This window comes from Muntiacus reevesi, chromosome 2 (assembly GCF_963930625.1).
Source record: "Muntiacus reevesi chromosome 2, mMunRee1.1, whole genome shotgun sequence".
Classification (NCBI taxonomy): domain Eukaryota; kingdom Metazoa; phylum Chordata; class Mammalia; order Artiodactyla; family Cervidae; genus Muntiacus; species Muntiacus reevesi.
The window spans coordinates 91,994,800-92,138,978 of NC_089250.1; the positions used below are offsets into that span (position 1 = coordinate 91,994,800).

A 144,179-nucleotide genomic window follows, 5' to 3' on the forward strand; every position below is an offset into this window, starting at 1 on the left:
ACTCTTTGCATTTCACCAAGAAGACGAAAGGATGGGGGGAGTGAGGGAAGCTCTCCAGGACCTTCAAAAAGGAGCGAGCTAATTGCACAGTGCTAAAGAATTCACCTGCCAATGCAGGAGACACAGGAGACTCAGATTCAATCCCTGGGTTGAGAAGATCCCCTGGAGGAGGGCACAGCAACCCACTCCAGTGTTCTTGCCTGGAGAATCCCCAGGCAGAGGAGCCTGGTAGGCTACAGTCCATGGGGTTGCAAAGAATCAGACATGGCTGAGCACGCCTGCAACCACTGACTCTAAGAACTATATCATCAGAGCATAAGACCCTGTGAGAATAAGTCCAGAAACAGGGGAGAGGAGAGGCAGGTCGTGCCTGGCTTGCCTCCTGGTCATCCCAGTATAGCTCAGAGCAGAGCAGAGTGGGGTGAGGCCAGGCAGGGATGCGCTGTGGCTGCCAAGGTACCTGAGGGGTCTCAGAAGGGTGCTGCTTCTCATGAAAGCCAGAGGGAAGCAGCGTGGAGGGGTTACAGGGGCTCAAGTCCAGGCTGAGGGCAGCAGGGTCACCGGAGCTGTCCCAGACAAGATGCCAGCATCAGGGCAACTCTCTAGTTCTCTGGTTTTTTCCTTCATATTTTGAAAAAATAGTCTCAAGTTCAGAGAGGCTAAAAGTCACTTGCTCCAGGAAGCATATTGGTCATCAAAACTGAATGATGTGAACAAAACCTAATACAGAGATAATCCCAGTGAGCAAACATAAGTGGGTCCTGAAGCTCATTCTTCAATCTACAACCCACCTCCCTTGCCCTTGCTTTTCCTTGACTCCTGCCGCCAAGTTTCTTTCTGCCAGCAACGTGCCTCTTGCTCACCTCTCTCCACTCCGGGCTTCTCTTGCCAGCATTCAGGAGGCCTAGACAGCACTGACCAATCTGCCTGTGACGGCCTCACTCAGGGGTTGTGAACTTCTTTGGTGGGGTGGCTGCACGGCTTGTGAGATCTTAGTTCCCCAGCTAGGGATTGAACTTGCAACCAGTGGACCACCAGGGAAGTCCCTTGTGGGCCATGAACTTAATGCAGGTGTTGTGACCAGTATTAAAGGTAGTATCTCACAGCACATCATACGTGGAAATGGTTTTCTATGTGCTGTACTCTTTTGAGGCTACAATGGAATTTATGAAACACAGTTTTGAACATTTCTGGAATCGGGAGAGGATGGGCCTCACAACTGGATGCCACCTTGGCCAGGTGGCAGCTGTGACATGTGAAGTCGTTTGTCAGTCCAGGTGCCAGGCCCTCAACGCTGCAGTCACTCGTTAGTTCTGTCAGCAAAATATTTAAGGATGATTTAGGAAGGAATAAGAAGCCTGTTTGCTTTCAGAAAGCTTCTATTGACACCAAGATAAAGAAGGTGCCAATAGCAAGCCTTGCCAAATGGGTATTGATGACCTGGAATAAAATCCTGGGGACAAGAGCCTGCCCTCTTCTAAGCTATCTGTTCCATCCAAGGTGTATTTGGGGTCAAAGAGGGGCAAACTTAGACACTGATGATTGACTCAGGAAGTTGGACTCAGGGTGAGGAAGCTTTACCCATACCAATGTATTTCACTTATAAGACTGTGTGAGTTGGAAAGTACTTCAAATAAACATCAGTTCAATTCAGTTCAGTTGCTCAGTCATGTCTGACTCTTTGCGACCCCATGGACTGAAGCCCACCAGGCCTCCCTGTCCCATTGCCAACTCCTAGAGCCTGCTCAAACTCATGTCCTTCGAGTCAGTGTTATCATTCAACCATCTCATCCTCAGTCATCCCCTTCTCCTCCTGCCCTCAATCTCTCCCAGCACCATGGTCTTTTCCAATGAGTCAGTTCTTCACATCAGGTGATCAAAGTATTGGAGTTTCAGCTTCAGCATCAGTCCTTCCAGTGAATATTCAGGACTGAGCTCCTTTAGGATGGACTGGTTGGATCTCCTTGCAGTCCAAGGGACTCTCAAGAGTCTTCTCCAACACCACAGTTCAAAAGCATCAAATAAACATAAAATAAAACTTACAAACAATAACAAAGCATTGTTCATCATTTGATGAGAATTTAAAAATGCCTCTTATGTTCAATGAAACCCTGTATCTATGTGTTCTCTGTCACAGTATAAAATATATTTTTTTTCCTGTAGGTTGAACTCTAAAAGTTTAAAAGCCTTGCTTTGGGAACTTTCACTAACATCAACAAAAACAAAAAAGGCAAACAAATTCTGTTTCCACACGTGTTTCTGCCCCTTTTAAGACATCTCCTGCATTAGTTCCACCCTGCACTCTCAGCTCAACTTTTTACTCTTTTGGAAATGTTTTAAACATAATGGAAATAAAGCTTACCTGCACCACATAACACATAAGGGACGGTTCTCAAGTGTCCACGGGGGTCACCACTGCCTAAGTCACCCTGGCACACTAGTGGCTCCTTCGGATCTGGACTCCAGCCCTTACAGTTTGTCTTTGAACACATGTTAGAAAATAATATGGTTCATTCTGTGAGATTTGAACTCTGTGTAAAAAGATATTCTGTGGAATTTTCTTTCTCTTCATCCAACACTGTGAGGGACAGCCACTTCATTGCTGAGGCTCTGCCGGTTTTTCTTGCTGCAGTTTATCACCACGTGACTACTCAGTAGTGCACGTCTCCTTTCTCCTCAGGAGCACTTGGTTTGTTTTCTACTCTTGGGAATGGAGAATGCTGTTGTGTGGATGTTTCAGGGTCCACTCCTGGGAAGTGTAAGCCTGCCGCCCAGACAGCGGTGGGATGATAGGTGATGGCAGAGTCTGCCTTTCTCCAGCTTCGCTGTGTAATTCCAAACCGTGTCTGAAAGACATCAGGAATATCCATTCCCAACCTGTGTTAGGAGGGTCCCAAAACACAAACACTTAGAACTGTTGAGCTTTAATGGTGTTGTTAGTCTGATATGTCTATAGTAGAATCTCACTGTTTTTAAGTTGCATTTTCCTGAGTAATACAAGGATGAATAATTTTAAATTTGTTTACTGGCCAATTGAGTTTCTTTTCTGAAGTGTCTCTCTTTAAGATTTTTGCTTTTCTTTGCCATTGACTGTAGGCTTTTTTAATCACTGGTTTACACGATTTCTTCATAATTTAGAATTCTGCAGACTAATATGTTAGACAGTCTCAAGATGTTAAATTCATTAAATTAAAAAAACCCCACATCCTCCGTTACAATATCACTATTTCAAATGCTGACATATGCTACCAGCTACCTTCCTGGACAGCAGAGAACAGAACATTCCCAGCCCTACAGAATGTTCCACAGGACAGAACCAGAGCACATTCCCAGCCCCGCAGCTGATTCCACTGTGAAGTACTGCTGCAGACTTTTTGTCTCTGTCCCTCCCACATTACAGGTAGCTGCTCCCATTCATACCCTGCCTGTGATTTCTTTTTGTGGTTCTTTTGATGAATGGATGTTTCTGAATTTAATCAATCCTTTTCTTCTTTCCTGTCTCACATGAGGATATTCTTTTAAATGCTTTGTATTTCTGTCTTTCACATTTAGGTTTTCATTTACCCCAAACTGATTTTTCACATGCAGTGAGGTAGGGGTCTAAGTTTAACTTTTCCCCTGTGGACGGCCAGTTGTCTCGGCGCTGTGGTTCAGTTCTGTCCTTCTGTTTTCTTGGTGTCACCTTCACAGTCTTCATATTTGCTTCCTATTACCCTTTTACTTTTTGGGCACTTTCAACGCTCTAATTCATTATTCAACCATAACTTTTAGTGCTCTGCCCCTACCCCTCAAATCTAATGGATATTCTCGAATCCTTCTCTCATTTGAATTCTTGGTAGTAAGCTGACCACTCTGATTTTGAAGCATTTTCTCCTCCAGGCTTCTGGAGGAGAAGCCCACGCCTGTTTTTCTTCCTCTGTTGGCTGTGACTCCTTTCTGACCTATAAATGTCAGAGAACTTCAAGGCATAGTTTTAAGCCCTGATTGCCTCCCGATTATCCTTGGCCACCACATCTATTTCCAAACTTTCCAATTCCAACTACACGTCAAGGATTCTTGCCTTTTTCAGGGCCTGGCTCAGTGATTGGCAGGCCTAATTCAAACTGGAGGTTTGACGCCAGTTCCACAAAGGTCACATGCCTACATGACATGGACGAGGGGCTGTCTGGCTGTCGGAAGCCATCTCACAACCTTGAGGAAAGCCGGCCTGTGAGGAAGGCAGCCAGGAAGAGCAGTGGAATCACAGACAGAGCAGAATCCTCAGTGAGAGCCCATGAGATAGCTGACCTCTCCACTTTGTTGTATGAACTAATAAGAGTCCTTACCTTAAAAGCCACTTGGAGTCCTGTTTCTGTTCCGAGGGGCAGAAAGTGCTGTAGTGAAGACAACCTCTGAACTACCTGTCAGGCTCGACCTCTCCTGAGCGTGTCATCTGTCCCTCTCTAAAGGCCAGTCTGACATCTTCACTGGGTTCTCTCATAAGCACCTCAAACGTAGAGGTGCAAACTATCTTTTCCTGGAAACTCTTCTTCCTCTAGTATTTTCACCACAGTGGGTGACAACACGAGCCACCAGAAACACAGGGGTCAGCCACGTGTCCTCTCTTCTTCCCTCCCATCCCGTCCAGGACAGAGTTCAGCCAAAGCCCACTCTGAAGCACGCAGCGCATCTATCCTCTTCTCCCCATGCCTTCTGTGGCCACTCTGGCCCAGCCGCCCGCCTCCCTCCCCTGCACGACTGCGGTGAACTTCCTTGGGCCCCCTGCTCTGTGTTCCTTCTGCCTGCCACCGATCGCTTTTAAAATCAGTAATTCTGTCATTATCTGTACTGTACTAGTTGAGAGAGTGGACTGTGGAGTGCGACAGATGGGCTGGTTATCTATTGCTACACAAGAAATCAGCCCAACTCCAGTGTGGGTCGGGACCCTGTACACTTACTTATGCAATGCCTCTGCCTCCGGGTCAACCAGGAGCAGCCATATGAAGGCTTGGCCAGGCAGAGTCTGCACCCAAGCTCACCCGTGTGGCTGTCGGCAGAATTGGGTCCTCGCTGGCTCCTGGTTGGAGGCCGCTCTGCGTTCACTGCCCCAGGGGCCACTTGGTAGGGCAGATGGCTTCCATCTCGCAGCAGTGCCCTGCAGTGCCTGGCACTGTGGGTTCAGTAAACAATGCCTAGTTATCCTGACATTGAATTCCAGTTGTGAACGTGAAGTCTGTATGCCCCCTGTTGCCAGTGACATTAACAGGGAAACTCTGCTATATCCTGCAGTGGCTCCCACCACACCCGGGATGAAACCCAAACTCCTGATGGTGTGCAAAGCTGTGCCAGTCACATGTGGGCTCGTCACACTGCCTCGGCCCTGCTGGACCCCTTGGTGTACCGGGTTCCCGCCTGGACTCCCCCTGGCTAACTCCTTCCCACCCTCCAGGTCTGAGCTGAACTACTTCTTCAGGTCCCTGGGTTTACTCTTCCACAGCATCCACAGTGTAGTACAGCACGCACCACACACGGAAATTACGTTTCAACGTGAAACAGTCCACAGCCCACTCTCTCAACTAGTAATCTGGTTATCGTTTATACCTGCCCCCCTCTCTAAACTCAAGCCAGGGACTTCATCAGTTTTATTTCCACCCACTAACACAACATTTGATCATAACAGACACATTACATTAATGTTAACTTTTTTTGAATTTCAGTCACTCATAGGCGAGTATCCAACTTATTGAAAAAGCAAGAGGGTTCCAGAAAAACATCTATTTCTGCTTCATTGACTACGCCAAAGCCTTTGACTGTGTGAATCACAACAAACTGTGGAAAATTCTTAGAGATGGGAATACCAGACCACCTGACCTGCCTCTTGAGAAATCTGTATGCAGGTCAGGAAGCAACAGTTAGAATTGGACATAGAACAACAGACTGGTTCCAAATAGGGAAAGGAATACGTTAGGGCTGTATATTGTCACCCTGCTTATTTAACTTATATGCAGAATACATCATGAGAATCGCTGGGCTGGATGAAGCACAAGCTGGAATCAAGATTGCCGGGAGAAATATCAATAACCTCAGATATGCAGAGGAGAAGGAGTACATCAAGGCTGTATATTGTCACCCTGCTTATTTAACTTATATGCAGAGTATATCATGAGAAGCACTGGGCTGGAAGAACCACAAGCTGGAATGAAGATTGCCGGGAGAAATATCAATAACCTCAGATATGCAGACGACACCACCCTTATGGCAGAAAGTGAAGAACTAAAGAGCCTCTTGATGAAAGTGAAAGAGGAGAGTGAAAAAGTTGGCTTAAAGCTCAACATTCAGAAAACTAAGATCATGGGATCCAGTCCCATCACTTCATGGCAAATAGATGGGGAAACAGTGGAAACAGTGGCTGACTGTATTTTGGGGGGCTCCAAAATCACTGTGATTGCAGCCATGAAATTAAAAGACACTTACTCCTTGGAAGGAAAGTTATGAACAACCTAGACAGCATATTAAAAGGCAGAGACATTACTTTGTCAACAAAGGTCTGTCTAGTCAAGGCTATGGTTTTTCCAGTTGTCATGTGTGGATGTGAGAGTTGGACTATAAAGAAAGCCGAGTGCTGAAGAATTGATGCTTTTGAACTGTGGTGTTGGAGAAGGCTCTTGAGAGTCCCTTGGACTGCAAGGAGATCCAACCAGTCCATCCTAAAGGAGTGTTCATTGGAAGGACTGATGCTGAAGCTGAAGCTCCAATACTTTGGCCTCCTGATGTGAAGAGCTGACTCATTTGAAAAGACCCTGATGCTGGGAAAGATTGAGGGCAGGAGAAGGGGATGACAGAAGATGAGATGGTTGGATGGCATCACTGACTCAATGCACATGAGCTTGGGTGGACTCCGGGAGTTGGTGATGGACAGGGAGGCCTGGCGTGCTACATACAGTTCATGAGGTCGCAAAGAGCTGGACACGACTGAGTGACTGAACTGACTGATCCAAAGTCTCCTTCAGTGGGTGAAACTGACAAGGAATGTCTGCATTCTTTAAGCTCCACAGTGAAGATTTTCTATTCCCCACAAAGCAGTTTGAGTCATCTGGCTGCTATGCAGGTGACAATAATATGGAGTCTTGGTGTCAGTTGGGTATAGATACAATGAACACTTTTCTAAAACACACAACTGAAAGACAAGTTGAAGTACAGACTAATCTTTTAATTCATATACTTAATATCAATCTGGGCAATAGCAAAATCAGAAGCCTACATGTGCAAGTTTTTTTTTACATAACTGTAAATTGTTTCCTGTCTTATGTCTTTCATTACTTTATCATAGTTTTTGCTCTTTTGGCCAGTCTATTGCTAAATTACAGAGATTTCCTAAGAAATTTCAGTTGTTTTCTTCCCCCACCTTACACACTTTGCAGAGATTTATCACTGTATTTTAAAATAACTTAATATTCTCAGGTATCAGGTATATTGAGTTTTTTCTTACTGCCAGTTCTTGATCCTTTTTATTGTTGACCTGGCAGAGAGAAGCATGAGTCTTCTAACTGTTGCCGGGAACACAGTTACTACAGACCGCAGGCCACTCTTTTACCTGGTTCTGTGGGGATGAAGGGAAACTGCAGGAAGCATGGACCCTGAGCCAGACTGCCTAGTTCAGATTCTGACCTCATCAGTTACCAGCTGTAACTGATGACCCTTGGCAGGTGACTTAACCCTTCAGTGCCTCAGAGTCTTCATCTGTAAAATGAGGATAAAAATGGCACGTAATTCACAGGGATGTTATGGAGATAAATTAATTTTCATAAAGTAATTGGAGTTTCTGGCAGATAGAAGGCACTATATACATGACTTTTAAATTTATTTATATTTCCTTTTCAGAGTTTTTAAGTTTTTCTATCTTCAGGGCTATATCCTTTATCTAAAACTTGAATATTTGGAATACAGACCCTCTCTATAACATACCTGAGACATGACTACTCCATGTTGGGTATAGATAGATAAAACAGTTCTTCCAGGTATCTTAATATTTCATCTACAAAATGGTAATATCTCGAGTCCTGTCTGCCTCACAGGATTGCTCTGAAGATAGAACAATACAAGAAAGGAACCTGAAGAGTTGAGTGTAACCATGTTCTTAGGCACCTTGTGGACATAAGGACACACACAGACCCTTACAATGTTTCTAAGATTCTGGGAAAGTAGTGAGGGGCATTCTATAAAGTTAAATTACTCCACATTAAAATTAATCCAGAAAAGAAAATGGCCAAAGATGCAGCTCATTAAGAGGCTGAAATGAAACCACAGTGTGTATGTGATCTGTAGTATGAAGGCTGACCAAACTAAAGCACTTTTGTGTTTAATCAAAGAAATTCTGCATTAAAAGACAAACATGAAACCTAAAATCAGTGACATTTTCACTTCTGAGAATGAATCAGCCCAATTTAGGAATTCATGGTTTCTAGCAATATACCACACAATCTAAGAGCTCATTTATTACAGATAAGAACACATCTGAATCCCAGGCTTTACCAGTAGACTGTGTGGAAGGTGATGCTGTCTGGCTAAGTTGCCAAAGATTTCTTAGAATGTCTCAAATACATGAGTTTTTATGAATAAGAAACATTTCCTGTTAATTAGTATTTTAGGCTCAAGTTAAAAAAAAACTTTCTGGGCATAGAATTCTAGTGTCCTTGTCAGAAAATTATGTTTTAAAAGTACATTAAAAAAATCCACACATCATTTACATCTTTAAATAAGTCCTTTACCTGAAATGGTTCAATAAATGGTTTGAGTTAATTAAATGACATCATTTGTAATGCCCCTTAGGGATTTTATCATGGGGTCTTTAAAGAAAACTGAAGTAGGATCTCACCAAGTAACTACAGATAGAAAAATATATGTCATCTCTGGTCAGCAACTGGCAAGTTTGGATGTGTGAAAAAAGTGTTAAATGCTTTCAATAATCCCTGTGAATGCCAAGATGAAACACAATCTGAAGCCAGCTGAACAGAATACAAGGGGAGACAAGAGGTCATCTGGGGAGTCCAGTCTGCACCACCGGCTGTCACTCTGAAGAGAGGTGTGCTGTGCCTTCCAAAACAGCTCACACACCCGCCTGTCCTCAGTTTAAAAGAGATGCCAACACTGTTTTTTTGAAACTAAACACATTTTAATAGAAAACAAAATACAAAATAACTCTTTTCAGAAAACAGAAATATTTAATCCTTTTCCCCACAAATTAGAAGTCACTTCATCCTCAGAGCATAGTTTTCAATGCATGTGTTCGTACTTATGATTTGTTTCACAGACTGTTCGTTAAACTGCTATCGCAAAGCAGGTGGGAGGGATGATCTCAAGAGGAAAAGACGCTGGAAAAGCCACACCTCGGAATCATTTGGAAATTCAACATTTTTTAATTCTTTCTTTTGACTTTTCACTTCTAATTATTTTCATTTCTTTACCACAATCCGACCTTTTGGGGGAGAGAATTGTTAATAGAAGTGCAGCCACAAAAAGAATCTTTCTTTCCCACCATTGCTGCAAGAGCCCAAGACTTTCTCAGTCAAATCTGCCCACCCACTTCTAGAAACATATCAGCTGGAGTGATCCAACTGTCACCCAGGAAATTTCCCTTTCTCCCAACACACTGTGCGACCAAGTTCTCTGAATTCCCTGAACCTCAAAATTCCAAGTGTCACAGCCAGTGCCAGGAGTAAAACCTGAAAGATGAGAGCAGAGAAGCCCCCTCTGCCAGTGCTAGGTCTTCTCTTCTCAATAATAATTATAATAACAATAATAAACAGTCCTGGTTCTCTGTAATCACAGAAAAGGAAAAACATTTGCCAGGATGACCCTGCCCCCTTGCCTAATTCTCACCCCCGCATTCCTACCTGGAGAGAGTCCCTTCCACTCAGTGACCCTGCGGCACTGCTCCTGGGGAGGGTGCCTGGCAAACATCCTCAGGTCAAGTGCAGCCCCAGCGAGGCAAGGGCACCTTGGCGCCAGAGATAGGGAGGGGCCACACGAGGACACAGTGGGGTCTCCGTGATTCCTATCTCACGTTTGCTCCCCGTCACCACCCTTCCTGCCCCTGTGCTTCCACACCTGGGGGCTGAGTGGAGAGTGGTGGGTTCAGGACATCGGCAGGGCAAGGGGGAACACGGGGAGTCTTTCACAGTCAGTCAGTGATTCTATCTGTCTGTCCTAAGACTTGCCGTCTGGAGCCCTTCACACGCCCCAGTCTGTCATATCAAAGATCCAAATCAATGTTCCTGACTTTCTTGTGTGATTCCGGTCACCAGCAGGAGGTTGCAAGCCATAAACTGCACGCTCAGAACATTGCTCATCTGGCCGGTATAGACGCCCACGAGCTCGCTGGACGAGCCGTCCGCGGGGGTGCTGCAGTGCGCGCTTCTGATGTCCCAGACGCGCACGGAGTTGTCCATGGACGCGGACGCGATCAGGCTGCTGTCCGGGCTGAAGGTCAGGCTGGTGATGTTGTCCGTGTGGCCCCGCAGCTCTTTGTAGAGGGTCCCGGACGCCAGGTCCCACAACTTCAGCCGCTGGTCCTCGCCCGCGGACGCCAGGTACTTACCGTTGGGGGAAAAGGCCAGGGAGAGCACAGGGCCGCGGTGGCCCGTGAAGAGCCTCACCGAGTTCCCCTGCTGGGTGCTCCACAGCCGCACCGTCTTGTCGGTTGAGCCCGTGGCTAAGTAGTTTGAATTGGGGTGGAACTTGACGCAGTCCACGTCTGCCAGGTGCCCGGCGTAGATTCGCAGTGGGTACGTCCGATCAAACGACCAGAGCCGGGCCGTGCGGTCGTGGGACCCGCTGGCAAAGTACAGGCTGTGCGGGCTGATGTCCAGGTCCCACACGGGATAGGCGTGGCCCTGGTACCGCACGGTGTTGGTGAAGCTGCCCAGGTCCCAGTACCTGATGGACATGTCTTCGGAGCAGGACAGCAGCCCCGAGCTGTCCGCAAGGAACCTGGTGCTGTACACTGGCCCGCAGTGTCCCCGCAGGACCTTCATCTCTGTGCCCGCGTTGTCATCCTCGTCATCCTGGGGGTCATGGGGACACACAGGATAAGAGTTTAGCGGTCTGCCATGGAGAACAAAATGTCCAGAAACAGAGAGACCTGCTTGGGAAACAGCATCTACCCAGTACCTGACTCTATCCTTCAGGGTGACCCCAGGAGAGCACCTTGTAATTGTGTAACTGAATAAAAAGTCTCCTACAACTTATAGATTTGCTTTCTTTAAATTCACCTTGCAGCTAACACTCTAGCAGGGCTACTACTGCAGAGTAATGACCGTGGACCTTACTCTTACGCTGAGCACACACTTCAAAATTCAGAAGTCCATCAGTAGAAAAAATTTATTTTTGATGTTATGTTCTTGGATTCTTTTATTCTACGGGCATGTCTTCACCTGTCAGTCTCGGCTGCTTTGCAGGCCACAGTGCTCCCTGTTTCTAGTCCGTTGAGAAAAATCACCCCACACCTGGGGTCAGTGATGGAGGCAGATGTGGTTTCACTTCAAGATGTATACAGAACCGCTGTGGGAGTTTAGCCAAAAATAAAACCTGGATACATCACAGAAATAACCGTGGGCCAGGCAAGTGCAGTCATCGGTAACTTACACCCATGCTCTGTAACCAGACATGAATGGCTGGTACCCAAAAAGAAAGAACAGTTTTGAAACCGTGACTTTCTGCATCGGTTCAAATATTTTCCCAAAGTAAAAAAGGAGGCAAGGATTCAGAATTCCTCTCAGAGTCAAGTGACTCTTGTGATTCCTGGAAATAAACCCCTATGTGTGGGGATAAGAAAGACAACTCCTGGCAAAAGGGGCAGGGGTGGGGGGTGAGGCCCCCTGCCGCACACCCAAGCATATTCTCTGGGTTCAAATCTACTTTCCTTTTGTTCTCGCAGACAAGCTCCTTATAACTGCAAATATCTCAATCCTGGAATTCATAAAGTCAAATGAGCTTCAGTTTTACACTGGAAGAATAGGGAGTTAAGATGAAGCTTCCTGAACCAAATGGGCCTTGCTGGCTGAGAAATAAATACCTTTGTGAGCCTTTGTATAGAAAAAGGCCACCCTTTTAATTTCCATTTGAAAACTATTAAATTAAAAATAGAATGAATGCCTCCAACGTATACATTTTTGAGAAGAGTTAAGAGAAAATAAACATTGATGTTCATGGATATTCAAAATGGCTATTCCGGATAATCAACATTGAAAATACATAAGCATTTGGGAGCTTAAGGTTCTACTGAGTATTACCAAGAATATTAGTAATTTTCCTTTCCAAAGAGGTTACAGTAACACTTTGGGAGACAGGCGACCTTCTCAGGGGCCCCACGACTATCCCGAGCCTGTGCAAAGTGCCTGCTGACTCTATAAACCAAGAAACAGAGAAACCAGAACAGTCCTGCAGGCTAGCCCTATCAACTCCCTGCCAGGACCACAGCTTAAAATAGTTTGGCCACATTTTCTTCTGTGGCTGAGGCAGCCCCACAATGGCCTCAGTGCAGCTGAGCTGAAACCCTGAACAAGCAATGGGTCACCCATGCCTGACCATATAGACCCCTCCCATGCTATCAGGACAACACCCCAAATGTTCTCCAACTGTCTAACCACCCCTCCCACAGTAAATTCTACCCCAGATGCATCCCAAATGGGAATTTTTAATTTGTAAAGTACATTCACGTAATAATGAACTGTATTATATACATTATAAGATATGCTTAAAATAGAAATTTTAAAAGAATAAGAAAAATAAGTATAAAGGCTCTTTGACTACTACAGTCTGCTGACCCTGCCTTAGACCAAGGAGCCCCCAGCGCCCTAGCTACAATGCAGTCAGTCCTCGGTCAGCATGCCTTGGGATCTGAACAAGCCTTGGGTTGTTCTCCAATCAGCCACCAACGGAGCTGAAAGAAATTAAATATGGCTGGGCTTGGGAGTGGGTAAGATCTGGAAGCAGGTGAGACACTGCTACTGTGTGAGCAGAGAGCAGCCTGATCGAGGAGAGCAAAGGTGGCTGGTGGCCAGTGCAAATGGACATGTGCGCTATGTGTAAATACACAACGGTTTCTAAGGCTTAGGACAAAAAGGCAGAATGTAACAGATTTCATTAAAACTTTGAAAATACTGCTTACATGCAGAATGATGATATTTTGACTATAATGAATTGAAAATACATTATTAAAATTAACATCAACTACCTCTTCTTACCTTTTCAATGTGCTGACTAGAAAAACTTGAATTGCACACATGGCTCACACTGTATCCCACTGGCTAGCACAGACCTGCGACTGTCTGGTACACAGCTACAGAACTGAGCGTTACCGACAACACTGACTTCACTTCTCAAACCTGAAGATGGCCAGGCTGGGGCAGAGTGAGCAGATGTCAATGAACTGAACACAGAGCGGCGCTGCTGGGCGGAGGCTGCAGTCCTAGCCACATGACTGGACAGGAGGGCAAGTCCTCCTTTCTGGTACCTGTGGTTTTATCATGCTGCACAAACATTAACAACGTGCAGCTGCCGATCGACAAGCTCTCTCCGTCGTCCAGTACAGCGCAAAGTGGGAGGGCAGGCCTGCTTTCCACTCCACATGCCTCCACCAGGAGGAGGCTGCTGCCACCGCGGTGACAGGAGCAGCAGCGTTGCGCCAGCAAACAGATTCCCAAGGCTAATCAAAATTCTCTTCCAGTGGAAATGGCAGAAGCTGAGGCCAGTGCTGTAAATCCAGCTGAATTGGGGGTAATTTTATGCTTACACAGAAGGTTTTGGTTATTGCTCTTGATTTTTTAAAAAATGAGATAAAATTCACACATAAAATTCAGTGGTAGCCAGTGGGGAATCTTAAAAATTTTTATTTTAATCTAATGTTCTTTCCACCTTTGCACCTATCTTTCTAGCTTTGCTATCTTCCTTTATATTATTTTTTAATGCCTAGACTAATCCCCAAACCAGTATCATATTAAAACTAGTAAGGACAGCAGGAATAATTTTTCTAAATAGAAAACTGAGAGTAGATGAGGGCAGTATCCCTCACGGCATGTGAAGAGCCCCCAAGAAGCTAGAACTGTCCCCAGTGAAGAGAAACTTGATAATTCAAATATGTGTACAATGAAAAATATTCTGGAGGGCACTACAGATTCTAGAAATCAAAGTTCGTGCATCAGAATTTAGATTCTTTATTCATCATAACAAACTCCTCTAATTTTCCTCTTTCAACTTCAAGAAGCAAAGACTCAAAGGCCATACTAACTGGAAAATGACTCAGAAAACAGGAATGGGTAAAAAAGGCTGACTTTGTACATCCAATATTCTTGACATCCTTACCAGCAACTGGAAATTAACTTGAGTAACTTTTTTTTTTTTTTTTCAAATCCTTAACCTTTCAACCTAGTGCAAAGAATTTTCCATCCATGGTAAGTTGAGTCTGAGCTACCTGAATTCCAACAGTGATATGAAAAAGGTATTCTCCCTGCAAATTCTGAGGCACCACTCTCAGAGAAGGTGAACTCTGTGATGTTCCATGTCTATTTCCCTTTGCCCTCACTTTCTCTGAGCCAGCGCTTCTCAGTGACCTGAAACTCAGGCCATTGGGCCGGCCCTTTTCAATGACCACCCCCAATCAAAGCAAACAAGATCATTATGCTGACTGCTGGATGAACACAGGACACCCTGGGTGAAGTCAGAGGACTGCACTGCTGTGAAAGGCCAAGGGCACCCGGGGGTTGGGGGGGGAAGAGAAACAGCATCCTAGTTTACTCTTAGGAAATGGCAATATACCTTTTGACCCAGTAATCCTACTTCTGATTGCTTATATATGCACACATGCACACTCACACACATAGCTAAAAGTCTTTAGGCTCAGCAATGATATCCACATTTCAGGAAGTAATACATACATACTGACCATTCATTAATGATGTTCAGCTCACGTTAACATTTTCCTCCTGGCCAAGATTGGCCATTAGCAGGAATTCACTGGTTACAGGTTACCAGGCATTAGTCTGGCATTAGTTATATGATGAAGAATATAATGAAGTCCATTTGCGATAAGATCTGTCATGCTTGGTAAGAATACTCGAAGCACATTAGTAAGGCAGGTGCAGGGAAGAAAAACCAATATACCTACCTCCTCCTCTAGGATATCACAAGCCAAGTGGATGCGGGACACGTCTACTTGATGGGGTTCTGACTTTAACTTTTTGGAGCGCAGACTCCACAGTTTTATACAGGAGTTGTCGAAGCCTGCCGCGAGCAGCTTGCTATCCGGGGAGACCTCTGCAGTGTTCAGCAGCTGCTCTGTATTGTAGAAGGCGTAGAAGCAGATGGTGGTGAGTGAGGGGGGGCCGTCCTTGACGCGCTTGATGCTCTCCTGCAGGAGCTCCAGCGCGGCCTCATTCTGCAGGATGGGTGCCGGCACGTCGGCGGGCTCCAGGCCACCACCCTCGCCGCGGGAAGAGCCCCCGCTGGCGTAGAGCTGGTAGTCCGTCCTCTTGGCGGGCTGCACGTCCAGGTGGATGTGCCAGGCGAGGACCCTGCACAGCGCGGTGTTGTTGTCACTCTGGAGGTAGCGGAGAAGGTAGTTGTAGCTGTCTTCCTGCAGACGAACCACGTACTTGTTGTCCAGGAAGGCTCGCAGCCGGAAGTTAGACAGGATGTCCTGGATGGTCTGTGTGGTCTGCAGCTGCTCGATGACATCCTTCTGGCTGGCGTTCTGCAGAAACATTCCATGGAAGCGACTGTAAAAGCTTTCCACTGTGCTCTTCGGACTGTTCTGGACCAGGTTGAGATGGAGGTAGACAAAGAGAGGGTAGAGGAGAGGCATCACTTCGTGGCTGTGCTGGGAGTCAGAATCTGTAAGGAAAAAGAAGTGAAGCCTTTACAACCAGCATGGTCTCCTGTGGAGCGCACAGTCCCCTTCTGGCCAGGATCCTACTTCCTGAGGCTCTGGATTCAAGTATAAGCCCAACACAAAGTTCTGGAAACTTGTAGCCGAAGCCTTTGGACCAAGGAAGGAAGATCATAGACCCAGAAGGCCAGCAAGTCTGGAATCTGATGCCCAACAGTGTGCCTCTTTTTACACACATGCAAAGGAGCTTGCATCCAGGCCTTTGGGTAAGCACTTTCCTCGAAGTATTAGCGTTGCTCAAATTGGGATCTCAAACCTCGGAGAGACCTTACATGGATTCTGGGGATATCTGAGTTCTTCACAGAAACTTTAACTTGACAATTTAACAAGAAAACACAGATAAATTCAGGGTTATCTGGATGGCCTTCAGCAAGTACTGGCATACAGTTTTAGTGCTTTCATCTCCTGCAGTAACATTGCAGCTCTGAGTTTAGTGGGCTCACGGACATGTACAATTCCCTAGCTGGCATGTCCCAGCGCTAAGACGAACGACACTATTCATCCTTACGTGTCTCATATCTCTCAGTGTACTCATTTTGATTTTGCTGATTAAAAAGGACAACTTCTCTTTGCAGTGATAATTTATAAGAGGAACATTTTCCTGTCATTAAAACTAAACCATTTACCAATGTGAGACTTAAACAACATGAAACCACATGACAAAGAATGTTCAAGTAAGTGTATACTTTGGTCACAGGCTAACGAGAACAGCACAGAGATGTGTGTGTGACACCTAAGTGAGGGAAGGCAGAGAGCTGGGACAGGGCAAAGGTCCCACGGCCACGTGCACAGAAGCAATGGCCAGCAAGGAGGGACGCCAGTGCACCAGCGCCTCGGGGGAGCCAGGGAACACCAGCCCCTGGTCTGTGTGGCGCAGTGAGCTATTTATGGCAAAATCCATCTGTCACATTCACTGGCTAATCTGAACTTTAGTTTTTGTGATTTTGCTTGTACTTTATTTGTAAATGAGTTTAGGTTCAAACAAAATAAAGGAAGCTTAAAAGTTTCATGTCTAGGGTAATGTCTGTATGTACCTAAGTAAATTAATATAAAAATGCTTTAAGTTAGCACTTATACAACATTCTGCTAGCATTTTCCTTTTTTATTCCATGAAAAGGAATCCATACCTGTCTCAAGATTCAGGAATACTGAATTAGGGCACTTATCTCTCTAGTCGGAAGGGAGATGATTCCAGCATGCTACCTCTGCTTAATGCTCTATTTCATCTTACCACAGGTGAATTAACTGCACAGTATGTGCATTTAAGGATAAACATGCCCCCACTCAAATGCATTCTTAGAAGATGAACTTCAATTACAGCGATCTCACATTGAATTGGGGCTGCTGCTCAGCTGCTTCAGGCTCCTGCCTCTGAGCTGACAGGCGCAGGGTGCTCTGGTGCTGGCTGCGTGACTGAGCCTGACTGCCGAGGGGAAGCTGCGCTGCTGCTCCACAGCGGGGGAGAAGAGAGCATGTCCACGACATAGGAGGTCGAGTACAGCTCCTCAGTGCGACCACCCCTGAGGGGACGGTGGATAAAACAAACGCAGCAATCCAACCAAGGCAGGACCACGTAAAGAACCAGGACCAGCTGAGGTGCTAGCTAAAGGTAAAAGCAATACTGAATAGGGAGTAGAGGGTAGTTAAGGACGAGCTATGACCATGGGACCAGTTTCAGACCCCAGAACTGTAACTATCATGAGTACTCCTCCTCATTTTATTGTGAACATGTTGGTGTGAGTATCTGTACATAAGCAAATATCTTTGTTTTCTTTCTTTTCTTATCCTCTACCACAGAGTATAAGTTACGCTGACTTTGCATCATAGTATTTACTCCTCTTGTTGGCTGGGCCACATGGCATGCAGGGTCTTAGTTCCCTGAGCAGGGACTGAACGCACGACCCCTGCAGTGGCAGCACAGAGTCCTGACCAATGGACCACTACGGTAGTCCCTATATCACAGCACTCAAACCACAGGATTTCAACAAGAGCAAACACTACCTGTGGGCTTTGTTTCTTCTTCTGAGAAAGTGATTAGGAAATTTTTGGCTGTTGTTGTTCAGTTGCTAAGTCGTGTCTGACTCTATGTGACCCCCACGGACTGCCAGACTTCCCTGCCCTTCACTCTCTCCCAGAGTTGGCTCAAATTCAAGTCCATTGAGTCAACAATGCAATCTAATCATCTCATCCTCTGCCGCCCCCTTCTCCTATTGCCTTCAATCTTTCCCAGCATCAGGGTCTTTTCCAATTAGTTGGCTACTCGCACCAAGAGGCCAAATATAGCTGTACCGAGCGTTAGGCAGAATTATGACCTTGTTAATCATCTTTATCTGGAGGTTAATTATGCTTTAAGAAGATGGGTATGGGTGCCAAGTTCATAGTGGGTGAACTTGTGATGGTTAATTTTATGTGTCAATGAGGCTAGGACACAGTGCTTAGATATTGGGTCAAACATCCTAGATGTTTTCGTGAAGGAAATTTTTTAGATGAGATGAACATTTAAACCAGTAGACTAAGCAGAAAGGGTTCCCCTCCATATGTGGGTGGGGCTCATCCAATCAGCTGAAGGTCTATGGGCACAAAGAAGAGAGGAGGGAACTCTGCCAGCAGACTGCTTTTGGACATGAACTGTGACTCCCCTGGGTCCCGGTCTGCAGGCCAGCCCTGAAGATTTTGGACTTGTCAGTCTCTGCAATCACGTGTGTCAGCTCCTTAAGATAAACCTCTTTATATATACATTCCATTCTGTTGGTTCTGTTTCTCTGGAGAACCCTAAATAGATTTTGGTATTTCTTTGAATACTATAATTCTTTAGAAGACCTCCGGAAAATTTCAACCTCAAAATACTAACAAAAAGATTCAATTTTATGAATTAGACATCCAATATATTCTATTGGGGTGAAGGGCTGTTTTCAACTCCTTACAATCTTAAGTTTCAGGCTTATTTTTTAAAATGAGAGGTATTTTAATTTACTAAGCTCAGGATTAAAAAAAAAACACTAGCCATCTAGAAATAAGGATGCAGTACTTTAAAACTTAACTGATATTCACTGCTGTTTCAGTTCATAGTTTCAAAAGCTGTTTAATTATTCCCTCTTGTCTGAAAAGAACAGTATATTAGGTGTAAAAATACCCATCAACACATCTGGAACAAGGTGAGATTAACTTGAAGTTTTAGCTCAATTTTAATCTTGCTCCCTTGCAATGACAATATACAGCTCATGTTTTACTGAAAGGACACTAAGTCAAACACACACCGGTCCTCATCCCCTGGCCTTTGTCCGCAGGGCTCAGTCTTCAGACACAACCCAACCCCTTCCTCTGTCTGTAGGCAGACCCTTCCCATCCATGCCTGTGGGCTCCTCTTCCTCCCTGGCTCTTCAAAGGCTCACCTCACTTTAAGGAACTAACACTGCGTGTGTGCCTTCAATAAGCCAGGTACTTACACCCAAACTGTATCTAAGAGTCCCAAGTATCCCCAGGTTCAGATCCTGAGTGACTGACCGCAGTCGATGCTCTTCCTACTGTGTGCCCTGGAGAAAAGGCCCTCAACAGGTGAGCTCACAGAACCTCTCACGCTATAGCTTCGAGAGGAGAAATATGTTGCAGGAGCCACAGCCTTAGTACTCACTTTCTCCATTATCTCCTTTAGGAGTTCCATCTCCTAGCCTTTAATTTGTCGTTTCCCGCAGCTGATGCTGAGTTCTGTACCTTACATGCTATGCATCATCCTAACCATGTAAACCTGACTTACCCCTGCTCAGTAAAGCCCGTCATTCTCAGCTCTCCCTCTGTTACTCCTGGATATCCCACCTTGACGACGAACTATGGACTCAAGACACCGCTTTCCACTTCTGTAGCCCTGTTTCCCTCCTCAGGGCCTCTGTGGACTGGAGCTGGCCTCCATCGCCCCTTAACACACACTCTGTCCACTGCTCCCATACCCACAGTCACACCCAGACTGGTCTCCATCATGCAGGATGAAGGTCACAATTCTCAGCCTTTCTCCATTCTGTCTTTCTCTCCAATCTGAATGCCCATTTTCAACAAAGGGCTCCTTCAAGGTTCCTGAAAACATAATCATCACCTCTGCCCCTGTTCATGTCTCTGCACAGAGCCCGAATCCTTCTACTTCTCTTCCACAGATGTCTGAACTCCAAGTGCTAATGTAAAGCCCACCCTCCTCAAGAAAGCCGTCTCTAAGTGCCACACCCCCACCTTTCCCCCTTTACTTCAAATGCGGACTCAATACCTGGCGGCTGATTCCACACTGGTCCATGAGAACACTTCCCTACTGTCACATCTCATGCAAAAACGGTGACGTTCAGCCTTCTTACTTAGCGTTAACCTCAATTCAGATTAATGACTATATGTTATACTTCCATCTTGGGGCTCAGGAGATAACTATTCATTTGATTTGGCTGACTACTCTTCAGAGACCTGATGGTAGAGAAAAATGTTCCAGGAAGAAACATTCTATAAGGAAAAACCATTTTTATTCTCCCTCTCAAGATAGCCTGTGACCAAGGACTGAAGAATCAAATTATAGACAAATAGGCAACTTTCTCAGTTGTGAAACAAGATGAGAAATTACACAGAAAAAGGTTAATAGAGATTATCTCAGCAACAGATTTGGAGCTTCCCAAGTTGTCTGGCTCCTTCATCAGAGGGCAGGCCCCCCACCAACACACTCTACTGTTACCCCTAGCCCCAGTGCAATCAATGCCTCATGTACATACAGTCTGAAAGGATAAAAGAGAAGGGCTAAATGAGGCCAGGCAACTCTTTCTAAACCACCTTCATCACTAGATTGATGAGAGAAATCTATTAAGGGGAAATCATAGCTGTGTTTTAAAAACCAAGTGAAATCATTTTCTAAAAACAGATTTTAAAAAATTTAAAAATTGCTTAAAGTCTCAAAAACCAATGCCAATAGTTAAAAATATCTCATCTCCAAGTTCTTGCTTACCTCTGATTGAAATTCTTTTTATAAATCCAATTTTTCTTTTTTTATCTTTAGCTGACACAGAAAGCAACTGATCACTGTTCTGAGATATTTAACATTCATATGATATAATGATCTTACTGGAGTTTCTTTCCAGTTTAAACATAATAGACTCTTTTTATTAAACTGTTAATCTTCACAATTTTTTAATTTCTGTAACAATTTAACAGACTATTCTCTACTTATGAATCCCATAACTCAACATCTGTGAAACTGGTAAGATAACCCTCTCTAGGGTTTTATTTTGTAACCTTTATCTCCTGTAACATTGTGGTCATTTTGCCCAACTAGAGAATGCAGGAAATGTGGATTCTTTGCTTTAAAACACTAGCCGCTATGCGGGTGAAGTAAAATTAGAACTCTGTGTGTAATCAGGTATATTATTTTTGGTTTATATACTGATTGCTTACTAAAATTATTAACTCAAGGACTGTTCAAATAAGGAAAGAAAAATAGGACAACTTCAAAGTATCTGAACTATAATTTTCTACTAATCGATATGTGGCGAATTACTCTCCATCTGTTGAGGACAGAGAAAGTTTTGTATTTCTTGCACCTCAAGGTGTTTTGTGTAAGGAAAGTACTCAACAAAAGACTCTGATTAAGAACCAGAATTAACGTAGTCACTTTTATTGCAATCATCTTTCCAACATTAAAATTATAATCAGCCATCTTAGGACTAGTCAAAATCCCTTGGTTTTGCCTTTGAATAGCCTCGTTCACTCCATGTATGAGGAACTACACGCACCAGGCAGGCTACATGACTGCATTTTTAAAAGTGAATTATGAAACCTCATTATAATTCATATCTACTGGTTCTGTATTTCCACGGTTATTACACCACCCACAAACTGCTCTAAATTACAACTTTTAATTTTTTGTGTTGCTGATTCATGAGTATGATAACTCTCTTGCACTTTTGGAAACAAGGGAAAAAGGCCATTTTGAGATGTACTGTCTTACTGGCAGTGATAGCAACGTCCATTTCACATCCGCTGCATGTAAGGAGGCATCCTTACAGGGCTGACTGAGCCTCCACTTATTCAGCACAAGTTACAGTCACTATGCTGATGGCCATGGACTAATGAATAGCATGCTCAGAGCCCTTTAGCCTCCTGATTTCACTCTCTCAGGAGTTCCAACAAACTATAAGTTTGAATACAAGACTTGTGTTCAACTACCTTTGGATCCTTGGCACCTAAACCACAGCTGGAACATAGCAGGTTCTGAGGGAAATGTGCATCATCCCTTTTTAACAAGAAAAGGGTGCTGGCGCTGAGTACTTACCGGTGAGAAAATTCCGCAGCCGTCCGAACTGTACTTCATACTGCTGGGGCTCTGCCTGGCAAGGGGCAGCGGACACTATGTTGGCACAACCAGATTCTGACTGGACTACAGAGGAAGAGACACACAAGATGCGGACAGAAAGACAATCATTAGCCTAAAATGTGGCGGGATGGGTGGCAGCTGGTGTTGAGGGGCGTCAGTAGCACTGGGCATCTCAGGACACTTTCAAAGGACGCTGGGCTTCTGGTTAAGTATGACTGACACATCTACCCACCCAGCAGAGGAATGAAAGGTATAAAGCACAGGATACACAAGCCGGATGAGAGGAGAGGTGCAGAGACTCATGAGAGGCTCCTTGGGACGCATCTGAGCCCAGGACCTGGTACTGCACCATCACGTGCCCTGGGATGGGTCTACCTTCAACCTCGGTGCTGGGCATTCGGGGGCCCTTTCACTCTGGAGATTCACACCTTGCAATTCTGAGACATTCTCGAGTCATTTTATTGACACTCTCTTGTGTTCTCTTGCCGTGACTCCTACAATTTCTAGATAGACCTACTGAACTGATCCTTTAACCTCTCCCAGATTCCATTTTTTTATCTTTCTGCTCTACTCTCTGGGAGGCTTTCTCAACTTTCAACTCTTCTAATGATTTTTCAGTTGTACTGTCATGTAAATACACATATATACATAAATAAGTGGTTCTGAACTGTGGTGTTGGAGAAGACTCTTGAGAGTCCCTTGGACTGCAAGGAGATCAAATCAGTCAATCCTAAAGGAAATCAAACTGTGAATATTCACTGGAAGCTCCAATGCTTTGGCCACTCGATGCGAAGAGCAGACTCATTAAAAAAGAACCCTGATGCTGGGAAAGACTGAAGGCAGGAGAAGGGGACGACAGACATGAGTTTGAGCAAGCTCCGGGAGTTGGTGATGGACGGAGAAGCCTGGCGTGCTGCAGTCTGTGAGGTCACAAAGAGTTGGACATGACTGAGCAACTGAATAACAACACAAATATTTGAACATTCTTTTTTCTCTCAAAATAGCATTCTCTTGTTTCAAGATTATCAGTGATGGTATTTCTGAGGTTTTTCTTCTTTCTGCTGTTTGTTTTCTCCAAGATGCTTCTCATCATTTCTTTTCACTTCCATTTTTCATGTGAAGTAGATCAGTTTCTTTCAAGGTCTGAACCAACAGTCCCTAGTTTTCTGAAAGTCAGCATCACAGAGCTGATAAGAACTCTGGGCGTGGGCTTATCAGCCAAGAGGACCCGGGTGGCATCTCCTGGTGATGTCTTCAGGTCTCTTCTGTTGGGCAGGGCGGATCCACCAGGGACAAGCGATAGTTAATCACCTTCCTGGTCAGCAGATGCTTGGCTGCCAAAGTTCTCGGTAATGGGAGGAGGAAGAAGGCTGGAATATTCAGGATGTAAACATACACTTCATCACCATTTTGTGAGTTCATGCTTTCCAAAAAGAAAAGCAAAGTTCTCCTACCCTCGTTGCTGGGAGTGTGAACCTCAGGACTGGAAAAAGGTGGCTGGGGGCTGAGGAGCCATCTTTGGCAATAATCCGGATAAAACACTGACACACGTGTAATTAAGCATGGAGGTAATTAATGCAGCAGGGCTGTAGAGCCATGACATACAACACACAGAGATGGGGAGATGGGTGAGAATAATCAGTGTCCCCTCTGATACTCAAAGAGACTTGATGGAAGGCTGCACATGTAGGAACAGCCTCCTCCTGCTGCCCCTCCATGAGGAAGCCAGTCTCGAGTCCTGTCACGAGTCCTCCCTGCACTCTTCTGATGGCTGCCTTTCAGCTCACGCTGTCCTTACTTCAGACTGGCTCATACCGGAGGCTTCTGAGTAGCTCCCCTGGTTCTCATCTGTCCCTTCCTTGGTTAACACGGACACTAGAGTCATCTTCCAAAAATCCACACTTGGTACCTTGGATGCTCCCCTTCAACTCTCCCCCTGATAAGCTCCTAATGGTTCTTTGGAAACTCAGCTCATTCTTTCTATGATTTACTGACCCCTGACTATATGCTGGGAACCACCAGACCTTCTGGGAAGCCCTCTTGACCTGCAGATCTACCTGTAAAGAGTATGTTCTTTGTTTGCATGGAGGCTGAGCATGCCCCTCACAGGACTCACTATGCCGCTCTCCCACGAGTGCTGATTTATCTGCCTCATTTCCCGACTGTAATGTGAAGCACCTCAGAAGCCAGGATTAAGTCTCAGCTCTCTCTAGAACTTCTCAGCACCTGGCCACCGGCAGGCCTTCAAGATCGTCTGCTGAATGCAGACATAATTATTCAGATTACTCAATTAAATTATTCAGGATAAAATTTTATGGTAATCACATTTCATGCTTCTCACTTTTCCTGGCAGTTTTCTAGAAATAGCAGGCCCTCTCCTGATATGCCATCATATCTAAATCAAGACAACTGAGAACACAAATTTAACAGTTTGGTTTAACAGTAGGTTGCCCTACTATCAGCAACAGCACAGGTTCCAATGAACACAAGGCAGCAGGAGCTTACCAAAGACTGTGATGCCAAGCTTAGAAGGAGTTACTCATGTCCGGGACCCTGGCCATCTTACTAGAAACAGTACAGCATTCATTAATCTATTCCAAGTCCATCACCTGGCCCCGCCCTTGTCAGGGGAACCCAGGTGAGTCTGAAGAGGAGGGAGAGTGAGTGAGCCTGACATGGAAGATAAGGAGGCAGATGCCTGCTGGGCTTCTTATGAGGAGCCAGTGCTGAGCTAGAGAACACACTGTAATCTCAAGCTTCACCCTTGGCCATTTAAAGATGCTTATAACCAATCTAAAAGTACTGCAGGAAAAATTTCTCAAAATTTTTTCTAAAAAATCCAAATCCAATTTCAAAACAATTTCAAACAACAAAAGCAGAAACACATTCTAAGCCTCAGGAATATGCGTATGATGCCAACACTTCCAACCACTTCCCAAAGGACTCATTCTGGAGAACCTGGCCTTCCATGAGTGAGGCCCAGGTGAGATGGGAGGGGCCCATGCAAGAGGGAAGAGACGACCCTGCCCCCGTTCAGGGAAGGAGAAAGTCGCACACAACATCAGGTACAGCTCAAAGGCCCTGGGATTCCAAGGCAGGACGTGTCATGATGGGTTTTCAAAGAGGCACTTGGGCCAGCTGCTGCCTCTGAGAGAAGGGCAAGGTACCTGCGAGGCTGGCAGCCATTTCCTCGGTGCTCTGCGACAGCCGCAGGCCTTGCTTCAGTGGGCCGTCCGCATCCCCGTACTGCCGGCGTTTGAGGTAGCAGGACACGGCCATCTGGATCTGCTCGGTGCGGACCCGTTTCATGACCTGTGGGGGAGTCACATGGACAGCTGGATGTCATGACGGGTAGGGGCCACCTGGCCGACTGGAGAGCCTCAGTGACCAACTTCACCCTCTCTCCCACCTGATCTACTGTCCCAATGACCACCTGGCCAACTTCAATCATGGAAAATGAGAATAGCTTAAATATTAGGTTGGTACAAATGTAAATGTAGCTTTTGTGTTGTTAAATTTGCTGTTTGATACTGGAATACATTTTTAAATAAACGTAGTTATGTTAAATTAACGTTTTAACGACATTTCTCACCTTATGTTTTTTTGCTAATGACTTATTACTTGCTGTTTATTTTATATTTATTTTAGACTATGGAAATGAGGCTCGACAAAATGCAAATCTGAACAATTTTCTTATTTGAGTTCAAAATGGGTCATAAAGCAGTGGAGACAACTTGTGCCATCAACAACGCATTTGGCCTAGGAACTGCTAATGATCAATTAGCTAATGTGGTGGTTCAAGAAGTTCTGCAAAGGAGACAAGAGCCTTGAAGATGAGGAGAGTAGTGGCTGGCCATCAGAAGTTGACAGTGACCAACTGAGAGCAATCACTGAAGCTGATCCTCTTACGACTACACAAGAAGCTGCTGAAGAACGCAACATCGACCATTCTACAGTCATTCGGCATCTGAAGCCAGTTGGAAAGGTGAAAAAACTTGGTAAGTGGGTGCCTCAGGAGCTAACCAACAACAACAAAAAAAATCATTTCCAAGTATTGTCTTCTCAATATACACAACAATATACCTTTTCTCAATCAGATTGTGATGTGCGACAAAAATATATAACAACTAGCGATGGCCAGCTCAGTGACTAGACTGAGCAGCAGCTCCAAAGCACTTCCAAAAGCCAAACATGCACCAAAAAAAGGTCACAGTTACTGTTTAGTGGTTTGCTGCCTGCCTGATCCACTACAGCGTTCTGAATCCCAGTGAAACCATTACATCTGGTAAGTATGCTCAGGAAATCGATGAGATACACTGAAAACTGCAATGCCTGCAGCCAACAATGGTCAACAGAAAGGGCCCAATTCTTCTCCATGACAACACCTGACTGCACATTACACAACCAACGCTTCAAAAGTTGAATGAATTGGACTACAAAGTTTTGCCTCATCTGCCACATTCTCCTGACCTCTCGTCAACCAACTACCACTTCTTCAAGCATCTGACAACTTTTTGCAGGGAAAGTGTTTCCACAACCAGCAGAAGGCAGAACCTGCTTTCCAAGAGTTTGTCAAATCCCAAAGTGTGCATTTTTATGCTACAGGAATAAACTTATTTCTTGTTGGCAAAAATGTGTTGATTGTAACATCTCCTATTTTCTCCCATTTTGATTAATAAAGATGTGTCTGAACCTAGTTATAATGATTTAAAATTCACGGTCCAAAACCGCAATTACTTTTGCACCAACCTAACACTAAAGCCCCACAGGGAGAACGGTTACATGTATATACACGGCTGTTCGCGTGAGTCCCTTTGCTGTTGACCTGAAACTCACAGCATTGTTCATCGGCTGTACCCCAGTACAAAACAGGTAAAAAACAGAAGCCCCACAGACTCCCCCCTCCATTCAGATCAGTGTGTTTACACGTCAGTCACGCTGTCTGCCTCTCACTCCTGACCTTTAACACCAGGTACAGACAAGCACCCAAACAATAAGGGGACGTGTGGACGCATCAGAAAACTTCTCACCAATCCTTCTATTTGAGCCGCACAGGTTCTCACTGCGGTGACCTCCCTTGTTGCAGAGCACCAGCTCTAGGGCACATGGGCTTCAGCGGTTGTGGCTCTTGGGCTTAGGTGCCCCATGACACGTGGCTATCTCTTGGACTAGGGATTGAACCCATATTCCCTGCACTGGCATGTGGACTCTCAATGGACAAGGGACCACCAGGGAAATCCTCTCATGAATTCTTTTAAGGGAGAAAATGCAGGGGTAATATTCAAACTAATTTGAGGTGGTAATTCAAGCTAGTTTGAAAGTTCCCCTTCAAAAGGACTGTTTTCCTTGATTGCTAAATTTATGATCAAGAATGACAGAAACTCCTTGGACTTCCCTAGTAGTCCAGTGGTTAAGACTATGTGCTCCCAATGCAGGGGGCCCAGGTTTAACTCCTGGTCAGGGAAACTAGGGGCTTCCCTGGTGGCTCAGATGGTAAAGAATATACCTGCAATGCAGGAGACCCAGGTTTGATCCCTGGGTCAGGAAGATCCCCCAGAGAAGGGAATGGCAACCCACTCCAGTATTCTTGCCTGGAGAATACCATGGGGAGCCTGGCGAGCTACAGTCCATGGGGCCGCAAAGAGTGGGACACGATTAAGTGACTAATACTTTCACTTCAGGGAACGAGCCCACACGCCATAACTAAGACCTGGCCCTGCCAAATACACACACACACACACACAATATCAGGAACCGCTGATGCTGCTATTGGCCTCAAACACTCCTCTGCCTGGAGTAAAGAATACTGCAGTCCAGATGAACACTGACAGCTGGATGAATTTTCTAAGTTCACTCCGGTGATGTAAGAAATATTTTCTTCTTCAGAATCAAAACATGGTGTCCATTCTGGAATGCAAACAACATTATCCGTACACATATGATTGTCCCCATTAGGGTAACTTTCTCTAAATCAAGGGCTTCTAATTTTTCTGTCTGTATGTAGAAGATGTGTTTTTGATAATTTATTTGGATATGTTTAAGTTTTCAGTTTCAATTATAGGCACTGGACTTCTCTTTTGTGATTTCCTCCATTTGTTTTAAGATTTAAAATTCCTCACGTTTCAAAAATCTGTTATTCTTTAAATATTAAAAAAATTTATCCATATATAATTTTTATCCATTGGAATTTCTTTCAATAAATAACCAAATAACTATTTTATCCATATACTGCACCAAACAAGCTGTTCCAAAATCACTGACAAATAATCCTTGCAAACTGATTCATGTTAACTCTTTCAAAACATAATCTAAAGAATTTTAAAAAACATAATCTGATGATTGACTTTTCATTGCATAAAAGTCATACAACAGAACAGTAAAGCTGGAGATATGCCTATACAAAAACACATATATTTATATACAAATATAAAATGTTACAACATCATAAATGTTATCTTAAACCAAGTGTATAGAATGATTATATTATCTAGAGACAGTATCAAATATTTGTTAAAAAGGAGAGGCAGTGGGTCTGACATGGTTGAGTCAGTGATAGAATTCTTAGTCTCCAAACTCTTCCAAAGCATCCGAATTTCTCATATTTTAGCTGAAACTAAAACTTTTCCAGATTTCCTACTAATCATCTCTTATTGCCATGGGAATGCAAACTATCAATGTATGTCCCTTAGTGTCTCAAATAAGATGGGAGTTAAGAGGTTACCTGTCTGACAGGAAAAAAATGTATACAGGAAAACTGACAGAGCAGACCCTGAAATGACAAGGGAGCCCAAGGTGGGACAAGGTATATGTATGTTTAAAGAAGGGGAAAAGAGACAGCAAAGAGAAAGCAGCTAGAACAACAGTTAAAAAAAAACACACAAACACAACTGGCCCTATTGGAGATTACTAGAAACTAGTTTGTAAATACAGATTTTAATGAATTTGCCCAAGTTAGCTGCCCCAAACAGTAGTTTCTGGCTCCAAACCACCACTTATGAGGACGTTCCCTGAAGGTAGGCAGTGCACCATCTGCAAGGCCATGGATCTCAAGGGGAGGAACGCAGGCATTAAGTCTCTTTTACAGCTGCACTCAACTAAAATATCAGAAACATGAGCCAACCGACTTCCCTGGACTAGATTCCAGTGCACACATATTTTAAATGAAATAAATAATAAATGGAAAAAATTCTGCAGAGTCCCTCTTCCTTGACTGATTTCCCTAGATGCCATGTTTCTGACCCTTTTGCAACCCCACGGACTGTAGCTCAGCAGGCTCCTCTGTCTGTGGGATTTCCCAGGCAAGAATGCTGGAGAGGGTTGCCATTTCCTTCTCCAAAGCATCTTCCTTACTCAGGGATTGAACCCACGTCTCTTGCTTGGTAGGTGAATGCTTTACCATTGAGCCACCTGGGAAGCCTGATCTCCACAGTACGAACACCCATAAATGGACACATGAAGAAAAGAAAAAACAAAACAAAACGAACCCTCCTTAAAATGGACCTGTCTTTTTGAGAGACTCAGGCATGAGACCAACACTGCAATTCCCTTACCTATTTATCTTCTCCCACATTTATAAAATCTTTTAAATTTAAATTGATTTTCAATCTGATTACATCTTTGTCAAAAAATTTCAGGTTTTCTCTTAATTTTCAATGGACATAAAATATTTTAACTTTAAAGTTAAAAATACATACATACATACTTTTCTTTTCATATCACATTATTAGTATTTATGGAAACTAAAATGAGGATTCTGACCTAATATGTATCTATTTCTCATGCATTAATAGTTGTCTACTATTTAATACTTCAACAAAATTGCTACAGAAGATCAGGACAGGATCACCTTCCTGCCTCAAAGTAACACCAGGAAGAAAGAACCACAGCTGCTCTCTTAACACTTTCCCCTGCAGCCTAACCCCATCCACATATGCTCAAATGTGTGTGGTTGCAGGGGTGCTTAAAGAGGCAGCCCCAGCCCAGCACTTCATGGGCTTAGGACTACCCAATTCCATGAGATGCCAATAAAGTACCATGTGAATAGTGTGTCTCCCCTCACTCATAAGATACAAGGTGACAGCTCTGAGGATAAATGAATTCAAAACAAATCTAGGCAAACTTACCACCACTATCCTCAAATCAATTCTCTGAGTATATGGACAGCAGCTAGGTGTTTTTTTTTTTTTTTTTTAAGTGTATGTTTTCCAGTTGTAATTATGTTTAAAAACTGACAAAAATCATTCTATACTTTTGAAGTGAGATGTAAAATGCCTACTAAGTACTCACCTATCAGTTCTCTTCTTTCACTGCAGCATTCTACATGCTTGCAAAATCCATTGACAGATCATTCTAAGTAGCATCTAAAAACCTAAGTTTTTGCATTAATCATCATGATTAAATGCTTTGTGGAAATATAAATCATAGCTTAAAAATAAATGAACCAGACTATTCTTGATTCAGTCATACATGATATAATTTTAAAACTTGCAGAATACACTTGAATTAAAAGCTGTGCTCTTTCCCATGGTGTCCTAAGAAATAAATGCTACAAGAATAAGGCTCACAGCTGGGGGCTCAGGAAGCAATGTACAATCTGGGAGGGGATAGGGTGGAGCAGAAATCATACAGTCTGGCAGCCAGATGACAGAGAAATTGATCTTCTCTAACATCAGCTGAGACCTCCATAAAGACCCAGAAGTCTTTTCTTGTCAATTACTTTCTTTTCCTATAGCTTCCTACCCCCAGCCACTCCAAACCTGCACTAGTCTCCTTACCCAGCCAGTCAACATTGGCGAGCTGTTTACTAAGACTTGAGATTCCTCAAATCTTATCAAATCTAAGTCATTGTCCCCCTACTATCTTACATGGTTTCCAGGCTGCTGAACACCCACCTCCCCTGCAGGCATGTTTTCTGGTTCCCCTTTTCCATACTTTACATTCCCTGCATCACAGCACCAGAGACACAAGACTCTATGCTGTTTGTAGTCACATCACCTTTCTGAGCTCAAGACTGAAAGATTTCTCTATCTGGATGCTGCCAACATCTGAAATGCAATGTGCTCAAATTCTCTTCCTTCCATACTTCCTCCTTCTAGTTTTCCTAGCCAGCTTAATGGTGCCACCAACCACCAACAGAGACAACAACAACAACAAAAACCAAAACAAAATCAAACAAGCAAAAACTAGTGGTCATCTTCTCTTATCTCCCCCAACCTCACTTCTAAATGGCCATCATCTCCTTCTATTCCAGATAGGATTGTCTTGGAGCCACTGTGCTACTACATCCTCACTGCTGCTTTTTGACAGCACAAATCACTTCTCATCTGGACTATTCCAACACCCTCCCACCTCTAGGCCTAACTCAAACACCCTTTCGAAGGTGGTCAGAGAAAAAGACAAATCTGATTATGCTGCTCCATGCTAAACACCGTCCTCCACAACCCAGGCCAGCTGCCCTCTCCTGCCACCACTGTTGCTTAGCTGCCCCAGATGGACAGTTCCCTAGAGCAGGGCTTTTATCTTGGAAATTCACATTAAAAATAAAGTGAGGTTTGTCTAGCTCCTGCTTGGAATTCTCAACGGTTTACTTTGGGCGCGTGATTTCTCTGGATTTTTATGAACCAAGAAAGCCACGAATATTTAATTCCTGCTTCAACACTGTTTTAGGGCTCAGAAAACTTATTTCTATACAAAACTGTGTTAACGTGAAAGGGTATGGCACAATCTATAGAATGGCTACCTATATCTACGATGTCTGATTTTATAAAGAAAACTTTTCACATGTACTCCATTTACAATGTCTGCAGACAGAAGAAACCAGAATAAGGGGGATATGGTTTCCTATGTTTATCATTCTCTCTGAAACAGGATTCAAATGAAGTTTTGGAGATGCTTTAGTGACATTAAACCCTCGTGTGTGTCTCAGTGGAAAGATCACTTTTTTATTCTAGAGTGGTACTGCCCACGTGCTTCCCATCTGCCAGTACAGGAGATGCCGGTTCACTTCCTGGGTCGGGAAGATCCCTTGGAGAAAGAAATGACAACCACTTCAGTATTCCTGCCTGGGAAATCCCATGGACAGAGGAGCCTGGCGGGCTATAGTCCATGGGGTCACAAAAGACTGGGACATGACTTAAAAACTAAAACAGTACTGCCCATAGGACTTCCTGCAGTGATGGAAATGTTGTACATCTGCACTGTTCAGTGTGGCAGCCACCAGCCACAAAGGGCTATTTAGCAATTAAAATGTGACTAAAGCAACTGAAGAACTGAAGCTTTAATTAAAGCAACCACACGTGGCCAATGCTTACTGTATTGAACACAGTTCCAGAGCATGGTATTATTTTGTGAAAGTAAAGCAGCTGTGTCATAACTTAAAACTGTCAATTCACAAAGTTTTGCAAAATACTTCTGATTACTGAATTGCAAAATTTCCAAAAATTTAGTATTTTGCTTGTAAAAATGGTACTACCTTTTTCTTATTCTCAAATCCTGTAAGGTTACTAAGATACAGATACATTTAAAAACATCTTACCAGAAAGATATCTTATCTGATTGCTAAACAAAGATTTATGAATGGGAATTTTCTATAGTATTTTCTAAAGCTTGCCAATATACAACTTTCTTCAAACCATCTTCAAGTTAAAAAAAAAATGAGAAGGGAAAAGGGAATTTGTTCCAGCAGACAAGCAGAGCAGCAGTTACTTTCTGTAAAACACTCAAATAAAAACAAGCTCAAACCTAAGACAACTTTACCCTTGCAATAGGAAAATTAATAAAGAAAAATATTTGGTTAACTTAAAAAAAGGTTCCATTCCTAGATCAGGAAGATCCCCTGGAGGAGGGCATGGCAATCCATTCCAGTATTCTTGCCTGGAGAATCCTATGGACAGAAGAGCCTGGCGGGCTCTAGTCTATAAAGTCAGAAACCACTGACCAGCGAAGAGGCAGACACCACTGAAGCAACTTAGCATGCACGCAAGCATCCACTTATATCTTCAACATCTATGCCTCTCTGGTCACTTTAGCCACTCTGAATCATCAATTCCATTTTCTAGAACACATCACCTTCGCATCTATCAAATCACCTATGACACAGCACTTCTTGAACCCACACATCACTGGAAATCTCAACAAAGCCATCAATACCCATTCAGGTGGGCATACCTTTTTTACTTATCACTTATTAATACTATACTGATTGTATAAATAATCCCAAACTAGCATTGACTGAGATTGTTTCAGTCCAGAACCTTTCACAAACGGCACCTTGTTGTTGGAAAGCGTAATTATAGTGTTTGTAATAGGAGACACTTAAGCATGTGGTGACACTTTCTTTTAAGAGGGATACTTTGCCAACAAAGGTCCGTCTTGTCAAAGCTATTGTTTTTCCAGTGGTCATGCATGGATGTGAGAGTTGGACTATAAAGAAATCTGAGCGCAGAAGAACTGATGCTTTTGAACTGTGGCGTTGGCGAAGACTCTTGGAGAGTTCCTTGGACTGCAAGGAGATCCAACCAGTCCATCCTAAAGGAGCTCAGTCCTAGGTGTTCATTGGAAGGACTGATGTTGAAGCTGAAACTCCAATACTTTGGCCACCTGATGCAAAGAGCTGACTCATTGGAAAAGACCCTGATGCTGGAAAAGATTGAGGGCAGGAGGAGAAGGGGGCGACAGAGGATGAGATGGTTGGACAGTATCACCAACTCGATGGACATGGGTTTGGGTGGACTCCGGGAGCTGGTGATGGACAGGGAGGCCTGGCATGCTTCGGTTCATGGGGTCGCGAAGAGTTGGACAGAACTGAGCAACTGAACTGAACTTCAGGGGGGAGGTGGGGGGGAAATCCTGCCTTGTAGTTAGGCATATACAATACATCCATGAAGATCTTTTCAAGAGAAAAAGTTGCCTGGAATGGTCTCCAGGTTTTTTCATGCCTTCTCAAAGTGCTCTCTAAGCTTCCAGATTTGGATTAAAATGCCTGCCTCTGGTAAGCAGTCCTTTTCCTTTCAGAGTCAAAAGGCAGACACAAAGCTACCAGGACAAGTGGCTGAGCCTTCCCTTCTTTCAATTCCATATTACTACAGGTATAATCTTTCCAAAAAGCTAATCCGATGCCATCTGTGCTCAGCTTAAAAACTTTCTCCTTCCTCCACCAGTGCGGAAGATAAAAAAAAAATCCCATCTCCACCTAGTCATAGCAAGGTTACTCTGATCTGTCTTTGTTTACAAAGCAGGTGGGTACCACCCCATTGTCTAACCTTAGGGGCATTGGCCTGAGGCTCCTTCTTAATCTGGAGGAACCCCTCCCCCTCCCCTCTCCCCTAACTGGCACTCTCACCTGGTTTACCTAAGTCTCGCTCATGCTTCACAGCCCAGCTTGGCCATCTCTTACTTGAGCATGATTCCGTCTGCCCACCAAACCCAGGAACAAACTTCTATCCTGGGAATCACCACACTATTTGTTTCCTACACCACCATGACACTAATACCTAGCACTTACTGACCCATAGGGTAGGGAACATTCCTCAGATGAGAAAGTTGAGGCTCACAGAAGTCAGACAGGTGCCGTGGGGTCCACAGTGCCAGGAGGGGCGCTTGGGTCACCTGGCTGCTGGGTCTGAGCTCTTCCCCTTTATGTCTTGCTGCTCCAAGGGTTCTCTTGGGGAACAGAATAGTGAGAACTTACCACACACTTGTTGAAGGCATGATCAGAATAGTTACCACCTGAGAAGCTGCCTGTCACACAGAGGCTAGGAAGGGCTTCCAGCACTGTCCTGGGTAACGCTGTTTAACAGCACCTTCGGGGCCTCCTTCCAACTGAATCATCAAACAAACAAAAATCCATTCTCCAAAGACGTCCTTCGTAGGTATTATGAAGGATGTCTGTTTGCAGAAGTAAAACCAAAAAACTGGTTGACCGCATAGTTAAAGGAGGCCTTTACCTAATTCCCCAGTGACAGAACCAAGTATAAACTTCACACATTTAGAGGCAGAAGCATCAAAATCACTCCCTAACACACTAATCTGATTTACTGTTGATAACCAAAAACAAACAAAAAAATGCTCAAGGTAAGCCCACTTTTCAGTTTTCCAGTTTAATACAGATTCTTAAGGCAGGAAATATTTGTAATTCATAAAAAGCAAAAGTTAGCATGCTTCACATTTAATGCAAAAAACTTACGCCCACAAGGAACCTACAAATTAACAAAAAAGTAACTGTAATAGCCGATAATTAGTATTAACAGAACACATCCTATTTGTCAAGCATTTTCATATACGTTATTCCTTTTATGGGTATCCTTTAAAAAGTCCACTTTTAAGTTATCAGTCAATACCCCAGAAGAAGAAACGAATGCTCATTGAGATTATAAGTAGTTACATGGTTTCCAGAGAAGGCCGATGTAGTCATGAAGCCCATCCACTACGAGAAGCTTCCCTGAGTGTAAGGACAGGGCCCGAACTCCTCTTCTGACTTCCACCCTCAAGCAGGGCTGGGACCCAGAGCGAGTTCGGCCACCGCAGTCCCCTGCCCCCCACCCCGCAACGCTGGGTCACCTAGGAGCAAACGGTCCCCGCGCGCCCCGGGTCCCGCAGGCCGACTTTCAGCTCCAAGACCGCCACCTGCAAGGTCAGAGGTCAGAGCTAAGCCGGCCTCCGCGGGGGGCCGGCCCGGGGCGCCCCCGCCGCAGTCTGAAGGGCCGCACTTCCGCCGAGCCCAGGACGCCGGCTCCCTCACCTTCGGCTCCCCGCCCTCGCCTAGTCCAGGCGCACCGCGGCCTCGGGCTCCGCGGCGCACAGCCCGCAGCCGGCTGTCAAGGGTGCGGCCGCCTCGAGGGCGCCCTTGCAGGTGGGCATCGCCGCGCTCGGCAGCGTCCTCCCCGCCACCATGTGCCAAGTTTCATCCCGACTTTGGCCCAGAGACACTCCTCTAGCTTAAACGCCCGAGAGAGCGGGCCCGCGCGCCGGGCCTCCGGGCGGGGCCGCCGCCCGCAGCCACGCCGCCCCGCCGGCCCGCCCCGCCCCCACTGCCTAGGCCGCGCCGCCACCCGCGCCCGCGCCCGCCGCCCGCACTCACTGAACATCCCAGGCGGCTCCCGCTTCCCCCGCCGCCGCTGCCGCCGGGGTCGCCCCGCGTCCGCCTCCGTCGCCTTCGCGGCAGGCTCGCTCTCCGCAGCCGGCTCAGCCGGACCCCCGAGCCCCGAGCCCCGCCGCCCCCGCGGCGGCTCTGGGCGGCCGCCCCATGACTGACTAACGCGGAGCCGCCGCGGGCTGGGCCGGGCCGCTCGGGCCTCGACGCGCAACTGTCTCCGCCAATGGGCGCGGCGCCTCGGCGCTCGGCTGGCGATGCCTGGCGCGCGCGCCGCCCCGCCCCCGCGCTCCTTCCTCCCCGCCCAGCACCGCCCAGCCCAGCCCTGCGCGGAGGGCTTTGGGCGGAAGAAGCCAGGCCCTCACGTGGTAGCTCCGGAGTCGGTCCCGGCGTCGCTCCCGCTGTCGCTGTCAGTCCCCGCGAGGTCCCCGTCCGGGACTGACCGCCGGGAGAGCTCCCGACTCGGGGACTGCCCTCCGACCAGTCCGCTGCCCCTCACGGCGGGGCCTGTGTGAGTTCCTCACCTGGGGTGGCCTGCAGGTGAGTCACCTCCCGGTCGGCCTTCCGCCCGAATCGCGGCTCCTACCAGGTGACCACGTCCCTTCAGGTGGGCTCCCCACCGAGGCACGGCCCTCCCCGCTGGGTCGCTCCTTCGGCGGCCTCTCGTCTGGCTCCTGGCTGTTAGCTTTCTTGAGTTCCTCAGGGTTCCGGCGTGTGAACGCGCAAGGACGGACGCGGCTTTGCGGTCCTCGCGGGTTTGTGGTCCTCACCCCGGCTTTCCACGCCCGTTCGCAGAGATCGTTGCGGTCACCGGGAGCCCAAGGTTGGCAGGTCTAGGAGAGTTGTCTGGGGCGTCTTTGTAGCTAGTTCTTCAGACTCCTTTTAAATACTTTGTAGCTGTCGTGATGGTCGTGATGGCTGTCTAACACTGAATTTAACAGTTAAGTTAGTAACCTTTGGATGTATATTGGATGTTTTGACACACGGGCAGACTGACATCTTTTGACTGTTCTGGTCTCTGTAGCAGAGGAAGGGTACTTTCATTCCTTATTCCCTTGTAAAGATGCCTATTGAGAATTAGTTCTGAAGGTAGGTCTGTAGAATTTTGGACCCCTTAGATTTAAAAAATCCAGTGATCCAGCTCTCAGGAGAGCAAATTCTTTTCGTTTGAGAGTATTTAAATTAGAATCGTGAGGCTACGATTTTTTTGTTGCTATTTGTAGTGCTGTGGTCAGTTGCTTCAGTCGTGTCCGACTCTTTGCGACCCTGTGGACCGTAGCCCACCAGGTTCCTCTGTCCACGGGGTTCTCCAGGCAAGAATCCTGAATTGTGTTGCTATGCCCTTCTCCAAGGGATCTTCTGGACCCGGGGATGGACTTGCATCTCTATGTCTCCTACATTGCAGGCATATTCTTTACCCACTGAGCCACCTGGGATCTCTTTATTTCAATGTTAAGTATCATGAAAAACTTTCTCCTTTGAGGTACTGACTTGTTTACTTTTATATAATGAAAATGATTTAACCTGATATGTTTTCCATTTTTACTGTGACTTTTAGGAAACTCAAAGCTACAGTTACCTCAGTCTTACAGGATTATAAGTGGTTGGTATGTTTGTATTGCTGCTTTAGTCATCTTTTTTTTTAATTTTATTAAAAAAAATTTTTTTTAGTCATCATTTGTTTTATATTGTATTTTTCCAGCATTAATTGTATAACTGTATTCTGTAGAGTCTTTAGAAGCAGTGTATTTTGGTAAATTAATGAAGTTACTGTTGCAGCTGAAATAAGTCTTTCTATTGGGACTGGGTTTATACTTCATTTCTTTTGAACTTGGAGAAATATTACCATTTCCAAATACTGCTTATCTTTTTAAACTGTTTAATGGAGTGCATCCTAATACATACTGTACAGTATGTATGTATTAGAACATTTTTGCAGTAACAGCCTTTTCAATCTAAAGCCATGTGTGAAAATAAAGTAATTTGAGTCTTCACAAGTAATTTGAACACTTTGGGTTTTATTTTAGTGAATTCCTGCACACTGATCTCTGAGGATGTGATGTTTGCTCACAGCAGGAATACTTGTACACATGTGTGTAATCCATCTTCTGTCTGCTCTCATGTGAATTTCTTCTAGAAAACTCGTGGACTCAAGCATCTTATATATTGACTTCTGTCCAACAGTGTTTTAATTCATTGAATAATTTTTTTAAATGGAGTATAAGTTATGTAGACAATAAGGTACATAATATTCATTTTTGGTGCCTATTAACTTTGACCTTTATATAATGTTTTTTTTCCGTTGCTTTAAATTGTAGGTAAAGTGCCAAAATGGCAGCTGTTTATTCTGGCATTTCTGTGAAACTTAAAAGCAAGGGAACGTCCTGGGAAGATAAACTAAAACTAGCTCACTTTGCTTGGATTTCTCACCAGTGTCATCTTCCAAATAAAGAACAAGTAAGTTTAATGCGAAAGTTACATTTTTCCAACCTAAACTAGTGATCACTTATTAAATTGCATATTGATGTTTAGTTAAAATTTTAAAAGATTAGAGAAAAGGTTGGAGAAGGAAGCATAGTTAGAAAGTTAAAAGTAGTTTCAGTGAGAAGAAGTTAATAGATACTTCGCTAACAAACTTTTTCTGTTACAAAACCTCAGCATTTCTTTTATGTTTGGAAATATCTCTTATATTTCAAATTAGGTGGGTGTGTGCTAAGTTACTTCAGCCATGTTCAACTCTTTGTGACCCTATGGACCGTAGCCTGCCAGGCTCCTCTGTCCATGGGATTCTCCAGGCAAGAATACTGGAGTGGGTTGCCATGCCCTTCTCCAGGGGATCTTCCCGACCCAGGGATTTAACCTGCGTCTCTTATATCACCTGCATTGGCAGGCAGGTTCTTTACCACTGGTGCCACTTGGGAAGCCCCAAGTATGTGCATCAGTGAACAAATTTGGACTTGGGTTACAGGAATTAGGTTCTGAGTCTGTTGGCAGTTTCATTTATTTGTAAATCCTAAGTGATGTTCCATAAACAATTCTTATTGGTGCTTTTTAAACATGTTTGGAACTTGATGAATCAAAGGTTGGGAAGTAGAGAAGCTTTAGCATTTGTAATAACCCAAGGGAAAATAGATTATAAACCGATAGATTAGAAACAAATTAGGAACCAAGAAAGACATGGTTCTTGGTTAACATTTCTCAAACTTATCTGACTAAGAAAAACTGTTAATATAATGGAGACATCAGGATGATGAACTCATTAAATTGGATTAAATTGGTGCCTCAGCAGTAAAGAATTCACCTGCCAGTGCAGGTGATATAAGTTCACCTTATATCACACAGGAGACACAGTTTCGATGCTTGGGTCGGGAAGATCCCCTGGAGAAGGAAATGGCAACCCACTCCAGTATTCTTGCCTGGGAAATCCCATGGACAGAGGAGCCTGGTGGGCTAAAGTACGTGGGGTTGCCAAAGACATCAGACACAACTTAGTGCTAAACAACAACAATAAAGTAGTTCAAAATGTGTGAAAGATGGATTTCAGCTGTTGGAATGATGAGATCTACTCTGTACAGCACCAGCAGAACTAGTAGTTTCTAAATCTGGCTGTTGCTGCCTAAGTGTCCCCTGACAGCTGTGGCAGGCAATTTGGTCACGGTTTCCACTCTCCTTCTCGGGAGAGTGTTTTCCTCTTAGCATTTGCACTATTCATGCTGTTATTGACAGTTCTGGTGTCTTGAGCTGAGGCCTCACCACCTTTCCTTGTGTTTGTGAGTAAGGAATCATGTCACAATAATGAAAACTATCTTATGTTCAGCCCTCCTTCTAATACAGCATTTGTGAATCATTCATGGAAGATGCTGTCTTCTGAATGCAGGAAGTAGGTTTAGAGATGAAGCTGCAGGTAACTCAGGAAGCCAGGACACAAACTCTGGTCTTCTGACTCTGCGTCTTTGCTTTTGTGTGTCATTCTTTTTGTGGCCATCCTGAGCAATTGTTGTGCTTTTAACTTTTAAAATTTAGAAGTGATTAGTTAGAAGAAACTGTTTCACTTGAACCTTTTTATTGGCCCCAGGTGAAGGCAAAATTAGTTTTTTTCTTTTTTCTTTTATTTATTTATTTGGCTGTGCTGGGTCTTATTTGGGGCACACAGTATCTTTGTTGCGGTATTCAAGATCTTTTAGTTGTGGCATGTGGGATACTGTTCCCTGACCAGGGATGGAACCCAGGCCCCCTGCATTGGGAGCATGGAGTCTTAGCCACTGGACCACCAGGGAAGTCCCCAAAGTTAGCTGTTTTTTTTTTAATTGATTGTTTAGTAAACATATTTTAAGGTACCAAAACAAAATATTACCAAAGTTAAGTTTTAAAGAAAGTTCTTCCCCCTGGCAGTTGTATTTGGTTATTCATGGAATGTCCCTATAAATGCCCAGTGTTTTTCTTGATAAAGAAATTCATTTATTTTTAAGTATATTTTTTTCCAAATTCAGGTATTGCTTGATTGGGCAAGGCAGTCGCTGGTTGCATTTTATAAGAAAAAACTTGAACTGAAGGAAGACATTGTTGAAAGGCTTTGGCTCTATGTAGATAACATTCTACATAGCAGAAAACTGCAGAACCTCCTCAAGAATGGAAAGACAGTTAACCTTCAGATTTCCCTCATCAAGGTAATTTAACAGTTTGCTGTCTTATCGTGTATGTGTTACATGTATCTCTGTTGATTTCCTGTTAATGCCTGAGGCTTAATTGTCTTATGGTTAATTATATCAAGATGCAGAAAATATCAAGGTAGGAGGGGAGATGGCTTCCCAGGTGGTGCTAGTAGTAAAGAATCCACCTGCCAGTGCAGGAGATGCATGAGACGTAGGTTCGATCTTTGTGTCTCGAAGATCTCCTGGAGAAGGAAATGGCAGCACACTCCAGTATTCTTGCTGGAAACTTTCATGGATGGAGGAGCCTGGTGTGGCACAGTCTATGGGGTGGCAAAGAGTCGGACACGACTGAGCACACACACAGCACAACAGCAGGGGAGAAGAAAAAGTAGTACATTTAGAGTTATAATAATGATTGATATTTATTGAATGCTTATCAAGTTCTCTACACCAGGTGTCCCTAAGCCCTGGGAGTTAGGGACTAGGCTGTGCAGCAGGAGGTGAGCAGTGGGCAGGCCTCATCTGTCATGGCTCTCACTACTGACTGAACTAAGCACTTTATATTATTTAATATTGAATAAAAGATGAGAACTTTTTCATAAGCTGGTTAATTACCTTTTAAAAAAATTATTTATTTGTTTGTTTATTTTTAATTGCCTTTTTAATTAGAGAAGGTATCCAGCAAATGATGCTACTATATACGTTTATCCCCCCACCTTTTTGTTGGAGTAGGGGGAGATCAAAGGTCAAAATCTAAATGAGAATTTCCTCAAAGGTTTCTGACTCAGTGGGCAGGAGAAAAGCAGCAGAGGCTGGGAACAGAGGAATTAAATATGGTTGATGCCTGATGGTCCACAGGCTTTAGTGGTTCTTGAAATTATGTCCTGAATTGCATCACTTTTTAAAATAATAGGTCAGGGGTCACCAAACTGGATTATTTTGAGTGGTCCTTTGGGGATGTGAGAAGAAAATCTCACATCTTTATATGATCTTTAAAAGGTCACCTTAATTTTTATGTATGCTTTATAATTGTATAAAATACTCATACTATGGTGCATGTTTGTAATTTATAACCTTATCAGGCATAAAAGTGGAAAAAGTTGTATAATCAGAAATATTTGGCGATTACCATAGTAGAGTGCTGGCATTTAAGTACAAAGTATTTTTGGTTCAGCTTTTCCAGAGCCAACAGTTACATGGATGGAGATAAACACGTCTGTGTCATTGGGCTCCTCATAACTTAGCACCTGGGATAAATTTGATTCTCAGATGCTGTGAGGCTGGAAGCAAGTCGCATAGCCCATAAGTGAATTTTGGAATCTGCCTGGCCCTCATGTTTTCTGGTTTTTGTGAATTTCAGAATTTTGAAAGCTGTAGACTGGGTTTGCTATTATCATAAGTAGTAACTGGCAACATTTGCTTTCTTCTTTTAAGAGTGCCTTTTGCTTTGGCTTTTTTAGATACAAATAGTATTACTGATTATAAAAATGTGTTTTGGACCACAGAATCATAACCAAAGGCCACTGCCCCATCTACCAGTAGCATCTAAGTTGACTTATAGGTTTAGGTTCTAAGAAAACATGATGAAGTCTTTGGACTTTAGGCCTTATAGAACTCTGCTATTTAGAAAGGGACAGAAGATATATAAAGGTATGGAGCCCTTTTCTTGATTTATTTTGGTAGGAGATGGACGTGTGTAGGAATTAAGACGGGTCCTCTGCCTTCCTTTGATGTGCTAATAAGGAAAAGCCAAGTTCATTTAGATGTGCTAATCTGGGCATTTCTTTCTCATTAAGATCAGGGTAGGGAATGAATTTCCTCATTGTGTTGTGTCTTTTGAGTGTCTGCGGGCTTAGGGTCAATGACGAGTTTCCTTTCTTTCTTAATACTCAGATCATCAACGAAAGAGTAGCCGAGTTCTCTCTTTCGGGATCCCAGAGGAACATCTGTGCTGTGCTGAGCTGCTGCCAGGGTATCCTCTCGACACCTGCCCTTGCTGTCATCTACACGGCCAGGCAGGAGCTGATAGTTGAGCTGCTGAGCCAGCTCTGCTGGTCGGCCTGTTGGCAGCCAGGAGCCGTAACACCCCAGTTGTTTGAAGTCATTCACCTGAGCCTCGGCCACTACCTCTCACTTCAGCAGCAGCAGGTCAACCCGAGGCGCGCCTTTGGGGAGTTGACTGGGCACCTGCTCCAGCCCTGCCTGGTCTTGAGACACTTTCTCTCGGGGGGCACATGGACTCATGCTGGCCAAGGCCAGCTGCGGCCAGTGCTTGGCCGGGACATTAGGAATCAGATTGAGGCCGTGCTTCGCGGTGGAGCTTTTCAGCCCGAGCTGCTCCCTTCGTACAAAGAGGAGCTCTTGGACCAGCAGCAAGGCGACTCAAAGGTGGGGGCCATGAAGAATCTGCTAGCTCCCCTGGGCACCATGATTGCCAGGCTGGTGGATGCCGGCTCCTGTGACCCGTCCCTTCAGGCTTTAGTGGTGGCCAACTCCGTGGCCTTGCTGTACAGACTCTTTGTAGAGTCTTACCTCAAGGAGGGGAGCCAGCTGCTTTGCTTCAAAGTGCTGCCTCGACTTTTTGGCTGCTTAAGAATTTCCCACCTGGAGGAGCAGAAGCAAGCCCTGTCCGTGTCCGACTGGACCACAGAGCTCCTGGTTGTGGAACAGCTTCTAAACTTAGTGGCCAGTAACACTATCTACAACATCGCTGCTGACCGAATCCGGCATGGTGAGGCTCAGTTCCACTTCTACCGTCGTCTGGCTGAGCTGCTGCTAAACCACCCACAGGCCCTCGTGCCGGCCTGGTTCCGCTGCCTCAAGGTTTTGCTCTCCCTGAATCATATGATCCTGGAGCCAGACCTGGATGACCTGTTGGCTTCAGCATGGATCGATGCAGAAGTCACAGAGTTGCGGACCCAGAAAGCCCAGGAGGCACTGATCCATATGCTCTTCCAGACATATGCCAAGCTCCGGCAGGTGCCCCGGCTGTTTGAGGAGGTGCTGGGGGTGCTCTGTCGCCCCGCGGCCGAGGCGCTGAGGCTACCGGTGCTGTCTGCCGGCCCTGCCATGGTGCTCCAAGAGTGCCTCCCGGAGCTGCCCATGAGCCAGGTCCTGGACACGTGGGCCTGCATGCAGGAGCGGTTCCAGTCTCTGGTCTTGCCTGGCTTGCGGGGTGACGAGGACATGGCCCTGAAGTCCTTGTCGCTGAGCTCGCTGCTGTACTGTGTCATGGTCCACGCGCGGAGCCTGGATGCTGGCTCACCCCTGCCCCTGGTCAGGCGCACGCAGCAGGCCATGGACGGGTTGCTGCAGGGCCTTGTGAAGCCCCTGCTGGACCTCCTCCGCAAGCCCTGGCCCTCAGCGCCTGAGTTCTGGCAGCAGAAGGTTGGCGACTCTGCCCTTCTGCTTGCCCACACCTGGGCTCAGGTGGACACTGTGCTGCGCTTGAGCTGCAGCCTGTACCGCTCTGAGCCCGGGGCCCTGACGGGCACCACCCCAGAGCCCTCGGGCCCCTTTCCGCTGCTCCCGGGCGTGGAGGCCAAGCATTGGGAGGAGATAGAGGAGTTCACGGTTCAGTCCAACTCCCTCGGTCGGTACTGCTTGGAGCAGCTCCACCTGCAGAGAATGAAGAACATCTTACTGCAAGCCAGTTTCCAGTCTGAAGAAGCCCTCTGTGCTCTGAGGCGTGATGCTGCCTACATCCTGGGCTCTGGGAGAGCAAGTATGATCCGGGGGACATCAGCTTCCTGGGACGGCCAGGTCGGGACAGTGAGTGCGCTCACCTACCCCATCGCCCACTGGCACTTGGTCATGTCCAATCTCATGATTTTAACATCATATCTTGGTCCAGATGACCTACAGTACCTGGCCAGCATCCTGCTGAGAACTTTGCCAGTGAGCAAAGCCCAGGAAGGCTCAGCGGAGGAGGAACCAGATATCACACTCGGAAAGATCTCCCAGGCCGTCCTCCACAGCCCTCTCTTCCCCGAGATGCAGTCCCTCCACTCTGCGTTCTTCCTGGGCTTGACCGCGCGCTGCGGCAGCATCTTGTGTGCCGCTGCCCAGAGGGAGCCGGCTCTTCACCGCCAACAGCTGCCCTGGCTCTTGGAAGAGGATTACATGGTCATGGCTCACTGGGAAAGCAGATTCGCCAAAGTTGGATCTGAAGGTGTAGAGCCAAGAGGAGAAATTGCCCAGAACATACTCTCGTTGGTCAGGGGTGACTCCCCCATTCAGCTGGAGGGGGAGCAGTTGGAGAGCACCCTGCATCTTTTGGGGGTTCTTTCTGCTCTACAGCTGGACAGCCTCCTGGCACCCTGCCACGTGCGCTGCTTCCTTCTGTTACTGTCTGTGGCCGTCTCCTCGCCGGGCAGCTCTTGCTCCTCCTCCCTGACCCTCAGGTTTCTGAGGACGTGCTACCAGCTTCTCGGTTGCCTGCAGAGAGGCAAGAGTGCCCAGGCAGTGCTCAGGGTCATGTATGTTAGCGATATCTTTGAGATCACACTGACCTCCTTGTTCAGAGCCAGTAAGAGGTTTTTTGTGAGTGTGGATGACCCCTCTTGGCTGGAATTCCTCCAGGTGGTGGGAACATTCTTAGAACAGCTCCTGCAGATGCTCATCCAGAGAAAGCTCAGCCTGGGGCTCAATTTTGGGAAAATCCTTGCATTCCTCTCAGGGCACCAACTGCACAGTGAAGTGACTTCAGGCAAACGGTCAGGAAATCAGACTCCTCTGGGCCAGCAGCTCGTGCTGGTGTCCTTAACCAAGGTGTGCCAAATGCTGGGGCCTTTAGTCAAGGAGCAGAAGCAGCAGGACGAGGCCCCGGAAGTGCTGCCCAAGCTGTTGGAGGAGGCGGTGCTGCAGGCGGGGGTCCTGCTCCAGCACTGCGTGGCCCCTGGGGCTCCGGGCCGCCTCCCGCCCGCTGTCATCTCGTCCGTGGGCTCGCTCTTGGAAGCCCATGTGGCCCTGCGCTCCAGGCACAGTCGGACAGATGTTTCCAAAGAGACAGACAAAGCGCTGTCCACTTACACTGCCCTCTACCAGACCATCTATGCTCAGGTCCTGTTGGAGTTGCCAGCTCTGGTGGGAGATCCCCCATCTTTCCAGGCAGCTGTGCAGTTTTTAACTCTGTTCATTTTGGTCCCAGAACTACACCCTCAGAAGGATTCTGTGTGTACCTCCGTGTTTCATTCTGTGAGAAAAGTCCTTGCAGGTGAGATGTTTTCTCTTGAGCTCCTTGCGTATTGCAGAGCTTTTGGTGAAAGGTCCCTGAGTGGCAGCCAGGTGAGTTTCTGCGCACCGCCTTTTTGAAACAGGTGTGTGTTTCAGAGGGTACTGCGCCGGGAGCTGGTAGATGCCATCCCTGGCATTTGTCTCCAGCGTCTCCCTTCTTCATGCATGTGAGCGTTACCCGCAATTGTTTCCCCACTTTTACACAAGTAGCAGCCTTCTAGATACAGTGTTTCGCACTTTAGTTCCTCACTTACTTTGGAGGTTGTTCTAGTCTGCAGTCTGGAGTCACTCTTCTCTGATGGAGTCTCTCTCTCCTGGCCCCAGAAGCCAGCGTAGATGGCTTCATCCCTGTTTGTAGGCCCTCCAGGGTCAGATCTTCAGCACCGCCAGTGGACCTCAGAAAGATTCACCTGCCAGCTTTTTAAAGTTGCAGGTGACTTAATTTATAGGGAACCTCATGAAATTCCTCGAGGGTGGATGTCATCCCCCAGGCCTCAGTGGCACTGGCCATTGTGGGGCCATGGGTCCTGATTACAGCGGCTTGGCCCATTGTCATTGCAGTGTTTTAGCTGGATGTCACCCTTGCAGGCCAGCTAATCAGGACCAAAAACCCAGCCAGTGTCCTCATGCAGAATCCACTCCCTGCTGCCCCCAGGTCAGAGGTCAGCAGACCAGAGTCCCTCCCTAACTTGATCTCCTCAAGGTAGCTCTGTCCCCAGTTGCTGTGGGCCTGTTTTCTTCTTAGTTGCTTGTTATTGAGGTGGAGGCTTGTTAGGATCCTCTGAGCTGGGGCGGGGGGCCTGCCAGCCTAGCCCAGCCCTCGCAGTGCATACTGACCTCTCTATTTCCTGGTGGGGAGGCTGTGGTGGTGAGCTGGGGCTATGGTCTGCTCACACACACAGATGTTCTTGGGCTCTGCAGGAAGAGAGGCCTCCTGGGCCACGACTAGGGCAGAGGGCTGCTGCCTCTCTTTGTGGTCTGCTCTGGGTGCGGACTGACTGATGCGCCTTGGTCACGTGTTCTGTGTTCTGTTTCACTCTGTCAGCGACTCTCTCAGGGAATGGTGTCATCTTCTTAATGGGTAAAATCCAGTCTTCTGTTAACTCATTTAACACTTCTGTTAGAGCATTTAAAACCAGTGTCCTGAGAAATGGCCGCTGGTGGTCTAAAGCTCTGGCCCCCTTCCCCTTTGTTAGATAGAATGGAGTGTCCTTCTTTATCCCTGAGACCCCTGTGATTGGAGGCGGCCTCTGAGTCCTAATTATGTGTCCCTGGACTTGTGGTACCTTTTACTCCAGAGACAGATCTGGGTCAGGGGGTGAGACCTCATACCCCACTGCACCCCCAGATCACAGGCCTGAGTATTGCCAGGGTTGCCATGGGGGCAGGCCTCATGCACCTAGACTCGCCTCTAGAAGGGACCAGGGTGGTTAGAGGTCTGGAGGAAAGGCCTAGGAGGGTGGCGTGGGGATTTGGGCTGGGAGAGGGAGGGTTAAGGTGACTACCTTGGTCCTTGGGGGTGAGTCAAGTAGGTCTCAGCTCAGAAAAATGAGCATTTGTAAGAAATGCTGGCTGACAGGAGAGTTGACTACCTCGATTCAGTTATAAAAAACCATCACTTTTAAAAATGCTTCCTATATGTGTGGAACTGTGTCCTCCGCACAGATGGGCGGAAATGAATGAGTTGTTGGTTTTGACCTAATTTAGTAAACAGACGTTCACACAAATTACCTGAGTCACAGGGTGAAGAAAGGCTTTGAAGTGACCAGCACGGTGGACTCTGGCAGGCAAGGCCTCCCAGGGGAGATGGGTGAGGCGGGGGCAGTGAGGTCACGGTGCTGACGTTCAGCCATCCAGTGTCTGACCAGCTATAGGAGTTGGTGCTGTCCCACCCATTTCACAGATGGGAGAGTTGAGGCTCAGGGAGGTCACACCTCCAGGATCCTGCGGCTGTGGGACACTTGGACCTGGATGTTCTCTCTCAGAGCCTTGGGCCTGTCCACCGGCCCCCAGTGCTGCGTGTAGTAAACAAAGACTGGGGCACAGAAGGAGCTTGCTTAGGGTGGGCTCATCTGCTGGCTGGAACAGTTATGCTGGGCTCAGATCGTAAAGGGCCTTGGGCCCGCTAACTGTGAGCTCTCTGATGAACCTGTGGACCCTGGGTATACTTCATAAGACAGTTCTGCATTAAGTAGGGGTACCGAGGTGACTGCAGCAGGCAGGCGCCATGAACCTGGGCTTCTTTCCATCCCTTCAATATCCCCATCTATGTAAAAGTACCATCCCACCCCTGAGCCCCTACTGATTTCATAAAAGAACACAAGAAAAGTAGAGAAGAGTATGAAGCAATTGTCAGTCACCTGCTTCCCACGGACCAGAGATAAGCCCTGCTAAACATCGCCATCATCATCGTCCTGGACTCCCTGCACTGGGTGCACAGGAGCTGTGGGCAGGGCGCAGGGGCCGGTGGGAGAGGGCAGTGTCAGGCTGTGAGCGTGCCCTGCTTTCTCACTTGCACCATGACTCTCCATGTCCCCGAGGTGCTGGCCCTTACTGACTGCACACCACTTCATCGTACTGAAATGGTTTACTTAACCTGCCCTATCTGCCATATCTCAGCAGTTCTGTTTCCCTCACAGATCCTGCAATTCCGGCTCAGGTAGTTGAGGAGATTGAGCCTCACCTGGGAGCCTTGCTCACCCAAATGTTAGAGGCTGGAACTACAGAGGACTTCCGCATGTGGCTGCAGTGTGTCCTCCAGGGACTGGACGTCAGTAACCTGTGGAGAGCAGATCTGCAGGTGGGTTGCTCCTTTGGCTTCAGTGGGGAAAGTTAGGAATGCCTGTGTCAGTGCTGAATGATATAAATGTGCAATATCAATCTGACAGAGACTGTAGGCCCCGAGGAGTTTGGGATGGAGCTGTGGACTCAGGGGAGCCCAGGTCCTCAATGCACAGAGGCTGTATTTTCCAAAGGGAAGCTCTTTCAAATTACAAGTGTGTTATCATATGGAATACCGTTGGGCTTCCCAGGTAGTGCTAGTGGTAAAGAACCTGCTTGCCAGTGCAGGAGACAATGGAAGAGATGTGGGTTCGATCCCTGGGTCGGGAAAATCCCCTGGAGAAGGAGATGGCAACCCACTCCAGTGTTGTTGCCTGGAGAATCGCATGGACAGAGGAGCCTGGCAGGCTACAATTCATAGGGTCGCATAGAGTCAGATATGACTGAAGAGACTTAGCATGCATAGCACGCACACACTCATAATATTGACACACAAAAAGTTAAGTCCTACTCTCCATTGCTTGAGATCACTCACCTCGTACTTGTGAAAATGTTACTTGGTTTGGTTGCATACCAAACCTGGCTCCCACTTGAGACTCTCAGGGTAGTGAGCTGCCCTTGGGCCCCCTGCCCCAGCTTCTTCGGTCGTTGCTAACGAAGCCCTGCCTTCACACTAGGTCAGTGTGTCCCGGGAGCATCTGCAGAGCCAAAGTGCTCGGGTTTGGCCCCTAACCCCCTGAGCAGCAGGCCGGCTGGAGGCTGTCACTTGCACAGGAGGGCAGAGCTGGGGGCTCACTGGGTCCCAGGCTCTCTCTGCTTCATGAGGGCTTTCTTGAGTCCTGGTTAGAATTGGCACCCAGAGCTGGGTTTTGATGTGAGTGGGAGGAGAGCTGGTGGGAGGCAGATTGGGGGCGACGGGGAGCTGGCCTCTCCTCCATGTGAGCCCCCCCACAGCACGTGCTTGCCTCTCTGGGAGTTTGCACTGTGTGTCTGTGGCACTGAAGGCCTAGCTTGGAGAAGCCTCTGGGCTTCCCTTCAGTCAGCCAGTGGATACAACCCAGGAACTTCAGTTTAGACCTGGCAGGGACTGCCCTGGCATTCAGTGGTTAAGACCCCGGGCTTCCACTATGGGGAGCTCGGGTTTGATCCCTGGGCACGAAACAGATCTTGCATGCAGTATTTATTTATTAAAAAGAAGAAAGATACCCATCAGCTAGTCAGAGGAACGCCATGGAGGAGGTGAGGCTGAGCTGTGCTCAGAGATAAAGAGGATTTGGATGGAACTGGGGTGTTGCTGTGGAGACAAGGGAGGTAGAATGGGTGAGTGAGTGGGGAGATGGGTGGCAGGGGTGGGCAGTAAGCAGACCCTTGATGGGGAGACACAGCCTGCAGGGAGGTGGAGGAGGGAGTGATCTCAGCAGAGAGAGTGGGGGTGTCTGGTCAGAGGGAGCAAGGGCAAAGCACAAGGGTGAGGATTTCGTGCTGGGGGAGGCTGCAACATTAGGAGAGGAGGAGGGGCCCCCATGAGGCCCGAGTTCACGGGGTGAGACGCCCACATGGGTCACAGTCACTTTCTTCCTTCTCATGGTTTAGAACCACCGGTCATCACGGCACCTGGTCTGCTTGTCATACTCTGCCCGCGTCTCCCACTGGCCCTGCTTTTTGTCCCTCAGCACAGATGGGTCTCGTGGGTAAGGTGTGGTGGCCTCCTGGTGACAGCGCCGTGATGAACGGGGGCTTCGATTCAGGTCTCTGCAGACTCTTGTGTCTCTCTGTCCTGGCATGTTTATGTGTTTGGCTCAGTGAGGCGCTGCAGAGAAGGCTCTTCCTCTGCCACCATTCTGCCCACGCGGTTCATGTATTCCCTCAGGAGGTGTAAATGATGGCACCCTCAGGACTTGACCTGAGCTGAGTCTCATTCCCACCCCAGCATGGGGCTCCGACGGGCTCTGCTCTGTCACAGCACCGTGACTTGTCTGCTTCCCGAGATGGACCTCCTTCCAGAACCAGCTCCTTCCACTGATAGTGTTTTCACTTGTCCCCTAGGCTGTATTGTCGGCTGCGACATTGGTTAAGTTACTCCTGACCTGTCCATGCAGTGACGAGAAGGCCCGTTTATTCTGGCACGCGTGCCCGCAGATGGTCACGGCTCTGACGGTGAGTACCTCTGGGCTGTGCATACCCCTGTCCCTGCCTTTCAGTCGCCTCTGCTTCTGTCACACGCTGGTTTTCTGTCACGTGCTGGTTTTATTATGCAGAGCGTGTTTCTGGGGCTGCGTCCTGAAGTCAGCTGTAAGCACTGTGCTTACAGCTTGTGCTTATGTCATCATCAGCTCTGAGTCTAACTTGTGCTACATGAGCATTGCCCTGGATTAGCACATTCTCAGGGCGTAGGGTCTAAGCCTTCTCTCTGACCTTCTGTTTTGTTGCTTTGTTGTTTCCCTGGGAATCTGCATTAGTGGGCAAAGCCCCTTTGTACTTAGGTGTGGGTAGGGGGAGCATCAGGAGTAAGAGGGTGGGAGTGTGAACGGGGGTCAGGGTGGGACCTGGTCAGTGCTGGAGTTTGGGATTTCTTACCTCTGTCACTTCGGCTTTGGGGCTATTTCCCTGGAGATTTGCCTTCATTTTCTGTCCCTTGTTCCTTGCCCTGTAGCTGCAGACCCGAGAGGCTTGTCAGGAGCAGCCCTCAGCCCTGGCTCTGGTGGGGCCTGTCTTGGAAGTCCTGGCTGCGCTGCTGCGGCAGGGGGAAGGGACCATCAGCAACCCGCACCACGTCAGCCTGGCCTTCAGCGTCCTGCTGACCGTGCCCTTGGACCACCTGAAGCCCGTTGAGTATGGGCGTGTCTTCTCGAGGGCACACAATGTGCTCTTTTCAATCCTGCAGTGTCACCCAAAGGTGAGGAGGGCAGGGTGCATGTGGGCAGGGAAATGCACCCTTCAGAAGAGCAGCAGCAGGAGGAGCGTAATGGTTTGCAATCATTGCAATTTTTGCTTCCAGTGGTTTCCAGGGCCCAGGCGGTTTCTAACGCACAGGAGTGTTTGACCTTCACATCAGGCTGTGTTGAATCTGACACTTCAAACATATCTGTGTAGTAGGTGTTTCTGGAAGCCCATTAGAAATTATTCTGTTTTTGCAGTTGTTGTTTAGTCCCTAAGATGTGTCTGACTCTTTGTGATCCCTTGGACTGTGGCCCACCAGGCTTCTCTGTCCATGGGATTTCCCAGACAAGAATACTGGAGTAGATTGCCATTTTCTTCTCCAGGGGATCTTCTCAACCCAGGGATTGAACCTGCATCTCCTGCATTGCAGGCAGATTCTTTACTGTTGAGACATGGGGATCATATATTTAAATGTCACTCACTGGCTTAGATCTCATCTCAGGTTTATAATTCAGTTGGATACAGCGAGTGAGGCATCCTGAGTTCTGGTTTTGTAGTATGCCGCTTTTTAAATAAAATGAGACTAGGAACAAATGCTTCATAGACGAGACTTCAGTTCAGCTGACATTTACTGAACATGTGCTGTGTGACTCGTTTCACCCCTGCAGCAACTCTGTAGTCAGTGATGATCCCATTTCATTGGTAGAGACACTGATGCTCAGAGCTCCTGAATGATTTGATCAGTGTCACCCCGCTGAGTCTGAATTTTAGCTAGAAGACTGGATTTCCTTGACCAGTGTTTGTTTTGCTGTGCCACTGCTCTACGTGATACATGGGAACTTCTAAATAGGACAGATACACATACACATAGGCATGTTCAAGTGTTTTTTTTAAATGTTTTAATGCTCTAAGTTTGGAGACCTGCCAATAGTGTAGTTTTTGAAAAATTTATTTTCTGGTAAACTAAGCACTCCATCCAATGTCCTCCCCACTTAACAATCACCGTTGGCCCTGCCCATCTTGTCAGCATCTTTGTTTGTTAGATCCCTGCTGATTCTTAGATTACTGTGTGACCGTAGAGTATACATGCAATAAAGTGGAAGTGAAGTTGCTCAGTCGTGTCTGACTCTTTGCGACCCCACGGACTGTAGCCTACCAGATTCCTCCGTCCATGGGATTTTCCAGGCAAGAATACTGGAGTGGATTGCCATTTTCTTCTCCAGGAGATCTTCCCAACCCGGGGATTGAACCCAGGTCTCCCGAATTGTAGGCAGACGCTTTACTGTCTGAGCCACAGGGAAGAGGTCAATACCAATCAATTATAAACTGGAACTGCAGATCTTGCAGAAGCTGTGGGATTTCATGCAGGTTTTGAAAGTAACATTGGAAAGCTGTGTGCATCTCCTGCAAAACCAATGATGAGTAACCATTGAGCAGAATTAGACCATTTAATAATAGGAGAGAAGTGATGAGGATAACAACATGGTATTGCAGTAAAGAAGGATGTGACCTGTGACAGCCTGCGGGGCACATTTCGGGGAGCAGGGCCCGTGCGTTGGGTCATGTGTGTAGTAGGTGATACAGAAGGGTTGATCCAAACCCCCGGCTGGAATCTGGTCGGGTGAATCTGAAGGGAACAGCACAAGTGAGCCCAGCCAGGGTACCCGGCAGTACAGCAGCTGGTGCCACTCTTGAGCTTTTGGTATCTTTTACCTTACTTGACCCTCATGACAAGCTGTTACTATCCTCAGTTTGCAAGTGAGGAAATAGGCACAGGAAGACTCAGTGCTCTGTCCAGGACTGCATGTTCAGCCAGGTGTGAGCTCAGGTGGTCTGACCTTGGGTCTATGTGCTTCTCATCACTGGCATCAGGATAAAACGAGGGCCTCAGTACGCGTGGTGACACGCTGACAGACTTGGCAAGATGACCTCTTTCTGAACATGTTGCTGAAGTTGATGGTTTCGCATAAAGAGTGGTATATTATGCTCTCCAGACCTTGCTTGAATAAACTGTACCAAAGAAAAGAGTCCTCGCCTTTGATTCACTCCTTGTTCACCCTGGGCCTTAGAGCAGTGCTGCCCAATAGAACTTCTCCTGGGCTGGGGGTGTTTGTACCTGCGTCTCCCACGGGAACTGCTGGCCAGGTCTTGACCATGTAAAATGTGGGCTAGAAATTGTATGACTAGGAACTGAATTTTAACTTAATTTAAATTTCAGTAGCCACATGTAGCTTGTGGCTGCTTTATTTGACAGTGTCTTGCTTTGATTATGATCTCAGGATCAGTTCAGTTCAGTTGCTCAGTCGTGTCCAATTCTTTGTGACCCCATGAACTGCAGCACGCCAGGCTTCCCTGTCCATCACCAACTCCCAGAGCTTTCTCAAACTCCTGTCCATTGAGTCAGTGATGCCATCCAACCATCTCATCCTCTGTTGTCCCCTTCTCCTCCTGCCCCCAATCCCTCCCAGCAGCAGGGTCTCTTCAAATGAGTCAGTTCCTTGCATCAGGGGGCCAAAGAATTGGAGTTTCATTTTCGGATCAGTCCTTCCAATGAATATTCAGGACTGATTTCCTTTAGGATTGACTGGTTTGATCTTGTTGCAGTCCAAGGGACTCTCCAAGAGTCTTCTTGAACACCATAGTTCAAAAGCATCAGTTCTTTGGCACTCAGCTTTGTTTATAATCCAACTCTCATACATGACTACTGGAAAAACCATAACTTTAACTAGACAGACCTTTGTTGGCAAAGTAATGTCTCTGCTTTTTAATATGCTGTCTAGGTTGGTCATAGTTTTTCTTCCATGGAGCAAGTGTCTTTTAATTTCATGGCTGCAGTCACCATCTGCAGTGATTTGGGAGCCCCCCAAAATAAGTCTCTCACTGTTCCCATTGTTTCCCCATCTATTTGCCCTGAAGTAATGGGACCGAATGCCATGATCTTCATTTTCTGAATGTTGAGCTTTAAGTCAACTTTTTCACTCTCCTCTTTCACTTTCATCAAGACACTCTTTAGTTCTTCTTCACTTTCTGCCATAAGGGTGGTGTCACCTGTGTATCTGGGGTTATTGATATTTCTCCTGGCAATCTTGAGATCTCAGGACGGTTGAGTATAAAAGAATCCTGTGTATAACTTAGATATCATTTTTCAAGATAAAGTCCCAGTCAGACCTTTTCATTACTAAAAAATGAGAAATTTTGTTTCTCATTTTAAATGGGTTTGCTTTATGTAATCTTTTTCTCTAGTGGCCATTGTACTTGAATACATTGGCTACTGTACTTTTTGTTGTTTGTTTCTACCCATATCCAGAATGCACCAGAAACAACTTAGAGTAAAAGACAGATTCAGTAAATTCTAAACTAGGATCCTTCATTAGATTCCTAAAGTTAGGCAGTGTGGGAACCCTACTCCAACCATGAAAACAGGAAGTAAAGCAGTTAAGAAAGTAGAGTGAGCATTTCCCTAGAAAGTCCTGGCTAGAAGGAGTTGCTGCAACTGTTTTGAGTATTAAAGTTAAGAAGGAAATAAATACAACTTCCTTTAAAGTAGAACTTGAAATAAACAGTTGCCTCTCTATTTTTATATTCTTTTGTCTCTTATTGCAGGTAATGCTGAAAACTATCCCTTCTTTCCTGAACTGTTTTCATAGATTGGTGTGTTCAGTTATACATGAAGGACGGCAGAAAGATAAAGGTAATTCAGAGAAACGGTATTATGCACAATTTCAAGTGTGTTTATTTTGCAGGTGTCTTTGGCCACACATGTTACCAAAGGTAAAAAACCACCCAACTTAAACAACTCAGTGAAGTTTAAATAAGGTACAAATTCAGATCATTAAAGGAATACTCAGAACAGTTTTTTAAAATGTCACAGTTAAAAAAAAAACTGTCACAGTTTTTACTATATCCACAGCAGTGAATGCATTTGACATCCCCTAATTGAAATAGTTCTTTTCTGGAGGAAAAAAAGTGTGCAGATTCAAGAATTACTTCTGGAGCTCGTAGGTCAGTGGGGAGATTAAAGGGGAGCAGGCAGTGGCCGAGCCAGCTCTTCACTCATCTTATAAAAGGGTGAAGTCTCTGCTACTCACCATTCCCACTGTATCTCGGCAAGGTCATGTTTGTTTAACAGTGAAGCAAACTGCCATGTGGCAATCGCATAAATTATGTGTACAGCTGGTTTTCCAGCCTTGAAGTTGGTTGATTCTTGCTAAACTTCTAATTTGTGGGAGATTCTCATTGTTTAGAAATTTGCATATAAAGTGAAGCTCTCTATACTGTGCTGTTTCAAATTTGTGCAGCATGAACATACCGTGTGATGTGCCTGGCACAAGGGTGGGTGTGCTGGGTGCTCGGGACTACAAAGGAGGGCCTCAGAGCTCAGCTTGGAGGGCATCAGGGGGGAAACCCCAAGGCAGTAGTTCTGGACTAGAAATGTATAATCCCCCAAGTATATGGTGGTAATCCCCACTTGTGAATCAGGTTAATGGGTTTAGATTTGGAGATTTAAGCTACTTAACCAGTTACCTTTTGCAGAAGGAGAAAAGTAAAGTTATTACTGACTGTAATTCCCAAGTTATTCTGCCTAATTTTGGGGTCAGCTAGTAGCACGATTAGGTATTTCGCATTCTCTTGTGACTTTTTGAGTCTATCTGGCAACAGGATTTGGAAACAGGCTCCTGCCCCTGTGCTGGCCATGGGCGTGACCCCAGCTCTGTGCTCAGGCTGCTGAGATTAGTTCTGAACTCATGAGCAAGAGCCTGGTTCTGGCTGTGCCATCCACTGCGGCAGAAGACCTGGTCCCGGCCTGGCAGTCAGGGTGGATTGGATGTGTGTAGCATGTGGTCATCAGCATGCCCTGAAGTTTGATCTTGGGCTCTGGGTTCTACCTCGTCGTTGTTAGTGTGGCCCAGTCACCTCCCGTCAGGCCAGACAGGGCTCTCTGATGTGTTCATGGCTTAATCGCAGAGCCTGTTAGCTGGTTATTTTTTTTTGTGGGTGGTTATACTCTTTAATGGCCACATGTTAAATTTGGACTGAAATAACAGGTGCCAGGCATTCCTGTGTGAACCACATGTATCTTCAGGGTTTCAGGAGGGAAGATGTGGTATAGATTAGAAGTTAAAGAGGCTCGCTCGTGTGTGTCACTTATTGACGCGTTCAGTGGAGTGATGGTAACCGCTGATGCATTTCCATAAAGTAATGTTCACCAAGAAGAACTGCTTATGTGTAAGATAACTGTGTGTATGTTTGGTGTCTAAAAAAAGGCATTGTACATTCCAAAAATTAAGCTCATTGTTGCATAATATATGTGTGAGAAACTGCATCCGTTTGAAGTATATACTTCAGTGAGTTTTGATGGATAAATTCATGCAGGAAAGCACCATGACAGTTAAAACAGCATTTGTTTCATCCCCAGAAGAGCCCTCTTGGGGTCCAGCCCCAGCCCCTGGCAACAACCAATGTGCTTTTTGTCATTATAGGCTTGTTTGCATTTTCTAGAATTTAATAAAAACAGTGTATTACTATGCTGAGGGAAAACCAGGGAGGTTGCTCTGCTGCACTGGGGTACCCGGCCCACCCTGCTGTGACAGACTTGGGGGGGCATGTATACCCTGGGTTGTGGTACATTTCAGACTGTTAGAATTCTGAGGAGGAGTTTGTTAAGGCCTGGGTGATCCTGGCACTCTAAGGTGGGAAGAACTAGGAGTCTGAAACTGGGTAGATCTAGTAATGTTAGTTGAGTCATATATATATCTGACTATGAAAGAAAAATCCTAGACAACTTTTGAAACTTAACGAGGCAAAGACACAATTAGGCCATCTTATTTTTAGAACCATTTGATATCAAAAGCCTTTTTTTAAAGATGGTTTTTCTTTTTTTTCCCCATTTAAATTTTTCTTTTAGATATCCGTCTCCTTTTTAAATACAATAGCAATCCTAGATTCATCCTGAAATCTTGGTTATTCTAGTTCATCTCTTAAAAAAAAAAATCATGAACTCTTGAGTATTGTAAGTGTTCTTCTCTTTGTAATATAGATAAATATTTGGATGCATTGTCTCCTCCTAATTCTGTCTTCAATTTGAGCCAATTAAAGCGTCTAGGAAAGCAAACAAAACAGAAACAGAAGATTTGAATAACTGGGGCATGTTGAAAGTGTAAAACTGAGAGTTAAAATGCACGGTCTCTGAATTAATCGGCTTGGGAACGCTGCCCCCACAGGAAGCGCAGAGGACCTGCTGGTGGTACTGGAGTGTGCCCGCCTCCTGGAGCGGATGTACAGCCACGTGGCGGCGCGGGCCGAGGAGTTCCGGGTGTTCTCCCCCTTCATGGTGGCCCAGTATGTGGTGGAGGCACAGAAGGTAGGCCGGGCCGCCTGCCCCCGAGGGCTTCTGCTCACAGCCCACGATCACAGGCCTCCTGGCAGTCCTCCCTGGTGGCAGCTGCCCCGAGACTACAGCAGCCCCGCAGGGCCACCGAGACAGCCACACACAGACGCAGAGGCTGGCGGCGTGGGGCTTTCGGGCTCCTGCAGCCATCCTTAGGTCTCTTGTGCTTCAGCGCAAACCCTGGGCCTGTTTTACTTGGTCTCTTGGGTCATGAGGGAGAGTAAAGGAGGGACCCAAGTTCTAGAGCAGGAGACAGAAAGAGGTCCTGGGGTCCCTCAGCAGCAGAGGGCTCAAGGGTTCATTGTGCATGTGACTCAGCTGCTCTCACTCAAATAGGTGACCTGGGGAAGATCCTGGTAGACTTGTTCAGTCAGATTAAAGGCTGTAGTCCCAGCTTGTCTGACTTTAGGCTTCTGGATAATTCATTCATTCTTCAGCAGTGATCTCACTTTGGCATGTCAGTGTGCTATTTTTGTAATTCCACAAGACCCCCTGTGACCTGTGTATTAAGTTCATTATAAGACTTTATGTCTTATTTGTTATAATGGAAAGTCAGAGACTTAAAGTACAGTATGTTCAGGTGTGTATCTGTCTACTTGTGTAGGATATCTTGCTCCCCATAGAATATCCTATTGTGAATCTTGTGAGACTGGTGGTGAGCAACTGGTAAAGTGTTACATTAGAGGAGTCAGTGTTTCCTCAAAGGAGAGTCATCTGAATGGGATTCCTCAGAAGCCTGGCATGGTCTTGGCTTCCGTCCGGACCCTGTTTCAGGGCATTTCCACAGCCCCGACCCTGCTCCCTCCATCAGCAGAGATGCCCATCATGTGGGCAGGTGGGTGGGTGGGTGGGTGGGAGGCAGGTGTATGGGAGCCAGAGCTGCACGCAAGAGCCCCTTCAAGTCATCCTTTGAATGAGATGTGGGCTTGGAGTTTGGTTTCCTTGCAATTATTTAGCATTTTTATAGACTCTTGGTATTTCCCAGGCAGTCATTAATGTGAGAGCTTTTGATGGAACATGAGCTGAAGAACAGAATGAGACACCACAGTATCACTTACCTAAGGACAAGAGGGGAGTCTGTAATTTGAAGCGTGAAGTCACTGATTATCATCCTGAGATTTACTGTATGAAAAGTCTTTCGCATCTCAGCCTCATTATACATGTCTAATTTATGCTTATCAGTATTTTTTTATTTTTAATCTTGAAGACCAAAGGCTTTGGGAATTATCTCAGGGAGTTGTGTCCCAGAATCCATTGGCAGGACAGTCTACGTTTTACCTTTAATTTGTTTTTAATATTGGTAATGAAGAAAGTATTCCATGTGCATTAGCAGCTTCTACTGAGAGAACCATAAGTCTTTTGAGACCAGGAAGCATGTTGTTTTAATTACAGGCTGGGTGGCAGGGGTAGCTCACCTTCCACTTGCGTTCTGGAGGCAAGTGCCGCTGGTGATGGTGTGTCAGTGATTGGGGCTGAGGACAGTGAGACAGCCTCGGCCAGGGAGAGGCAGCCGCTGCTGAAGACCTTGTTCCTTCCATGCAGCGCTGTGTTACCCTGGGTGTGTGTCAGGGAAGTATGGTCACTTTTATCTTCTCTTTTACCCGTAGATCAGATGTACAGTTTTCCCTCTTTATTGATAGCTTTGGGTAAATTGTTTGCACTACTCACCTGGCCTAGGGTCCTTTTAAAAGTTACCTAGAAGTGTTTTCATTCATTGGCCAGTGTTGTAGAAACTGGCTTCCCCCGCCTTGTTTTCTAAATAAGTTGTCTAACGTGAAGATGTGCAATGCTTGTGTTGTCCTGATCCTACTGCCTTCCTGTTCCTGCACCTGACCCCACCCCATGCTCTGGGCTTTGCCTTCACCAGGAGACGCCAGGTAAAAGGATTGCGACATCTGAACTCCAGCACTCAGTTCAGATATCTGTTCTGCCCCTGGGGAAATAACTGTGCCTCTTCTTGCCTTTGGAAGGGGGATTATTTGTTTAGTGAGTGATGTGAATGAGTGAGCAAGTTCTCACCCCAGCTAGTGAGGCTAAGGACTTCTGTTTTTAGTTTGTTTCATTTTTCCTTTCCTTCCATAATACCTTAGTATGGAATCACAGACCAGTCATTCCTCCTGCTGTCCTTGAATGTTCTTATCATCTATAAAACAATAAAATTTAATTAAGGTGATCATCTGTCAAATGCTTTTTGAGCGATCATGTGAAAATAACCATAACTGTGAAGAATAGCATCATTAGTGGTAGAAACAAATCACCTCTTTAGGAGTACGCCTCCCAGAGGTTACCTTGGTGACTCATGCTGCTTCTAGTTAATAAACTGTATCCTTTCTAGAAGCTGCATGTTTGCAGAGAGGCATGAGCTGCTAGGTCATCAGGACACTAATAAAGAACCGGCCACCCCCCAGGCTTGTCGGCCCGAACCGTCCTGCTGCTTCTGGTTGCAGCTGCTGCGGTGTGCAGACTGTGCAGCCCAGGTCCAGATGAAGCCTGCGAGGCCCTGGCAGGGTGAGCAGTGCCTGCTGTCTTAGCCTTTTCGTCCAGATACCAGTCTGAATCTCTGATCTGAAAGTTTGCGCCAGTAGCAGATGTGGTCATCTGCTAGTCTGCTAGTCCAGATCTGGACTTCCCACTTCTCCTGCTGTGGCTTAGATTTTGGTTAACCCAGATTCTTTAAATGGTAATTAGAAATCACATCTGATGTTGGGCCCTGTGATGAGATCTATCAGGGATCTGCTTGGAGAATGCTGCCTGCCTGCCCTGCTCTGGGGAAGGTGGTGACTTTGCTGCCCTCATCCCACAGGTAGGATAGCTTCCAGTGAGACTGGCCACATGGAAGAATGTGACCCGTAAGGTGACTGTTACTATACGATTTTTAAATCTAAAGCTTCCAGTTTTTAAACACCCCTGGTAAGCACAGAAGCATCATTTACTGAATAGCAAAGCTACCTCTGTGCTTTCATAATGTTTTACTCCAGGTTTTTGTTGGCTTGAGTTGACCTCTATTTCCTCCAAATAAAAACTTTTAAGGTATGAATATTCAATTAAGTTACGTGCAAAATGACATTTTATTTGTTTATTTATTTATTTTTTAAATGACATTTTAAAAGGAGCATCTTTTCTCAAATTGGCGGCCAAAGTTGGACTCCCTCCTCAGGTATTCTAGGGCCTGGCATCTGCCTGTTCACTCTGACAGACAAATGTATCCCCTCATCCCAGGTCACTTTGTATCCGGCGGTGAAAGTCCTCCTGCAAGAGGGCATCTACCTCATCTTGGACCTGTGCATTGAGTCTGACATCCAGTTCCTGCGGGCCTCACTGCAGCAGGGGGTGAGAGACGTCTTCAAGGAGCTGCATAGTGACTATGTGAAGTACCACAAGGCCAAGCACGAGGGAGAGAAAAGATATGCTGTCTAAGCTGTGCCAGAACATGCCACCATGGCCCTGGGCCTGGGCTAGCTGGAGGATGTCGGGCTTCAGATGCTTGAATTCACAGCATTGAAACATGTGCAAAATCCTTTGGGGTTGGTATAATATGTATTGCCTTTTACAGTTATTTTTTCATACCAAATATTTTTTAATGTATTTTTTTAACGCAGTAAACATTACAATAGCATCCTGAAAATAGATCCTGGTGAGTTGAATAAAAATTGCCAGATCTCCCTTGTGGCTGTTCCGAATGTGGTTCTTGTTAGTCCAGCGGTTTAAGGTCCCCTCTTCCCGCTAGGAACTATGTACTCAGTTGCTTAGTCATGTCACACTCTTTGCAACCCTATGGACTGTAGCCAGCCAGGCTCCTCTGTCCATGGATTTTTCCAGGCAAGAGTAGTGAAGTGGGTTGTCATTTCCTACTCCAGGGGTTCTTCCCAGCCCAGAGATCGAACCCACATCTCCTATGTCTCTTTTGTTGGCAGGCGGATTCTTAACCTTTGTGCTACCTGGGAAGTCCCTAGGAATTATGTAGGGCTTGTTTTTTTCACTTCAAGTACATGGTTATATAATGAAGCCCAATTGAAATCTCTTTGCCTTTTACAATTCTTCAAACAACATGCGGCATGTTCTTGACACACGGCTTTACTGCCCTCCTCTCGAGGAGGTGCCTTCCTCCTGCACCTTTGGGTGGAGCTGGGCACGTTGGAGCATTGAGATGTGGTTGGCGTCAGCCGGGTGGCTGCTCTGGACAGGGATAGTGACCCCTACTGTGCAGGTGAATGCTTGGTGAGAAGATTTTAGGCCTGGGGTTCCATGTCCTTCCTGCTTCCGCACACAGAAGTTTATTTTGGAATTTTATTTTCTTCTTTTTTAAATTTTAATTTAATATTAAATACTCTTGTTTTTCTCATATTGCCTAAGCAATACATTCCATTGTAGCAACCTCAGAAAATAAAAATAAAGGAAAAAAATGTAGAAATATCCCGTCTTAGCTGCCCAGACAGCCACAATCATCTTTCCACGCATGCATATATATATATATGTAGATGTGTGTTTAAGTAAATGTGTAGTTGCTAAACTGGATCATAAATATATTTTTTTTGTTGTAATTACCTGGCTTTTTTTCCTGGGTAATATTTTAGTAACATCTTAAGGACTATACAGATACTAGACACACTTTGTAGAGGCTGCATAGTAATCTGCTGAGCAGATGCAGCTGTTTTATTTAATAAATCCCCCATGATAGATGTCAGATTCTTTCCAAATTTTCTTTTACAGACGATGCTTGCAGCCAGCTCTTTACTTCTGTCTTTAATTATTTCTATAAGATAAATTCCCATAAGTTGTATTCTTTGTCAGAAAATCTTGTTGGTTTTTAAGGATTTGTATAAATATTGGCAAATTGCCCTCCAGAAAGTGTGCAAATTTATTTTCCCTCCAGTGAATCAACTTCAATTATTATTGATTTTCTTTGTTTTAATGCCTCTTTGATGGTGAAATGTTATTTTGTTTTGAATTTCTCTAATTACTAAGAGATTTTTCATTTTTTATATCTACCATTTTATTTCTTAATTAAATTATGCAATTATGTGTCTTATGTAATATTAGCCTGTTTCTCAATTGGGATATTTGCTTTTTTTCTTACACATTATCTTTGTGGAATTTATGTTGGAATTCTCTTGATGCCCCTTTTTTAGTCAGCCAGAATATAAACTTGAATTATTTGAAGGATCATCACTAAGCAAAAGGCTTTTTTTTTTTTAGTGCTAATTTTTCAAGCACCTGTAATTGTAGCAGACAATATAAAATGAATTTTTTGGCTGCCTAGTGGAAATACCCCATTTTCAGGCCTCAGATTTGATTGTATTTCTTGTGTTGGGTGACTGAGCCTGTGTAGTGCTTTACTGGAGGTGGGTCCAGGGCTCTCACATTTTTTACTTCATGCTCTGTGTTGGCGGAATTCTGTCCATGTGTCTGGTTCTCTGCATCATCCTCTGAGGGGTTGATGGTGTTACTTCTCTTCACACCTGGAGATGGTGTGCTAGAGCCGGTTGGGGAACTTTCAAGGACACAGATTATAAACAGAGCTGGAATTAAAACCATATTTTTGGCTTAGCCTCCTGATCAGATACCCCGACAGGAGAGTCACTGGTCTCCAAGACCCTCACAGATTTGCGCCTGTTTTTTCTCTGCCAGAAGTTCAGGAATGCCCCTGCTTTGGGACCATCTGAGGGCACAGGCGTGGAGCAGTTCCATGGGTGTCCTGGTGGTGGCACTGCAGGGCCACGCTCCGGGCTCAGAGTGCCTGCAGCCTGGGAGAGTGGATTAAGGGGGCTGTGGATCCAGGCATCCCTGCAGCGAATGACCCCACACCCACCCGCCCCATCATTTCCTCAGTCATCTCTGCTTGAACTATAAATCTTCCTTGGAGGAGGAAAAATTTTCCACTGTTTTGGTTATAACAGGGAAGAGGAAACCGTATTCTTAGTGATAATCATGGGAGCTCAGCTGTGCTCATTTTTACTTTATTAGACTAGATTTCGGGGCTTCACTGGTGGCTCAGTGGTAAAGAATCTGCCTGCCAATGCAGGAGACTCAGGTTTGATCTCTGGGTCAATAAGCTCTCCTGGAGTAGGAAATAGCAACCCACTCCAGTAATCTTGCCTGGGAAATCCAATGGAGAGAGGAACCTGGTGGGCTACAGTCCATGAGGTTGCAAAAGAGTGGGACATGACTCCGTGACTAAATAGCAACAGACTAGACCTCGTGGGGAGAGGGGTGGCCCCAGCGAGCGGGCGTCGGTCCATCTGTGCCAGATGGTGTGGTCTTTGTGGAGCTGGCTTCCTGCTGGGGGTGCTGACTGAGCCCACCACCAGGTAAGCAGGGTCACTGCAGGGGGCATGAGTGCAGGCACTGGGTGAGGGCAAGGCTGCACTGGGCAGGTGACGTCTGAGATGACACCTGCCTGAATGACTAGGAGCCAATAGGGGCCTTCAGAAGGCTGCACAGGCGTCACTTGTCTCACTGGTTTGGCCAAGGACAGGCACCTGAAGGGTGAGACAGAGGTGTTGGAAGTTGGGTAGAGAGAAGGATTAACGTGGAGGCTCTGCCTGGGATGCGATTTTGTGGGGCTGCTCTGGCTGTCCTGGGGAGCAAAGCCCTGTCTGTGCCATACCCCATGGACCAAAGCAGCCGGGCCTTCGCAACCTGACTTCTTCCTTCACAGCTCCCTAGCATCAGGTCAAGAAAGGCTCATACTTTCCTGGGAGGGATTTGGGTTGAAAGTTTCTTTTGCCTGATTTCTCATGTTATCTTCAAAATAATTCAGCTGCAACCCTGCCTCTTCTGTCTAATCAGCTTTATGCTTTGAGTTTTATGTCTACTGCACAGGCCAGGGCTAGATCACTTTTGACTCTTTGTTCCCTCCTGTGTGTTCCTAACACTCTTGTTTCTCTTTCTTGTTTCACTTTCCTTTCTGAGGGTTTCAAGCCTCTCAGTGTCTCTCCTCCTCACCCTAACGGGTGTCGCTTGTGTGATCCTGGGCTGGAGCACCCTGGTTGACTGCTGTTGTGGACTCTGCCCCTCTGTCCACTCCCGCTCCCTCCAAGCCCCCCAACTCCCTCCAAGCCCCTCCCACTTGCCAGCGTTGTGGCTCTGGGTCCCTTCCCCCTGTCCACGCCCACTCCCTCCAAGCCCCTCCCACTCCCTCCAAGCCCCTCCCACTTGCCAGCGTTGTGGCTCTGGGTCCCTTCCCCCTGTCCACGCCCACTCCCTCCAAGCCCCTCCCACTCCCTCCAAGCCCCTCCCACTTGCCAGCGTTGTGGCTCTGGGTCCCTCCCCCTGTCCACGCCCACTCCCTCCAAGCCCCTCTCACTTGCCAGCGATGTGGCTCTGGGTCCCGTCCCTGCTGTTCCCTGCAAGCCCCCTGGCCCCACTTCCTAAGGTCGCCACCCCCGTCCCCACTCGGCTACCAGGTGCCAGCAGCTGGCCCGCCCTCAGAAGCCTCCACACACCAAGGGCTTGTCCTCGGTGTCACCTCCCTTCCACACGGTGTCGCCTCGGCCTGCTGGGCGTCCCTCCACCAGCGTGCCCACCGTACTCTCACAAACATCCTCTCCTTTGTTGTTCTCTGGCTGTCCTGTGGCACTCCCGCTCCAGGGGGCACACACTTGTGGCAGTAGGAAGTAACAACGACAGTGATTCTCCACAAAATCCTATTCTCAGTCCTCACCTGGGCCCACCTGTTGGGAGGAAAATGTCGTCTTCCTCAGAGGGAGACGTGTGTCTGAGGCAGCACAGCTTTGCAGTGGTCTGAATGAGTGGTGACTGGACTGTGGTGATGACTTTGTATGAGGTTGTGGCTGACTGTAGGATATAAATGTCATGGGTGAGAGAAAGAGGTTTGAAAAATGTCCATCCCGAATGCAGCTAAGAGTGGGACAGGGTTCTCCTTACAAAGGAGCGACTCATCGGGATGGGCGCCGGGTGCTCTGCAGGTGGCCAGGCCGGGCTCCACGGGCTCCGGGATGAGAAACATATTCAGGGAAACAGGACCATGAAGTTCCCAGCAGAGTGTGCCTGGTGGATGCCACAGTGGTGATGAACCCCACAGCAAGCACGGGGGCAGCCACGCCAGTCAGCATGCAGGACGTGGCCACCGAGGCCACTCTCAGGACCGAGGTGGCCGCCCCGTGTGTTCAGATGTGGGGGCCCACAGCATGCAGGGTCCTGGGTCTCTGGCTGCTATCGTCTCTATCTTCTGTATTCTGAGCTCTTATCACAGATTAAACTAGTTAGACGGGCTTCTCCAATGACTCAGTGGTGAAGAATCGACCCGCTGTGCAGGAAACATGGATTTGATCCCTGATGTCCCCTGGGGGAGGAAATGGCAACCTGCTCCAGTATTCCTGCATGAAAAATCCATGGACAGAGGAGCCTGGCGGGCTACAGTCCGAAGGGTTGCAGCAAGTCGGACATGACTGAGTGACTGAGCACACACGCACACAAATGAGTCAAACAAGCCTTTTCCCATCTTCTCACCACATCCTCTGTCCCTCTTCTCTCCATTTCCCTTTCTGTTTACCAATGTACCCAGAATATCCTCAATTTAATAAACTTGATTATCGGTCCTGTATAACCACCCAAATCACCCCAGCCTCTTCTCCTGACCACCAACGAGATATAAGGAGTAGTCTACGCTTGCGGTTCCTATTTACCTTCATATCCCTCCTGCTGAAGCTGCTCTTGAGAAGATCCTGGGCCCAGTTTGAACCAGCCAGCTCTGGGGCTCTCGGGTTGGCCCTCTCTTCCTCATCTCCAGGCACCTTTGGCTTTTCTGCCTCCTTCAACTCCAGGGTCCCAGGTGCTCACTCTCCCTCAGACCCCATGTCCCCAGGGGCCACTCCCAGTCTCAACTGCTTCCTTTCCATCTCTCCTCTATCACCAATTTCCTGTAAGCAAAGTCCCTCACAAAATTTCCAGTTTCTAGTCCTTGAGTTGCCTTTTCTCTGGAGTTGATGACCATAGAGGGCAGTGCGGCTGTTGGGTCGGCTGCCTGGACTGTTACCTGACCCTGCTGGGCTCTAAGCACCCTCCACCAGCATCCACCCCACATGCCAGCCCCTGTCTTCCCTCTGTCTCATGCGCCCTCTGGTCATCCATCCCATACATTGTGTCTAAACGGTTCAAACCTTAAAAACCTTCCAGAACCCTTTTTCTTCTAAAAATCACGTCTTATCCTGGCTTTGGAGGTGCTCTGTGATCTGACTACAGTCCATTGACAGCCTTTCTAGCTGTCAAGGACAGACCTTCACCAAGGTGTCTGCTGTCCTCCAACACACCCTGCTTATTAAAACTGCATCTTGTTCCCTCCACCCCAGTGTCCTCCCTAATTCATTGCCTCCCCCCGGTCCCTGTAGCTGAAAACAGAGGCTTCTGTAGGCTAGATCTCTAGCTCAGCAGCAGACGGATGCTGCCTTTTACCATGTCCCGTGTGCACTCCCTCACCTCGCTTCCTGGCTGTGCTTCCTTGAAGGCAGGTCTATGCATCTCGCAAGCCCAGCCTGACCGTGGTAGAGAAGGGTCAGGGAAACAGTTCTCCGAGCTCTGGTAAGTTGCAAACTCTATGCCAGGTGCTCTTTCTCCAAGCCTCCTCGACTGGGTGGGCAGAAAGGGAGGGTTAGATGTAAGTCAGATATCCAGGATGCTCAGGTCACAAATGACCAATCTGGGAGTTGAACCCAGCACCATCTTATTCCAAAGGCTTTCATACCACATGGCTGAAAACTGTTCCTCCCTTCCTTTAACAGTGAATGATTTTCCAATGCAAAGTCATCAGTAATTTTAACAGATGAAAATAGGGCTACAACAATGAAGTGCCTGGGTGTCTGGCACAGCTTGCTTTGCCCTCTCTTCCCTTCCTAATTCCCTGCTGCTCTGGCTCAGCCTCCCTCCCCCTTCCCAGGCTCTGCTCTTCCTTTCCAATTCTTTCCTCCCCTTCCTCTTCCTCTTCTGAGCTTTGTCTCCCCCATAGTTTTCCTGGCTCTGCCTCCTTCTCCCCCTACTACCCTTGTTGGACCACCAGGGTCTCCTTTTCTTTCAGAGCTTTACTCGAAAATCTCTTTCTCTGGAAAGCCTTCTCTAGAAACCCAAACTAGAGCTCCAGACTCCCCACTTGGAATGTCCTGTTCCCGTCACTGCATTATCCCTTTTCCTTCATTATTTATACTCCCAACTTATATGTATTTTACTTGCTAATTCTGCCTGGTGTCCCCTCTCCCAGTAGAAGTCGAACTCCACTTGAACAGAGACTGTGCTGTTTGCTGCTTTTCCAGCACCAGGGACAGCGCCAGCACATAGTAGGTGCTTGGTTCATGTTTGCTAATGAAAGCCCCTTGGATATTCTGGGCTATTAGCAGAGCAGTTTAAAATCCTGCTCTCCCCCTTCCTGCTTTGACAAATGTCAATGAAAGTGTCTTTGCAGAATAAATATTTGAATGAGCGAGTGGGCTGATGCTGTATGGCCTGAGCCTCTGAGGTTGCTATTTACCACAGGGAAGCTTTACTGCAGCCTCCTTCCACTTAAAGCCCACCCACAGCTTACGTTTTAATCACATCTGGAACTGTGATGCCAGCATTGTATTTTTTTAGCTTCTTAAATGTTGCAATTTCCAGATCCATCATCTGTAATCTGGCACATGTCAGGAGGGTGCTTCTAGCTGCAGAAGCTGAGGTTTTCTGAACCTGTTTGCCAGGTGCCTAGTTTTTGCTGTTATTTAGATTTGAGACCAGGCGGAAGACAGCTGTGCTGAATTTGAATTCCAGTGAGGCTCCTGGCCACACGTCCTGCTGCTGGCTCATCACCTCGCAGGGCTGGAAACGCAGGGGCTTGTGGCGCCCTTTGCAATGGGGGTGTGAAAAGCAGAGAAAGTATCCAGAGGAGATGAAGTGGGTTAAAAGCAGCCAGCCTGTCTGTCTGTCTGTAGTGACTTTGCACAAAGCAGGAGCACTGGGCAGATCTGAGTGCTTCCTTGCCCCTTGGAGGTTCTCTGGGTAGCTTTTGGATGTCACTGCTGGGTGTCAGTTGACAGGCTCTCAGAATGATTAGCCTGCACGTCCATTAGCTGTGTGTCCCGCGATTGCTGACCATTTCCTCCAGCTCCTTCCAAGCACATCTTCATAGAGGCGGGCACCTGGCCATGGGGCTGCTTCTTCCTTCCTTAGAGGGGATGAGGGAGAACCTTCAGGTCTTTCAATATCTCTGGTCAACTCTAGGTGACCAAACCTCAATATCTTAAAATGTCAGCATCCCAATTTCCAGTGGAAATCTCCCAAAGAGCCACATCTAATAACAAAACCCACCCAAACCCCAGGTGGTAGGGCGTGACCACAGGGTGTTGGGGGAGGGGTGCAGTGGTTTAGGTGTCTGGTCAAGTGGGATAGCTGGAGGAGCTGTGGTCTGGGCGAGTAGCCCTTCCCGTTGGTGGGCTTCTGGACCATGAAAAGTTTCGCTATGAAATTTTGATGCATCTTGCTGATACAAAGGGCATTTTGGGAAAAGGCCATGTGAGCTGAGATTGGTCAAGGGCTGAGCAGCGGGACAGGAACACACTTTCCCCTCAGATTCATTTCAAAGCTCCCTCCAGCTCTTCGGGAGCCTCTGATAGCTGCCTCCCTCCCATCTGCTTTCTGCTCCTTGTGCTGTTTCAGGCTCCTCTGTGCTTTGTTGAGCTCCCCATGATCAACTCTTGAGCTTTCCTGGTGTCAGAAGTCCTGGGGTGTCTTCATGAATAAGAGAAGCAAAGTATGTGTCTGCTTAGAAACTGAAACTACTACCTACCTGCCAGGGATGGAAGGTCTTAACCTGGCCTGCAGGGGAGCCATGAACCCACGGAGACGCCATGCCTCAGTTTGCTTGCATGTGCATTTTTCTGGGGAAGGGGGCTTCTGTTGATTCTCTCTTAGCCTGGGCTCACTAGAAAGCAGCGTGTGAGCCAGAGGACATGTGCGATCTTACTTTGTTTCTGGAATATGATCCAGGGAGCAGGAGCGAGGGCAGGACCATGAAGCAGAGAGAGAGATTAGAGAGGAAGTTGTGTTCTGCTCCTGTCCCTTGGGCTGCACCTGCTTTGTTAGGGCTTCAGGTGGGAGATGGGGAGGAGGCTACTGTCCAGAGAAGCTCAGGGGTAGGATGCTCAGTGAGGCCAGCTTGTGTCAGCAGGAGGTCACAGTCCACACAGAGCTGGACCAGGAGACAGGTAGTGTCCAGGGTCCAGAGACTCTGAAAAAGATTCTCCAACTCTCTGCCTGCCTTCAGGGCTACTGTGTACAGGTGTACAGTTGGTGCACTGCCCCAAATTTCCTTACCTGAGTTCTGTTTGCTGAGCCTTGTATCCAGGGCCCTGTGCCCGCCCACAGCTAAAAGCCTTTTTCTCTCGGCTCTGAGGGGATCCCGCTCACCTGCTTTTCCAGCGTGACCAGTGCTGTCACCCATACCACCTGCGCCTGTGCTCCAGCTCGGGCTCCCCGAGTGCAGCTCACACACCTCCTCATGAGTGCTCATGGCGTGCACCAACTGCTCCAAGTTTGGTTCAGGAACCTGCTTCTCAGAGTCCGCTGGTGTTGCCTTGTGTTTCCTGTGACTGTTTAGATGTGAGAATTTGGCCCTGGGTTCTTTCCATCCATCCACCATACCCTCCCAGTGTGCCTGTGGCAGGGGTGTCAATACATCTAGCTTATGGAATCTGACAGCTTCTGTGTTTTTATTTTTAAATTATGAAACTATATATTTGGGCTTTCATTCAGCAAACACTAGTTAACTTTGTGTAGCAAGCACCATTTCTTAGTGGTAAGATTCTGGGGAATGACTTAATTTCCCAAGTTTCATTTTCTCCTCTGTGACATGGAGATAATTATTTACCCCAGAGGGGTCCTGCCTCTTAAGCAGGATAATGGGTATTAAAGGACCTCACCCGCTATCAGCCGTGGAAGAAGTTCTACAGGTGTGGGTATCCTCCCCTGCCAATCCCCCGTCTCCTCCTTGGAGAGTAATATGATGCCATGGCCACTGCCAGAATACTCACAGCCAGCCCTGCCTTCACCCTGTTCCCGTGTGACAAGCTCTCTGGGGACGGCACCTCCCACCCTGCCCTGCAGTGGTGAAAGGCATGTTCTGGAAGTATGCTCCAAGGCTCTGCTTACTGCCTGTGGCTTCGGTGCCTCATTTTCCTCCCAGAACACAGGTCACAGAGTGGTTGGAGGGTTGAGTTAGGTAGTATGTGAGTGTGTTCAGAAGAATGACTGGCACCCAGCAAGTGTTCAGTAAGCAGTGACTGTTCTCAGTATCATCACTATTCTATTACCAATGAGAGAGAAATGAGCTGAAATCCAATTTAGCTTTAGAACCAGTAGTATTTGAATTAACTTGTGTTGGCTCTAGGATGAAGAAGATCATCATAGTTCTTAGAGACAATAGACCAAGCAAATGCAAAGCCCTGTTGATGTCAGGGGACAAGGCCGCTCTGGTCCTGTGAGCAGGTCTGCCCTTGGCTGCTGTCAACATCAGGGTCCTGAATCAAGGTTTGAGTTTTTCTAAGTTCATATCCCACTGCTGCTGGATCCTCAGAATAAATTCCTAGGAAAATGCCTTTTCTGAATGCTGATTCTTTGTTGTGAATGCTGAGGAGACAATACATTTTTCTGGTTCAGAACACAGAGTCCAAGTTAGACATACTTAATTTGAATCTTCCTTGTCATTTATTAAACTGAGTGAGTTTGTGCAAATCACCTAACTTCTCTTTTCCTTGGTTCTCCTGTCAGGAAAAGTGGGATAATAGTAGCACCTACCTTGTCTAGTTGTTTCCGGGAGTAAATGTGATAATGGACTTTTAGTACATTTTAGCATAGTCCCCAGAAGAGAATAACTGGTATTATCATTATTTCAAAAAACTTGCCCTCAAATTTTTCTTGTAAAAAATTCCAGAATTATAGAAAGATCAAAGTATAGTACAACAAGCACTCATATGCTCTGCACCTGGATTGAAAAATGTAAATATTTAGACATATTTGCTTTATCTCTCTGTAAATGTGTCAAATTTATCTGTATCTACATATGTAAAACTTTTGCTAATATAGTGTAAAAGGAAGTTGCCAACATCATGAAACTCCTAAAACCTTTTTCTTGTTCCTAATAATAAGGACATTCTTCTACATAGCCACAATCCCCTTATCACACCTAAGAAAAGTTAAAATAATTTTATAAAATCATTTAATGTCAGTCTATATTAAAATTTTTCCCATTGTCCCAAGAAAGATGTGAAGTATCATCCTGAGGATTACTTGCTGAGTACAAGGAGGGAGGAAGGAGTCTTTGGTAAAGAGATCTGGTAAAAAAAGTCTTTGGTAAAAGAGAGATCTGACCATGTTAACATACCACCACTAAGTAGTGACCTGCTTACACATTATCTCCTGAGAAATATTGCTGCCAGAATCCAATCAAGTCTCCAAACACGTACTATTTAATGTGGTAGCCACCAGCCAGTAATATGTGCTTGAGATGTGCTCTAAGAATAAAAAAACACATGTAATGTACACCCATGGCCGATTCATTCAATGTATGGCAAAAACCACTACAATATTGTAAGTAATTAGCCTCCAATTAAAATAAATGAGTTAATTTAAAAAATGTTTCATGTTTTGAAGATTTAGTATGAAGAAATACTGTAAAATATTTCATTACTAATCCAAAAAATACTAAGTGTTTAAATGATGTTTAGTTATGAAAAGAGTTTAGTTATGGGACTTCACTATGTTATTAACATTAACTTCACCTGTTTTTAAAAATTTTTAGTGGGGAAACAGGCAAATTTATTTATTTAGTTAGTTTTTATTTTAATCTATTTAATTGGAGGCTAATTACTTTACAGTATTATAGTGGTTTTTGCCATACACTCACATGAATCAGCCATGTGGTCCCCATCCTGAACCCTCCTCCCACCTCCCTCCCCACCCCATCCTTCTGGGTCATCCCAGTGCACCAGCCCTGAGCACCCTGTCTCTTGCATCGAACCTGGACTGGTGATTCGTTTCACATATGATAATATACATGTTTCAATGCCATTCTCTCAGATCATCCCACCCTTGCCTTCTCCCATAGAGTCCAAAAGACTGTTCTATACATCTGTGTCTCTTTTGCTATCTCACATATAGGGTTATCATTACCATCTTTCTAAATTCCATGTATATGCATTAGCATACTGTATTGGTGTTTTTCTTTCTGAATTACTTCACTCTGTATAATAGGCTCCAGTTTCATCCACCTCATTAGAACTTATTCAAATGTGTTCTTTTAATGACTGAGTAATATTCCATTGTGTATGTGTACCACGGCTTTCTTATCCATTCATCTGCTGATGGCCATCTAGGTTGCTTCCATGTCCTGGCTATTATAAACAGTGCTGCGATGAACAGTGGGGTATATGTGTCTCTTTCAGTTCTGGTTTCCTAGGTGTGTATGCCCAGCAGTGGGATTGCTGGGTCATATGGCAGTTCTATTTCCAGTTTTTTAAAGGAATCTCCACATTGTTCTCCATAATGGCTGTACTAGTTTGCATTCCCACCACACCCTCTCCAGCATTTATTATTTGTAGACCTTTTGATAGCAGCCATTCTGACCAGCATGAGATGTAGGTACCTCATGGTGGTTTTGATTTGCATTTCTCTGATAATGAGTGATGTTGAGCATCTTTTCATGTGTTTGTTAGCCATCTGTATGTCTTCTTTGGAGAAATGTCTGTTTAGTTCTTTGGCCCATTTTTTGATTGGGTCCTTTATTTTTCTGGAATTGAGCTGCAGCAGCTGCTTGTGTATTTTTGAGACTAATTCTTTGTCAGTTGCTTCGTTTGCTATTATTTTCTCCCATTCTGAAGGCTGTCTTTTCACCTTGCTTATAGTTTTGTTTGTTGTGCAAAAACTTTTAAGTTTCATTAGGTCCCATTTCTTTATTTTTGCTTTGATTTCCATTCCTTTAGGAGGTGGGTCATAGAGGATCCTGCTGTGCTTTATGTCAGAGAGTGTTTTGCCTATGTTCTCCTCTAGGAGTTTTATAGCTTCTGGTCTTACATTTAGATCTTTAATCCATTTTGAGTTTATTTTTGTGTATGGTGTTAGAAAGTGTTCTAGTTTCATTCTTTTATAAGCAGTTGACCAGTTTTCCCAGCACCACTTGTTAAAGAGATTGTCTTTTCTCCCCTGTGTATTCTTGCCTGCTTTGTCAAAGGTAAGGTGTCCATAGGTGTGTGGATTTATCTCTGGGCTTTCTATTCTGTTCCATTGATCTATATTTCTGTCTTTGGGCCAGTACCATACTGTCTTGATGACTGTAGCTTTGTAGTATAGCCTGAAGTCAGGTAGGTTGATTCCTCCAGTTCCATTCTTCTTTCTCAAGATTGTTTTGGCTATTCGAGATTTTTTGTATTTCCATACAAATTGTAAAATTATTTGATCTAGTTCTCTGAAAAATACCGTTGGTAGCTTGATAGGGATTGCATTGAATCTATAGATTGTTTTGGGTAGTATACTCATTTTCACTCTATTGATTCTTCCAATCCCTGAACACAGTATATTTCTCCATCTATTTGTGTCATTTTTTATTTCTTTCATCAGTATTTTATAGTTTTCTATATATAGGTCTTTTGTTTCTTTAGGTAGCCTTATTCCTAAGTATTTTATTCTTTTCGTTGCAATGGTGAATGGAATTGTTTCCTTAATTTCTCTTTCTGTTTTCTCATTGTTAGTGTATAGGAATGCAAGGGATTTCTGCATGTTAATTTTATTTCTTGCAACTTCACTGTATTTATTGATTAGCTCTAGTAATTTTCTGGTGGAGTCTTTAGGGTTTTCTATGTAGAGGATCATGTCATCTGCAAACAGTGAGAGTTTTACTTCTTCTTTTCCAATCTGGATTCCTTTTATTTCTTTTTCTGCTCTGATTGCTGTGGTCAAAACTTCCAAAACTATGTTGAATAGTAGTGGTGTGAGTGGGCACCCTTGTCTTCTTCCTGACTTTAGGGGAAATGCTTTCAATTTTCCACCATTGAGGATAATGTTTGCTGTGGGTTCGTCATATGTAGCTTTTATTATGTTGAGATATGTTCCTTCTATTCCTACCTTCTGGAGGGTTTTTATCATAAATGGATGTTGAATTTTGTCAAGGCTTTCTCTGCATCTATTGAGATAATCATATGGTTTTTATCTTTCAGTTTGCTAATGTGGTGTATTACATTGATTGATTTGCAGATATTAAAGAATCTTTGCACTCCTGGGATAAAGCCCACTCGGTCATGATGTATGATCTTTTTAATATGTTGTTGGATTCTGTTTGCTAGGCTTTTGTTAAGGATTTTTGCATCTACGTTCATCATTAATATTGGCCTGTAGTTTTCTTTTTTTGTGGCATCTTTGTCAGGTTTTGGTATTAGGGTGATGGTGGCCTCATAGAATGAGTTTGGAAGTTTACCTTCCTCTGCAATTTTCTGGAAGAGTTTGAGTAGGATAGGTGTTAGCTCTTCTTTAAATTTTTGGTAAAATTCAGCCGTGAAGCCGTCTGGTCCTAGACTTTTGTTTGCTGGAAGATTTCTGATTATGGTTTCTATTTCCATGCTTGTGATGGGTCTGTTAAGGTTTTCTATTTCTTCCTGGTTCAGTTTTGGAAGGTTATACTTTTCTAAGAATTTGTCCATTTCTTCCAAGTTGTCCATTTTATTGGCATATAGTTGCTGATAATAATCTCTTATGATCCTTTGTATTTCTGTGTTGTCTGTTGTGATTTCTCCATTTCCATTTCTAATTTTGTTGATTGGATTCTTCTCCCTTTGTTTCTTGATGAGTCTGGCGAATCATTTGTCAATTTTATTTATCTTTTCAAAGAACCAGCTTTGGCTTTGTTGATTTTTGCTATGGTCTCTTTTGTTTCTTTTGCATTTATTTCTGCCCTAATTTTTAAGATTTCTTTCCTTCTACTAATCCTGGGGTTCTTCATTTCTTCCTTCTCTAGTTGCTTTAGGTGTAGAGTTAGGTTATTTATTTGACTTTTTCCTTGTTTCTTGAGATAAGCCTGTATTGCTATGAACCTTCCCCTTAGCACTGCTTTTACAGTGTCCCATAGGTTTTGGGTTGTTGTGTTTTCATTTTCATTCATTTCTATGCATATTTTGATTTCTTTTTTTTATTTCTTCTGTGATTTGTTGGTTATTCAGAAGTGTATTGTTTATCCACCATATGTTGGAATTTTTAATAGTTTTTTTCCCCTGTAATTGACATCTACTATTACTGCATTGTGGTCAGAAAAGATGCTGGAAATGATTTCAATTTTTTTGAATTTACCAAGGCTACACTTATGAACCAGGATGTGATCTATTCTGGAGAAGGTTCCGTGTGCACTTGAGAAAAAGGTGAAATTTATTGTTTTGGGGTGCAGTGTCCTATAGACATCAATTAGGTCCAACTGGTCCAGTGTATCATTTAAAGCTTGTGTTTCCTTGTTAATTTTGTTTACTTGATCTATCCATAGGCGTGAGTGGGGTATTAAAGTCTCCAACTACTATTGTGTTATTGTTAATTTCCTCTTTCATACTTGTTGGTGTTTGCCTTAAATATTGTGGTGCTCCTATGTTGGGTGCATATATATCTATAATTGTTATATCTTCTTCTTGGATTGATCCTTTGATCATTATGTAGTGTCCATCTTTGTCTCTTTTCACAGCCTTTATTTTAAAGTCTATTTTATCTCATATGAGTATTGCTACTTCTGCTTTCTTTTGGTCTCTATTTGCATGGAATATCTTTTTCCAGCCCTTCCCTTTCAGTCTGTATGTGTCCCTTGTTTTGAGGTGGGTCTCTTTTAGACAGCATATATAGGGGTCTTGTTTTTGTATCCATTCAGCCAGTCTTTGTCTTTTGATTGGGGCATGCAACCCATTTACATTTAAGGTAATTATTGATAAGTATGATCCCGTTGCCATTTGCTTTCTTGTTTTGGGTTCGAGTTTATTTTTTTTTTTATTTTATTATTTTTATTTTTTTTATTATTATTTTTTTTTAATTTATTTTTTTATTTTTCAGTGGGTTTTGTCATACATTGATATGAATCAGCCATAGAGCTACACGAATTCCCCATCCCGGTCTCCCATCCCACCTCCCTCTCCACCCGATTCCTCTGGATCCCCCCAGCCCAACAGGCCCGAGCACTTGACTCATGCCTCCCACCTGGGCTGGTGGTCTGTTTCACCACAGATAATATACATACTGTTCTTTCGAAACATCCCACCCTCCCCTTCTCCCACAGAGTTCAAAAGTCTGTTCCGTACTTTGGGTTCGAGTTTATACACCCTTTCTGTATTTCCTGTCTAGAGAAGATCCTTTAACATTTGTGGAAGAGCTGGTTTGGTGGTGTTGAATTCTCTCAGCTTTTGCTTGTCTGTAAAGCTTTTGATTTCTCCTTCATATTTGAATGAGATCCTTGCTGGGTATAGCAATCTGGGTTGTAGGTTTTTCTCTTTAATCACTTTAAGTATGTCCTGCCATTCCTTTCTGACCTGAAGAGTTTCTATTGAATGATCAGCTGTTATCCTTATGGGAATCTCCTTGTGTGTTATTTGTTGTTTTCCCCTTGCTGGTTTTAATATTTCTTCTTTGTGTTTGATCTTTGTTAATTTGATTAATATGTGTGTTGGGGTGTTTCGCCTTGGGTTTATCCTGTTTGGGACTCTCTGGGTTTCTCGGAATTGGGTGATTGTTTCCTTCCCCATTTTAAGGAAGTTTTCAACTATTATCTCCTCAAGTATTTTGTCATGGTCTTCCTTTTTGTCTTATTCTTCTGGGACTCCTATGGTTCAAATGTTGGTGCCTTTAACATTGTCCCAGAGGTCTCTGAGGTTGTCCTCATTTCTTTTAATTCTTGTTTCTTTTTTTCCTCTCTGTTTCATTTATTTCTACCATTCTATCTTCTACCTCACTTATCCTACCTTCTGCCTCTGTTATTCTACTGTTGATTCCCTCCAGAGTGTTTTTGATCTCATTTATTGCATTATTCATTATTGATTGACTCCTTTTTATTTCTTCTAGGTCTTTGTTAAACATTTCTTGCATTTTCTCAATCGTTGTCTCCAGGCTATTTATCTGTAACTCCATTTTTCTTTCAAGATTTTGGATCATTTTTACTGTGATTATTCTGAATTATATTTCAGATAAACTCCCTATCTCCTCCTCTTTTGTTTGGTTTGGTGGGCATTTATCATCTTCCTTTACCTGCTGAGTATTTCTATGCCTTTTCATCTTGTTTAGATCGCTGTTTGGGGTGGCCTTTCTGTATTCTGGCAGTTTGTGGTTCTTCTTTATTGTGTAGGTTCCTCCCTGTGCGTGGGGTTGGACGAGTGGCTTGTCAAGGTTTCCTGGTTAGGGAAGCTTGCATTGGTGTTCTGGTGGATGGAGCTGGATTTCTTTTCTCTTGGGTGCAATAAAGTGTCCAGTAGTGAGTTTTGAGATGTCTGTGGGTTTGGTGTGACTTTGGGCAGCCTGTATATTGAAGCTTAGGGCTATGTTCCTGTGTACTGGAGAATTAGCATCGTACGTCTTGCTCTGGAACTTGTTGGCTCTTGGATGGAGGTTGATTTCAGTTTAGGTATGGAGGCTTTTGGATGAGCTCTTGTCAATTAATGTTCCTGGAGTGAGGAGTTTCCTGGTGTTCACAAGTTTTGAATTTAAGCCTCCTGCCTCTGGTTTTCAGTCTTATTCTCACAGTAGTCTCAAGACTTCTCCATATATACAGCACCGATGATAAAACATCCAGGTTAATGGTGAAAAGAGTCTCCACAGTGAGGGAGAGCCAGAGAGTTACACAGAGTTACATGGAGAAGAGAAGAGGGAGGAGGGAGATAGAGGCGACCAGGAGGAGAAGAGGGGGAATCAAAAGGGGAGAGAGCAAGCTAGCCAGTAATCACTTCCCTATGTGCTCTCCACAGTCTGGATCCCTCAGAGATGTTCATGGAGTTACACGGAGAAGAGAAGAGGGAGGAAGGAGATAGAGGTGGCCAGTAGGAAAAGGGGGAATCAAAATGAGAGAGAGAGATCCAGCCAGTAATCAGTTCCCTAAGTGCTCTCCACAGCCCGGAACACACAAAGAGATTCACAGAGTTAGGTAGAGAAGAGAAGGGGGAGGGAGGAGATAGAGGCGACCTGGTGGAGAAAAAGGAGTGTCAAAAGGGGGAGAGAGCAGTCAAGCCAGTAATCACACTCCCAAGTAAAAATGGGTACTGAAGATTGTGTTCTTAAAGGTACAAAATTGATAACAAATACCAAAAAGCAAAGATTAAAAATCTAGAGTAGAGGTTAGACTCTCAAAAATACAATATTAAAAAAAAAAACAAAATCATAAAGATTACATATGAAGTTTGCTTTAAAAATAGGGTCTTTTTTTTTGCAAGGTAATAGTAGGGTATAAAAATGAAAATTAAAGGAGTAACAGAGGACTTAAAAATAAAAAAAAATTTTAATAACAAAAAATGATAATAATAAAAAATATATCTAGGACTTTCTCTGGAGCTGTCGCAGACAGAGTGGGGTCAGTTCATTTTAAGATAGTTCCTTGATCTGGCTTATACTTCTCAAGATCTGTAGGCCCCTTCGTATGTAGTCAGTGCTAACTGCCGGGTTTTAATCTGTTGCACCTGTCACTTCCAAGGCCGTTCTCTCTGTTTATTTTAGCTTCCTCTGTTTGCTGGCCTCTTCAGTGTCTAATTTCCGCCCTGACACAAGGGGGCGCTGGTGGTCACTTATTTAGGCTCGGTTGTTCAGTCGTGCTGTGGGGAGGGAGGAGCGCTGCAGACAAACATCCCTGGCGTGTGTGGGGAGCACTCGCAGTGTCTCGGCCACACTGGGTTTGCCCCGCTCACAGCGCGTGTGCTTTCCCCGTCTACACTGCTCAGGCTCCAGGTTGCCCTGCCGGGAACTGTCTGAGGTGGGCCCTGGGTTGCGTGCACTCCCCAGGCCTAAGCCTCTCAGGTTCAGGTTCTCGGGTACTCCACGAAGGCCCAGACTCGGTTGGGCTGTATTTTGTGCCCTTCCAGGTCCGAGCAGCTCAGGCGACCAGGTGCTAGGGAGTGCACTCTCCCCAGGTGGGTGCTGCGTCTTATCGCCTCCCCGTCCCAGCCGCTCGGTTTCCTGGGAGGTAGCGGGAGCATCGTCTCAGGTGTGCCGTGTGTCTCTTCTGGGGAGCTGGTCTCTGGCTGCAATCCTCCCTGCAGATGTCTACTGTCCAGAATCCCAGGAAGTCTTGGTTATAAACTGGAAGCCTGTTCGCAGTTTGGTAGGGGATGCTGTCTCTGGGCCCGAGTTTGCCCCTTTCCGGCTCTGGCTGGCGCCCTCCTGCCCCCTACCTCCGGTGGGGGATGGGTCAGTCCCCAGCCTGCTAGCTCTGCTCTGGTATTCGCTCAGTCCCTTGCTCTGTGAGCTGGCCGGCAGTGCCTTAGGTGAGGGCTTTTCACAGGATCTTTCTCTCTCTCTTTCCTCCCTCTCTCTCTGGCTACCCCACAGTCCGGGTTGCTCTCTCACGTTACCTCCCTCACATTGCCCTCAGGGCATTCAGGCCTGGTCCTTACTCTAAGCAATGCAGCCCTCTCCTCCCCGTTCAGCCCTCACTCGCTGGTGGCAGATGCGAACGTCTGGGCTACTTCTCTGCTGGGAGTTGCAGTTAGGCAGGTAATCTGCGGGTTTTCATTCTTTCTTTTTATTTATTTTATTTATTTTCCCCTCCCAGTTATGCTGCTCTCTGAGATTCCAAAACTGCCCACAGACCCCGCCGGTGAGAGGGTTTCCTGGTGTTTGGAAACTTCTCTTAAAAGACACACTCCCTGGGATGGGTCTCCATCCCTAACTCTTTTGTCTCTCTTTTTATCTTTTATCTTTTGTTCTACCTCCTTTCGAAGACAATGGGCTGCCTTTCTGGGTGCCTGGTGTCCTCCGTCAGGATTCAGAAGTTGTTTTGTGGAATTTGCTCAGCATTCAAATGTTCTTTCGATGAATTTGTGGGGGAGAAAGCGGTCCCCTGTCCTATTCCACCACCACCTTAGGACCGTCCCCCCCAAAGGCAAATTTAGAATCATGTGTGATACACATTGTCCATCTGTTGGTCAGCACTGTTCTAGATCTAACTTTCAGAAAGTTGAGGGTTAGAGGAACAACTTAAGTGACACTGCAAGAAAATAGTCTGACAAAACAATCTTTGGGACATTCTAGAAAACTCATCAGAAAGTCAATGTCCTGATAAAAGAAAAAGTGAGAGGATATTCTAGATTAAGAAATTACTGAGATAAAACAAGCAATCCTTGAACCTGGATTAGGTCCCATGACAAAAACAACCAAACAGCACTGTGCTCCTATAACCAAACAGAAAGTCACAGGAAACATTCTTAGAAAACGTGATTATTAAAGATAAACAGGAACTGGGTAGTGAAGGGCATGTTTTGTATTTGGTGAGGACAACGTAGGGAGTTTAAGAGGCGCTTGTTATTAGTTGTGGCTCTTTGGAAGATATCCACTGGAAACTGGGATGCTGACATTTTAATATATTCAGGTTTGGTCACCTAGAGTTGACCAGACAAGATCCATCCCATCCCTGGGCCAGAGAGGGACAGGATGTTTATGTTGAGGGATCCCCTTGCATGAAGTTGGGGTTTGGTGGGTTTTTCTTTTGGACCCTGAAGTTGCTCTTGGAGGTGTCAGAAATTGGGGTTTAATAACAGAATCAGAAAAAGAAAATGCAAAATTTAAGAAAAACCTTGACCTTCTTAGCCATTACTTTCTTTGTGGTCCTTGGCCTTAGGTTATAGACTTGCACTGATAGCCTTCACTCCAGGCAATGCAAAATATTTTAATATGTAGATAGAAAGACATTTGGGTTCCTAAAGTGGACAGAATCTACCAGAATCAGAACATCCTTTGAGGTGGCTGGATGCTGGGGGTTTTGCACATGTTTCCTTTTATTTGCTACTTCTTTGAATCCAGTCACTTTCTGGGAGCTTTGGAATTGTTTCTGCTCTATTTCATTTTAGAAATAGCTAAACACTAACTGATAGAGATGAATTTTACACTAGCTCTGGGCTTTTCTCCATCCAAATTACACATTTGTTGAGAATAGCTATGTCTATAATTTTCACTGAAAATGAAAAGATCACTTAAACAAATTGATAGGCAGGGCACTATGTACCTTTGATTACATTTACAGTGTATTTCTGATTTGGGTATTTTTGTAAAGTTTTTGTCATTTTATTTCCATTTTAGCTGTTGGCAAGAGATCTGTCACTTTTTCCTCTCCTGAGATGTGAATCTCAAATCAGCCATGTTAAATCAGAAATAGCGGAATAGTCTAATTTCTTACTGTTGGGGAAAGGTATTTGGGGGTTTTCTGTGCTTATTTGCCCTGAGAGTTTCTGTGATTCTTGGTGACAGAGTCGCACCTGTGTCTCACATGGATGGCTGTATGGATAGGTGTGCCCATTCCATTGTATCTTCTAGTTGGGAGGCAGCCATCCTGGTATAAACTCACATGTTTAAGCCATGAGGTCACATGCTTGGCGTTAGGCTAATTCTGTTGCCATGAGTCATGCCAGTGATAGAAATGCTGAGGTGGTACAAGCAGGCCACCCATATGAGCAGAGCTTGCAGTGGATCAGACCCCTAACCCAGGGTCCCCCTGTGGTCTAGTGACATACATTCGTGCTAGTTTGGGAATCTTCACCGTATCAGTGAGCCCAGTGTCAGCTAGTTTCTGGGTTAACTCACAATGTTATGATCCCCAAACTTGGAAGAGGTTTACAGGGGACAGATCTGTTAATGGTGATTCTTACTGAATGTGCCAAACCCTACCTAGTTTCAGAGTCCTTGGGAAGCCTGTTCTCATCCTTTGTGGGTGATGTTTGTGTAAAGGTATCTGCAAGGTCCTTCACATGGGTCTTTACATCATTCCTCTGAGCTTCAAATGCTGACAGTACCAACCTGCTCCTGGGCTCCACCTGGCTGTCTAGCCCAGGCTGCTGCACTCTCCCCCACCGCCAGCTTAAAATGTGGTCTGTGCCTTTCTCCCCCTCCCCATCCCTGCTGTCTGTCACGTGCTTGTCTGATGGAGTCCACGGGCCACCAAAGCCTTGCTCGTTTACACAGGTGTGCCAACCACAGCTCTCTGCCTTGATCTTCACTCAGAGTCCTGTTGAAATGAAAGACAATTAAGGAGAGATATAATTTGCAAACTGCAACTCATTTATAAGCATCAACATTTTAATTTTACTGGTGCCGGATTACCCTCCCCTGCAAAACAGCCTACAGATGGCCCCCCCATGCCAGTAAAGGACCGACGTTGTCCTTCTGTGTCCATCTTCCCTTTGCAGAGGAAGAGGTCACCAGGGTCATAGTCACAGAGCATAAAGACTGTCTTTCCAGCCTACCTGGTGTGGCCATGTGGCTACTGACTCACGAACTGGCGTTGTGTGCGCATCTGCCTGGGCATTCTCCAGGAGGAAGTAGATTGGGTTCTTTTTTCTGTTACCTGGAGCGCAGCCAGGTAGACAAGAGAAATACCTGGAGGTTGGCAGGTGACCAGGCAGAAGAGCTGGATGATGCCCATGAGCATCTGTCTGTTCTTGCAGAGCTGGAGGGTGGGGGTCACAGTTCACCTCATGTTCTCATGCCCGCCTTTCCCTGGCAGCGAGATACAGCCATGCTCAGTCTTCCAAGATGTGTACCTCTTCTCTGAGGCCCCTGCAGCTGGTGGAGATGCAGGTGTGAGGAGCAGATTCACAGGGGGCTTGAGATGCAGTGAGTGTCTTACCATTTGGATTAGTGTGGACAAATCTTTGAAAAGTGAAAGTGGTAGTCACTCAGGCGTGTCTGGTTCTTTGTGATGTCATGGACTGTGGCCCGCCAGGCTCCTCTGTCCATGGAATTCTCCAGGCAAGAATACTGGAGTGGGTAGCCATTCCCTTCTCCAGGGGATCTTCCCAACTGAGGGATCAAGCCCAGGTCTCCTGCACTGCAGGAAGATTCTTTACCATCTGAGCCACCAGGGAAACCTGTACAATTCTTTACTACATGGATAAATGAATCATCTGTCCATCCCGCCATTCCTTCATCCACCCATCCATCAATCCACCCACACATACATCCCTTCATCCATCTATCCATCCAAACCAAAAAAAGTCTCTGCCCTCATGGAGCTTATTTTCTTACAATTAAGGTAGCCAGAGGAAAAAAAATTCTTAATCATTGACGCCCCCCCCCCCCCCACCATTTACCAGATCCCATTATGTTACTTAATTTTTTCCATAATGTAAAAAGTTAGTCTTTTATTTTCTTGGCTGCCATCATGTTATGTCATAACTTCCTAGAACTATAACCCATATCTTGATTATATTTTGTTGTTTTTGTTTAGTTGCTAAGTCATGTCCAACTCTTTTTTTGACCCCATGGACCATAACCTGCCAGGCTCCTCTGTCCAAGGGATTTCCCAGGCAAGAATACTGGAGTGGGTTGCCATTTCCTTAATCTTCCTGACCCAGGGATCAAGCCCACATTTCCTGCATTGGCAGGCACATGCTTTACCACTGTATATCTTATTAATGTCATTTTCAGAGAGTCAATTTGTTTCCAAGTTTTTGAGGCATTTACGTCTGTGTCTAAATGACATTCATTCACTCATTCAAAAGGATTTATTCTTTTAACAAATGCTTCTTAAGCAGCAATTGTGTGCACTGTTCTAGGTGCTGGGGGGTATAAGAGAGAATCGGACAGACAAGTCTTCTCAGTGATGCAACTGGGAGCAACATGCTATTCGGTTGTGATCACAAGGGCATATGTGAGTTAGGCCAAAAGAAAAAGGAAATATTTAACCAAGTTATTTTCATTCTAGTTAAAACTAAAGCTAGAAAACTAAAAATGGATGAATTCATCTAAAATCTGCATCCTAACTTAAACATCAATATATAACTGTATGTCACAGCAGTAAAGATGTTTATAAGTTCCACATTTTTCTTCAGTGAATTTTTTCTGGTTTCTGTAATTGGTGTCATAAAGACATCAGCCCATTTTCACTAATCATTATCCCATTTTTTCTCATTAAATATACACACCATTCATTTTTTGCAGAGGCCTTGGATCTTAGCCACCATTCAATTCAGTCTGTATTATGAAAACCATTTCACAAGCAAAAACTATCACATGATTCTAAAATGAATTTAATAGTTTTCTTTTATATTGAAATCTAGGAATTCTTTTTGATGAGCCAAATTGTGAATTCTTCACTTCATGATAATAGGCCTACTAGTTTTTCATTTCATTCCTAACTTAAATAGAAACATCAGAATATTTTGTTTCCAATTTTAAGCTGTATGCTGAATACTACCTAGCTGACATTCCAAGTCATATTTTATTTGACATTTTCATATATTTTGATGTACTTTCTACTAATATGTCTTCCTCACCAATTCCACCTCATTCCAAGTTCATTTTGTCCTCATTGCTTTCTTTCAATTCTTAATAAAAACTTCATTTATAAGGCACTTTATTTCCATTATAAAGAAGAGAGGAAAATCTTTCAAACAATTCTTTATTGCATGATCAAAGCTATACTTTAAAGGGAGCTGCCTCATTTGCTCCCATCTATAATTCAACTGCTCACACTGGCCATTGTTTATTAGTTTGTTAAACTGCTGTTCTTTTCTTTTCTTATTTATTGTTTTTGGTTGCACTGGGTCTTTGTTGCTCTGCGTGGGCTTTCTCTAGTTGTCACGTGTGGACCGTGGAGCTCAGGCCCAGCAGTTGTGGCGTACAGGCTTAGTTGCCCCGCAGTATGTGGGATCTTCCTGGGCCAGGGATTGAGCCCGTGTGCACTGCATTGGCAGGCAGGTTCTCAACCTCTGGATCACCAGGGAAGTCCTAAAATACTTTTCTATTTAGAATTAAACAGTAAGAATCACTACTTTATTTTCAAAACAATTGAGAGAACACAAAATAGCATTGGCATATGAATTTGTATTTCATGTATTGTTCTTAAAAGAACAATTCATAGAATTTCATAGAATTCAAAAAATTTCATATTAATTCAAAATTGAGAGACTTTTGCTTGCTTGCTTAGTCACTTCAGTTTTGTCTGACTCTTTGAGACGCCATGAACTATAGCTGGCCAGGCTCCTCTGTCCATGGGATTTCCCAGGCAAGAGTACTGGAGTGGGTTGCCATTTCCTTCTTCGTGGGATCATCCTGACCCAGGGATTAAACCCAGGTCTCCTGCATTGCAGGTGGATTCTTTACCACTGAGCTACTGGGGAAGCCCCACTTAGGTAGGAGTGAAGGCAAAAAAGGAAAGTGATTTACTCTGAGATATTCGAGGCTTGAAGCTACACATGCAATAGCACCTCCCCTCTTGAAATACCTTCATTCTTTGAGAACTTCTCTGTATTCTCAATGGAAAATGATGGATGAGGGATCAGAAGATATTCTGACAAACATTCAAGAAGGGGACTCCCGGGCTCCTTTTACTGAAGTAGCAGGCAGTGACTGCTGTCTTACATTTGGTCTCCTGTGAATGACTTTACATTGCTTATTGATATTTAAAAGCAATATTTATAAAATTGTTGTTGTTTAGTTGCTAAGTCGTTTCTGACTCTTTTGCGACCCCATGGACTCTAGCCCACCAGTCTCCTCTGTCCATGGAATTTCCCAGGCAAGAATACTAGAGCGGGTTGCCATTTCCCTCTCCAGGCAATCTTCCTGAGACTCCTACACTGCAGGCAGATTCTTTACCGCTGAGCCACCAGGGAATAACAGTGATCAAAACCAAATTATTCCACGTAAACAGGGCAACCATCCACCCAGGTCCATCTTCCTTAGTGCCTTAATTTTAACAGAAATCACAATGAGGGCTCCCTGTATAACTCCTAATCAAATACATGCAGAGGATCCCTTGAATAAAGTGCAGGCTGAACACACACACACGTATACCCTGGCTCAGATCAGTTCCTCAGAGAGCTGTGAATTGGATTGCGATGGTTTGGCCTCACAGAATTTCTCAAACTCACACATTCTTTTGTTTTATCCTAACTGTGATGAAGTGTGTGAATTGCAAGTGTAAGATGTATAAAGCTCACCATTGTATTTATTGTAAAGGTGTGGTCAGGACATTATCCATGACATCATACAGTATTATTCTCTTTGTGAAGACTCATGGGTAAAATTCACAATATCAGAAAAGTTGGGCTGTCCTAAATTTGTTTTTATCTAAGGATATTGTGACTCATAATCAGTATTTGTTTTTGCTTTGTCTGTTGGGGATCTTTAGTATTTTTGGCTCATTTCTGATTTCCAATCAGGATGATATGGAATGCAATTCTAGGGTATAATCAGGCTGCAATTTCTTAATTATGTTTTTCCTTTACCTTGACTTTTCAGCTATTTAACCTAACAGTTAAGAGCTTAAGGCCTTGGACCTGACTTGAATTCTAGCGTTACACCATACTAACTGTATCACATTGTGCAAATTAAAGTCTCTTTAAATACCAGTTTTTTCATCCAAAAAAATGGAGATGGTAATACTGCCTACCAAAGGGTTATTGTAGATAAAATGCAATGGTGTAGGTAAAAGCTCTAGCATGTGCCTGCTGCATGGTAAATGCTTAATAAGTAATTTTTGAAAATTATGTATTTTTGTAAGCCTCTCAGAAACCTTATAAAACCAAGTCATTATATCAGCAAACAAACCAATGAATAGCTTTATGAGCTTTTTTTATACTTGCTTAGACTGGCAAAATATGTTTCTACCTAAGGCGCTATTATGATGAGCACAGGAAAGAGCATGGGCTTTGAAATTGGATAGGATTAGCCTCAGCACTCAATCTGCAAATTATCAGCTGTGTGAACTTGAACTGTGAATCCTTCTGGTTCCCTTGGACCACCCTCAGGTCCTGAGTTTCCAATCACTGCCCTGCTAGGACTGTCTTGGTTCTGGCTTTAGAAAACAAACAAATGAACCGATGAATGAACAAGCAAACAAATGTATATAGACCAAGCTTGTGTGCAGCTGCTTTATTCAAAACGGCGTGCCCCTCTCTGTCCCACTGTGTAGACGCTGGGGCCCCTCTGCATGGTCCTCTGTGCTTACCACCGACCATTAGTACAGTGTGATTGTTTATATCCTGATGCTTCCCACCCATCATAGTGGACACCTCTTGTCTTTTTTTTTTTTCCCTCTCTTTTGTCCCTCAAATCCACACTGTAGGGATGTTGGCCTCCTGTAGCCACCTCCAGTGTGTGATCGTGTCTCCCTTGTAACAGTCCCTGGGCCAGAAAAAGACAGCTAATATAGGCCAATTACTGTTCTTTACTTAGGCCATAGTTGAAGAATTGATGGGTAAATACTTGTCCTCAAATATCTCTTCCAAGGATGTGGGATTATACCAGAGGGAGTGTGTCTAGACCAGTATGCAATTGTGGTTACTCTCCTTGCTGTGCTTCTGATCAGGTGTGTCCTCCTGAGACGTGTGAGAGCTGCATTTGGCTCCCAGGGGCTGAGAGGGGCTGGCTCCCTCCTGTGCATTGTCAGAGACTGAGGCAGGGCAGATGGAGGGCAGTCCAGGCTGTACTTCCAATGGCAGTGGGGCTCTGCGCATCTGAGGGGCACGGCCCACCCAGTCTCTCTGAATCAGAAGTTTCTGGGTAATACTGGACAGCCAAGGCTGAGATCTCATCTGGCGCCCCTTTTTCTGTTGGGGGCAGTGCTTTCTGTGGGAGGCAGGCCTCTGTTGGTTCCAGTTGGCGAGATCAGAGCCGGAGGAAAAGGCAGTGGGAACCACCTCACCCAACTGGCACAGACCCCAGCTCATCGTCCCCTTTGCTGATCACACTGGGGAGATGCCATCCCACCTAACAAGCTGCACCTGCTGGGTGTGGCCCCACAAGCTGTGAGGCTGGGGCCGATCTGCTGCAGGACTCTCCTGCTGGGTCAGGGCCACCTTGCCACCTGTGGCCTCCCTTCATTTCCAGTCGAACCTGTCCCTTGAGCAGTGAAGTTGGGAGAGGCATTCAGATTCGAAGAACACCTGGTCCTATGGAGTCAGAGCACTGGGTATTTTTCCATTAAACCAAAGGCAGGGCATTATTTCAAGATTTGGCCTGTGTCATCTGAAAGGCAGGTGATGGGAAATTGTCACATATGTTTGTGGTTGGAATTTTGGCCATTTCAAATGACAAAGGTATACAGAATTTGGCCCCTGAGCATGTATTCTGGACTCTTCTGGTAACTTCTAGAGAATGGCCTGCCCCCTGGCACCTCTCCAGCAGCATCCCTCAGGTCTCACAAGTACATTGGGGTCGTCCAGGTGTGCAGCTGCCCAGCACTTCACTTTGTGCCCACAATTTCCCTCTGCCCAGACTGCTTTCATCCTTGCTGGCTGGGATAGCACCAGTGCATTCTTCAAATCTCAGGTCAGGAGTCACGTTTCCTGGAAACCTTGAAGGTTCTGTCTCCCCATCATGCCCAGGTCAGCGTCAGTCAGAACACATCACTGTTGACGTGGGCAAGTGCAGTGCCCTGCCAGCCCCAACTCCCTTGGGTGTCAAATGGGAATAAAGACATCCTGTGATCATGTGGCAGGGTTATGCCAGCTCACCTGTGCCAAGTATTTAAATCGTGATCTGAGGCTTAGTAAATTTTCAACAAATGACTGCCCCTGTCTCCTACTGACACATTGGGTTAGAAATCTCCAGAGAGTAGTTCAGATCCTGGCACTGAGGGGCTACTCAGTAAGGGTCTGAATGAATGTCTGAGGCTTGAGAAGGTAACAGCCTGGTGGGGTGGGATGGGGAGGGAAGAGTGTCGGGTGTTCATGTGGGAGGGGACATGAACATAGGTGAACCTATGGCTGATTCATGTTGATGTTTGGTAGAAAGCAATGCAATACTGTAAAGCAATTATCCTTCAGTTAAAAAATAAATAAATTTAAAAACAAGAAAGAGAAACTAGTGGCTCAGATGGTAAAGAATCTGCCTGCATTTTTGGGAAGATCCCCTACTCCAGTATTTCTTGCCTGGAGAATTCCACGGACAGAGGAGCCTGGTGGACTATAGTCTATGGGGTTGCAAAGAGCTGGACAAGACTGAGCAACTAAGAACCATGTCAGTCAGTAAAATTAATGGTGATTATAACCATTTTTTGAACTAACGGTCAGTTGTGCCTAATTACTAGACAGTACAGTAAAGTGCTCTACAAAGTTAACAAGCACTTCCGTTACATTTTCTATGTTCTGGACACGTTTTAGGTATAGTAACTCCTTTGAGACTCACAGTAACCCTATAAAGGGTGCTCAGTCACTCATTCATGTCTGACTCATGACTACCCATGGACTGTAGCCCACCATGCTCCTCTACCATGGAATTCTCCCGGCAAGAATACTGGCGTGGGTAGCCATATCCTTCTCCAGGGGATCTTCCCAACCCAGGGATCGAACCCCATTCTCCTGCATTGCAGGCATATTCTTTACCACTGGGGCCTTATTAATTTTAGTATCACAATTTGCATTTGTAGATGAGGAGGCTGGGGCAGGGCAGGGTTAGTAAAGTCATCCTAAGGTCAAGCAGCACAGCCAGAACTTTGGCCGTGTGGACCAACATGATGCTGCAGCACCCTTGCCAGGCTCCACCATGATAAGCCACACATGGAACTCACCCAAGTGAAAGAGGGCCCCTGTGGTTCAGACCTTTTGAGACCAGAGGTGGGTGGTCTTTGGTCTTGGATGGGATGAGCATCCTCCAGAGAAGGCACAGCTTTGCGTTAATATTCCAACTATGTACACAGTCCCAGATGGAGCCCCTCAAAGCAGGAAGCTCAGTAAGATGGAGGGGCTGGGCATGGAGAACGGAGCTGAAGAAGGGGCAGTGAAGGGGTCGCCTCCCCACAATAAGGCTCAAGAAGGCCCTTCCAGAATCTGCTTTGCCCTCAGCCACCAGCCCTGCCGAGGGAGCCCTTCTCTCCCCACAAAAGTCGAGTCCTGCTGCCCCTGTGTGCCCGTGTGGCATCCTGAGACATGGAGGATGTGAGTGGCTTTACAAACAACTACTTCATCGTAGTTGTGCACTTTTCATTGATGTATAATATACACACAAGGGGGTGACCAGATCACATGTTGTATTCATCACATCTTTTTATTTTCTGTATTTCTGATGTTTTGATGTCTTGAGACCTTCTTGACTCTGGAGGGCCTGCCCCTCCCAGGGTTGGCTGACTCCTAAAGACAATAAACTCCTTTCATATACAAACCAACCAATCCAGAGCCCACATCCCAACCATCTCCCCTATGAGACTCTCACTCAGGGCCACTGTCCCCCTGCCCTGATCACCCAGGGCCAGGTACCAGACAACTAGGGAAGAGCCTACTCCCTGGAGCCCTGAAATTATTCCATTCAGCCAGTCCTGAGCCTGCTGACCCTGCATCACTGGTTCATTTCCATGGAAGCCACAGTCCAGGCTCCTGCCCATGGTTCTCCCTTCCTTCTGACACCCTGGTGCCTTTCCTTTATCTGCCCTCACCCCTGTGGCACAGGGCACCCCTTCCTCGTGGGAACCGTGACTAATAAACTATCTTTACAACAGTAGTTGTCTCCTGATCTGTTGGACTGTCCACATCTGAACAAGAGTGAAACCTATGTTTTGAAACTTGTTTGTATTGCCGATGGAAGTCACCAGCACCCAGGTCAAGAATTAACATCAGCAGCCCTTCCACACACCTTGCTCTTTCGTGATCCAACAAATATTCAGTGCTTCCCTCTCCCTCGGACAATCACATGCTCACCAATTATTTACCAGTTATGTGCTGTGTGCTAGAGAGTGTGCTGTGACTCACTGAAGTGCAGAGACGGCAAAACAGTGTTCGGTTTCACCAAGTGTGTCTGTTAGTGGATAAGACAGTCCTTAATCAAGTAATCACACCCATGAACATGCAGTAGCAGATGATGACAAGTGCCGGCTGCTAACTTGCTCTGTGCAGGTCACAATCATGAGTGACCTGCTTCAGAAGGCCTGTTACGTGGGGATCTGGGCATCAACATTCTGCACATTGAGGACACGAAAGTTGTGCGGCTAGAGAGGCAGAGCCAGATTCATCCTCACTGCACCCTGCCCATGCTGCCAAGATCTCAACAAGCCACTGACTCTGAGATATAACAGACTCCTCAGGCTGGAGGAGCCATGCCAAAGTCTCATTACGCTGTTTGCCCCTCTCTTATGCCTGATGTTTGGGAGCTAATATACAGGAAGTTCCTACATATGAACAAGCTCTGTTCTGAGAGTGCATTCGTAAGTCCAATTTGTGAGTCCAACAAATTTAGCCTAGGCACCCAACTAAACAATTGGTTATATAGTACTGCACTGCAATAGGTTTGCAATACTTTTCACACAAATAATACATAAAGCATAAACCAAAAAAGTAAAAAAAAAAACCACATTTGAAGCCTTACAGTACAGTACCTTGGCAAACACAGCAGTACAATAGAACAGTTGGCACACAGGTGCTGGAGTTGAGTGAACAGGCAGAAAGAGTTACTTGCTGGAGGAGGGAGAGGAGGTGGGACGTAGAAGAGCTGAAGGGTCGTCAGCAACAGCAGAAGGAGGGCAAGCTGCAAGTTCACTCATGCCTGATGTTGGCAGAATGTTATGTTCACACCTTTGAAAGTTTACAAGGTGAAGGTTTGTATTTAGGGGCCTTACTTTACTGGATTAGATGCCCAAGGGAAGTGGTGAGGAGCTGGTGAGCAAGGTCCTCTCTGTGGGGGCACTTTGTGAGAGACCACGGGCCCCAAACGTGTGACACTGACCCTTACCCAGAGGGATGCTGTGAGCATGTCACGGCCTCAGGTGATGGAGAGCCCACAACCACGAGAGAGCCTGGTGGGCTGCCAAATGGACAGCAGGTGCCACGAGGGGGTGTACACCTTACACAGCGAGCAAGGCACTAGCCTAGTTAGCGCGTGAGGACCTTAGGAGGGGGTAAAATTTGACCTCGGCCTTGAGGGAGGGGTGGGATTCACCCTCAGAGTTTGGTCCATGCTGTGGGGCTGGGCGCCACTGACATGAAATCCCCATAGCCCGGGGGTGGGGGCACAGTACTGGCTCAGCAGCCCTGGCTCCCCGCCAGCATCCAGGCAGCTCTGCCCCCACAGAGAGCTTCCAAGCAGGGACCACGCAGTGACCTCGGTGGAAGGGATGTTGTTTTCTAACTCAGTCTGGGATGAACATCTGACATCCTTTGGGAATCAGGCCGAAACAAGCCTCTGACTGTCAGAAGGGGCTGTGCTGAGGGCCAGGCGTCTCACTCCTGGGCAGGGCTCTCACTGAGGGTAGGGTTACCTTGGGCAAAGCCTTCAAACTTCACTTCCTAACTGAGGGTTTGGACAAACTGGCATTTCACATCTTCTGAAGAATCGTTGAATCATTGGCTGACAGAGTGTCTCGAACAGGACAGATGAAGACCACAGTTAGAGACTCCCAAAAAATAGCCCTGGCAAAGCTTGGCTGGCCCAGTGAGGCTGATCCAGGATTATAGGCTGCTGTCCGCCCTGCCAGGCAGAGGTCCTTCCTGAGATGCAAGTGGAAATGTACTTCAGGACGGAGGCAGCTGGTGCCTTGAAGGAAGGTAGGGCTTTAACAGGATTGAATTCTGGTTTGGTCACTTATTAGCTGTGTACCCTTGCATAAGTTTCTTAGCCTCACTAAGCTCCAGGGGAAATACAATGTAAGTCTTGCTCGGTTGAGTTAGAATAGACTTCAGACATGTCTGGATCTTGCCCAGTGTGGAGCAGGCAGCTCTGGTGCTCTGCTTTTACTCATCCACATGGCCACATTCTTTCACAGCCCTGGGCCACACGTGACAGTCACAGGGTCAAAGAGCTAAGCCAAGTACTCTGGCAGCAGTAGGCTGACCCTCAGTGGTAGCACAGGGATACAAGGATGCTATGTTTTTTTGTATCTTCTTACGTTTTCCCCCTCTTCTGGGACTCCCCGTGCAAAGCAACTTAAATAGGTACAAATGTGGAATCAGAGACATTCTCCAAATTTGGGGGTTGGTCAAAATGTTCATTTGGGTTTTCTGTAAGATGTTAGGGGAAACCTGAACGAACTTTTGGGCTCATCCAATATTGCTGTGCACAGACATAAGTGACCTCAAATACACCCACCCTTGGCTGACCTCAATTTGTAAACACACACTGCTCAGAGGCTTATCCCTCAGAAAACCTTGCTATGTAGTTTCCCCAGGAGCATAAATGCCCAGGAAATATTTCCACACCAATGAGAGACAGCTGGGCCCCCATTTGTGACTTGGAGGAAAGAAGTGTGTTTGGAAGAGATTAAACTCTCTCTTTAGTTTTTCTACACTGTTTCCTTGTTCCCTGTCTTGACCCAACAGTGCCTCAGAAGTTCTGAAAGAAAAAAGTCTCCACAATGTGGAAATGACTTGAAGTCATGTAATAATTTAAATCTTTTACACAAGTCTTAGTAATTTCCATTAAATATGTCAAAAAATAACAGGAAAAGATGCCATAAAAATGACTAGTTTTGCCCACACACATACTCATCCTATATGTATAGAAAGTACTGTTCTCAGTCTTGATAAATCCACAAATCAAATTATGTCTGCTATGCTTGGGGCAAGGAGATACATTTTGGGTGCCGCTCTATTTCTGGGACTGAAATATCTGCCCTTTCTAGGTTAGAAAGTTATATTTTATCTGCTTTTAGGGGCAAGAATTAGGATTCAGGGAAGATACATTCTTTGGTTCCCAGACTTAGGATAGATTTTGCCAGCTGCCAGCACATATTGTCCTTTATTGTAAATGCTGGAGTCATGTTGTCCCCCAGCTTTGAATGCGGGTGGAAGGATATGTATGTTAATCTATGATCATATGATGCTAATTCTGATAATGAAGATTCACTAAGCTAAGGGTACTCCAGAGACCATTTATCTTGCTTACCAGATGGTATCAAATATGCTAGTCTTTGAGAGGGCATTGGGATGGTTTAACCAGGAATTATATCTTTGTATATTAGCCTTAAGTTTTTAAAATCAAAAGTAGAAAACCTACTGCAGGTCTAATCTTTTTTTCCTTCCTCATTTCGATGTCTTGTAACCAGCTTCTCAGTTATGTGATTAGCATTTACCCTGGCTCATCTCACAATCAATATCATTTCTCCCCTTTCCCTTGTTTCTCTAAAAATGTTTTTATTAAATATCTAGTTAAATATTTTGTTAGCTATTAAGTAGAATTTTCACTGCTACTTACGATGCAGAAAGCTGCAAGATCACATTGCTCCTGCTGCTGCTGCTGCTAAGTCACTTCAGTCGTGTCCGACTCTGTGTGACCCCATAGACGGCAGCCCACCAGGCTCCCCCATCCCTGGGATTCTCCAGGCAACAACACAGGAGTGGGTTGCCATTTCCTTCTCCAATGCATGAAGGTGAAAAGTGAAACTGAAGTTGCTCAGCCGTGTCCGACTCTTAGCGACCCCATGGACTGCAGCCCACCAGGCTCCTCCATCCATGGGATTTTCCAGGCAAGAATACTGGAGTGGGGTGCCATTGCCTTCTCCGACATTGCTCCTACCCGATGAGAAAAATCTAACCAACCTGCAAAATTTTAACTTTTTAAAGGCCTGCCTAGAGCTGAGGCTGTTGAGTTCCTAATGAAGGTTCACAAAGGGAGCAGCTGAGTAATGGTTTGCTGGTACCTCAGACAGATCAGATGCAAGAGTGTCAGTCACACAGAAGCTCTCTGAGGAGATGAAAGTACTCACGGTTAAGGGCCTTGCGATGGGGAGATCGATCCTGGATTATGCAGGTGAGTGCCATGTAATCACACAGGTCCTCGGAAGTGGAGAGGTTTTCCTGGCCACAGAGAAATGGCAGCACAAGAAAGACTCTGCCCTCTGTTCCTGGCTTTGAAAACGGAGGCGGGGGATCACAAGCCAAGGAACATGGGTGACCCCACTTTTATTAAATAGCAAATCATATGTAAGATAAAAGTCAGTTGATGAGAACAGTAAACAAAAGAAAGCTGGAATGGTTATTACTATTAGACAAAACCAATTCTTAAGCCCAGAATCTCACCAGGGTTAAGGCAAGTCTTTTTGTGACAAAGGAATCCATGCCCTAAGAAGATATAGTAGCTCTAAGTGTGTATGCATCTAAAAACACAGCTCAAAAATGTATAAACAAAAAATGACAGAACTGAAAGGAGAGTCATATTCACAATTTCAGCTGCACATGTCAGCATTCCTCTCTCAGTAACTGATAGAACCCGCCGCCACACAGCAGTAGGACACAGAAATTTGAATAGCGCAGTTGTGGGATCTGGTGTCTGCACCCCTGGGTCCTCCTGTCTGCGTCTCGCAGGGCTGAGCTGTTGCCTGTGTCACAGTGGCAGAAGTGGCCGAATGCCACGTGCAAGGTGAGGTTTGAGAAGACAGTGACTCCTGTCCTGGGGTTCACACCCTCTCTCTCAGTCTGCTCCGCAGTGGGGGAAGCCAGTGTGTGAGCAGCCCTGGAGAGGACAGCGTGGCAGGAACTGATGTCTTGAGGCTGTCTGCCGATGGCCTCATAACGGAGCTTGGCACTGAGTGCTCCAGCTCCAAACAAGTGTTCAGCAACTCTGGCCAACAGACTGGCCGCAGCCCTGCAAGAGACTCTGAGTCAGAACTACTTACCTAAGCCCTCCCAGAGTCCTGACTCTCAGAAACTTTATTATTTCAGGGTACTTTGTCCCACAGCAATAGGTAATACAACTGCCAAGATTTGATATAATTGTGATTGTAGCCTACTCCACCTAAAAAGAGCAGAATATACGTTCTTTTCAATTACCCGAAGAAATGCCATTAAAATAGATAATATGCTGAATCATAAAACAAATCTCATCACATTGCTCATAATTTAATTTTTTTCAACTTTGTTTCTCATCATTTCTTTTCTTTTTTTTCCCTTTGGTTTTTGAATTTTTGTTTGTTTGTTTGTCTTGATGTACCACATGATATGCAGGATCTTAGTTCCCTGACCAGGGATTGAACCCATGTTCCCTGAAGTAGAAGCATGGAGTCCTTTAACCATTACATTGCCAGGCAAGTCCCTATTTTCTTTCTTCCTTCCTTTCTTCTTTTTTTTTAATTAGACCTCCCACCATGGGTATATTTCCTGGTGCTTGAAATATATTCATCAGAATTTATTTCTAAAAACTAAGGATCTGTTTGTGCTTAATTTACAATTTTTATTTATAAGAAATAACTTTTTTACCTCTTCCATCTGTGAAAGTTATTTTGACTGATATAATTTTGGGTTGGTGGTTCTTTTCTTAGCACATTGAGGACATTATTCCACTCTCTTCATTTTGCTATTAAGAAGTCAGATGCAAATCCATTTGTCATTCCTTTGTAGGCATTCCTTTGTCTTTTCTCTCTAATTGCTTTTAAGGTGTTTTGTCCATGCTAGGAATCAACAAACAGCCTGCATACCAAATCTGATGCACCAATGGTTTTTGTAAATAAGGTTTTGTTGGACTACAGCCTGGCTCACTCTTTTGCATACTGTAGCTGCTTTTGTTCTTCAACAGCAGAATTGAGTAGAGGTAATGCCAAGAGTTTGGCCTGCAAAACCTAAGCTTTTACCTAACTGACAGTTTTCAGAAAAAGTTTGCTGACCCTGGGTCTATGGTATTTTGCAATTTGAATTGTCTTTTTTATCCTGCTTGAATCTAATGATTTTTATCTTTTATAAGTTTTAGAAAATTCTCAGCTATTGTTACTTTAAATACTGTCTCTGAAACTATTTATCTGTTTCTTTTGGAATTCCAATATTCATTTATTAGTCCTTCTCACTCTTTTACCATTTCTCTTAATCTTTCTTTTAAGTTTTCTCTCTCTTGTTCTTTATACCTCATTCTACATACTATCTTCATATTTATTTTCCATTCTCTAATTTTCTCTTCACCTCATCTGCTGTTAAACTCAACATGGAGTTTTATTTTATTTTTTCATTTATTTTTATTAGTTGGAGGCTAATTACTTTACAATATTGTAGTGGTTTTTGCCATACATTGACATGAATCAGCCATGGATTTACATGTATTCCCCATCCTGATCCCCCCTCCCGCCTCCCTCCCCATCCTATCCCTCTGGGTCTTCCCAGTGCACCAGCCCTGAGCACCTGTCACATGCATCCAGACTGGGCTGGTGATCTGTTTCACCCTTGATAGTTTACTTGTTTCAATGCTATTCTCTCTGAACATCCCACCCTCACCTTCTCCCACAGAGTCCAAAAGTCTGGTCTGTACATCTGTGTCTCTTTTTCTGTTTTGCATATAGGGTTATCGTTACCATCTTTTAAAATTCCATGTATATATGCATTAGTATACTGTATTGGTGTTTATCTTTCTGGCTTACTTCACTCTGTATAATGGGCTCCAGTTTCATCCATCTCATTAGAACTGATTCAAATGAATTCTTTTTAATGGTTGAGTAATATTCCATTGTGTATACATACCATAGCTTCCTTATCCATTCATCTACTGATGGGCATCTAGGTTGCTTCCATGTTCTGGCAATTATAAACAGTGCTGCGATGAACATTGGGGTGCACGTGTCTCTTTCAGATCTGGTTTCCTTGGTGTGTATGCCCAGGAGTGGGATTGCTGGGTCATATGGCAGTTCTATTTCCAGTTTTTTAAAGGAATCTCCACATTGTTCTCCATAATGGCTGTACTAGCTTGCATTCCCACCAACAGTGTAAGAGGGTTCCCTTTTTTCCACACCCTCTCCAGCATTTATTGCTTGTAGATTTTTGGATAGCAGCCATTCTGACCTGTGTGAGATGGTACCTCATTGTGGTTTTGATTTGCATTTCTCTGATAATGAGTGATGTTGAGCTTCTTTTCATGTGTTTGTTAGCCATCTGTATGTCTTCTTTGGAGAAATGTCTGTTTAGTTCTTTGGCCCATTTTTTGATTGGGTCATTTATTTTTCTGGAATTGAGCTGCAGGAGTTGCTTGTATATTTTTGAGATTAATCCTTTGTCTGTTGCTTCGTTTGCTATTATTTTCTCCCATTCTGAAGGCTGTCTTTTCACCTTGCTTATAGTTTTGTTTGTTGTGCAAAAGCTTTTAAGTTTAATTAGGTCCCATTTGTTTATTTTTTCTTTTATTTCCAATATTCTGGGGAGGTGGGTCATAGAGGATCCTGCTGTGATTTATAGTCGGAGAGTGTTTTGCCTATGTTCTCCTCTAGGAGTTTAATAGTTTCTGGTCTTACATTAAGATCTTTAATTCATTTTGATAAACTCAACATGGAGTTTTAAATTTCCATTATTGTGTTTTTAAATTTCTCAACCACATATAGGGCTTCCCTGGAGACTCAGTGGTAAAGAATCTGCCTGCCAATGCAAGAAATGTAAGTGAGACCATTCATCATTTGTCTTTCTCTTTCACTTAGCATAATGCCCTCATGTTCCATCCACATTGTTACAGATAGCAATATTTCCTTCTCTTTTATGACTGAGTATGTTGTGTTCATATAAATGTATACAGACATGAACATATATCTCAAATTTTTTGTATCCATTCATCCATCCATTGATGGACACTTACGTACTTACGTTGCTTCCACATCCTGGGAATTATTAGTAATGCTGCAATGAACATGCTTTGGGAAGAGGGCATAGATCTTACAAGAGTAAGCTCTTAAAATGTATAAGACATGGGTTCAGTCCCTGGGTTGGGAAGATTCCCTGGAGAAGGAAATGATTACTCATTCCTGTATTCTTGGGAAATCTCATGGACAGAGGAGTCTGGTGGGCTATAGTCCATGGGATTGCAAAAAGAGTCAGACATGACCTAGCAACTACACAGTAACAGCAAAAACCTCATTTAAAACGTTTATTCTTTAAACATATTATATAAATGCTTTTATATTCTGTCTAAAAAGAGTTCTAATTTTTCAATATTTTTGTGGATCTAATTCTGCTGTTTTTTTCCCTGGGTCTGTCTCATGGAGACTTTGGAGAAGGAAATGGCAACCCACTCCAGTATTCTTGCCTAGAGAATCCCGTGGACAGAGGAGCCTGGTGGGTTGCTGTCTATGGGGTCGCACAGAGTGACTTAGCAGCAGCAGCAGCATGGAGGCTTATTTCCTTGATATTAAATGATATTTTTATTATGACCTCATAATTATTGAAATTTTAGCTGTGGAAACTGAGTTTTCCTGTGAAAATGGTTTTCTCTAGGGATAGTTTGTATCTGTCAGTTGCCTGGGGATACTCAGGAGTTTTTTTTTTTTTAACCAAGAACTAATTGACATATAACATTATATTAGTTTTAGGTATACAACATAACAATTTAATATTTGTATATATCATGAAGTGATAACCACAATAAGCCTAGTTAACATCCTTCAACACAGTAATTACAAATTTCTTTTTTGGGGGGCAGTATGTATATATACTGCCAATTCAGGAGACTCACGAGATGGAAGTTTAATCCTTGGATTGAGAAGATTCCCTGGAGGAGGAAATGGCAACCCACTCCAGTATTCTTGCCTGAATAATCCCACGGAGAGAGGAGCCTGGTGGGCTAAAGTCCATGGGGTTATAAAGAGTTGGACACGACTGAGCAACTGGGTATGCATGTGTAAATATGTATATACTCAGCTGTGGACTTCTCTGTAGCTCAAGTGTTAAAGAATCTGCTTGCAATGCAGGAGATCCAGGTTCAACCCCTGGATCGGGAAGATCTTCTGGAGAAGGGAATGGCAATCCACTCCACAGAGAAACCTGGAGGACTACAGTTTGTGGGGTTGCAAAGAGTTGGACATGACTGATAAACTAACACTTATATATTCAGCTGTGCTGGATCTTAGTTGCAGCACGTAGGGTCTTTGGTCTTCATTTTGGGTCTTAGTTGCCGTATGCAGGATCTCTGATCTTCATTACAACATGTGGGATCTTTAGTTGCAGCATGCAAAACTCTAGTTGTGGCGTGTGGAATCTAGTTTCCCAGCCAGAGATTGAACCCAGGCCCCCTGAATTGGGAGTATGGAGTCTTAGCCATGGGAAGTCCCAAATTTCTTTTCTCTTGTTATGCAAACTTTTAAAGATCTACTCTCTTTATAACTTTCAAATATACAATACAGTATTATTAATTATAGTCACTATGCTGTACATCACATTCCAAGGACTTACTTATTTTATAACTGGAAATTCACACCTTTTGACCACCATCACTCATTTTTCCACCTCCAACTCCCTGCCTCTAGCAACCACCAATCTGTTCTTTCTATCTATGAGTTTGTCTTGTTTTGTTTTTTGATGATTCCACATTAAAGTGAGACCATTCATCGTCTGTCTTTTTCTGTCTGACTTATTTCACTTAGCATAATGCCCTCAAGGTCCATCCACGTTGTTGTGAATGGCAAGATTTCCTTCTTTTTTGTGACTGAGTATGTTGTGTTCATATATATGGATACACACATACACATATATCTCATTTTTTCTGTATCTATTCATCCATCTATTGATGGACACTTACATTCTCATGTTGCTTCCATGTCCTGGAATTATAAGTAATGCTGCAATGAACATGATATAGGAAGAAGGCATAGAGTGACTTTGTTTCCTATGGATAAATACCCAGTAGGCGAATTGATGGATCATAGAGTAGTCCTATTTTAATTTTTGAGGAACCTCCATATTGCTTTTCGTAGTGACTACACCAATTCGCATTCCCATCAGCAGTGCACAAGTGTTCTTTTTCTCCACATTTCGGCCCAAACCTGTTATTTCTTGTCTTTTTGATAGTAGCCATCCTAACAGGTGTGAGGTGATATCTCATTGTAGTTTGAACTTGTATTTCTCTGATGATTAGTGGTGTTTTTATACTCTTGTTGGCCCTTTGTAGTTTTTTTTTAATTTTTTTATTTTTTTAATATAAATTTACTTATTTTAATGGAGGCTAATTACTTTACAATATTGTAGTAGTTTTTGCTATTCATTGATATGGATCTGCCACGAGTGTACATGTGTTCCTGATTCTGAAACCCCTCCCACCTCGCTCCCCATCCCATCCTCTGGGTCATCCCAGTGTACAAACCCCGAGCACCCTCCCTTTGTAGTTCTTCTTGGAAAAATGTCTGTCCGTCTCCTGTGCCCATTTTTAAATTAGTTGAGTTGGTTTTTTTTTTTTTTTTTTTTTTGTGTGTGTGTGTGTGTTAACTACTTATTGAATATATAATTTGCAAGTATTTTCTTCCATTTAGTAGGTTTCCTCATTTTGTTAATGGTTTCCTCTGATGTGCAGAAGCTTTTTATTTTGATGTAGTCCCACTTGTTTATTTTTGCTTTTGTTGCCTTTTCTCTTGGCATGAAGTCCAAAAGATCATTGTAAAGGAGCTTACCTCCTGTATTTTGTTCTAGGAGTTTTAAGTCTTCAGGTCTTACATTCAAGCTTTTAATCCATTCTGGGTTAATTTTTGTGTGTGGTCTTTGATAGTGAAACAGTTTCATTCAATTGCATGTGGAAGTGCAGTTTTCCCGACACAATTCATTGAAGAGACTGTCCTTTCTCATTGCGTGTTCTTTGTGCCTTTATTGTAAATTAATTGACAATATATGCAAGGATTTCTTTCTGGGCACTCAATTCTGTTCCATTGCTTTATGTATCTGTATGCCAAACTATACTGCTTTGATTACTATAGCTTTGTAATAGTGTGAAATCAGAAAGTGTCATATTTCTAGCTGTGTTTTTCTCTCTCAAGATGATCAAGATTTGGCTATTTGGGGTCTTTGTGATTCCATACACATTTTAGGATGGTTTGTTCTATTTTTGTGAAAAATGTCATTGAAATTTTGAAAAGAATTGTATTGAATCTGTAGATTGCTTTGGGTGGTATGGACATTTTAACAATGTTAATTATTCTAATCCATGAACAAATAATATCTTTCCATTTATTTGCATCTTTAATTTCTTTCACCAGTGTCTTATAGTTTTTACTGTACAGGTCTTTCACCTCATTGATTAAATATATTGCTAGGTATTTAATTCTTTTTATGCAATTGTGAGATTGTTTTCTTCACTTCTCTTTTGGATGGTTCATTATTCACATATAGAAACCCAACTGATTTTTACATAGTGTTTTATATCCTGCAACTTTACTGAATTTGTTTATTCTAACAGATTTTTGATGAGGTCTTTTTTTAAAATTTAATATCATGTTATCTATAAATATAGATTTACTGTTTTCTTTCTTAGTTGGATGCCTTTTATTTCTTTTTCTTGCCTAAATTTTCTGGCTAGGACTTCCAATATTATGTTAAATAAAAGTGTCTAGACTGGGTATCCCTTTATTGTTCCAGATCTTAAAGAAAACACTTTCAGCTTTTCACCATTGAGTTTGATATTGGTTCTTGTCTTTTCAGAAATGGCCTTTATTATGGTGGGATATGTTCCTTCTATATCCACTTTGCTGAGAGTTTTTATCATAAGTGGATATTGAATTTTGTCAAATGATTTGTCTGTATCTACGGGGATAGTTTTCATTTTTATTTTATATGATTTTTATTCTTCATTTTGTTAATGTAGTATATCACACATACTTGTTTGCAGATATGAACCATGCTTGCATCTCTAGAATAAATCCCACTTGATCACAATGTGTGATCCTTTTAATATGTTTTTGAATATATTTGCTAATATTTTGTTGAGAAGTTTTACATTTATGTTCATCAGGGTATTTGTCTATGGTTTTCTTTTCTTGTATGTCCTTGTCTGGTTTTGCTATCAGGGTAATGCTGGCCTTGTAAAATGAATTTGGAAGTCTTTCCACCTCTTCTGCTCTTTGAAGAGTTTGAAGAGGATTGGTATTAATTCTTCCTTAAATGTGTGGTAGAATTCACCAGGGAAGCCATCTGGTCCTGGACTTTTGTTTTGGGGAAGTTTTTGATCGCTGATTCAATTTCATTACCAATAAACAGTCTGTTCAGATTTTCTGTTTCTTCATGATTAAGTCTTGTTAGGATGTGTGTTTCTGGAAATTTATTCATTATTTTAGGTTGTTCAATTTGTTGATATATAATAGTTCATAGTGGGCTCCCAGGTGGCTCAATGGTGAAGAATCCATCTGCAATGCAGGAGACGTGGGTTTGATCCCTGGGTCAGCAAGATTTCCCCGGAGAAGGAAATGACAACCCACTCCAGTATTCTTGCCTGGGAAATCCCAGGGACAGAGGAACCTGGTGGGCTACAGTCCATAGGGTTGCAAAAGAATCAGACATGACCTAGCAACTAAACAACAACAACAATTCTAAGTAGTAGTCTTATAATACTTTGTGTTTCTGTAATATTACTTGTAACATCTCCTGTTTTCTTTCTGATTTTATTTATTTGAGTCTCCTCCTTTTCCTGGTGATTCTAGCCAAAGATTTATCTATTTTATTTATCTTTAAAGAAACCAAATCCTCTTACTTTCATTGGTAATTTCTGTTGTCTTTAGTCAATTTATTTCTGCTTTGATATTTGTTAGTTTCTTTATTCTACTACATTTGGGTTTTATTTGTTCTTCATTTTCTAGTTCCTTGAGGTGTAAAGTTCAGTTGTTTATTTTAGATATTCCTTGTTCTTGATGTAAGCATTTATCACTATAATCTTCCCTCTTAGAACTGCTTTTGCTGCATCCCATGTTTTGGCATGCTACATTTCCATTTTCATTTGTCTCAGGATATTGCTTTATTTCTTTTGGTTTCTTCTTTGAACCATTGTTTAGTTAGTAAGATATTGTTTAATCACTGCTATTTGTCAATTTTCCAATTTTCTTCTTATAACTGATTTCCAGTTTAATATTATTGTGGTTGGAAAAGATGCTTGATTTGATTTCAGCGTTATAACATTTATAAAGATTTGTTTTGTGGCCTAATATATGATCTGTCTTGGAGAATGTTTCATGTGTACTTAAGAAGAATGTCTATTCTGTTTCTTTTAGATGGAATATTCTATATATGTATGTTGAGTCCATGTGATCCAATTTAAGTCATTTAAGACTGATGTTTCCTTACTGATTTTTCTGTCTGGATGCTCTATGAATTGATGGAAATGGGGTATTAAATATCCACTATTATTATATTATTGTCTATTTCTCCTTTAAAATTTGTTAGTACTTGCTTCATATATTTAGGTGCTCTTGTGTTGGGTGCATAAATACTTATAAATATTGTATCTTCCTTTTGGACTGACCCCAGGACCTGGTTTTGAAGACTGAATTTGAGATTTTCAAATTATACAGATAGTGTGAATTCAGGCTGAAAACCCATGTGAGAACTACTGTGTAGTTTTATTAGCTAATAAATTTCAGGGTAGTTTCTTCCTCCACTCCATCCAGGGCCAATGTGAGTCAGCAATTTTTACTGTAGCTTGCTATAGGTGAGGACAAGGTTACTTCTGATTCACCCTTGCACTAAGAGTATAGCCCTTGGAATCCTAGCATAATGGAGGTGTCTCCTAAAAATTTCCCACCTTGGGCAGGCCCTGATTTTTCACTCTTGTGTCATATGTTCCCTGGAGGTGTAAAATCTGAAAATGAAACTCACTGCTTCACTTCCTTCTTCCAGTTCTCAGTTCCTTGAGCTGTTGCCCTTTAGATATTCCTTCGCTTCTCCTCAGACTTACAGTTTTTAAAAGCTGTATCACATATTTTCAAGCACCAAAACTAATTTACAATATAATATGAAAGTAATCCTGTAGGGTTGAAGTCAAAGTAGATAAACAGTCATAGTTTGGAAAAAAAATATTTTCCTGTCCAGAGATTTGTGGATTAAGATAGTGTTTTTCAAAATGTTCTAACAACATTTTGAAATGTTCTCTGCCATCTACATAAGGACTGTTTATTTAAACTACAGGGTATTAGGTCTCAATGAAACCTGTTGAATCAAAGTTTCCTATGGGATGGAGCCTAAGAATCTTCACTTTTAACAAGTAATCTTGGTGATTTTGGTGTGTACTCTTTTGTGAGAATCATTCCACTAAGTCTTTCATAAAAACTGAGTAATTATCATCTAACCTCACTGGAGTATTATTAAAATTAACTAATTAAAGGTTATGAAGTTTTTAAAGATTAAAAAAAGCACTATTGTAAGAGGGCATTGACAAAAAGTCATTAAACTAAACTAGAAATCTATTAAAGCCCTTAAATGGACTTGATTGAAGGAATTAGTCAATAAATTATAAAGTAACAGAAAACCTGCTTTAATGTAGGCATTCTACAGAGGATTGTTGAACTTAACATCAATGCTTGCTTGGTGACACTGCAAAATATTTGAATCCTTGAGGGAAGAAAAAGTGCTAAATTTTCCCCAGATATATATGAATGGAAAAAATATAGGCATCTTCAAATGAGACAGAAATTGTTTACCTTTTATTAGCTAATAAAAGTAAATTATTTGTTATTCTTTAATAATAATTCACATTCTAATTTTTAAGGGAAGATTAAAGACCCTAACAAGGAAATAAAAAATATTTGTAATTGAATAAAAATGAGAAGAGAATTTAACAGAATTTGTTGCATGCAGTTGAAGCTGCTCAATACAATGTGGGCTCTTGAATAAGGTATGAAAACAAATAATGGACACTAGCATAAAATTTTGTGAAATTTGAACAAACTCTGTACTTCAGTTAATAATGCTGTATCATAAGTTAATTTCCTGTTTGTTTTTTTAACAGCAGAGTATTTCTTTATATTCTCAGAACTGGATTAGAAGTTCCAAGCCTCATTTAAAAAATTTTTTTTCAAATCACTAAGATAATAAACTTTCTAGACTTTTAGCAGTAATATTAGATGACAAAACACATGGAAGTGTATACAAGTTTTGAGTTATAAAAAGAACTCAACAACTAAGAATATAAATTAGAAATCTAGCATTCTATTCATATGCAGTCAAACAAGTGGAATCAAAATGTCACAAAACTTTTAGCTAGGCAAAAATTCATGTTATCTAAAGTGTATATATATATATATTGTATTATACACTTATATATATATTGTGTATATATTATACACTTATATATATATATAGTATATATATACACACACACACACACATACACAAAAGCTTTTCTACTGTGCTTGATAAGGGCTTGAAGAAGAACATCAGAAAAAAAAAAGAGATGGAGAAACTGGGAAACATAAACTAAAAGAAATGGGAGCACTGAATATGAAAGAAAAAGTGAAACAAACCAGGTTAAAGTAAAAGATCATCATATATTCCAGCTGTTTTTAAACATGACTTCTCATTAGAAACACATCTGGAGCTTTGGAGGAAAAAAGCAATGTTTAGCATTTGTAGTCTTCAAAAAATTCCAAGATAATTCTGAAATGCATTCATATTTTAAAAAGTGATTGCAAGATTTTCTATTAAACAGTAATTTTAGTGATATAGAATCATATCATTTTCAGTTGACCAATCATGATACAATGGTATTAAGTGAATAATAATAATTAAGTTCCATAATCACAATAGTAAAAGATGTTTAGTAGTTTTCACAATCATTAGCCAGACAAAAAAGTATAATTACAATTGCAAGCCATAATGGAAACATGATTAACTCAACAATATAAAATAATTACATACAGTTTGGGGGATTAAGTAGAGTGATGTGGTAAGTAGAAGTGCATGCATGCACATGTTTTCATCTGACCTGCCAATATATGTCTCTTGGTTGGTGCATTTAATCCATTTACAGTTGAGGTAATTATTGATATGTATGTATGATCTTATTATCATTTTCTTAATTTTCTTTTTTTGGGTATATTTTGTGTATGTCTTTTCCTTTTCTTGTGCTTCCTGCCTAGAGGAGTTCCTTTAGCATTTGTTGTAACGCTGGTTTGGTGAGCTTAAATCTCCTAACTTTTGCTTGTCTGGAAAGATTTTGATTTCTCCATCAAATCTGAATGAGAGTCTTGGTGGGTAGAATATTCTTGGTTGAGGTTTTTTCCTTTCATCACTTTAAATGTTTCATGCCATTCGTTTCTGTTCATGGTAGACAACACCCTTATGGCAGAAAATGAAGAGGAACTGAAGAGCCTCTTGATAAAAATCAAAGAGGAGACTGAAAAAGCTGGCTTAAAACTCAATATTCAGAAAACTAAGATCATGGCATCTGGTTCCATCACTTCATGGCAAATAGATGGGGAAACAATGGAAACAGTGACAGACTTTATTTTCTTGGGCTCAAAAATCATTGCAGATGGTGACTACAGTCATGAAAGCAATGAAGCTAGCCATGCTTTCTCCTTGGAAGAAAAGCTATGACCAACCTAGACAGCATATTAAAAAGCAGAGGCATTACTACTTCGTGACAAATGTCTGTTTAGTCAAAGCTATGATTTTTTCAGTAGTCATGTATGGATGTGAGAGTTGGACCATAAAGAAAACTGAGCACCAAAGAATTGATGCTTTTGAATTGTGCTGTTGAAGACTCTTGAGCATCCCTTGGGCTGCAAGGAGATCAAACCGTTCAATCCTAAAGGAGATCAGTCCTGAATATTCATCGGAAGGACTGATGTTGAAGTTGAAGCTCCAATACTTTGGCCACCTGATACTAACAACTGACTCATTTGAAAAGACCCTGATGCTGGGAAAGATTGAAGGCAGGAGGAGAAGGGGACGACACAGGATGAGATTGTTGGATGGCATCACTGACTCCATAGACATGAGTTTGAGCAAGATCCAGGAGTTGGTGATGGACAGGGAACCTGGTGTGCTGCAGCCCACAGGGTCCCAAAGAATTGGACACAACTGAGCAACTGAACTGAACTGATTCTCTTCTGGCTTGTAGAGTTTCTGTTGAGAAATTAGCTGATAACCTTATGGGAGTTCCCTTGTATATTATTTGTCATTTTCCCCTTGTTGCTTTTAATATTTTATCCTTGTCTTTAACTGTCAGTTTGAAGACTATGTGTCTCAGTGTGTTCGTCCTTGGGTTTGTCCTCTGGGACTCTCTGTGTTTCCTGGACTTCGTTGACTATTTCCTTTTCCATATTAGGGAAGTTTCCAGCTATTATCTCTTCGAACGTTTTCTCAGGTTCTCTCTCTCTCTGTTAACCATATAATGTGAATTTTGGCTTATTTAATGTTGTCCCAGAGGTCTCTTAGGCTGTCTTCATTTTTTCTTTTTCATTCTTTTTTCTATATTCTGCTTTATGGCAGTGATTTACACCATTCTATCTTCCAAGCCAATTTCCATTCTTCTGCCTCAATTATTCTGCTGTCAATTCCTTCCAGTATATTGTTCATCTCTATTTGTTTGTTCTTCTAGGTCTCTGGTAAACATTTTTTTTTTTTTTTTTTGCACTTTCTCCATCCCCCCCACCCCCCCCGCAAGATCCTGGTTCATCTTCCCTATAATTATCCTGAGTCCTTTTCCTGGAAGGTTGCCCTTCTCCAGTTCATTTGGTTATTTTTCTGGGGTTTTATCTTCTTCCTTCATCTGGGACATAACTCTCTGCTTTTTCATCCTAATTAACTTTCTGTAATATGGTTTTCATTCTAGCTGCTGTGGGATTATTTTTCTTTCTTCTTCTGTCTACTGTTTGGTGGATGAGGCTAAGAAGCTTGTGTAAACTTCCTGATGGGGGAACTGGGTGGGAAAAACTGGGTCTTGCTCTTGCGGGCAGGGTCTTCCTCGGCAAAGCTTTAATCCAATTATCTGCTGGTGGGTGGGACTGAGCTCTGTCCCTGTTAGTTGTTTGGCCTGAGGTGACCTAACCCTGGGGTCTACAGGCTCTATGATAGGGTTAATGGTGACTTCCCAGAGGACTTACACTAAGGGGACCCTCCCAGGACGCTGCTACCAGGGCCCCAGTCCTGTGGTGAGCCACCGCTGACCCACAGCTCCAAAGGAGACCCTCCAACAGTAGTGGGTAGTTCAGGTTCTGTCACTGCTGTAGTGTCAGCAGTGTCACTGTGGTGTCATTCCTTCCTTCCCCCGAGTCTTTTTGTGCATAAGGTTTTGTTTATGCCTTCTAAGAGTGGAGTTTCTGTTTTCCCCAGTCATGTGGAAGTCCGATAATCACATCCCGCTGGCCTTCAAACTCAGATTTCCTGGGGACTTTCCCGTCCCTTTGCTGGATCCACAGGCTGGGAAGCCTGATGTAGGGCTCAGAACCTTCACAACAGTGGGAGAACTCCTTTGGTATTATTGTTCTCCAGTTTGTGAGTCACCCACCTAATGGGAATGAGATTTAATTTTTTATCATGATTGTGCCCCTGCTACCATTCACTGAGGGTTCATCTTTGTTTTTGGACATGGCGTATCTCTTCTTGGTGAGTTCCAGTGTCCTCCTATTGTTGGCTGTTCAACAGCTGGTTGTGGTTTTAGTACACTCATGGGAGGAAATGGGCACATGTCCTTCTTCTGCCATCTTGAATTGGAAGCCTCCATTTAGATTTAATTGCAATTGTTGATAAGGTATGGTTTGCATCTGCCATTTTGCTATTTGATTTTGGTATGTTATGTCTTATTTGATCTTCTCTTCCTTCATTACTACCTTCTTTATAGTTAGATATTTTTAAATGTGTTATTCTTATTTCCTTTCTATTTCTTTTACCATATTTTAAAGTTATTTTCCTAGTGGTTTCCTTGGGAGTTTAAATTAGCATTTTAATTTAAAACAATATGGTTCATAATAAAACTGACTTCATTTCAGTAATATACAAAAGCTTTGCTCCAAAATAGCTTTGTATTTTTCCCCTCCTTTGTACTAGTTTTATAATACAAATTAGATCCATATACATTATAAGTCCACCAACACAGTTTTATAAATAGCACTGTGTGCAGTTTTAAAAAAAAAGTCAGGTAGGAAAATAAAATTACAAACAAAATACATTCATGTTGTCATATTTACCTATGTGGGTGCATGCTAAGTTGCTTCAGTTGTGTCCGACTCTTTGCTTCCCTGTGGACTGTAGCCCCCCAGGCTCTTCTGGCCAAGATATTCTCCAGGCAAGAATACTGGAATGGGTTGCCATTACTTCTGCAGGTGATCTTCCTGGCCCAGCTTTGGAAGCTGCATCTCTTAGGTCTTCTGCATTGGCAGGCAGGTTCTTTAACACTAATGCCACCTGGGAAGACCATTACCTATGTGGTTACTATTATTGGTGCTCTTTACTCTTTCCTGTGGATTCAAATTATTGTGCAGTGTTCTTTAATTTCAGTCTGAAGAACTCCCTTTACTGTTTCTTGTGAGCCAGTCTGCTAGTGATGAATTCTCTGAGTGTTTATTTTTCTGGAAATATTTTAATTTCCAGAAAATATTTTATGAAAGATCATTTTGCTGGATATAGAATTGCTGATTATCTTTTTCTTTCACAAATGAATGTCATTCTACTACCTTCTGGCCTCCATGTTTTCAGTTGTTAATCTTGTTGGAGAGCCTGTGTATGTGATGAGTTACTTCTTTATTGTCTTTTTACAATTTGACAATGGTGTGTCTATATGTGAATCTATTTAAGATATCCTACTTAACCTTTATTGAACCACTTAGATATGCAGATTAATGTTCTCCATCAAGTTTGAGAAGTATTTAACCATTATTTCTTCAGATATTCTTTTTCTCCTCTCTCTTTTCTCTCATGTGAATGTTAGTTGGTGGTCTCTCTTAAGGTCTATTCATTTTTCTTCATTCTTTTTTTTCTTTTCCTCAGCCTAGATGATCTCAATAGATCTGTCTTCAAGTTTACTGATTCTGTCTGCTGCCAATTCAAATCTTTGTTGAGCTTCTGTAATGAATTTTTTGTTTCAATTCTGTGTTTTTCAAATCAAGAATTTCTATTTGGTTCTAAAATTTTCCATCCATTTAAAGATATTCTGTTTGGTGAAACTTCATTCTAAAGATTTCTTTTAATCCTTAGACATAATTTTCTTTGGTTCTTTGAACATATTTAAAATAGCTTATTTAAACTCTTTTTCTGGTAACTCCAATGCTTGAGTTTCCTCAGAAATAGTTTATCTCAACAGTTTATTTTAACTATATATGAGCCATACTTTCCTGTGTATCCTCATCTTTTTGTTTGAAACTGGAAGTCAAATAATTATAATATAGTAATTCTAGAAATAAAATCACCTTGATCTCCAGTTGTTGAACTAAACAATCTTGTTAGTTGTTTTTGTGTTTGTTTAGTGATTTCCCTGATATAAATCTATACACTCTGTATTATGTGTAGCCATTGATATGTGTGTTATGTGGAACCATTGATATCTAAGCTCATTCAACATACTGGCCAGCTAATGATTAGGCTCAGATTTCTTTAAATACTTTGGATCAATACATCTGTTAGTGTTTGCCAAGTGGCTATGTGTGTGTGTTTTGAGGTATGCCATCAATTGTGCTGACAGGCAGTTAAAAAATCTTCCTTATAGTCTTTATGTTTTGCTTATGTAAAATGTGAAGGTCAGCTAGAAGTAAATTAGGGCCTTCTCAGGTATTTCCTAGGCATGTACATAACTCTGTACATTTGTGTGACCTTCTAGAGTTTTAGGATTATGTTGGAAACTTTTCAGTTCAGTTCAGTCGCTCAGTCATGTCTGAATCTTTGTGAACCCTTGAATGACTGCATGCCAGGCCTCCCTGTCCATCATCAACTTCCAGAGTCCACCCAAACTCATGTCCATTGAGTCAGTGATGCCATTCAACCATCTCATCCTCTGTCGTCCCCTTCTCCTCCTGCCTTCAATCTTTCCCAGCATCAGGGTCTTTTCAAATGAGTCAGTTGTTTGTATCAGGTGGCCAAAATATTGGAGTTTCAGCTTCATCAGTCCTTCCAATAAATACCCAGGACCAATTTCCTTTAGGATGGACTGGTTGGATTCAAGGGACTCTCAAGACTCTTCTCCAACACCACAGTTCAAAAGCATCAATTCTTCTGTGCTCAGCTTTCCTTATAGTCCAACTCTCACATCCATACATGACTACTGGAAAAACAATAGCCTTAACTAGATAGACCTTTATTGACAAAGTAATGTCTCTGCTTTTTAATATGCTGTCTAGATTGGTCGTAACTTTTCTTCCAAGGAGTAAGCGTCTTTTAATTTCATGGCTGCAATCACCATCTGCAGTGATTCTGGAACCCCCCAAAAATAAAGTCAGCCATTGTTTCCCCATCTATTTGTCATGAACTGTGAAAAATTCTGAAAGAGATGGGAATACCAGACCACCTGACCTGCCTCTTGAGAAACCTATATGCAGGTCAGGAAACAACAGTTAGAACTGGATATGGAACAACAGATTGGTTCCATATAGGAAAAGGAGTATCTCAAGGCTGTATATTGTCACCCTGCTTATTTAACTTATATGCAGGGTACATCATGAGAAACGCTGGGCTGGAAGAAGCACAAGCTGGAATCAAGATTGCTGGGAGAAATATAAATAACCTCAGCTATGCAGATGACACCACCCTTATGGCAGAAAGTGAAGAGGAACTAAAAAGCCTTTTGATGAAAGTGAAAGAGGAGGGTGAAAAAGTTGGCTTAAAGCTCAACATTCAGAAAACTAAGATCACGGCATCTGATCCCACCACTTCATGGGAAATAGATGGGGAAACAGTGGAAACAGTGTCAGACTTTATTTTTTTGGGACTCCAAAATCACTTCAGATGGTGATTGCAGCCATGAAATTAAAAGACGCTTATTCCTTGGAAGGAAGGTTATAACCAACTTAGATAGCATATTAAAAAGCAGAGACATTACTTTGCCAACTAAAGTCCGTCTAGTGAAGGCTATGGTTTTTCTAGTGGTCATGTATGTATGTGAGAGTTGGACTGAAAGAAAGCTGAGCACTGAAGAATTGATGCTTTTGAACTGTGGTGTTGGAGAAGACTCTTGAGAGTCCCTTGGACTGCAAGGAGATCCAAGCAGTCCATCCTAAAGGAGATCAGTCCTGGGTGTTTATTGGAAGGACTGATGTTGAAGCTGAAACTCCAATACTTTGGCCACCTCATGAGAAGAGTTGACTCATTGGAAAACATTCTGATGCTGGGAGGGATTGGGGGCAGGAGGAGAAGGGGATGACAGAGGATGAGATGGCTGGGTGGCATCACCGACTCAATGGACATGAGTTTGAGTAAACTCTGGGAGTTGGTGATGGACAGGGAGGCCTGGTATGCTGTGATTCATGGGGTCACAAAGAATCAGACACAACTGAATGACTGAACTGAACTGATGAGACTGGATGCCATGATCTTAGTTTTCTGAATGTTGAGCTTTAAGCCAACTTTTTCACCCTCCTCTTTCACTTTCATCAAGAGGCTGTTTAGTTCTTCTTCTCTTTCTGCCTTAAGGGTGGTGTCATCTGCATAGCTGAGGTTATTTATATTTCTCCCAGCAATCTTGATTCCAGCTTGTGCTTCTTCCAGCCCAGCGTTTCTCATGATGTACCCTGCATATAAGTTAAATAAGCAGGGTGAAAATATACAGCCTTGATGTACTCCTTTTCCTATATGGAACCAATCTATTGTTCCATGTCCAGTTCTAACTGTTGCTTCCTGACTTGCATACAGATTTCTCAAGAGGCAGGTCAGGTGGTCTGGTATTCCCATCTCTTTAAGAATTTTCCACAGTTTATTGTGATCCACACAGTCAAAGACTTTGACATGATCAATAAAGCAGAAGTAGATGTTTTTCTGGAACTCTCTTGCTTTTTCTGTGATCCAACGGATGTTGGGAATTTGACCTCTGGTTCCTCTACCTTTTCTAAATCTAGCTTGAACATCTGGAAGTTCATGGTTCACATATTGTAGAAGTCTGGCTTGGAGAATTTTGAGCATTGCTTTACTAGCGTGTGAGATGAGTGCAATTGTGCCGTAGTTTGAGCATTCTTTGGCGTTGCCTTTCTTTGTGATTGGAATGAAAACTGACCTTTTCCGGTCCTGTGGGCACTGCTGAGTTTTCCAAATTTGCTGGCATATTGAGTGCAGCACTTTCACAGCATCGTCTTTCAGGATTTGAAATAGTTCAAATGGAATTCCATCACCTCCACTAGCTCTGTTCGCAGTGATATTTCCTAAGGCCCACTTGACCTCCCATGCCAGGATGTCTGGCTCTAGGTGAGTGATCACACCATCGTGATTATCTGGGTCACGAAGATCTTTCTTGTACAGTTCTTCTGTGTTTTTTTGCCACCTCTTCTTAATATCTTCTGCATCTGTTAGGTCCATACCATTTCTGTCCTTTATTGGGCCCACCTTTGCATGAAATGTTCCCTTGGTATCTCTAATTTTCTTCAAGAGATCTCTAATCTTTCCCATTCTATTGTTTTCCTCTATTTCTTTGCATTGATCGCTGAGGAAGGCTTTCTTATCTCTCCTTGCTAGTCTTTGGAACTTTGCATTCAAATGGGTTTATCTTTCCATTTCTCCTTTGCTTTTGGCTTCTCTTCTTTTTGCAGCTATTTGTAAGGCTTCCTCAGACAGCCATTTTGCTTTTTTGCCTTTCTTTTTTTGGGGATGGTCTTGATCCTCGTCTCCTGTACAATGTCACAAACCTCCGTCATAGTTCATCAGGCACTCTGTCTATCAGATCTATTCCCTTAAATCTGTTTCTCACTTCCACTGTATAGTCATAAAGGATTTGATTTAGGTTATACCTGAAAGGTCTAGTGGTTTTCCCCACTTTCTTCAATTTAAGTCTGAATTTGGCAATAAGAAGTTCATGATCTACGCACAGTCAGCTCCCAGTCTTGTTTTTGCTGATTGTATAGAGCTTCTCCATCTTTGCCTCCAAAGAATATAATCAATCTGATTTTGACGTTGACCATCTGGTGATGTCCATGTGTAGAGTCTTCTCTTGTATTGTTGGAAGAGGGTGTTTGCTATGACCAGTGCGTTCTCTTGGCAAAACTCTATTAGCATTTGTCCTACTTCATTCTGTACTCCAAGGCCAAATTTGCCTGTTACTCCAGGCGTTTCTTGACTTCCTACTTTTGTATTCCAGTCCTCTATAATGAAAAGGACATCTTTATTGGGTGTTAGTTCTAAAATGTCTTGTAGGCCTTCATAGAACTTCAGCTTCTTCAGCGTTACTGGTCAGGTCATAGACTTGGATTACCATGATATTGAATGGTTTGTCTTGCAAATGAACAGTGATCATTCTGTCGTTTTTGAGATTGCATCTAAGTACTGCATTTCGGACTCTTTTGTTGACCATGATGGCTACTCCATTTCTTCTAAGGGATCCCTGCCCACAGTAGTAGATATAATGGTCATGTGAATTAAATTCACCCATTCCAGTCCATCTTAGTTCACTGATTCCTATATTGTCGATGTTCACACTTGCCATCCCCTGTTTGACCACTTCCAATTTGCCTTGATTCATGGACCTAACATTCCAGGTTCCTATGCAATATTGCTCTTTACAGCATGGGACCTTGCTTCTATCTCCAGACACATCCACAACTGGGTGTTGCTTTTGATTTGGCTCTACCTCTTCATTCCCTGTAGAATTATTCTCCTTTACTTGAGGATCCTGTTCTTCAGGTTTTCCTTTTAGATTTTTTTGTTCAACCAGTTTTCAGCCCTCAGAATATCCCTTGAGGTATTCTGCCTTAGGCAGCTGAGATGTTAAGCAATTACTACTGATTGTTTTTAACAAATGCCCTGGGAATAAGACTGTTTGCTCTGAGTCAGGTCAAATAAAGACAGGTCCTGAGAATGGAGTGTTTCAGTCAGCTGTTAAACTGTTGAAAGAGTGATAATGCTCTGGGGACAACTTTTTGGAAGAGTTCCAAACCCATTCTCCCCACTTTAATGGTTGTTTGGGTGAAGACTTTCACAGTCACTCTATTGTTGGGCTATTGGTTTTTGAGGTTAATATGGAGCTAGGGAGATGGGAGTGGCTTTAGGACAAGTGAAAATACCACAAGGCTCATTGTTCTTAACAATATTCAACTGTTTTTCTTGAATAAAATCTTTTTTTGAATTGTTGAGAGACTTTGGTTAACTTTGAGAATTCTGAAACATCGACTTTGGTAAGTTTCTTTCTAGTGTTATAGTTGCTGTTAGGGAGGAGCTGGGATTTGGAGATCATTACTCTGCTGTGGCAGAAGTGCTTCCTATCTTCTCACTTCAGATCATTTTAAAAAGCATGTGGAAATGAGGGCCCTTCCCTGGAGAAAGGGTATGTGGAACTGGCAGTTGTTTTCTAGTGTAGAGGGGCTAAAAAAGTTTTATAGCCCAGTTCTCTAGGTGTTATAGCCACGCTTTCCGGGAAACAAACTCACTCAGAAGGACAATACAGATAGTGGAGTGCAGTTTATTACACCGGTGGGCCCAAGGCAGAGTCTCCTCTTAGCCAAGGGCCCCGACCAGCTTTTGTGAAAATCTTTTATACCCCATGTGTACGTGTCCAAACCCACCACCCCAATCCCTTGACGCTTACAAAAGAAGGGTAAATACAATCACAATAACCCCATCATTCACGTGTTATGTGTTCAAACACTTAATAATCAATAAGCCCGCGGTTACATTCCAACCAGTTAATAACCGATAAGCCTGTGCTTACATTCTGATAGATACTGTCCGGAGGCAGGGGTGATTAGTGTCTGTTTTCTCTTAGGTGATGAGTAACCTGGATATGATCTTCAAGGTTCCCCTGTCCGGAGGGGGTCTTATCCTTCCATTGTCATTCCCACAGGCGCTAAACACAGAGTTCAGAGTCCACTGGAGAGGTGGCCAAGCACGATCAGCACAGACAGGCTGGAGATGGAGTCCAGGCCCTATGAATTCCTTCTTCATAGGTAGGAAATAAGTTAGGGATTTGAGACTAAAAGTTGCATAGGTCTAGACTGTTTTCTAAAGCGTTTCTTCTCAACCCTTGGGAATTCGTTGATGTAGCAGGTGACACTCCGAGTTTGGGAGCCCTAAGGTGACTAATTACAACCAGCAGGTTGGCCACCTTTACCCTACACCAAAGATTTCTTCATTCTTAGAACGTTCTGTTTTCCAAAGTTCTTTCACACGTGTGAGTGTGAATGTTGGCTCATTTCCCCAACAAATTCACTTATCTGTCCACCCTTCTTCCACTATCCTTTCTTTCTGTGACCTCTGCCATCCCTCTCTGTTTCTTAGTTCCTCAATCTGAGTTCTAATAGTACTTTATAATTTTAAAGACCACTGTATGGGTCCCAATGTCATAGTTTAGAAAAACAATCTGGGTATAGTAGGAACATGGAGAAACACCACACAGGTAAACCCCTATGATGAAAAATGGAATACATCCTGTCACCTAAAGTAAATTTGATAGAGACAGAGTAAAGGGACAAAGTAGGAGATTAAATAGTTAATCTCACCAGGGAATTGTATGTAAAAAAAAATATGGAAATATGGGAGACCCCTGTAAGTTAATGATTACACAAGAAAGCAAGTTTGATTAACCACAAAACCAAGCAGGCTTGCTTAGCAAGAAAGCCATGCAACAGACGCACAAGATATGCCCCCAAATGATAAAACAGCAGTGGCATGACACCCACATTGTGCCCAGTGAGCTTAGTAAGTTAGGACGCACTCTGCACACATAAAAAGCAGTAATTTGAAGACCTAGCCTAAACATGGACTTCCCTTGTGGCTCAGATGGTAAAGTGTCTGCCCACAATGCGGGAGACCCTGGTTCAATCCCTGGGTTGGGAAAATCCCCTGGAGAAGGAAATGGCAACCCACTCCAGTACTCTTGCCTGGAAAATCCCATGGACGGAGGAGCCTGGTGGGCTACAGTCCATGGGGTTTCGAAGAGTCAGACACGACTGAGGGACTTCACTTCAAACATGTAGGGACAAGGAAACTTCCCTGCCCCATCTTGAGGAGGAGCTGATGATAGAAGCATGATGTCAAGAATGACAAAGAATTCTTGTCCGCATTTCCTTCTATTATAAGGAAATCTTTCCCTCTACCTTTCCTTTGATTATGAAACGGTAGCTTGCAAAGTTCTCAGAACATGGTACCTTCTTGCCCACCCACTTGTAAGCCTCACATGTATACTGTTCTAATAAATGACTTCTTATCTATCACTTTGCTTCTCACTGAATTCTTTCTATGCTGAGACATAAAGGACTGGGAGCTCTTCAGAGCCTCCCTGAAATGCCTCCCATGTGTTTCAAATTTATTAGTTTTTATGTGATAAACATTTAATATTGGTAATTGCAAAATTTTATGATAAATGACAACTGTAGGGTGGTAGTTTATATGGAGTTTAGAAAAAGAAGGGTTCAGAAACAAAGAGTTTGTATTTATGTAGCATTGCCCGATGGGGATAAAAAAGACTGAATTTAAAAGAAAGATAAAAATTATAGTCTCTTCAACAGTACACTCAATTCAGCCCTGAGAACATTCTCCATGGTCTTCCCTAAACTGGATAAAATAAGCCATAAAGCTCCCTTTGCTCTGACTCTGCTTAATTTTCCAATGACTACTTCAGATAAATTCATAGTGAGATGCCCAGGACAGTGACTCTTAGTGTTTCTGTCTGCACACGCACACACATCTCCCCCGTCCACATCATGCTTTCATTCCCAGGCTGTACATCAGCCTTCTCCTTTATAACTCTGTCTCCCATGGCCTTAGCTGCTGAGATTTATCCCCTTAGAGACTGGTCTGAGAGCTGCAGAATTCCTAGAATCCTTTACCTGGACCAATCTCTCTCTTTGCTCTTCATTACAACATTGGAGAAATACAATATCACAAACATAAAGGAAAAAGGCCCCATGAGAAGGCAGTACATCTTTTTTGGGACAAGTGTGGTTAAAAACGACAGTCAGTAACCTTGTTTGCAAATAACTAGGTCCACTTAAAAGCACTGTGGATATGGGTAATTCCAAAACAAGCATCCAGCACAAGGATCTGAGTGGTACATATGCATGCCTGTGACGGAAGCCCTCTCATTTACCTACAGTGCTTCAGGTCTTATTTAAAAACATACCATTTTCCTCACCCTGTCAAATGGAAGCCACATTCATTTATACTAGTGAGGATTCTCAGGACCTCTGGGTTCATGGCTAGTCTCTCCAGACCGCTGCTCCTTGCCTAAGCCAGGCTGTGATATGCTTTCAAGCAAAAGGAGCATCTCCACAGAAATGGCGGTTAACATCCCTGCCACAGTGTGCCCTCACCCTGTGATTTTCCCTCCAAATTTGCATTCGTGCTGTCAGTTGGGGAATTGCATAGAATGACAATTGATGCCACCAGTGAAAGAAGCTTTGATGGTAATGAGGGATGGGGAAGAAGCAGACTTATTAATTAATGACTCCAGAAGAAGGAATGGGCTCTCTCTGCTCACATAAACTGCTTGAACTCAAGTGGGGTTAATTGTTTCCTGTGTGAGTCCATGGTAGCTTTCATCTTGGGAGATGGCAGAGAATGAGCCTTAATTAGCCAGTCTGACCTAATCTCATGGTCTGTTCCAGGTATAACATCAGTGGTTTGCCCTCAGTTCTTCTGGAGTAGATGGATGTGTGTGTGTACACACACACACACCCCACCCTGCGGTTAGTCATCCTTTCAGCAAGAGGTGTGGGAGAAAATGTTCCTTTGTCATTCTAAGACATCTGAATGAGCCTGTTTGTGGGTGTGGTGTGTAACTGTCCTAGATCAGATTAACGTCTTCGCTGAGAGACAGACTCTGAGCTGGAGACAGTAAGGGGGTTCAGGGGTGGGGGAGGGCTCTGGGGTGCAGCCCCTGTAAGGGAATGGGCATGCTCAGGGGAAGTTGACTGTGATATGGTTCTAACAGAAGCTTCAGTTCATCTCCCAGGGACTCTGCCATGGGGTCAGCTCTTTGGGTTGTCTTAAATGAGGCCAAGGGACTGGGACTTTGGTTTCCACATGATGAGTCCCCAGGAAGGAGTGTAGCCTGGTGTCCTGGAGTTCCGTCCACGTGATGGGGATCCTCAAGGAACAGCTTGGGTGGGGCTCTCAGCAGCCTTGGTCCTGGACCTGGGACCTGGAGGGGCGGGCAGGGCTTCATCACAGGGCTGTTGCCCTTTCAGTGAATGGGCCAGGAGGAACTGTGGACCATTACCTCACTCCCTGACCACCCGCCGGCTTTCTATTCAGAGCAGAGTTTAGAAGGTGGTTCTGGCAAGAAGCAAGCAAGCAAGAAGCAGTCAGTCTTTCATTGAGGTAAGGGATGAAGGACCAGCCCTCAGTTCTCCTGTGCAGCAGGACTCAGACACCAACGGGCTCTGCATACTTTGTGAAATGCGTAGCCCAAATTCAGGGGTAAATGGGTGACATGAGGTGTCTGAGTGTCACGAATCAGTTAGCCCAGCACTAGTTTATAACAGAGCTGGGATGCCAGCTCTTCTCCTTCTTCTTTTAAATTAATTAATTGATTATGTTTGGCTATGCTGGTTCTTTTTTGCGGTTCTTTGTTTCTGTTGCTGCATGTGGGCTTTCTTTAGCTGCAGTGTGTGGTCTTCTCACTGTGGCGGCTTCTCTTACTGTGAAATGTGGGTTCTAGATGCACAAGCTTCAGTATTTGTGACTCAGGGCCGCTAGAGTGTGGATTCAGCAGTTGTGGCCCATGGGCCCCATTGTCTCATGGCATGTGGAATCTTCCTGGACCCAGAGTTGAACCCATGTCCCCTGCACTGGCAGGCAGATTCTTAACCACTGGACCATTAGGGACGTCCTCACCATGTCTCCTTAAACCTCAGGACAGTTAGTGCCGCTTCAGTTTCACACGCTGCCTCCAAAATACGTTCTTTTTTAAAAAGTAAGGGAGGTCACATTTGCAAATGTTGGCTTTTCTGTGATGTGGCTTACTCTTTTTTTTTTTTTTAGCTATATTGAGATATAATTGACATATAACTTTGTGTAAGTTTAAAGTGTCCAATGTGTTGATCTGATATATGTATATATCTCGAAATCATTCCAAAATGTTAATTAACATCTCCACCAACTCACGTAATTACTTTGTCTGCGTGTGTTAAAAACACTTATGATCTACTCTTTAGCAACTCTCCAGTTATAATGCAGTTGTTGTTGTTCAGTCACTAAGGTGTGTCTGACTCTTTGCGACCCCATGAACTATAGCATGCCAGGCTGCCCTGTCCTTCACTGTCTCCTGGAGTCTGCTCAGACTCATGTCCATTGACTTGGTGATGCTATCCAACCATCTCATCCTCTGCTGCTTTCTTTTCCTTTGGCCTTCAATCTTTCCCAGCAACAGGGTCTTTTCTAGTGAGTCAGCTCTTCACATCAGATGGCCAAACCATTGGAGCTTCAGCTTCAGCATCAGTCCTTTCTTTAGGATTGACTGGTTTCATCTCCTAGCAGTCCAAGGGACTGTCAAGAGTCTTCTCTAGCACCACAATTTGAAAGCATCAGTTCTTTGGCACTCAGCCTTCTTTATGATCCAACTCTCACATCCATACATGACTACTGGAAAACCATAGCTTTCACTATATGGACCTTTGCTGGCAAAGTGATGTCTCTGATTTTAATATACTGCCTAGATTTGTCATAGTTTTCCTCTCAGCAATCAGACAGTATTATTACCTATAGTCACCATGCCGTACATCACATCTCTAGAACTTATTCATCTTACTGACGATTGTACTTTGGAACAATCTCCCTGTTTCCACCAGCTCCCAGCTCATGGCAACCACCCATTTACTCTCTGTTTCTGTGAATTTGGCTTCCTTAGAGTCCACACAGAAGTGAGATCATACCATACAGTATTTGTCTTTCTCTGTCTGACTTATTTCACGTAGCAGAATGCCCTCAGGTCTATCCATGTTGTTACAAATGGCATGGTTGTTTTCCTTTTTATGGCTGAATAATATTCCATTGTGTGTGTATAGTATAAATATAGGTTTATCTATAAATAAAATATAGGTGGATCACATTTTATTTAACTACTTATGTTGTTTTCACGACTCAGCTGTAACACTGCAGTGAACATGGAGGTGCAGATAACTCTTCAAGGTAGTGTTTCATTTTCTTCTGATAAATACCAAAAAGTGGTATTGCTGGATCATATGTGTGTGTTGTGTGTTGCTCAGTTGTGTCTGACTTTTTGCAACCTCATGAACTGTGACCTGCTAGGTTCCTCTGTCCATGGAATTCTCCAGGCAAGAATACTAGAGTGGATTGCCATTTCCTCCTCCAGGGGATCTTCCTGACCCAGAGACTCAACCCAGGTCTTCTGCATTGGAGGCAGACACTTCACCATTTGAACCACCAGGGAAGGGTTGGATCATATGGTAACTCTGTTTTTAATTTTTGAGTAACCTCCATACTCTTTTCCATAGAGGTTGCATGAGTCTACATTCCTACCAACCATGCACAAGTGTTAACCCTTTTCTCCACATTCTCATCAGCATTTGCTATCTCTTGTCTTTTTTATAACAGTTCTATGACTTTAAACCGATCTTGAGCTAACAGGTAGAGACTGACCCCTGAAGGGTTTCTAGGCTCATGTGTGGCCTTGAAAATCTGAGTTACTTGAGAAGCAAAATATTTGAAGTTCATTCCCTATTTTTCGCTCTACCGAGACCAGTGGCTCAGCGGTAAAGAATCTGCCTGCAGTATAGGTGACAAGAGAGACCCTGGTCTGATCCCCGGGTAGGGAAGATCCCCTGAAGGAGGGCATGGAAACCCACTCCAGTATTCTTGCCTAGAGAATCCCATGGGCAGAGGCTTTGGGGGGCCACAGTTCATGGGGTCACAGAGAGTTGGACACGACTGAAGCGGCTGAGCACACACAGACACCAAGACCGGAATGAAGGGTTCCCTTGTGGTCTTGCTGGTTCCACGTGGCACAGACTCCTACCAACCTCGTAGGTCTGGGCCATCACCCCCTGTGGAGCCTTGAAGCTTGGGAGGAAAGCAGGAGGCACAGGGCAGGCAGAAGGGGTTCTGGTCTCAGGGTGGAGCTCGCGATGGCGCACTCATTAGGCACCTACAGAGACTGCACCAAGTCCGCGGGTACCCCAGTCTCTTCCTTGTTCTTCTTCCTAATCTTTTTCTGCCTCCTCCCCTCCATGCTGTGGGAGGGGGGGTTTCCTCTGAAGGTCAGCGCCCACAGCGCACAGTAACTGCTTGATAGATGTTTGTTGATGACTGAATGTTGGTCCCAGAGGCTCTCAGGTGGGCCCTGGGAGAGACGACAGGATCTTATCAGTCCTCCCTGCTCACACTCACTCTGTGGCCCACCTGTATTTGCTCCTCAGACTGAGGTGATATTTGCGTAACTTTTCCTCCTTTTACCATGGGAGCAGCTTACATGCCAACGGTCACAACTTATGGCCAACCTCTTCAAGTGTCCTAACCATGATGTGGTCCAACCGAGGGGCCTGGGAAAGGGGAATGTTCTGAGCACCAAGGAACCCTATCTTCACACAGCAGGACATTTTAGCTGTGGATAGGCTGCTTGTCTCACAATTCTAGGACTTGCTGAGGGCAAGTACAGCCTGGTCTTCAGGAAAGTTTATCTCCAGGATGCAGTCCTTTGCCCAGATTGGGCTGCTTCTCCCAGCTTTTTCTCGTTGCTGTGAATGCACTGGGATGCTGTATGCAGCGGCCCTGGCATCTGCTTCTTTCTTTAAGAAACAAGTTATCAGCAAATGCAGAAATGGGGGCAGGGAGAGTGGGGGAGCTGGGTTGTTTCCAGTCGATTGAAGAGCTAGAGAAAGTGAACGTGACAAAACTTTAAACAGAATATTTCCTTTCCAGGTGTTCTCATGAAGGAGGAAAGATACATATGCATATGCACACACACACATACACACATACTTTATATTTTACATAAAGGTATTATTGTGCTAAACAAACACATATAAGCTCTTGGGAAAGGAAACCTTGAGACCAGGTCTGACAGGTGGCAACCTCAGCCACCCAACATCTGACTCCATCTCTCCTATTGACTTGTAGTGTTGACTTAAGGAAGTCAATTAACCTTTTTGTGACCCACTCCCTAACCTTCTAAGTGGAAAAGAACAGCGGTGGCCCAGCTCCAAGGGGTGCCAGGAGATTAACCTGTGTCTTCCAAGAGCTTATCATCATTAGCCTGCTATATAAGGGCAGGTGCCATATTTGTATTAAAGGCAGGATGACTATTCATGAGTGTGTCAGTGCTGACACTTTCCCCAGCCTCCCTGGATCTTGCTGAGCTGTGGGGGGAGGCTCCTGGAAAGTGTAAAATGGAAATGTCCCGGGCCTCAAATTGTCTCTGCAAATAGCACACTTCAACAGTGTGTATTTACCAATGAAATGCTAAAGAACAGGAATGACATTTGGGTGTGAAACCAAATGGAACTCTCAGGGTGGCAGGGGTAGTGGTGGGAGAAGAAGTAACATTTCAGCAGCACCACGTACTGTCAGCACTTCTTACCCAGTGTAGTTGGACTGGGGCTGTGGGCTGTGAAAGTTGAAGTGGGGAAGCATACAGAGTGGTATCTTCAGACTTTAAACATTTCACTTTAAAACATGATTCTGTTCATTTTGGGGGATGATCTGTGGATACAAGGCCGAAACTCTTCCTTTGAGGACAGAAACTGACTGGTGTTTCATATGTTATTCTTGCATAAACCACTTTTGTGATCTATCTGCTAGGATTTCCAGTTTGAGATCCTCTTAAGTGGAGCAAGGACTTAAAGGTATGTGGACCAATGAAGCAAAACATCTTTATAGATTTTAACTGTTTCCCCACTCTTTCACAGATGTCTCACATGTATGAAATCTGATAGTAATTTATTTAACAACTTGCCTTTAGGAGACTTTCCAAAGCATTCAAGTTGTCTTTCATAGAAACAATAGTGTTCTTTCTTTTTGCAATCATATTTCATGGATTTAAGTAATATTGAGTTAAATTACATAATTCCATTGGGAAGTACAGCCAGCACACAGGTTTGATGACAGACACACCTGATTTGTATGCCTCTGATTCTGCTGGTGGTAGCAGAAGTACAGTATCAATCCATGGTATCCATGGGGATTGGTTCCAGGACTCCCATGGGTACCAAAAGTCACAGATGTTCAAGCCCCTTGTATAATATAAAATAGTGGAGTATAGACAGCTCTCCACATCCAAGTGTCTGCATCTGTGGATACAGAGGGCTGATTCCACGGGGAGGACAGGCAAGAGCATGCCGGCCATGAACCTGCAGCAGGCCTAGGTCAGGAAGATGGAGAAATTAAATGGGCAAGTGGGTTGCATAGCAGTTGGGTGGGAGAACAGCTCTTGCATGTTGATTTTGCTCTCTTTCCTCTAAAGCTTGTGACAACCCATCAGTTTTCTGTTACCATATCTATTTTGTGCTGTGCTTAGCTGCTCAGTCATGTCCCACTCTTTGTGACCCCGTGGACTGTAGCCCACCAGGCTCCTTTGTCCATGGGATAATGCAGGCAAGAACACTGGAATGGGTTGCCATGCACTTCTCCAGGGCATCTTTCCAACCCTGGGACAGAACCCAGGTCTCCCACACTGCATGCAGATCTTTACTGTCAGAGCCACCAGAAGCTCTATACAGTCATCAAAAACAAGACCGGGAGCTGACTGTGGTCCAGATCATGAGCTCCTTATTGCAAAATTCAGATGTAAATTGAAGAAAGTAGGGAAAATCACTAGACCGTTCAGGTATGGCCTAATTCAAATCCTTTATAATTATACAGTGGAAGTGACAAATAGATTCAAAGGATTAGATCTGATAGACAGAGTGCCTGAAAAGCTATGGACAGAAGTTTGTGACATAGGAGGCAGTGATCAAGACCATCCCCCCCAAAAAAATGAAAAAAGGCAAAATGGCTGTCTGAGGTGGCCTTACAATAGCTGAGAAAAGAAGAGAAGCTAAAGGCAAAGGAGAAAAGGAAAGAAATACCCATCTAAATTCAGAGTTGCAAAGAATAGCAAGAAGAGATAAGAAAGCTTTCCTCAGTGATCAATGAAAAGAAATTGAGGAAAACAATAGAATGGAAAAGACTAGCAATCTCTTTAAGAAAATTAAAGATACCAAGGGAACACTTCATGCAAAGATGCGCTCAATAAAAGACAGAAATGGTATGGACATAACAGAAGCATAAGAAGAGTTGGCAAGAATACACAAAACTATACAGAAAAGATCTTAATAACCACGATGGTGTGATCACTCACTTAGAGCCAGACTTCCTGGAATGCCAAGTCAAGTGGGCCTTAGGAAGCATTACTATGAACAAAGCTAGTGGAGGTGATGTAATTCCAGCTGAGCTGTTTCAAATCCTCAAAGATGATGCTGTGAAAGTGCTATACTCAATATGTCAGCAAATTTTGAAAACTCAGCTGGAAAAGGTCAGTTTTCATTCCAATCCCAAAGAAAGGCAATGCCAAAGAAATTTCAAACTACCGCACAATTGCACTCATCTCACACACTAGCAAAGTAATGTTCAAAATTCTCCAAGCTAGGCTTCAACAGTATGTGAACCATGAACTTCCAGATGTTCAAGCTCGATTTAGAAAAGGCAGAGCACCCAGAGGTCAAATTGCCAACATCTGCTGGGTCAGCTAAAAGGCAAGAGAATTCCAGAAAAACATCTACTTCTGCTTTATTGACTATGCTAGAGCCTTTGACTCTGTGGATCACCACAAACTGGAAAATTTTTCAAGAGATGGGAATACCAGACCACCTTACTTGTCTCCTGAGAAATTTGTATGCAGGTCAAGAAGCAACAGTTAGAACCGGACATGGAACTGGTCTGGAACCACGGACTGGTTCCTAATCAGGAAAGGAGTGCATCAAGGCTGTATATTGTCACCCTGCTTATTTAACTTATATGCAGAGTACATCATGCAAAATGTTCAGCTGGGTGAAACGCAGCCTGGAATCAATTTTGCTGGGAGAAATATCAATAGCCTTAGATATGTAGATGACACCACTCTTATGGCAGAAAGTGAAGAGGAACTGAAGAGCCTCTTGATGAAAGTGAAAGAGCAGACTGACAAAGCTGGCTTAAAACTCAGCATTCAAAAAACTAAGATCATGGCATCCAGTCCTATCACTTAATGGCAAATAGATGTGGAAACAATGGAAACAGTGTCAAATTTTATTTTTTTGGATTCCAGTATCACTATAGATGGTGACTGCAGCCATGAAATTAAAAGACACTTGCTCCTTGGAAGAAAAGCTATGGCCAACCTAAGCAGCATATTAAAAAGCAGAGACATTACTTTGCTGACAAAGGTTCATCTAGTCAAAGCTATAGTTTTTCCAGTAGTCATGTTTGGATGTGAGAGTTGGAGTATAAAGAAAGCTGAGCATTGAAGAATTGATTCTTCTGAACTGTGGTGTTGGAGAAGACGCTTAAGAGTCTCTGGGACTGCAAGGAGATCAAACCAGTCAATCTTAAAGGAAATTAGTCCTGAATATTCATTGGAAGGACTGATGCTGAAGTTGAATCTCTGATACTTTGGTATCAGAGATACTCTGATATCACCTGATTTGAAGAGCCAACTCATTAGAAAAGAGAGTTGTGGTACATATACACAATGGAATACTACTCAGCTATTAAAAAGAATGCATTTGAATCAGTTCTAAGGAGGTGAATGAAACTCAAGCCTATTATACAGAGTGAAGTAAGTCAGAAAGGAAAACACCCTATTAATGCATATATATGGAATTTAGAAATGACCCTATATGTGAGACAGCAAAAGAGACACATACATAAAGAACAGACTTTTGGACTCTGTGGGAGAAGGAGAAGGTGGAATGACTTGAGAGAATAGCATTGAAACATGTATATTACCATTTGTGAAATAGATGACCAGTCCAGGTTTGATGCATGAAACAGGGCACTCAAAGCTGGTGCACTGAGACAACCCAGAGGGATGGGGTGGGGAAGGAGGTGGGAGGAGGGTTTGGGATGGGGGACACATGCACACCCATGGCTGATTCATGTCAATGTATGGCAAAAACCACCACAATATTGCAAAGTAATTATCCTCCAATTAAAATAAATTAATTTTTTAAAAAAGAAAAGACTCTGATGTTGGGAAAGATTGAAGGCAGGAGGAGAAGGGGATGACAGAGGATGAGATGGTTAGATGGCGTCACTGACTCGATGGACACGAATTTGAGTAAACTCCAGGAGTTGATGATGGACAGGGAAGCCTGGCTTGCTGTAGTCCATGGGGTCACAAACAGTCAGACACGACTGAGTGACTGAACTGAATTGAACTGAGCCATCAGGGAAGCCCATCCCTATTTTAAGGTATAGTATTTGAAGTTCAGAGAGCAACTTATTCCACCCTAAGTTACACAACTAGTGAGCAGCAGACTCAGAATACCAATCCATTTCTGGTTTTGCCTTTACGGGTCTCATTGAGGACTAACTTCCTTCAGAAACTGGTTTCTTTACCTGTTTTATTGAGTAAAAATTTAATAATCACATACACAAAAAGCTCTATGGCTTTCTCTTTCATTCTTATTAAATCTGGCTTTCTGTATCCTCCACTTAGGGTGGTAAGAGATTCAGTTATGTTTTGGGCTCCCCAACCTAGGATTTTGAGAGGAATCTAAAGCTTTACATATTTACTTTATATTTGAGCAGGGGCCTTGTTCTTTAACAATGGTGATTGTTCTTGTAAATCAGTAGTTCTCAATGTGTGGTCCCAGACTGGCAGCATCAGTATTACCTTGGAAACCTGTCAGAAATGCAAATTCTCAGGTTTCATCCCCAATCTGTTGAATCAGGAGCTCTGGGCCCAGCAATGTACGTGCTGACAAGGCCTCCAAGGATTCTGACACAGAGATACATTCGGATATCACACAGTTTGAGAACTGCTTCTTGCTAACATTCATTCATTCATTCATGCATTCCACAAATATGTTTTGAGTGTCTGCTATGAGTCAGGGGCTGGTGATAAAAAGACAAATGTGGACAGTGTACCTCTCCTCATAGAGCTGACGTTCCAGTGACATACCCAATTTCCTGGCTTTGCCCAGGTCCTAATGCTCCAAGCAGGCTGAGATACCTCTCCTTGACTGCAGGCCTAGCCAACAGACCACCTTCATAGGCCTGTGAGGTTCTTTTTCCTTCTATTAAGCAGGACACTGCTCCTGGCACTCAGGGGAACATCTAAATTTATGTGTCCTTTGCAGTGCTTGCAAGAAGTTATCAACCTCCACTCATCTGCCTGGGTTGATCTTTTTATTTTATTTTACATTTTTATTTATCTAATTTATTTTTGGCTACACTGGATCTTTGTTGCTGCACAAGGGCTTTCTCCAGCTGCAATGGGTAGCGGCTGCTCTCTAGCTGTGGCATGCAGTCTTCTCATTGGGGTGGCTTTTCTTGCTATGGTGCATAAGCTCTAGGGTATGCAGGATTCAGTAGTTGTGGTGCAGACCTAGTTGCCTCATGGCATGTGGGATCCTCCCAGACCAGGGATTGAACCTGTGTCCCCTGCATTGGTAGGCAGACTCTTAACCAATGAACCACCGAACCACCAGGGAAGCCCTATTTTATTTTATTATTTTTATATTGTGATAAAATACAAAAATTTTTGCCATTTTAGCCATTTCTATATTGTGACAAAATGCAAAACAAATTTCCTCTTTAAACCATCTTAAGTGGACAATTCAACGGCATTAAATACATTCACACTGTTATATAAGCACCACCACTATTCAATTCCAGATAATTTTCATCATCCTAAATAGAAACTCTGTATGCATTCAACAATACCTCTCCACTACCACTCTGGGCAGCCTTGTTATTTCTACTTTCTGTCTCATGATTTTCCTTGTTCTATATACCTCATATAAGTGGACTTATATACCATATTTATTCTTTTGTGTCTGGGTTATTTTATGCAGCATAATGTCTTCAAGGTCATGCATGTTGTAGGATGTCAGAGTTTCTTTTTTTTTTTAGGCCTAAATAGTTTTCTGTTGTATGGTTTCTTTCTTAAAAATGTATCTATTTTTAATTGAAGGATGATTGCTTTACAATACTGTGTTGGTTTCTGCCATACGTCAACATGAATCAGTCATAGGTACACATATGTCCCCTCCCTCTTCAACCTCCCTCCCACCTCCAACCCCATCCCACCCCATCCCACCCCTCTAGGTTGTTACAGAGTCCCAGTTTGAGCTTCCTGAGTCATACAACAAATTCCCATTGACTATTTTACATATGGCCCTGTATACGTTTCTATGTTACTCTCTCCATTCGTCCTACCCTCACCTTCTGCCCCCCACTCCCGACCACAATTTCTTTTTTTTTTTTTTTTTCACAATTTCTTTATCCATCCATCTGCTGAGGGATTTTGAACTGTTTGCACCTTTTGGTATATTGTGAATAATGCTGCTGTAAGCATGAGTATAAAAGTATTTGTTTTGAACACTTGCTTTCAATTCTTTGGGCATATACTCAGAGTTAAATTGATGGATCTTATGGTAATTCTATGTTTACCTTTTTGAGGTAACCACTAAATGGTGTGATGCAGCAATTATAACATTGTACGTTCTCACCAGCAATGTATAAGTGTTCCAATTTCTTCACATCCTCACCAACACGTTTTATTTTCTAATTTTTCATAATAATCATGCTAGTGGATATGAAGTGGTATCTCACTGCAGTTTTTTGACTTCCATTTCTCTAAAGACTAAGGTTATTTACATCTTTTCATGTATTTGTTTCTATTTGTATATCTTCTTTGGAGAAATGACCATCATATCCTTTGCCCATTTTTGATTTGGGCTGTTCGATTATTTTGTGTTGGGTTTTAGAGGCTCTTTATATATTCTGTATTTTATCTGTGTATCAGATATATGATTTGCAGATGTTTTTTGCAAATATTTTCTCTCATTCTGAGCATTATACTATCACTCTCTTGATGACATCCTTGGTGGTGGTTTAGTCACTAGGTCGTGTCTGGCTCTTGCGACCCCATGGACTGTAGCCCACCAGACTCTTCTGTCCATGAGATTTTCCAGGCAAGAATACTAGAGTGGGTTGTCATTTCACTCTCCAGGGGATCTTCTCAACCCAAGGATCGAACCCAGGTTTTCTGCACTGCAGGCACTCTTTACCGACTAAAGTTATTCTCTAGTGGCTTTTAGTTTCAGTCTGAAGAATTCTCTTTTGCATTTGTTTTAAAGCAGGTCTACTGGTGATTAACTCTCAGCATTTGTTTATCTAGAAATATGTTAATTTATCCCTCATTCTTGAAAGATAGTTTTTCTAGGTATAGACTTTTAGGTTGATAGAAGTCCTACTGTCTTCTGGCTTTTATGGTTATTGAGAAGAAATTAACTATTTATTTCATTGAGGATTGCTTGGCCATAATGAGTCATTTTTTTCCTTGCTACTTTCAAGATTCTCTGTTGGTCTTTGTGATTTAACAATTTGGCTCTAATGTGTTTCTATGTGGATTTCTTTAGAATTTATCCTTATTGGAGTTCACTGAGATTCTTGAATGTGTATATTCATACCTTTCGTCAGATTTGGGAAGCTTGGGACTATTTTTTATCAAGTTATTTTGATAAAATAATTATAAAATAATTATTCTGCACTTTTCTTTCTTCCCCTGCAGAAGTCCTATAATGTGAACATTGGTGCATTTGATGGTGTTCTATAGGTCCCTCAGCCTCTGGTCATTTTATTCATTCTTTTTTCTTTCTGTGCCAAAGACAGGATAATTTCAATGTTCTTCTCTTTAAATTCACTGATCCTTTCTTCCACTTACGCAACTTGCTATTGAACTCCTCTGGTAAAGTTTTTATTTTAGTTATTGTACTTTTTGGCTCCACAATGTGCTCAGTTTCTTTTTATAATATGAATATTTTGATTACTGTTCTTAGTTTGTTCATATATTGTCTTCTGGATTTCCTTTTGTTTGTTGTCCATGATTTCTTTTAGCTCACAGAACATATTTGAGACAGTTGATTTAACATCTTGAGTAATAATTTCAATGTCTAGGCTTCCCTAGGGATCAGTCAGTTCAGTTCAGTCGCTCAGTCGTGTCTGACTCTTTGTGAACCCATGGACTGCAGCATGCCAGGCTTTCCTGTCCATCACCAACTCCCAGAGCTTACTCAAATTCATGTCCTTCGAGTCGGTGATGCCATCCAACCATCTCATCCTCTGTCATCCCCTTCTCCTCCTGCCCCCAATCCCTCCCAGCATCAGAGTCTTTTCCAATGAGTCAACTCTTCTCATCAGGTGGCCAAAGTATTGGAGTTTCAGCTTCAGCATCGGTCCTTCCAATGAACACCCAGGACTGGTCTCCTTTAGGATGGACTGGTTGGACTTCCTTGCAGTACAAGGGACTCTCAAGAGTCTTCTCCAACACCATAGTTCAAAAGCTTCTTTCCGTTAATGGGCTATGTTTTCCTATTTATTTGCAAGTTTTATAATGTTTTATTGAGAAGCTGGATATTTTGGATATTATGGTGATTTTGAAAGTCCTCAGGAATTACTTGTTGAGAGTTGGAGCCATCTTTTGTGACTTTTCCAGACTATTTTTGCAAAGTGTGTATTCCTTGTTGTGTATTGTTGCTGAAGTTTCTATTCCATTTTCTCTGTGGTCAGTCAATGTCTTGACAAAGATTTACTTAAATGTTTGACTCCAAAAGGAGACTGTCTTTAAGTTCTTGGGAAGCCACTGCAGCCCATGGGAGCTGAAACAGTGACTGCTAGTCCCTCAGTGATCAAAAGCAGCAACCAGCAATCAGAATACACAGTATTGACATTTGGAAGAGAAGGTCCTATGTCCAGCCTGGCTCTAGGAAGCCACACCAGGAATGCTGGCAATTATCCCCACAGATGCCTGCCACAGGTTAGGCACTGGTGACTGGTAATCTAATATGCAATAGGCTGAAATTCACTGAAACATGTTGGCCTCTTTATCAAGGTCTCCCCTGGATACTACAAGTGTTTAACTAGATGATAGGGTTCAAAAATTTTTACTCCAGACAGTTGTGGCCAGTTGGATCATTGTTCAGGTGGAAGGATGGATTGCTTGAACTTCCTACTCTGCTTTACTGTCACCATTTCGATCTGTACAATAGTGTATGCATTAAGTAGTTTATTGTGTTTGTCCCTTGTTATTTTATAAAAATGAAAAGAAAATGAAAGTGCCAATAATAGTGATAAAAGTATAGATATTATCAACTTAATTTGATTAAAACAATGGTACAAACCATCAGGTATGCTGACAGTGAAACTTTAACCTCAGTTGACTGGTATTTACAATTAAGTTGGTTGAGAATGTATTTAATTTCTTTAAAAAATTGTCAAAGAAAAAGTACAAAATTTATGAATGTGTAAAGAATGATGAAAATGTCATAAAATATGAAATGAAAGGGTGTGAGGAGCAGTTTTTTTTTTAAGCTCTTTGGGAAATAAGGTCCTCTTACAGGATGCCTTCAAACTGTGGTGCTGGAGAAGACTCCTGAAAGTCTCTTGGACAGCAAGGAGATCAAACCAGTCAATCTTAAGGGAGATCAACCCTGAATATTCACTGGAAGGACTTTGGCTGAAGCTGAAGCTCCAGTATTTTGGTCATCTGATTTGAAAAGATGGCTCATTGGAGAAGTCTCTGATGCTGGGAAAGATTGAGGGCAGAAGGAGAAGAGGGCGTCAGAGGATGAGATGGCTGGATGGCAACACCAATGCAATGAACATGAACTTATGCAAACTCCAAAAGATGGTTAGTGACAGGGAGGCCTGGCATGCTGTAGTCCATGGGGTCACAGAGTCAGACGTGACTGGGTGACTGAACAACAGCAACAAATAAGATGTAAACACATTTAAAATTTTCCTTTCACTTTATCATGGTTTTTAAGGGATTATTGATATTAAAGTAGAGGACTTACTCAGGTTTCTCAAACCATTAAGGTAAAATGTTGTTGTCTGCTTTTCTTTCTCTTTACTCACTGATGCAACAATGATTGAGTATTTGTGCCAGATATAAGCCAGGTCCCAGAGAAACTACTGTGGATAAAATTTTATACTAGGTTTACACTCTAATGAGCAAGAGGGATATTAATCACATAATCACTAGAATAAATGTAAAACTACCCCTGGAAAGAAGGGTTGACACTTGTAGGATGGCTGGAGCTCAGGGCCTGGGGCTTCTGAGGAAAGGGACACAGGAGCCAAGATCTGAAGGGTGAGCAGTCAGGGTTTCCTGGGTCATTGTTGGGGCATGAGGCTCTGGGTGGTGAGAGGTGACATGGGGGGCTCTAACAGGGAGACAAGAGACAAGATGAATGCATATGGGTCATGGGGAGGATGTGTCTTTACTGAAAGATATTACTTGAAAATATATTGTTATATACATTACTGTTATTTAATTCTGTTAGGTTTTAGATCTATGCAACTCACTACAAATACCTTATAACATAAAAAAGTGAGATGTGTGAATAATGTTCCAGCCTCTAATCTTTGGCTGTGGTGACATTCACAGTCAGAGGTGGCTGGGCTATGTCTGAGGCTGCCTTTCTTACCCCAACTTTCCCTGAGCTGCCAACAGTTGCAACAACCACCTCCTCAACCACTCCACATCTAGTCGGCTTCTCAGACTAAGTCCAAACCTGAACTCCTGGTCACTCTCACCAAATCTCTCTTCCTCTGGTCTTTTCAGCAAATGGCAAGCCAAATGCCCCAGCAGCTCAGGGCAAAGTCCAGACATCATTTAACCCTCTTGTTCCCTCACACTCCATGTCCAAATCATCACCAAATGTTGACAGCTTAACCTTCAAAATACATCTAAACCCTGACAACTTCCTCCACAACCATCACTCCCACCCTCATTCCAGCTACTGCCATCTGTCCTGGATTATGGCAATTGCCTTCTAACTGTCTTCTCGGCTTGCAATCAGCCCTAGACAGTTTCCTCTTCTTGCCAAATACTCCAACAGAATGATATTTAAAAAACAGAAGTTAGGTCACACCATCCCTCATTCTAACTCCTCTGGGGGCTTGCCAGCTCTCTCAGAATAAGACCCAAAGTCCCTGCACAATTTGCCCCCCTGTTACTCTAGACACTGTTTCCTCTCACTTTCCCTTCTTCCATCCCGTCAAGCCACATGGGTTTCCTTGCTGTCCCTCCAACATCCCTGGGCTTGTTTCTGCCCTAGTGCTTTTTCTCATTCTCTTTCTTCTGTCTAGTTGTTCTGCCCCCAGAAACCTGAATGGTTCATTCCTCTCAATCCCTCTTTTCCTTAAGATCTCTATTCAAATATCACTATAATAGAGTGTCTATTTCTGGCCTTTCTGTATAACATAGGAACACACACCAGTCCTGCCAATGTACTCCTTTTACCCTTCAGTTCAGTTCAGCCGTGTCCGATTTTGCGACCCCATGAATCACAGCACACCGGGCCTCCCTGTCCATCACCAACTCCCGGAGTTTACTCAAACTCATGTCCATCGAGTTGGTGATGCCATCCAGCCATCTCATCCTCTGTTGTACCCCTCTCCTCCTGCCCCCAATCCCTCCCTGACTCTGTGTCATTCTCCATAGAACTTACCATCTGAAATGCTATATATTTCCTTAATCATCAGCATCCTTCTCTATCATGAAAACTCCATGAAGGTTGGACTTGTCTATTTTGTTCAATGGTCTAACCTCCAGTGTCTCCAAAAGTGCCTGACACATAGAACAAGCTCAATAAATAAATGAACTACTCCATCATCCTCTGATCACTTCTCTCAAGATGTTTCTGTTGGTGTTTTTGATCTTGGGAAGATAGCAGCAAGTGGTCTTAAAGCAGAGTCTTAGTTCCTTGCTAGGAACTGAACTTGGGTAGCCTGGATGGAAAACCAGGAATCCTGGCCACTAGACCACTGAGGACTGGAAACTAGAAGCGAAGTTTCCCTGACTCTTGCCCTGTTTGAAAACTTAATTTCTCAAAGAGGCAAAACCTGTAGAGATGGGTACAAAGTTTACTCTTAGAAATAGCACAGCAAGTGGCAGAGCTCACAGAGAAAGAGTTTGTTAAGTTAGGATAGAAGCAGGCAGAAATACGCACCTGGAGAGAAAGGGTGTGGGCATCCTCCCTGAGGAAGAGCACCAGAAACAGGTGATTAAATCATTATATACAGCAGTTTTACCTCTGGCCAGTTATCATACTTCTTTTCCCACATCTGATCTGTCCTAGGACCCTCCCCCACCCTCATGTGTATCTTTTTGCTAAGACGGATTCCAGCGCAGAGGCCTGGGGGAGGCTTGGTATCACCTATTATGGGGTGGTGCCCTCTTCTTTTTGACTCCTGAGGAGGCTTTCTGCACATGTTTAGTTAGGTAGATCTCCTTGACATCAGGAGTGGTCATCTTATCTCTTTACTCCAGCAGAGCTCAGCTCCTGTCATTAATTTTGTCCTTGGAGTCTCTAGGAAAACAAAGCTTCAATTTTACCCCACTTGACAGACACCAGGTGTCCAGCCCAGGGGCCCACCTATCTCCTACCTCGCTTCTACTGTCCTTATTGCTGGTGACCTGTGGAAGACTTGCAGCCTCTTATTCATAGGAAAATTGGTTTCTTTTACTCTCTTTCTCCTAACTGTGGTCTATATTCCTTGAAATCCATAATATTTTCTATCATTTATCCTCTTGTTTTATATTTTTCCCATTATTCTCTTTTGCTGCTGTTACATACCTTAAGAGATGCCATTATTTTTTTTATCCTCAGGAAATGTCTGACTTCCTGACAATGACACCAGGAAGATAGTTCAATGGGAAACAACCCATGGCTTCTCCAAAATTTTCTGGGTTCTTGAAAATGTTGGTGAGGAAATGGAGAAATTAGAACATTTATGCACTATTGGTGGGAAAATAAAATGTAAAATGGTATCAGTTCAGCTCAGTTCAGTTCAGTCACTCAGTCGTGTTCGACTCTTTGCGACCCCGTGAATCGTAGCACGCCAGGCCTCCCTGTCCATCACCAACTCCTGGAGTTTACTCAAACACATGTCCATTGAGTTGGTGATGCCATCCAGCCACCTCATCCTCTGCTGTCCCCTTCTCCTCCTGCCCCCAATCCCTCCCAGCATCAGGGTCTTTTCCAATAAGTCAACTCTTCACATGAGGTGGCCAAAGTATTGGAGTTTCAGCTTTAGCATCAGTCCTTCCAATGAGCACCCAGGACTGATCTGCCTTAGGATGGACTGGTTGGATCTCCTTGCAGTCCAGCCACTGTGAAAAACAAGGCCTTGAGCAGATATCTGTACAACCATGTCCACTGAAGAATTATTCAAAATACCCAAAAGGAGGAAACAACCTGTGTCCACCCACAGACGAATGGATAAACCAATGTAATGCACACATACAATGAAATACTGTTGAAATAAAGTCAGTAGTTCAACCATGGAAGGATACCGGTATCCAATATATGGCGTCCAGTGGCATCCGGAGAAAGTTCCTTATGAGTGGGGGCAATTACAAGGCATTTCCCATGCACCTAATGCTGTGAAGGCTGCATTTTATTTAGCAGAGTTCTTTGTGGCTGAAGCTTGGAAAAGCAATCACCATTTTGAATCTGATGTTGAAGAGAGCAAAGCGCTAATTTATCAGTACCGTCCAATTTACACTGGAAACGTTTCTTTGTTCCAGCAAAGTTACATATTTGATTGAAAGGCTTCGCTGTGTTAACAGGAATTCTGATTAATTCCCTGAGTAAACTGTTATAATAATGAAAAGCGTGCTACTCGTGGCAGTAATGGGTCACAGAGATGCCTTTTCTGTGATGTTACTGACTGATTCTTCATTCAGTATTTTTGTGTATCACATTTGATAATCAGTGAGACAGATAAATAATCATAGCATGTTTCATGGAAAAGCTTTGTTTTATTTAAAGATTAGGAAATAAATTTATTGAAAAAAAAAAAAAAAACAAAACAATGAAATACTGTATGTGTGTTCAGTCGCTCAGTCCTGTCCAACTCTTTATGACTCCATGGGCTGCAGCATGCCAGGCTTCCCTGTCCTTCACCATCTTCTGGAGCTTACTCAAACTATATCCATCAATTCAGTGATGCCATCCAACCATCTCATCCTCTGTTGACCCTTCTCCTCCTGCCTTCAATCTTTCCCAGAATCAGGGTCTTTTCCAATGAGTCGGCTCTTTGAATCAGGTGGCCAAAGTTTTGGAGCTTCAGCTTCAGCATCATTCCTTCCAATGAGTATTCAGGACTTACTTCCTTTAGGATTGACTGGTTTGATCTCCTTGCAGTCCTAGGGACTCTCAGGAGTCTTCTCCAACATCACAGTTCAAAAGGATCAATTCTTCAATGCTCAACCTTCTTTGTAATTCAACTCTCACATTCATACATGACTACTAGACAAACCACAGATTTGACTAGACCAACCTTCGTCAGCAAAGTAATGTCTCAGCTTTTTAATATGCTGCCTAGGTTGGTCATAACTTTTCTTCCAAGGAGCAAGAGTCTTTTAATTTCATGGCTGCAGTGACCATCTGCAGTGATTTTGGAGCCCAAGAAAATAAAGTCTGTCACTTTCCATTGTTTCTGCATCTATTTGCCATGAAGTGATGGGACCAGATGCCATGATCTTAGTTTTTTGAATGCTGAGTTTTAAGGCAACTTTTTCACTCTCCTCTTTCACCTTTATCAAGAGGCTCTTTGATTCCTCTCCACTTTCTGCCATAAAGGTGGCATCATCTGCATATCTGAGGTTATTGATATTACTCTGGCCATCTTGATTCCAGCTTGTGCTTCATCCAATCTGGCATTTCTCATGATGTACTCTGCATATTAGTTAAATAAGCAGGGTGACAAAATACAGCCTTGACGTACTCCTTTCCCGATTTGGAACTGGTCTGTTGTAATTCTAATATACATTACCCATCAATCTATTCTTTACCACAATTCTATTATGCATTGGTACTTTTTTTTCTGGAGAAGAATCTGGCAGCAGGTAATAAGACCTTTAGAAAATGCTTAATTCCTCTGGCTTGGTTATTTCACTTTGGGGAATTTTTTTCCATTCAGTGAATAGTCACTAACCACTCACCTTCCCTGTGTCAGACATTGTTCTGGGTGTTGTGAACACAATGGTGAAGTCTGCATAATCCCTGAACTCAGAGTTTATAGTCCTATAGGGAGAAGGAGACATATTAATGTTTGTAGTGGATCAATGCTCCTTCTTTCTGACAACAAGAGTCCAAATCTTCTTTAGGAAACATCCTCAGTTCCACCATGTGAATAGATTGACCACTCACCCAGCCACCCCTAATTTAATTCTGTCACTGTATTTCACCAACCACCGCAATCCCCCAGCCACGGCAATTGGTTCAAAGATGGTATATAACTCATTTGGAGCCAATGAGACCAATAAAGATGTTTTCTGGAGCTTGTGGGAAAGGTACACTTTCTTTTACTGTATTTTATGAAGGTGTGAGCTTGGCAGCTACTGTTGCCTTCACAGTTCCATAGAGTATATCAGCAGAGGATAAAATCAACTCCTGGAGAAGGTGGAACAAAGAGATTAGAAAAATGGCCAGCTGATGTACTCTGAGCCTCTGCTTTGAAGCACTGTGGTCAGCCCTGCCCTTGCCAATAAGGTCTCTTCTGTGTATAAGCCAGCCTGAGTTGCACGCTATCACCTATACAGAAGGAAAACCAACTCATCACATTTGTCATACTCATGGCATGTCACAGTAGAGTGACAGTCTCTGTGAGGAAGGGACCTATGGAAGGGAATCTTCAGGCATATGCCTAGGGACATAGCTAAGAAAAAATAGAGTGATATATCCCAGGATGTTTATAGCAACCTTATCCCTAAGGGGAAAAATGGAAATAACTCAAATGTTCAATGATAGGTACATTATCAAGCACATCACTGCATCTACAAAAAATGCAACACACACCAGTGTGATGAAATGCCATCCAAACTGACAAATAGGTGCACTATTTAGGTACACAGTAATACTCAGTCTGGTTCTGTCAAACTCTCGAAAGTTAGTGAGGTGTTAACAAGAAAAGTTTAATGCTTTCCCAATCACTGAACTCCACCAAGTCCGCCTTTCCTTACCATGGCAGCATTTTTGGCCAATTCCACAGTTTCTGTTCTCTTTCAGTTATTCAGACTCCAGATTAAGATGTAACTTCAGGCTAAGTTTGTCTGCTTCCCCAGTGCTGAACAGCCCAGAGGCCTCTCTTGGGAGGGAGGGAATGTGAGCTTCTCTGTCATTGCGTTCTCTGCAATGTTTAGAAGGAAGATGATTTTGAGCTTGTTATCATCTCAACTCCCACTGATTTTCAAGGTCTAATTCCCATAGTGTTGGGGATTGGAAGAGGAGGAGGGGCGGAGATCTTATGGGCCTGACTTGAGAGTACCCTTCTTGACAGGTGGCTGCTGGACCATCATCTTGGCTTTGATCTTCTTGTCTCTTCCACACTTGGGGCTCTCTGCCTGTGGGGCTGCAGGGACTCTGCTTCTCCCTTCCAATTCTCTGAGCTGGGAGAGGATGTTGAAAATCCTTTCTATGAGGGTCACAGCACTTTCTTTTTCTTCTGCCTTCAGCTGCTCATATAGGCTTCTTGCCTCCAGAAATTTCCAGAGAGGGAAATGTCTTTATCAAACTCACAGGTGCTGTAGAACTTCCAGGGATATGGATCAAGTTCTCCCAATAATTCCCATACTTCTCTCCACACATGATGCTGGGCCTACTGGCCTTCTGCTCACCAAGGATGCAGCCAGTGGAGAGATGGTAGTCTCTCCTTCAGACAAGTCATCTCAGATTCTACACAGGATTTTAACCCTCCTAAAACTGTGCTGGGGAGGCTCTTTAATATGAACTTTGGACTCCTTGCAAGGCCAAAGACTTCCAACTTTAACTTTTCCTCCCAACAATTGTTTCCTCATATGGGCTAGTGGAGAGGCAGGTAGATATTAGTTGGAATGAAGGTAGAGAGTAGTAGTAGGGCTAATTTGTCTGTCTCTTAATAAAGCGGTGTTGGCTTCCATTATTGGCAGCTTTCTTTAGAATATTGGATACTTAGAGTCTCTTGTTTTCAGCTATAGGCCTTAATGCCAATTCCAGGACAGAAGTCTTACTAAACATCCTATTTTATGTATCCTTGAAGTCTTATACATCGCTGCCAATTTTCTGTCTACTTGTTGTATTATTACTGAGATAAGAATAAAAGATTCTTCAGCTGTGTGGATTTGTCTATTTTTCCTTACAGTTCTATCAGTTTTGCTTTATGTTTTTTAAGCTTTGTTTTTACTCCCAATGAATTCACACCTCTATCAATATAAAATGTCTCTCTTTATTCCTGGTAGTATTTCTTGTTCTGAGATCTACTTTTCTGATATTAATATTGGTATTCCAGCTTTGGGGGAATAGTGTTTGAATAGTTCATCTTTTTCATTTTTTACTTCTAACCTACTTGTGTATATTAAATGTAAATATCTTATAGTCTGTATATAATCCAGTTTTGATTTTTAAATCTAGACTGGCAATACATGCATTTTGATAGTAGTGTTTAGATTCTATAATAGTTATGGACATGATTGCTAAGTCTAACATGTTGCTATTTTTCTTTTTATCCCTTATTATTGAATTGAAGTCACTCAGTCAGGTCCGACTCTTTGTGACCTCAAGGACTATAGCCTGCCAGGCTCCTCCATCCATGGAATTTTCCATGCAAGAGTACTAGTTCAGTTCAGTTCAGTCGCTCAGTCATGTCTGATTCTTTGCGACCCCATGAATCGCAGCATGCCAGGCCTCCCTGTCCATCACCAACTCCCGGAGTTTACTCAAACTCATGTTCATTGAGTCATTGATGCCATCCAACCATCTCATCCTCTGTCATCCCCTTCTCCTCCTGCCCTCAATCTTTCCCAGCATCAGGGTCTTTTCCAATGAGTCAGCTCTTTGCATGAGGTGGCCAAAGTATTGGAGTTTCAGCTTCAACATCAGTCCTTCCAATGAACACCCAGGACTGATCTCCTTTAGGATGGACTGGTTGGATCTCCATGCAGTCCAAGGGATTCTCAAGAGTCTTCTCCAACACCACAGTTCAAAAGCATCAATTCTGTGGCACTCAGCTTTCTTTACAGTCCAACACTCACATCCATACATGACCACTGGAAAAACCATAGCCTTGACTAGACAGACCTTTGTTGGCAAAGTAATGTCTCTGCTTTTTAATATGCTATCTAGGTTGGTCAAAACTTTCCTTCCAAGGAGTAAGCATCTTTTAATGTCAAGGCTGAAGTCACCATGTGCAATGACTATGGAGCCCCAAAGAATAAAGTCAGCCACTGTTTCCACTGTTTTCCCATCTATTTGCCATGAAGTGATGGGACCAGGTGCTTTGATCTTAGTTTTCTGAATGTTGAGTTTTTTTTTTTTCCATTTATTTTTATTAGTTGGAGGCTAATTACTTTACAATATTGTAGTGGTTTTTGCCATACATTGACATGAATCAGCCATGGATTTACACGTTGAATGTTGAGTTTTAAGCCAAACTTTTCACTCTCCCTTATTACTTTCATCAAGAATCTCTTTAGTTCTTCTTCACTTTCTGCCTTAAGGATGGTGTCATCTGCATATCAGAGGTTATTGATATTTCTCCAAGCAATCTTGATTCCAGCCTGTGCTTCCTCCAGCCCAGTTTTTCTCATGTTGTACTCTGCATAGAAGTTAAACCAGCAGGGTGACAATATACAGCCTTGACATACTCCTTTTCCTATTTGGAACCAGTCTGTTGTTCCATGTCCAGTTCTAACTGTTGCTTCCTGACCTGCATACAGATTTCTCAGGAGGCAGATCAGGTGGTCTGGTATTCCCATCTCTTTCAGAATTTTCCACACTTTATTATGATTCACACAGTCAAAGGCTTTGGCATAGTCAATAAAGCAGAAATAGATAT

General features: G+C 43.8%; 2 protein-coding genes and 1 pseudogene across 9 annotated transcripts; 2 read left to right on the forward strand and 1 right to left on the reverse strand.

Annotated features, from left to right (window-relative positions):
- Positions 1-9,180: 9,180 nt before the first annotated feature.
- TAF5L (TATA-box binding protein associated factor 5 like) lies at positions 9,181-36,532 on the reverse strand. Of its 7 annotated transcripts, none has more exons than XM_065922335.1 (6): positions 36,334-36,532; positions 34,808-34,916; positions 25,424-25,568; positions 22,215-22,319; positions 15,143-15,867; positions 9,181-11,042 (listed from the first exon to the last, which is right to left on the reverse strand). In XM_065922335.1, the coding sequence occupies exons 3-6, from the start codon at positions 25,563-25,565 to the stop codon at positions 10,245-10,247; spliced, it is 1,770 nt and encodes a 589-aa protein (XP_065778407.1). In that variant the 5' UTR covers positions 25,566-25,568; positions 34,808-34,916; positions 36,334-36,532; the 3' UTR covers positions 9,181-10,244. The 7 variants fall into 7 exon arrangements, with proteins under 7 accessions (XP_065778407.1, XP_065778404.1, XP_065778406.1 ...); XM_065922332.1 differs by having other exon boundaries at positions 34,763-34,916; XM_065922334.1 differs by having other exon boundaries at positions 34,759-34,916.
- Positions 25,908-28,440, forward strand: LOC136158081 (histone-lysine N-methyltransferase SETMAR-like; annotated as a pseudogene).
- A 142-nt stretch (positions 36,533-36,674) lies between the features above and the next one.
- On the forward strand, positions 36,675-63,310 carry URB2 (URB2 ribosome biogenesis homolog). Of its 2 annotated transcripts, XM_065922340.1 has the most exons (11): positions 36,675-36,885; positions 37,904-37,952; positions 38,664-38,802; positions 40,836-41,012; positions 42,891-46,212; positions 48,872-49,032; positions 51,060-51,170; positions 51,667-51,909; positions 55,497-55,584; positions 58,115-58,254; positions 61,501-63,310. In XM_065922340.1, the coding sequence occupies exons 3-11, from the start codon at positions 38,677-38,679 to the stop codon at positions 61,696-61,698; spliced, it is 4,566 nt and encodes a 1,521-aa protein (XP_065778412.1). In that variant the 5' UTR covers positions 36,675-36,885; positions 37,904-37,952; positions 38,664-38,676; the 3' UTR covers positions 61,699-63,310. The 2 variants fall into 2 exon arrangements, with proteins under 2 accessions (XP_065778412.1, XP_065778411.1); XM_065922339.1 differs by lacking the exon at positions 37,904-37,952.
- Positions 63,311-144,179: the final 80,869 nt, after the last annotated feature.

Excerpts from the sequence above, each read along its gene's own strand:
- URB2 (XM_065922340.1), top strand. The coding sequence starts at position 38,677 with ATGGCAGCTGTTTATTCTGGCATTTCTGTGAAACTTAAAAGCAAGGGA. Across the intron at positions 46,213-48,871 it reads TGTGAGAAAAGTCCTTGCAG|ATCCTGCAATTCCGGCTCAG; the intron begins GTGAGATGTTTT and ends TTTCCCTCACAG. Across the intron at positions 58,255-61,500 it reads ATGTGGTGGAGGCACAGAAG|GTCACTTTGTATCCGGCGGT; the intron begins GTAGGCCGGGCC and ends CCCTCATCCCAG.
- TAF5L (XM_065922332.1), bottom strand. Across the intron at positions 22,320-25,423 it reads AATGGCTGCCAGCCTCGCAG|TCCAGTCAGAATCTGGTTGT; the intron begins GTACCTTGCCCT and ends CTTCCTCTGTAG. Across the intron at positions 15,868-22,214 it reads GCTGCGGAATTTTCTCACCG|ATTCTGACTCCCAGCACAGC; the intron begins GTAAGTACTCAG and ends TTTTCCTTACAG.